Genomic DNA, 136,227 nt, shown 5'->3' on the forward strand with positions numbered 1-136,227 from the left:
TGCGACAGTCGAGCCCATTGTTCTGTATGCCGCCAGTGTATGGGCACCTGCAGCCAACAAACTGGGAATTATAAAGCAACTTGGGACAGTCCAGCGCGGAATAGCACAAAAAATATGCAAGGCCTACCGCACAGTATCCTTGAACTCAGCCCTGGTGCTGGCAGGTATACTCCCACTCGACCTTAGAGTTCGAGAGGCAGCCGCCTTGTATGAAGCAAAGAAGGGTGTGCCAGTGCCGGGTCTGGGCGATTGGGAAGTTGAAAGAATGGCATCAGCAATGCAAATACCCCACCCTGCAGAACGTCAGGATGTAAAAGTGATACGCCTCCTAAACCAAGACGACGTAGATAGACACAGTGATTATGAGGTCAGGATATTTACGGACGGTAGCAAGATCGGTGGTGGAGTTGGGGCGTCATTGTCTATCTGGAAGGGAGAAGTCGAGACAAAAACGCGTAAACTAGCTCTGCCAAAGTTTTGCACCGTCTACCAGGCAGAGCTCTTAGCACTGTGCACAGCAACCAGAGAAGCGGTGAAGCACAAAGAAAAGACGTTCGGGATCTACAGCGACTCTATGGCAGCACTTCAGACCATTCAAAATCACGGATGTCTCCATCCCCTAGCAGTGGAAGCAAGAGAAAACATGAAGATCATATCTCTCAGTGGCAAAATATTGATTTGGCACTGGATCAAAGCACACGCAGGGCTGGAAGGGAACGAAAGAGCTGATGAGCTTGCAAAGAGAGCCGCTGCAGACTCCAAACGGAAACACGACTATGATCAATGTCCGATTGCGTACGTCAAGCGAAGCATTCGAATGGCAACGCTTGACGAATGGAATCAAAGATACAAGTCGGGTGAAACTGCTTCTACAACTAAGCTGTTTTTCCCAGATGTTGTGGCGGCATACAGTATAATTCGCAAAATGAAACCAACAAACGTTACGACACAGCTAATGACCGGGCACGGAGGGTTCTCCGAATACCTGAACCGCTTTAGGTGTAAGGAGAGCCCCTCGTGCATCTGCGATCCGGCAAAACACGAATCAGTAGAGCACGTACTACTGGAATGTCCGATACACGCAAAAGAGCGATTTGATTTCGAACAGAGATCGGCGATAAACCTAACATCCGAGGTAATAAGGGAACTAATTTCAGGAAAACATAGAGAGGAGTTTGTAAAATACTGTACGGAAATTGTAAAAATTGTAATCAATAGAAATAAAACTAGATAAGAAAGTTATGTTTGATTAATATAATAAGTATATTAAAATAAACATAAAAAATAGATTAAGGAATTAAAAATATGTAAATAGTGTAAGGAACAAATAGAAAATACTTACAAAGAGAGAAATGTAAAACCCGAACCACCTTGAATGTACAACCACCTGTGTTTTGATTATTTACAAAACCCCATGGAAGGAACCATCAAACACACTCCCTGAAACAAATAAAGGAAAGAAATAAAATATAATAGAATAGGCACAGATAGCTGGGAGTCCCACCCAGAAAAAGCAATGCAAGATGATGAATGAAAGAAAGATAGTATGAAGCATGAAAGTGCGAGATGAATAATAGCGAGAACTGGTATGCAAGATTATCGATAAAATTGGCTCCGATCATGTCGGAGGATACAGAGGCAAAAAAAAAAAAAAAAAAAAAAAAAAAAAAAAAAAAAAAAAAAAAAAAAAAAAAAAAAAAAAAAAAAAAAAAAAAAAAAAAAAAAAAAAAAAAAAAAAAAAAAAAAAAAACCTAACCTAACCTAACCTAACCTAACCTAACCTAACCTAACCTAACCTAACCTAACCTAACCTAACCTAACCTAACCTAACCTAACCTAACCTAACCTAACCTAACCATAGATGAAAACTTAAGGACCGACCGTACACACAAGAGTGTTACAGTCGAAAACAAAAGACAAATAACAACGGCGGGCAAAAACATTAAGTCCATTTCAGACCAGTTTGGCAAAGACCTTCTACAGATGTGCAGCCACCTTATAAATAATGACTTTCATTACCAGACCGTAGCGCCATTGGATACTGCTGTCACACGCGGACCCACCCTACCAACCGCAACTGCCACCACCAATACTGAAACACGCACTGCCGTTACAATATCTACGCAAACGGATTTCCCTGGGACACGGATAGCGGACTCATTGGAGCAGGAGAGGGAGCCCTTAACATCTAACCACTTGAAAACATTATTCCATGAACTAAAACAAGAAACTGCCAAACAAATTAAACAAGAAATGCAAACCGTGAAACGGGAAGTTCGACTGCTAACGGACCAATTAGCCACCACCAAATCTAGAAATACCTATGCCCATGCGGTTGCGGGGTCTGCCCAGCTGTCGCTTGGTACTGATTCGACCATGCCACCCTTTCCGCCTAAACCAACTTCAAAGCCGGCTATTATAATAACATCCTCTAAGGCCGGCGAGGGCGCACCTGAGACTCTACAGACTTGGCGAAAGAGTGTTACCTTCCGCGACACAGACTTTGCTCCCGTAGCAACCAAATTCATCTCTAACGGAAAGGTTCGAGTTGAGTTTAAGAATAGACAGGAGCGTGATATAGCACTCTCCAAAACAAACGTAGTAGATGCTGGCGTTACTGCTGAGGTATCTCGTTCGCTGAAACCAATGGTCGTCCTTAAGGGCGTCTCTGTGGACGTACCAGCCGAAGAACTTGTTGACATCATCACCAACCAAAATCAATCAATTAAAGAATCCATCAATGAAAACAACAGAATCAAATTACATTTCAAGAAAGGTAACAAAAATCCTAAGCTCTATAACGCCGTACTAATGACTACACCATCCACTTACAACGCCATAATTAAATTAAATAAAATTAACGTCGACCATCAAAGGGTACACGTGGAGGAACACGTGCCACTCTTGCACTGCTTCAAGTGCTTGCAATTTGGGCACACTAGGAAACATTGCAAATCCGAAACCACCACCTGCTCACATTGCGCCTCACCTGATCACGATTTTAAAAGCTGCCCACACCGAGAAGATAGAACAAAAACTAAGTGTCACAATTGCGAAACACACAACAAACAACAATCTGAAGATAAAAATAAACATAATACATCACACAGCGCCACCTCATCCACCTGCCCCAGAATGCAATCTATGATCAAGAAGATAAAATCTCGTATAGAATATGACAACTCATAAATATGTAACACCTCATTCGATTCAAATGTATAACATTAAGATTAAATAAAAATTCATTGTAACTTGCCTTAATCAAATTAAGATTAATATCTACTACTAGGTGACTACGGATGGGCGGCCGGGCGGCCGCCCGCACTCGTACACTCATGTGAGTCGCGAGACGGGCGGCCGGGCGGCCGTGCCCGCACCTGCATACTATTACTAATTCGTGGATTGTTAGTCGCCCGTATATTTAGCGGGGACTAATGCTCTAATAACAATTATATAATTAACCATTACATTTCAATACCAATTATATCTCATCTAATCTTAATTTGATATCTAAGTAAACATAGTTTCTGTCTAATATTTATTGTTAATTCGATAGTTTAATGTATGTATAATTTAATTTTGTAACTGTAACTGTTTATGCTCACTGTACTTTAATCTGCGGCCTGCAGGATTAACAGGTATTCCGGGGAATGCTGCAGGCACAAGAGTCCCTAAACAACATTTCAAATCTCTCCGTAAAATCGCAACTCTCTTGCAAGGGGGCGGTGGCCGGGCGGCCGCCCGCACTCACTGACATTGTTGAGGGGCGGGTGAGGCGGGCGGTCGGGCGGCACTTAGCACCCCCTTTTTTCAACTATTTTAGGATAGCTGGTCGCCCGTACCCATAGCGAGGGCCAGCTATCCATAAATTCAACTCAAATAAACACTCCAGTAACACTCAACACTCACCTAATAAAAACACACTACACTCTACACGAAGTGGAGGAGTTTTTAGTCCGTAGGCGGCTGGGCACCATTCCCAGCTGAGTCGGACATAACCGTCGGTACGGGCCGGCGGTATACATGAGTATTCTCTCCTTCACCGCAAAAAAAAAAAAAAAAAAAAAACCTAACCTAACCTAACCTAACCTAACCTAACCTAACCTAACCTAACCTAACCTAACCTAACCTAACCTAACCTAACCTAACCTAACCTAACCTAACCTAACCTAACCTAACCTAACCTAACCTAACCTAACCACACGATGGAGTAGTAGGTGCTGCAGTAATAATTCACTACCCTAATGGACACAACACCCAAAAGAAACTGAAATTGCATAGTAGCTGCACTGTGTTCCAAGCTGAGTGTCTTGCAATTGAAGTGGCGTGCCTTTTGTGTTGCTCGCTCGGCTTGGAACAAGCGACAATATTTTCAGATTCCAAAGCTGCACTTCTTGAATTAACTAATAGGAATAGTACAAATGCCATAATAAATAGGGCACATAAACACATAGTCCAAATTAGAGAGCAAGGTCACAACATTCAATTCCGATGGATAAAGGCACATGCTGGTCTTCTTGGCAACGAGGAGGCTGACATGGTAGCTAAACTAGCTGCCTCACAACACAAAGCACCGGATTATGTCAAATTTCCGTTATCCTACCACAAAAGAAACCTACACACTGACACAATAAAAATGCAGGACACCACATATCAAACATGTACAACAGGAACACATATAAAACAATGGCTACCGACTATGGAGCATATAACAACTTTTAGGAAAAATTTCGAAATGACCTTCCAAATGACACAAATTATTACTGGACACGGGTACAATAAGACCTATCTCAAGAGGCATCACATAACAGACACAAATACGTGTCCTTGCGACGATAATTCACCACAGACGATGAAGCATCTATTGGAAAGTTGCCCCAAGGTACGCAAATACAAGACTGAATCACGAAATACTATGTGAGATAAATAAAATAAATCCATATAACTTAGAGGAAATAATCCAAAAAGAAGCAGTCAAAGATTCATTTGTAAACCATATTAACTATATCATAAATACCTTGAAGAAATTTAACAACACATAACGCGTACAACATATAAGTAAAAATATAGAAGAAATAGTAATTCAGCATAATTTACAAAAGGACAAAATAACATATCGTATTGAACAAATAATAGGCTACCCGTATCACCAGCGGGAACCTCTACTGATTTATGTCCAACGGTCGCCCGTATCCCTCGCGAGGGCCGTTGGAACTATACATAGTTTTAACCCAAAAAAAAAAAAAAACCTAACCTAACCTAACCTAACCTAACCTAACCTAACCTAACCTAACCTAACCTAACCTAACCTAACCTAACCTAACCTAACCTAACCTAACCTAACCTAACCCGCCGTGTGGTGCCGGCGTTAGAATAGCACCACCCCATCTCGTCCCGTGGGTGTCGTAAAAGCCGACTAAGGGAACACCGACGGATGGGCAGCAGCGTCCGTCGAGAATATTTAACATCTACTGCGGTCCCTAATCGTAAAATTCAACCAAAACCCACAAATCAAAACCCCTATCAACTCTAATCCGCCGTGTGGTGCCGGCGTTTAGAATAGCACCACCCCATCTCGTCCCGTGGGTGTCGTAAAAGCCGACTAAGGGAACACCGACGGATGGGCAGCAGCGTCCGTCGAGAATTTTTAACACCTACTGCGGTCCCTATTCATATAATTCAACCAAACCACAAATCAAACCCCTATCAACTCTAATCCAACCAAATTCACCAACTTTAATCAACTATTTCTCTACCCAATATTAAACCTTCGCAAATCCCAAACCAAATTTTACATTTATTAAACAAAATAACATTCACCAACCAAAAACAAATCTAATTAAACCGCAACAATTTAAAAACCACACAAATATCAACCTGGACCCATGGCCGCCCGTACTCAATGCGGGGACCATGGGTCCACCTTAACTCATTACAACAACGCCGGGTCTTCAACTCGAGCATCACCATTGCTTTCTGACTGATGGTGATGCCGGACCCGGCATCGCATAAATCACACCAGCCATTCACAAACGTCACCACGGGCACAGGGTCGCCCGTATCCCTAGCGAGGGCCCTGTGTCTACAACTGACATAACAAACCTAATAAAAAAAAAAAAAAAAAAAAAAAAAAAACCTAACCTAACCTAACCTTTTTTTTTTTTTTTTTTTTTTTTTTTTTTTTTTTTTTTTTTTTTTTTTTTTTTTTTTTTTGTTGTCGCAGGGGTGAATGCATTTACGCATCATCGCCCCCCGGGCGAGGGAAGCCCAGTGGGGGGGCGGTATGTGGGACTCGCTCCTTCCGTAACCCCCTCTGCTATTCAGAGGGAGAGGAGGAGAATACCCACTAACCTCCCCTGCGGCGTTTCCGTCCATGCCGTTAAGGGGGGTGCAGGGGGCTCGCTAGCATGTCACCTCTGAACCTAACCTAACCTAACCTTTTTTTTTTTTTTTTTTTGGTATCGCAGGGGTGAATGCATTTACGCATCATCGCCCCCCGGGCGAGGGAAGCCCATTGGGGGGGCGGTATGTGGGACTCGCTCCTTCCGTAACCCCCTCTGCTATTCAGAGGGGGAGGAGGAGAATACCCACTAACCTCCCCTGCGGCGTTTCCGTCCATGCCGTTAAGGGGGGTGCTGGGGGCTCGCAAGCATGTCACCTCAGCACCCCCCCGGCGGTCCCGACCCGGATGAACCGGGACTTCACACCAGTTTGGGGAGAATCAGCAAACGCATAACTGACTCTCCCCCCTCCCATGTAGGGCCGTGTTGTGCGGGTCCCCCACCCGCTGCCCTACTGGGGTATAGCACGGTTCGCGTTGACGAACCGCCTAAGCCTCCTTCCTATTCGTCTGCGCCGGATCGGATGCGCATTCGGGTCTTCTTCGCGTTCTCGCTCCTCAATCTCCTTTTGCGAGACGACCGTGTCGCAAAAGGAGACCACCGCCTCCCAGGATCCCTCGCTGCCCAACATGGCCGCCACGACGCTGTGCAGCGAGAGATCATTGGTGCCAATGGCAACCGCCAGAGCGTCACGCTCCACACCCCAGCGATTGCACACCTGCAGGGTGTGCTGGGCGGTGTCGTCCGTCTCACCACATTGGTGGCAGGCTGGGGTAGGCTCACGACCGATCCTGTGCAGGTAGTGCCCGAAGCATCCGTGTCCGGTAAGTACCTGCACCAGTCTATACCCCACCCTGCCGTGCATCCGATCCAGCCAGCCCTCGAGCGACGGGAGAACTGCCCCTATGGTGTAGGTTCCATAGGGGGAGTTCTCCAGGACCTCCTTCCATCTGTCTCGCATCCTCCCGATCGCCATTCTGCGCATGTTCCTCAGTTCTTCAGGGGCAGGGAATTCGCCTGTCTCCCTGCTCCTGATTCTCTGCCTGTGCGCGTCAGCGAGCACCTCAGCATCCAGTTCCCAAGGGGAGGTGCCCGCCAACACGCACGCTGCCGCCCAACTGACCGTCACATAGGCCCTGCAGACGCGTATGGCTATCACCCTTTGGGGCCTCCGTATCAGGGCTTTGTTTTCCCCATTCAGCTTGTCAGCCCAGATCGGGGCCCCATATAGAGCCATTGAACGGGCCACTCCGGCATACAGACGTCTGCAGACATGCGACGGTCCTCCCACGTTGGGCAGCAGCCGACCCATTTCTGAGGCTGCCGTCACTATTCGGGGAGCAATTTGGCGGAAGTGCTCCCCGAAGTTCCAACTCCTGTCCAGTGTGAGGCCTAGATATTTTATGTGAGGCCTCACCTGCACCTGCTCTCTAGCGATTCTGAGGGAGGCACCCGCAGGCACCCTCCATCCTCTTTTTGCGAAGACTATCGCATCCGTCTTCTGGAGGGATACCTGCAGTCCTAAGAGGCGGATTCTCAGGATTATGAGGTCGGCCGCGACCTCCGCCCTCCTCAATGCCTCCCTCAGCTCCTTGCCCCGAACGGCCACCATTGTGTCGTCAGCATAACACATGAGGGCCATCCGGGGGAGTAGCTCTGCGCGGATGGCCCAGTCAAAGCCGATGTTCCATAACAGGGGTCCAAGCACAGACCCCTGGGGAACACCGCAGGCCATCCGTCTCTCCAGCCGTCCATGAGGGGTGTTGCAGACCACCACCCTGTCTGTCAGGTAGTGGTCAACAACACGCCGCAGGTATGGGGGCACCTCATGGTATTTCAGGGCCTCTCGAATAACTGAGTACGGGAGGGTACCAAACGCGTTGGCAATGTCCAGAGACACCGCGATGGCACCCTCTCCCTTCCTCTGGGCATCCTCTCGAAAGGCCCGAAGTGCCCCCAGTGCGTCCATTGTGGACCTGCCATTCCGGAATCCAAACTGGCGGTCCGAAAGGTTGGGGCCCGTCTGGACTAGGTGCCGGTTGATCCTTGACGCTATTATGCGTTCAAGCATCTTCCCGGTTTCGTCCAGTAGTACGATGGGCCTCCATCCTGATGGGGAGTCCGCCGGCCTGGACTCCTTTCGCAGAAGGCACACTATGCCCTCTTTCCAGTACCTTGGAAACTGTCCATCCCTTAGGCACTGGTCAAAAATGGATTTGAGACAGTCTCCAAGGTACTCCATCACTACCGGGATTATTAACCCGTGTACTCCATCTGGGCCCGGGGCCTTTCTGCAGGCCCTTATTTTGTGGGCGACGTGGGCCATTTCGCCCTCCGTCACAGGGGGCACCGCCTCCGGAACTATAGGCTCTTCCTCCATGGGGACCGCCATAGCAGGCGGGTCAAATTCCTGAGCTGGTGGGAACAGTCCCTCCAATATGTTTCGGAGGGTCCCTGTGTCCATAGCCTCTATAGGGGCAGCTTGGCGGAGCTTTTTCCTCACCAGCTTATATGGCCGTCCCCACGGATCCTGGTCCAAAGAGGCCAAAAAGGCCCCGTGCGCCGCATCCTTCGCTTGGGCAATGGCGAGATTCAAGGCCTTCTTGGCCTCGTTTAGCGCCACATGGAATGCCTCTAGTTCCTCTGGCGTATGCCGCCTCCTACGGCAGCGTGTAAAGCGCCGTCTTGCCGCATTACATGAGAGCCGGAGTGCGGCAACTTCAGGGCACCACCAATAAGTGGCCTTTCTCCTTTTGGGCGGGCCCGCTCTCCTCATCGAGGCGTCACAGGTCCTGATGAGGGAGGCTCGGAAACCATGAGCCAAGTCATCCGCACTGGCTTCTTCTGGCGCCCGGCGTCCCCATCTAGCCTCCACCATGGCCGCCTCTCTGGCTGCTTCCCGGTCTAGGGATGCCAGGCTCCACCTCACGAGTCTCTCGTTACCCCTTGCCTGCCTCGGTTGTTGGCCTTGCTGGGCTCTGGAGACCCTCATTCTGATGTATAAATGGTCAGATAGGGTCTCCGTGTCTTCCAGCACCCGCCAGTTCACCACGCGTGCTGCCACCACCGGGGAGGCTAATGTTATGTCAATAACAGAACCTCCCCCCAGGCGCACGCAGGTGTTTGCTGTGCCCCGGTTGACCACTTCGAGCCCGAGCCCGACCAACCAATCGAGAAGTGCCGCTCCTCTAGGATCGGTCCTGGGGGAGCCCCAGGCAGCGCATTTGGCGTTGAGATCCCCCAGGACCATTATGGGGGAGGGCGCCAACCCAGCCATTGCCCGACCGAGCCTCTCCAGGTAGGCCTCAAATTCATGTAGTGGCCTATTTGGGGAGAAGTAGACCCCAATCAATAAAATGTCCCCCAGTTTGGCCACCACATAACCAGAGCCCGTAGAAACTCTGGAGAGGGGCAGACCGCCCAGGACAGGCACCACAATGGCCACCGTGGCCAACGTGCCAGCCCTGTCCCCCACCCAATTCGCCTGTTGCGGGACGTAATACGGCTCCGCAACAACAGCCGCAGCAACCTCCCACTCCGCTATGTGCTGGATCATGAGATCTTGCGCACGTGGGGAGTGGTTTAGGTTGCACTGGAGCAACTCTAAATTATGCCTTGGAGGCATTAGTCTTCCATGGGCTGCTGTTCCGTCCGGTTATCAGGGCCATTCTGGGGGGCAACCGCTGCGGCATTTGCGGGGCCGGCAGAGTGGGCCTCCTTCCCTCTGACTGGAGGGGGGTTGCAAGCGTTCCCTCCCATCACATGCCCCGCCTTTAACCCGGCATGATGGCACACTACGCACCAGGGGGCCAGCGCGGTGCAGTCCTGGCTTTTGTGGCCTGGTCTACTGCACCTGTAGCACCAGTTGGTCCTGTCAACCGGGGACGGGCACAAAGGCCTCGTGTGTCCCGTCCCCATGCAGCGGTAGCAGCGTAGAGGCAACTGTTCAAGGGCCTCCACACGGGCCGCTGACCATCCAACAACGATACGTCCTGCAGTGACAACCACTTTGGCCGCTGTTAGTGGGCACCGCAGGATGACCGAACCAGTCCCGTTGGCCGCCATTCTTATTGCCCCGACCGTCACCTGGTCTTCTGGGCACCTGCCTCTGGCGGCCACCTCCCTTTTTAAGATCTCCGGGGTGACGGATTCGTCAAAGCCGGAGATCTTAATTTCTGCCTTTTTTACTGGCCGGTAAACATCGGCCACATCGCCTACTAGGCTCCGGAGCCGCTCCACCAGATTGTCAGCCGCCTGACTACTCTGCGCCCCGGGGACCTCGATGATTCTCGACCCTGTCGCCGTCTTCCGAACTTTGAGGTGGTCAACGCCGAGCTCCGCCAATTTAAGTGTAGTGGCCCTTTCCATGACCGACCTATAGTCCGTCTGGGCGTCGGACTTAAGGGTCACGACGACCGCCGCCATGGTTGGGGCCACTAATTTAGGGGCTGCCACCTTCTTCGGGTTCTTCTGCTGCTGTTGGGGCTGGGAGGGGGCCTTGGCCTTGCCCCTCTTGACCACCGTAGTCCATCCTTCCTGTTGGGGAGCAGGGGGCGCAGGTGGCGGCACACTTGGACGAGCCGGTCTCCTAGGTACCCTGGGAGCAGGGGCTACCGGCTGGGGTTTTTTGCCTCTTGGTTTAGGTACCGGCCTGGTGGCTTGGATCTGCCCAGCCGGTGTCTGCGGCGTTTGGGGCACTTCGGCCACTCGGGGCGCCCCTCCTGGAGCTTGGGATGACGCCGTTTGAGATGCCCCTTTGGTACTATTTTGCGGCCTTGGGGGATTAGGTACCTCAGTTTGATGTCCCGTCTGGTCTAGGTCCATCTCTTGTTCCTGGAGCCTTCTCCTCCTATCCGCCGCTAACGGTGGTCGGCGGATGGGCTCCGGGGGCAGCCGTCCCTCCACGCTCTCGAGGCGGGCATTCATCATGTTGCCCAGGGACTTGAACATTTCGCTCCTAAAGTTCCCCAGGCGGACGTCCATGAGGTTGCCCAATTCCTCCAGGAGGGCATGCACCTCAGTCCTTTCCCTCGTTGGCTCCGTCTGTTTGCGCTCAGAGAAAGCCTTGCGCAGCGCTTTCGTCTCAAGACGGAGCTGCCCCAGCTCCTTCCGCATTCTTTCGTTGTCCGCTTTCAGTGAGCGGACAACCTCTGACTCCTCCATCGAATCCGCGAGCTCAATCAACCCCTTGCAAGCCGAGTTGATGCTACCCCATATTTCGCCCTTGAGATTCTTGCTCCTGGCCGCATCCTTGATGATGTTCTCTGCAAGGGCCTTGATGCGGCCTCCAGGGGTTTCAAACCCCTCTGGGGTTTCCTCCGCATGTATCGGGCTTCGCGACCGCCTGCCCGTCTGTCGTTTTGGCTTGGGACTGTAGACAGCTTCCGTCTCCGTTTCTGTCTCGTAGTCCTCAAGCTGAGCTTTGGCGGCGCTGAGCCCCGTATAGCGTCCTTTACCGCGGCCCCGGCGGGCAGTGCTTAGTTTGCGCACCCGGGTCTCACCTTCACTGTCTGGGCCCTCTCTGCCCCTTTTCTCCCTTCTTCCCCTTTCCTCCCCTGATCCTTCTCGGTTGGGACTCCTCGCATCCTCGAATTCCACGATGCTACCCCACTCGTCAGAAGACGTCTGTGAGAGGCGCCTTACACTCCGCTTTTCACCCGCCCAAAATCTTCCCAAAGTAGGGGTGGGGGAGTCATCCCCCCCCCCAATGTACCCCCTACCAGTCTCATCGCCATCCTGGCTCATCCCCGAAATAACCTCCCTTTGGGACTCTGAATTGGCCCCCATTCCCTCAGAACGCTGGTTACCCCCCCTTTTTCTCAACACCCTCCCTTTCCCTCCTTTATCCCCACCCGGATCCGGAGTTTCCCCCTCCTTACCCATGAAGGAAACGACCTCGCAAGCGTTTTCCGTAAAATCGGTCAAGCGTGATCCGTACCACACTTGACAAAGTTACGGATTTGGGGAATAAAAATTATTTTCCCCCACTTCCAAATGTCCAAAAATTTCGGGACACGGGCAGGAATACGGAGTTTAGCCTCCCCTATCCGAATCCCGAAACGCCCGAACACTAGTTACTCGGGTTCAGACGCTATCTTTTTTTGAAAATTTACAAACTTAACGAAAGTAGTTGATAGCGCCTAAAAACGAGAATAGCAATTTAGTTATTCCTCAATAACTCCTGACCCTGGAGTCAGAAAATTGCAAAAAGACCGTCTCTAGGTAGGTCTTAACCTTGCCTAAATTACCCTATCGCTAAAAAACAAGAAAGTAGAAGTAAAAAGAAGATACAAATTTTTTCCAAAAATAAAAACAAGATTCCAAATTTCAAAACAAAGATTTTTTTTCCCTGTAACTCCGGAAACAAAAGTCCCAGCGCTGCAGGGAAAACGGCAGAAGAAAGAAGAAAAGAAATGAAAAATTATAAGCTTAAAACAAAGAACAGAAAAAGAAACAAAAAGAAGATAGAAATTTTTTAACGAAAAACAAAAACCGCACAAAAAACACTACAAGTCAAAAACACGAAAAGTCCAAAAATATCGCCAAGTCGTCAAGTAAGAGCTGTTTCAGTAACCGGGATGGATAGCAAAAAATTGTTTTAGTCTAAGTTCCGAATTTCACCAAAATAGCTCAATAACACCTCACGAAAAAACCTCAACCTAACCTAACCTAACCTTTTTTTTTTTTTTTTTTTTTTTTTTGATGACCCAGGGGGAATCCGTTATGGATGCCACTGGCCCGGGAGAAGCCAAGTGGGTATGTCCGACTCACACGGACTAAACCCCCTGGGGTGTTCCGACGCTCGCTTTGTTGGCGGGGTTTCGGGAACACGGTTGCAGGCCACCGATACCCCGCCGGCGTTGCCCTTGCGGGCCCATCTTCTGTGGCTGCTCAAGCAGCCTACTCCGCTGAAGGCACCTCGGAACACGTGAGGGCCTTCCAGCTCGGAACCTCTTCAGGCGAGTGATGGAACTCCCGACCCATCACCCGCAGGTTCCCGTTAGGGCGGCAGCATCCGGCCTGCGAAGGCTCTTCGCCGTCTGCCTGGTCTCCTGCGGCGCTGAGGAAGCGAGTTTGCGTCATCCTCGCGCCTCCGCTCTGCTGCCTCCTTCTGCGTCAAGACGGTGACGCTGAAGGTGGCCACTGCCGCCCATGCCTCCTCACTGTCGATCATGCGGCGTATTATCGCCGGCAGTGAGAGGTCTCCTCCCACAGCCGCGGATAGAGCAGCGCGTGGCTCCGCCCACGCAGGGCACTCTTCACGCGTATGTTGGGTCGTATCCACGGCTCTTCCGTCACAGTGGTGGCACGCTGTCGTCGGCTCTCTTCCCACCCTCTCACACAGGTACCAGCCGAAGCAGAACCTAACCTAACCTAACCTAACCTAACCTAACCTAACCTAACCTAACCTAACCTAACCTAACCTAACCTAACCTAACCTAACCTAACCTAACCTAACCTAACCTAACCTAACCTAACCTAACCTAACCTAACCTAACCTAACCTAACCTAACCTAACCTAACCTAACCTAACCTAACCTAACCTAACCTAACCTAACCTAACCTAACCTAACCTAACCCCGCCGTGTGGTGCCGGCGTTTAGAATAGCACCACCCCATCTCGTCCCGTGGGTGTCGTAAAAGCCGACTAAGGGAACACCGACGGATGGGCAGCAGCGTCCGTCGAGAATTCTATCAACACCTACTGCGGTCCCCATACGTATAAACAACAAAAAACCCAAATTCAAACCCCATCATCTAATTCGCCGTGTGGTGCCGGCGTTTAGAATAGCACCACCCCATCTCGTCCCGTGGGTGTCGTAAAAGGCGACTAAGGGAAAACCGACGGACGGGCAGCAGCGTCCGTTGAGTATTTTTCTTAAGGCCTACTGCGGTCCCTATTCGCATATTCAACAGAAATCCCTTCATAATCAAACCTTCGTCTCAAATCAAAAATCACATCTACTTTTACTCGCCGCTTATACTAACTATAATCAAAAAACCATAATCATATTTCGCAACACAAACCTACTCCAAAATAATCATTTCCATCAAAAATCTCAACCAGGGCCCATGGCCGCCCGTACCCAATGCGGGGACCATGGGTCCATCTTAAATCATACCAACAACGCCGGGTCTTCAACTCGAGCATCACCATTGTTTCGACTGATGGTGATGCCGGACCCGGCATCGCATAAACCATAAAAACCCTATCGCAAATGTCACCTCGGGCACAGGGTCGCCCGTATCCTTAGCGAGGGCCCTGTGTCTACAACTGACACTTAAAACCTTATAAAAAAAAAAAAAAAAAAAAAACCTAACCTAACCTAAATGTCAAAATGTCAAAATGTCAGTAACCTAACCTAACCTAACCTAACTGTGAAACTGTCAGAATGTCAGATTGTCAGATTGTCAAAATGTCATTTTGTGTCAAAAAACTGTCAAAATGTCATTTTGTGTCAAAAACTGTCAAAATGTCATTTTGTGTCAAAAACTGTCAAAATGACTTTGGGTCAAAAACTGTCAAAAAATGTCATTTTGTGTCAAAAACTGTCAAAATGTCATTTTGGGTCAAAAACTGTCAAAATGTCATTTTGTGTCAAAAACTGTCAAAATGTCATATTGTGTCAAAAACTGTCAAAATGACATTTTGGGTCAAAAACTGTCAAACTGTCATTTTGTGTCAAAAACTGTCAAAATGACATTTTGGGTCAAAAACTGTCAAAATGACATTTTTAGTTAAAAACTTAAAATGTCATTTTGTGTCAAAAACTGTCAAAATGTCATTTTGTGTCAAAAACTGTCAAAATGTCATTTTGTGTCAAAAACTGTCAAAATGTCATTTTGTGTCAAAAACTGTCAAAATGACATTTTGTGTCAAAAACTGTCAAAATGTCATTTTGTGTCAAAAACTGTCAAAATGACATTTTAGGTTAAAAACTGTCAAAATGTCATTTTGTGTCAAAAACTGTAAAAATGTCATTTTGTGTCAAAAATGCCATGTTACTATGTACCAAATATGAACATACAAACTCTAAAAACTCACCCATAATTACGTAAAATCGAATTTCTATGAAAAAAGGGTCAAGTGTGTGTCGGATTTCACTATTTCCATACAAATAATTCAACGACGCCGCATAAACAGGAATAGCAATGTTTTATGAAATCTCGCAAATTTAGGACGCTATATCTCGGAAACGGTAAGAGATAGAGCAAAATGGACTTCAGATTCGGGCAGTCAGATATTACGTTAGTAATATCGAAATTTAAGCAAATGTATAGATAGAATTTTTTTCAGAATTTTTGGACAACTTTTTTTTTCAAAAAAATTTGCGAAAATAATCTAACCCGGGTCTAAAATCTTTATTTATTAACCGATTTTCTTGAAAAAAGTGTCATTCGATGCAGAATTAGAGAAATTTTGGGGTAGCTAGGAAACCAAGTGCCTAAATATAATACATTTTTCGCAAAAAACAAAAAACTGAAAATTTTCAAAAAAAATGTATGGGAGGTCCCAGACCCAGGGCGATTCTGAGCAAGCGCGAAATACTATAGAAAGATAAGGTCAAAAAAAGCCCCTATACCAAATTTGAACAAAATCTACCGAGAATTAACCCTATAACGGTAACGCGGGAGCACCGCGATCGACGTAATCGACGTAATTATCATTGCAAAATTGAAATTTTTCCTTGCCAACTTTTCCATAGTTTTTTGTTTGTATAGTACTTATAGTCCCTAAAAAATAGTATTAAAGTTATTTCTGTAAACGTGTGATGCTTACTTTTTGTGTAAAATAGTTTTGAAATTTTCACCATAGCCGAGTTTACTGTGAAACTGTCAGTATGTCAGAATGTCAGATTGTCAGCATGTCAAAGTGTCATTGTCAGTCAATATCTGTCAAAATGTCATTTTGTGTCAAAAACTGTCAAAATGACATTTTTGGTCAAAAACTGTCAAAATGTCATTTTTGGTCAAAAACTGTCAAAATGTCATTTTTTGTCAAAAACTGTCAAAATGTCATTTAGTGTCAAAAACTGTCAAAATGTAATTTTTGGTCAAAAAGTGTCAAAATGTCATTTTGTGTCAAAAACTGTCAAAATGTCATTTAGTGTCAAAAACTGTCAAAATGTCATTCTGGGTCAAAAACTGTCAAAATGTCATTTTGTGTCAAAAACTGTCAAAATGTCTTTTTGGGTCAAAACTGTCAAATTGACATTTTGGGTTAAAAACTGTCAAAATGTCATTTAGTGTCAAAAACTGTCAAAATGACATTTTGGGTCAAAATCTGTCAAAATGACATTTTAGAACAAAATCTGTCAAAATGACAATTTTGTCAAAATCTGTCAATTTGCACTTGGCCATGTCATCTCATACAATAATAAGACTATTTTCTAAGCACGAACCAATTTGGCAAAAAAAAACTGTCAATATTTTCAATCTTGCCCCAATCACTTTAATTGCACTTGATCATATCATCTTATACTCAAAAATAACTTTATTTCAATATAAATCTCAAAAACTGTAAAAATGATAGTTTTGATAAAATTTGTCAATTTGCACTTGGTCATGTCATCTTATACAGCTGTATAGCTATTCCAAGTAAACATTTTTGTTAAAAAAGTCAAATTTCGAGATTTTTACATAAACTGTCAAAATACATCAACTATGACACTTTTGGTCAAAAATACTTAAAATGACAATTTCTATTTAACTATGACAAAATGTGAAACTTTTTCTCAAAAACTGTCAAATTTGACAGTTTGACAGATCATGTCAATATAGACTATGCCATGTCACTATGTACCAAATATGAACATACAAACTCTAAAAACTCACCCATAATTACATAAAATCCAATTTCTATGAAAAAAGGGTCAAGTGTGAGTCGGATTTCACTATTTCCATACAAATAATTCAACGACGCCGCATAAACAGGAATAGCAATGTTTTAAGAAATTTCGCAACTTTAGGACGCTATATCTCGGAAACGGTAAGAGATAGAGCAAAATGGACTTCAGATTCGAGCAGTCAGATATTACGTTAGTAATATCAGAATTTAAGCAAATGTATAAATAGAATTTTTTTCAGAATTTTTGGACAACTTTTTTTTTTCAAAAAAATGTGCGAAAATAATCTAACCCGGGTCTAAAATCTTTATTTATTAACCGATTTTCTTGAAAAAAGTGTCATTCGATGCAGAATTAGAGAAATTTTGGGGTAGCTAGGAAACCAAGTGCCTAAATATAATACATTTTTCGCAAAAACCAAAAAACTGAAAATTTTCAAAAAAAATGTATGGGAGGTCCCAGACCCAGGGCGATTCTGAGCAAGCCCAAAATACTATAGAAAGATAAGGTCAAAAAAAGCCCCTGTACCAAATTTGAACAAAATCTACCGAGAATCAACCCTATAACCCTAACTCAAAACCTAACCTAACTCAAAACCTAACCTAACTCAAAACCTAACCTAACTCAAAACCTAACCTAACTCAAAACCTAACCTAACTCAAAACCTAACCTAACTCAAAACCTAACCTAACTCAAAACCTAACCTAACTCAAAACCTAACCTAACTCAAAACCTAACCTAACTCAAAACCTAACCTAACTCAAAACCTAACCTAACTCAAAACCTAACCTAACTCAAAACCTAACCTAACTCAAAACCTAACCTAACTCAAAACCTAACCTAACTCAAAACCTAACCTAACTCAAAACCTAACCTTTTTTTTTTTTTTTTTTTTTTTTTTTTTTTTTTTTTTTTTTTTTTTTTTTTTTTTTTTTTTTTTTTTTTTTTTTTTTTTTTTTTGTTGACGCAGGGGTGAATGCCTTTACGCATCATCGCCCCCCGGGCGAGGGAAGCCCATTGGGGGGGCGGTATGTGGGACTCGCTCCTTCCGTAACCCCCTCTGCTATTCAGAGGGGGAGGAGGAGAATACCCACTAACCTCCCCTGCGGCGTTTCCGTCCATGCCGTTAAGGGGGGTGCAGGGGGCTCGCAAGCACGTCACCTCAGCACCCCCCCGGCGGTCCCGACCCGGATGACCCGGGACTTCACACCAGTTTGGGGAGAATCAGCAAACGCATAACTGACTCTCCCCCCTCCCATGTAGGGCCGTGTTGCGGGTCCCTCACCCGCTGCCCTACTGGGGTATAGCGCGGTTCACAATGGCGAACCGCCTAGCCCTCCTACCCGCTCGTTTTCGCCTTATCGGGAGCGCGTTTGGATCCTCCTCGCGCTCCCGCTCCTCGACCTCCTTTTGCGAGACAACCGCGTCACAAAAGGAGGTCACCGCCTCCCAGGATCTTTCGCTGCCCAGCATGGCCGCCACGACACTGTGCAGCGAGAGATCATTGGTCCCGATGGCTACCACCAGCGCACTCCGCTCCACCGCCCAGCGATTGCACACCTGCAGGGTGTGCTGGGCGGTGTCGTCCGTCTCGTCACATTGATGGCAGGATTGGGTAGGCTCGCGACCGATCAAGTGCAGGTAGTGACCGAAGCACCCGTGTCCGGTCAGTACCTGCACCAGTCTAAACCCAACCCTGCCGTGCGTCCGGTCAAGCCATCGGTCTAGCGACGGGAGAACTGCCCCTATGGTGTAGGTTCCATAGGGGGAGTTCTCCAGGTCCTCCTTCCACTTTTCACGCATTCTCCTCTGCGCCATTCTGCGTGCCTCCCTCACTTCTTCAGGAGCAGGGAAGTCGCCCGTCTCCCTGCTCCTGATTCTCCGTCTGTGCGCATCAGCGAGAACCTCAGCATCCAGTTCCCAAGGGGAGGTGCCCGCCAATACGCACGCTGCCGCCCAACTCACCGTCACATAAGCCCTGCAGACGCGTACAGCTATTACCCGTTGGGGCCTCCGAAGCAGGGCTTTGTTCTCCCCATTGAGTTTGTCGGCCCAGATCGGGGCCCCATAGAGGGCCATGGATCGGGCTACTCCAGCGTATAGACGTCTGCAGGCATGGGACGGTCCTCCCACGTTGGGCAGCAGCCGACCCATCTCCGACGCCGCCGTCACTATTCGGGGAGCAATTTGGCGGAAGTGCTCCCCGAAGTTCCAACATCTGTCCAGCGTGAGGCCGAGGTACTTTATATGGGGCCTCACCTGGACATCCTCGCCGGCTATTCTGAGGGAGGACCCGGCGGGCACCCTCCAACCTCTCCTCGCAAAGACTATTGCATCAGTCTTTGCGAGGGAGACCCTCAGTCCTAGGAGGCGGATCCTATGAATCATGAGGTCCGCCGCCACTTCCGCCCTCCGCATTGCCTCCCCCAGGTCTTTACCCCGAATGGCCACCATCGTATCATCGGCGTAACACATGAGGGCCATCCGGGGGAGCAGCTCTGCTCGGATGGCCCAGTCGAAGCCGATGTTCCACAACAGGGGTCCAAGCACCGACCCCTGGGGAACACCGCAGGCCATCCGCCTTTCCAGTCGCCCCTCGGGCGTGCTGCAGACCACCACCCTATCTGACAGGTAGTGGTCTACAACTCGCCTCAGGTATGGGGGCACCTCGTGGTACCTCAGGGCCTCCCGTATCACCGAGTACGGGAGGGTACCGAACGCGTTGGCAATATCCAGAGACACCGCAATGGTACCCTCCCCTCGCTTCAACGCATTCTCACGGAAGGCCCGAAGTGCCCCCAATGCGTCCATCGTGGACCTGCCGCTTCGGAACCCATATTGGCGTCCAGTGAGATTGGGGCCCGTCTCCTGTAAATGCCGGTTAATTCTTGACGCCAATATGCGTTCCAGCATTTTGCCCACTTCGTCCAACAGGACTATTGGCCTCCATCCGGATGGGGAGTCCGCCGGCCTGTTCTCCTTCCGGAGGAGGCACACAATACCCTCTTTCCAGCACCTTGGAAACTGTCCATCTTTAAGGCACCGATTAAAGATGGATTGGAGACAGTCTCCAAGGTGCTCCATCACGATGGGTAGGACCCTCCCATGGACCCCGTCTGGGCCAGGGGCTTTCCTGCAGGCCCTAACCCTGTGGGCGACACGGGCCATTTCGCCCTCAGCCACGAGGGGCACCTCCTCAGGGTCCAGCAGCTCCTCCTCCCCGGGGACCACCATTGCAGGAGGGGCGAAGTCTGGGGCTGGAGGGAACAAACCTTCTAAAATACCCCGGAGGGTCCCCATGTCCATGGCATCCATGGGGGCGGCCTGACGGAGCTTCTTCCTTACAAGTTTATAAGGCCGTCCCCATGGGTCCTCATCTAACGAGGCCAAAAAGGCCCCGTGCGCCGCATCCTTTGCCTTGGCGATGGCAAGGTTGAGGGCCTTCTTGGCCTCATTCAGCGCCCGGTGGTACGCTTCCAGCTCCTCCTGGGTGTGCCGCCTCCTCCGACAGCGTGTGAATTGCCGTCTCGCGGCATTACTGGCATTCCGGAGAGCGGCCACTTCCGGACACCACCAATACGTCACCTTTTTCCTCCGAGGAGGCCCCGCTCTCCTCATTGAGGCGTCGCATGCCCGTGTGAGGGAAGCGCGGAAGCCAAGGGCCATATTGTCCACATTGGCTTCCTCTGGCATTTGACGCCCCCATCTATCCTCCACCATGGCCGCCTCTCTGGCCGCCTCCCGATCCAGGGTGGCCAGGCTCCACCTCGGAGATCTCCTCGTGTCCCTCGCTTGCCTGGGCTGTTGACCTTGCTGGGCCCTGGAGACCCTCATTCTGATGTACAGATGATCAGAGAGGGTCTCGGTGTCCTCCAGGACACGCCAATCCGCAATGCTCGCTGCCGCCACTGGGGAGGCCAGAGTGATGTCAATAATAGACCCCCCCCCCAGGCGCACGCAAGTGTTGGCTGTGCCCTGGTTCACCACTTCAAGCCCCAGCCCGACCAACCACTCGAGGAGCTCTGTTCCCCTGGGGTCGGTCCTAGGGGAGCCCCATGCTGCGCACTTGGCGTTGAGATCCCCCAGGACCATTATGGGGGATGGAGCCGCACCAGCCACCGCCCGTCCCAGCCTCTCCAGGTAAGCCTCGAACTCGTGTAGTGGCCTATTTGGGGAGAAGTACACGCCAATCAATACAATGTCCCCCAATCTGGCCACCACATAGCCAGGGCCCGTGGAGACTCTGGAGAGGGGCAGACCGCCCATGGCCGGCGCCACAATGGCCACCGTGGCTTTCGTGCCTACCCCGTCACCCACCCAGTTAGCCTGCTGCGGGACATAGTAGGGCTCCGCTACAGCAGCCGCAGCAACCTCCCACTCCGCCATGTACTGGATCATAAGATCTTGTGCACGCGCGGAGTGGTTGAGGTTGCACTGGAGCAATTCCAGGTTTTGTCTAGGAGGCATTAACTTTCCATGCGCTGCTGATCCGTCCGGTTTTCAGGTTCATTCCTGGGCGCAGCCGCTGCGGAATTTGCAGGACCAGCAGCGTAGGCCTCCTTTCCTCTGATTGGTGGGGGGGTGCAGGCTAGCCCTCCCATCACGTGTCCCGCCTTTAAACCGGCATGGTGGCATACAGCGCACCAGGGGGCCGACGCGGAACAGTCCCTGCTCATGTGGCCTGGTTTGCTGCATCTGTAGCACCAGCTGCCCCTATCCACCGGAGACGGGCACAGAGGCCGCGTATGTCCCGTCCCCATGCAGCGGTAACAGCGCAGAGGCAGCTGTTCCAACGCCTCCACCCGGGCCGCAGACCACCCGACGACTATGCGTCCTGCTGTGACCACTACCTTGGCCGCTGTCAGTGGGCACCGCAGGATGACCGAGCCGGTCCCGTTGGCCGCCATCCGTATTGCCCCCACCGACACCTGGTCTTCTAGGCATCTGCCTCTGGCGGCAACCTCCTTTTTTAGAATCTCCGGAGTGACGGATTCGTCGAATCCGGAGATTTTGATTTCGGCCTTCTTGACCGGCCGGTAGACCTCAGCTACATCGCCCACAAGACTCCGGAGCCGGTCCACCAGGTTGTCCGCCGCCTGACTGCTCTGCGCCCCTGGTACCTCTATGATACGCGCCCCTGTGGCCGTTCTGCGCACATTCAGGTGGTCCACGCCCAGCTCCGCCAACTTAAGTGTGGTGGCCCTCTCCATAACCGACCTGTAGTCGGTTTGGGCGTCCGGCTTGAGGGCCACAACAACCGCCGCCATAGTTGGGGCCACTAATTTTGGGGCTGCCACCTTCCTCTGGGTTTGCTGTGGTTGGGGCTGGGGAGGGGCCTTAGCCTTAGCCTTGCCCTTTTTGACCACAGTGGACCACCCTTCTTGTTGGGGAGTAGGCGGCGCAGGTGGCGGCACACTCGGGCGGGCCTGTCTTCCCGGTACCCTGGGCGCAGGGATCGCCGGCTGGGGTTTTTTGCCCCTTGGTTTTGGGACCGGCCTGGTTTGGGTCTGTCCAGCCTGTGTCTGCCGCAGTGGGGGCGCTTCAGCCACTCGGGACGCTCCTGCTGTTTGACTGGACGCCATTGGGGAGGCCAATTGAGATGCCCCTCCAGCCTTCCTTTGTGTCCTTGGGACACTGGGTACCTCCGCTTGGTGCCCCGCCACATCCAGGTCCATTTCCTGGTCCGGGAGCGTCCTTCTCCTATCAGCCGCCAGTGGTGGTCGGCGGATGGGCTCCGGCGGCAGTCGTCCCTCCACACTCTCGAGGCGGGCATTCACCATGTTCCCCAGGGATTGGAACATTTCCCTCTGGAAGCTCCCCAGGCGGACCTCCATGAGTTTGCCCAATTCCTCGAGAAGGGTTTGCGTCTCCGTCTCCGTCCCTGCCCTGATTGGCTCCGCCTGCCTGCGCTCAGAGAAGGCCTTGCGCAGAGCCTTCGTCTCCAGGCGGAGGTGCTCCAACTCACTCCTCATCCTTTCGTTGTCCGCTTTAAGCGAGCGGACAACTTCGGACTCACCGAGCGAGTCTGCCAGACTCATCAACTCCCTACAGGCAGAGTTGATTCTCCCCCGTATGTCGCCTTTTAAATTTTTACTTTTGGCCGCATCACTTAATATCTCCCGCGCACAGGCCTTGATGCGGCCGCCAGGAGTTTCATACCCCTCCGAGTTCTCCCCCATTTGTACTGGGCTCCGCGAACGCCTACCAGTGCTCCGTCTCGGTTTCGGACTGTATGGGACTTCCGTCTCAGATACCGTCTCATAGTCCTCCAGTTGCGCCTTGGCGGCGCTGAGTCCCACGTAGTGCCCTTTGCCACGGCCACGGCGGGAAGTACTCAGTTTGCGCACTGGCGTCTCACCCTCGCTGTCCTGGTGGTCTCTACCCCTTTTCTCCCGTCTCTCCCTGATATTCCCCCCTGTTTCGTCCCGGTTCGAGCTCCTGGCTCCGTCCGTCACCACACTGCCCCACTCGTCAGTAGACGTCTCAGAGAGACGTCTTACCCTACTTCTTCCCCCCGACCAGAATCTTCCCAAAGTAGGGGTGGGGGAGACATCCCCCCCCCCAATATACCCCCTTCCAGAGTCCTCGCCGTCCTCGACTTCCTGGCTAACCTCCAGGCTCGCCTCCCTTTGGGACACCGAGTTGGTCCCCATTCCTCCAGATCGTCCGCAACCCCCCCTTTTACTTGCTTCCCCCCCTTCTCCTCTCTTATCCCCACCCGGATCCGGCGTTTCCCCCACCAAAACCATGGAGGAAGCGACCGCAAACACCAATTCCGCAAAAACGGTCAAGTGTGATCTGTACCACACTCGACAAACTTACGGAATTTGGGTTCAAAAACTATTTTGTCCCCCTTCCGGTTGTCCGAAAATTTCGGGACGTGGGTAGAATACGGAGTTTGACCTCCCCTATCCAAATCCCCAAACGCCCGGACACCAGCTAGCCACGTTCCGACGCTATCCCTTTTCAAAAGTTTACCAACTTATGAAAAGTAGTTGGAAGCGCCGCAAAAACAGGAATAGCAATCTTGTTTTTGATTTATAACTTCTGACCCTGATGTCAGAAAATTATAAATCGCCCGTCACAAGGTAGGTCTTGCCCTTGCCTGGTTACGCCCGTTACTACAAAAGAAGAAAACAGAAAGAAAAAGAAGATAGAAATTTTTTCCAAAAAATAAAACAAGATTCGAAACTTCAAAACAAAGAATTGTTTTCTCTATAACTCCGGAACCAGGAGTCCCAGCGTTACCGAGAAAACGGAAGAAGAAAGAGAAAAAGAAATGAAAAATTACCAGACTAAAACAAAGAACAGAAAAAGAAAGAAAAAGAAGATAGAATTTTTTTAACAAAAACCAAAAACCGCACAAAAATCGCTCCAAACGAAAAACACCAAAAGTCCAAAAATAATGCCAAGTCGTCAAGTTAGATGCGTTTCGATAACCGGGATGAATAGCCAAAAATTGTTAACGTCTACTCTCCAAAAATCACCGAAATCGCACTAGAACACCTCACGAAAAAACCTCAACTCAAAACCTAACCTAACTCAAAACCTAACCTAACTCAAAACCTAACCTAACTCAAAACCTAACCTAACTCAAAACCTAACCTAACTCAAAACCTAACCTAACTCAAAACCTAACCTAACTCAAAACCTAACCTAACTCAAAACCTAACCTAACTCAAAACCTTTTTTTTTTTTTTTTTTTTTTCACGCAGGGGTAAATACATTTACGTATCTCACCCCCGGGCCAGGGAAGCCCATAGGGGGGTGGTATGTGGGACTCGCTCCTGCTGCGACTCCCTCTGTTATTCAGAGGGAGGAGAGGAGAATACCCACTAACATCCCCTGCGGCGATTCTCCGCACTGCCGTTTATGGGGGCCGCCATGGGGTCGCAAACGTTCTACCACGACGCCCCCCGGCTGCTCTGGTTTGAGCCAGAGCTCCCGCGCCAAGGAGGGAGGGATTGGAATACGCTACAATCCCTCCCCCAGACGTGTAGAGTCTTCCATTGTGGGCCCCTTACCCACGGACTCTACTAGGGGTATTGACGGGCAGCAAAATGCGCCCGCCTCCTCCCTCTACGTCTGCGCCGGATCGGGAGCGCATCAGCCCTTTCTTCGCGCTCCCGCTCCAAGGCCTCCTTCTGTGAAACGACTGTTTCGCAAAATGAGGCCACAGCTTCCCACAGTCTCTCGCTCCTCAGCATGGCCGCCACGACGCTGTGGAGCGAGAAATCGTCCACTCCGATGGCGCCGATCAGGTCGCGTCGTTCCTGCGCCCAGCGACTGCACACCTCTAGGGTGTGCTGGGCAGTGTCATCGGGGTCACCGCACTCATGGCAGACCGTGCTGCCCTCCCTCCTGATTCTATGCAGGTAATGACCGAAGCATCCATGCCCGGTCATTACCTGCGTCAGCCTAAACCCGATTTTGCCATGCGCCCTCTCCAGCCATTGGTCGAACGACGGGAGGAGCGCCCCTATAGTATGGACTCCATAGGGGGAGTCCTCCAGGTCGTTCTTCCACCGGTCCCTCATCCTCATTTGCGCTTGGCGGCGCTCCTCTCTTAGCTCTTCTGGAGCGGGGAATACATTAAGGGCCCTGCGCCTTACCCGCTCCCTGTGCGCTTCCGCGAGCACCTGGGCATCCAGCTCCCAAGGCATTGTGCCGGCTAAGGCGCATGCTGCCGCCCATGCTACCGTGCAGTAGGCCCTCACTACCCGAATGGCCACCACTCTTTGCGGGGCCCGGAGGCGGGCCCTATTTTCTGCATTGAGCCGGTCGGCCCAGATCGGCGCACCGTATAGGGCCATGCTCCGAGCCACCCCCGCGTACAAGCGGCGGCACGTGGCGTTTGGGCCTCCCACATTGGGCAGCAGCCTGCTCAGCGCTGACGCTGCTGCCGTAATTCGGGGAGCAAGCTGGCGGAAGTGCTCCCCGAAATCCCACCTGCGGTCCAGATGTATGCCCAGATACTTAATGTGGGCCTTCACCTGGACCATTTCTCCACCCACAGGGATGACGGTAGCAGCGGGCGGCTGCCAGCCCCTCCGTGCGAAGATGATGGCGTCCGTCTTCGGTAGGGCGACTCTCAGCCCCAGTAGTCCTATGCGGTAGACCATCAGGTCCACTGCGACTGCCGCTCTTCGCAGGGCTTCCTCCAGTTCTGCTCCCCGGACAGCCACCATCGTGTCATCTGCATAGCAGATAACTGTCATCCGGGGGAGCAGGACCCCTCTTATGGCCCAGTCGAACCCAATGTTCCATAGGAGGGGTCCTAACACGGATCCCTGGGGGACTCCGCATGCCATCGCTCGCTCACGCCGTCTCCCGCCTTGTTCTTCGTAGAGCACTACTCTTTGTGTGAGGTAGTGCTCCACTATCCGCCTCAGATAATGAGGCACTCCGTGATAGCGGAGTGCCTCAACAATCACCGAGTACGGGAGGGAACCAAACGCATTGGCGATGTCGAGAGACACCGCCACCACTCCTTCCTTTCGCCTCTCCGCGTACTCATGAAAAGCCCGTAGGGCGCCTAGGGCATCCATCGTCGATCGCCCAGCCCGGAAGCCGAACTGACGGTCAGACACGTTGGGCCCTGTCTCGTCCAGGTGCTGGATGATCCGGGAAGCGATGATACGTTCAAGCATTTTCCCGGTTTCATCCAGCAGCACTATCGGCCTCCATCCCGAGGGAGAGTCTGCCGGACGGCTGTCCTTCCGGAGGAGGCAAAGTCTCCCCTGCTTCCAGCACCCTGGAAACCGCCCCGCTCCGAGACAGTCGTCAAAGAGGTCTTTGAGACGGTCTCCCAGGTGCGTTAGTGCCACCGGCATTATACGGCCTGGTATGCCATCGGGGCCTGGAGCCTTTTTGGAGCCCTGCAGTTGGTAGATCGCACGACTCATTTCCCCCTCCGTAACAGGAGGCGCCGCAACCGGCTCCATTGGCTCATCCAGGGGGGGCGCCATGCGGGGCGGGATGAAATCCGGCGCCGTTGGGAATAGGCCTGTCACTATTCTATTAAGGAGTCCTGGTTCCAGGGAATCTATACCAGGGGCATGGCGTAACTTGTTACGGACAACTTTGTACGGTCGCCCCCATGGATCCCGATCCAATGTAGCCAGGAACTCCTCGTGTGCCGACTCTTTGGCTTTGGCTATTGCTTTGCAAAGTGCCTCCTTGGCCTGTTTGAGGGCTCTGTACAGGAGCTCCTCTTCCTCCTCAGTGTGTCTTCGTCGCCGCCTGCACCGGGTGTACGCTCGGCGCGCACTGTTGCAGGCGAGACGAAGGACCGCAACCTCTTCCGTCCACCAGTACACCCGCGTTTTAGTAGGTGGCCGTCCCGCCCTGCGCATGGCCGCGTCGCAGACTGAGGTGAGGGATGCACGGAACAGCAACGCCCTTTCCTCCACGTCCTGGGCCCGATCCGGTGGGGGGGCCCGCCACACCTCCACCATCGCCGCCTCATCAGCCATCTCCCTATCCAGGGTGGCGAGGCTCCACCTGGGGAAACGTTGTCGACCTCTTGACCCACCTGGGTCAGACGCCGTGGGCGAGAGTAACTTGGCGACCCTCATCCGAATGTAGTTGTGGTCGGAGAGCGTCACTGTGTCCCCCAAGACTCGCCAATCTGTCGTTCGCCTCGCGGCGGTAGGGGTTGCAAAAGTGATGTCCACTATGGACCCCCCCTGCCGACGCACACAAGTGAATTCGGTGCCTTGGTTCAAGACCTCGAGTCCAATCTGCACCATCCACTCCCAGAGGGCCTCCCCCTTCGAGTTAGTTACAGGAGACCCCCACGCTCTGTACTTGGCGTTGAGGTCCCCCAGAACCATCACTGGCGACGGTGCCGCTCTCCCAACCACCCCCCCGAGCCTGACAAGGTACTGCTCGAACTCGAACAGCGGCCTGTTGGGGGAGAAGTACACAGCTACCAGTACTATGTCTCCCCATTTGGCCGCTGCGTACCCAGGGCCACTCTCAAATTTGGTGAGTGGAGGATGGTTGCCGAGTGGTGGAACAACCACTGCCACTAATCCATCCGTCGCCCCAACCCAGTTAGGCTGGGGAGAAACAAAATATGGTTCTGCCACCGCCGCCACGCTAATACCCCACTCCGCCATGTGGTGCATCAGAAGGTCCTGAGCTCTTGCATGGCGGTTCAGGTTACACTGCAACACTTCGTAGGCTTGCTGTGTCGGTTGTGCTGGCATTAAAGTTCCATATTTTGTTCCTCGCCTTGGTTCTGTTCCTCATTCTCCATTGGGAGCTCCTGGCGGGGTCTGGCTGCCGCAGTTTGTGTTGTAGCCAACCTTCCTCTTGTGTGTGGGGGGGTGCACGACGGTCCCCCCATTACATGCCCCGCTGGTAGTTTGGCGTGGTGGCAAACCGCGCACCACGGTTTGTCCGCCTCGCACTCCCTCGTTGTGTGGCCAGTTTTACCACATCGGTAACACAACCCACTCCTGTCAACTGGTGAGGGGCAGAGCGCTCGGGTATGCCCCGTTCCCATGCACCTGTAGCACCTCATAGGTAGCGGGCTTAGAGCCTCCACTTTTGCCGATGTCCATCCAACCAATAGCCGGCCAGCAGCGATGACCGTATTAGCCGCCGTTACCGGGCAGACTGCAATAACGGACCCTGTTTGGTTGGTTGCCATACGCATCCTGCCCATACGGATCTGACCGGGTGGACATCCTCCCTTCTCCGCCACGGCCGTTTGGACGGCTTCCGACGTGACCGATTCATCGAAGCCAGATACTCGAATTTCGGCCGTCTTGAACGGCCTGTGGACCTCGGCCACTTCCCCGACAAGGCTCCGAAGCTTGTCAGCTAGGTTATCCGCCATGGGTCCACTGTCTGTTCCAGGGACTTCAATAAGGCGGGCGCCACCCGCAGTGCTCCTCACTTTAACGGCTTCTAGGCCCAATTCCGCCAACTTAATTGTCGTGGCCACCTTCATTACTGCCTTGTAGTCGGTCTCAACCCCCGGTTTGAGGGTAACCACAACCGCCGCTGATTTCGGAGCGTTAAACCGCTTCAGCTTGGGAGGTGAGGCAGGAGACGTCTTCGGGGCAGTCTTCCCTTGGGTTGGAGCCTTTTTCTTAGCCTTCTTCTTTTTTTTCTTCTTCTTCTTCACCACCTGCGTCCAGGCGGTTGGAGCAGGGGCGATGGCTATGGGCTGGACCTCCTGTTGTTGTGGAGCTGCATCCGGTTGCTTCCGTGCCAGGGCACGCGGCATTGGCACCGGCTGGGACTGTGCTGGGCGTGACACATTTGCGGCTTTCGTCGTGGGCTGATTGCTCTTAGTAGCTCTAGCCGATGGCTTAGGAACCACATTTGCCCTAGCAGGTTGCGACAGCGTCCGCCTCGCTGCCTCTGCTGCTTTCCGATCCGCCGCTAGAGGAGGCCGCAGGGTGGGTTCGGGCAGAAGGCGGTGCTCAATACCTTCAATGCGGGCGTTGATTTTCTCGCCCAACGAAATGACCATCTCTCTCCTGAACTCACCCAGGCTTGCTTCCATTCGAGTAGTCATTTCCTGCAACAGCGTGGTCATGTTTATCTCCGTTGCAGGTAGACTAGCAGCCGGGGGTTCCCGTTCAGAGAACGCTCTGCGCAACGCTTTTGTCTCGGTCTGCAGCTGCGCTAACTGCTCCTTCATCCTTTTATTGTCCGCCCTTAAAGAGCGGACAATTTCCGTCTCGCCTAGGGAGTCCGCTACTTCCAGCAGTTCCTTGCATGCCCTATTCATGCGACCCCAGACATCTCCCTTTAGGTTGTGGCTTTTCGCAGCCTCCCCCATAATCGTTTGGGCACATCGCCGCACCCGTTCCACAGGGTCTCCCCCACAGCTGTTTTCGTCTGCCAGTGACGTTGTGTTAGTCGGCGCCGGACGTTGCGCAGCACCGCGCTTCTTCCTTGGGGCATACGAGGGATCTCTATTGGCGTCCCTCTCAAGGTCGTCAAACTGTGCCTCCTGCAGCCTGGCTTTTGCTGCTTGAAGGCCAACGTAAGCCCCCATTGCCTGGCCTCTTTGAGCGGCGTTCTTCTTGCGCTCTGGAGCATCTTCGTCGCTGTTGCGCTTCGGCCTTTTCAGGTTAGCCTCCTGTATCTCCATCAGTGAGTTATCCACCTCCGAGCTGTCTCCCTCGTTTGAGGAGGCCCCTGACAAGCGCTTATCGCCACCGTCTGCCAACCGGAATCGGAGTCTGAACCCTGAGGATGCAGTCGGGGATGGTGAGCGTGAATCCCCCCCTCCTCCCCCCATGTATCCCCTTCCCTCCTCCTTTTCAGATTCGTCATTCGATTTTTCACTATTTTGTTCCTCTGTACCAGTACCCTCCCCTTTATCCTTCTTTTTATCTCTTTTTATCCCTCTATTTTGCCTACTACTAGGTCGACTCCGGCTCCTTGTGTTTGTTGAGGTTTCTGAAACCTCCGCGTCTGATGGAGGCCCCGTCGGCCCCGTCGTACCTTCTTTAGATCCATTAGGGACCGATCCACGAGTGAACCGTCCCCTGGAATTTCGCGAAGGCGAACCGCCACCTCTCAGTCTTAGAGTGCCCAAATTATCATTTGAGCACTCTCCCGCGTCCACGCAAAGGTCATTGGTGTTGGAGTGCGACATCGGGTCGCAGTCCTTCACCTTCCATTCGTCAAGGTCCTGATTCCAAATTGTATCAGAGTCCGTTTTCGTTGCGCCAAGGTTGTGTTCACGGAGACCGGCACCGTGCCGGCCTACGAGGCGATTGTTGCCCACCCCTGCATACGGAGGGCAGCCGCCCACCGAAGTGAGCGGACGGGCTTCCTCCTCTTGGAGACCCGCCAGGGGAATATTTTCGCAATCAGCCTTCATTATTATACCAATGCTCCACATCGTTGTCTCTTTTTTCGGGGGTGAGCTCCCCCGCACGCTAGGCACTGGACTCCCTCCAGCCATGCATCCCATCGGCACGATCCGCTCACCTTGGGATTGGGGATTTATTATAGTGGTTTTCTCCACGCAGCGCTACTCTCAGTGAGCAGCGCCCCCGGCCCGCTCAGTGCGGGTTACGGGTTGCCCGACGGGAGGCCGAAACCCACCCAGCAGCCACATGACCGTGACCGCCAGACCCGCCGCGCCGCAAGCCTTGAAGGCTCGCCATCCCACGCCGCCAAAGCGGCCGCTGGCCCTAAATAGGGCCCCGACATCCAACGATGCAATCGCACCACCTCTAAGACGGCTGCATCCCCTGACACCTCAGATTAGCTGAGGCATGTCGGGAGCAGCCAGCCACAACAAACACGGCACTAAGCCAACGCAGGAGAAGACTCGACTGCCATGACCACACTGTGACTGGTAGTTCGCAGAGGGAGAATAGCGAACGCGCAACTGAGCGGCTATCCTCCCCCTCCCAGGGTGCACCACGAGGAGGTCTACCAATCCCGCACCCCAACCTAACTCAAAACCTAACCTAACTCAAAACCTAACCTAACTCAAAACCTAACCTAACTCAAAACCTAACCTAACTCAAAACCTAACCTAACTCAAAACCTAACCTAACTCAAAACCTAACCTAACTCAAAACCTAACCTAACTCAAAACCTAACCTAACTCAAAACCTAACCTAACTCAAAACCTAACCTAACTCAAAACCTAACCTAACTCAAAACCTAACCTAACTCAAAACCTAACCTAACTCAAAACCTAACCTAACTCAAAACCTAACCTAACTCAAAACCTAACCTAACTCAAAACCTAACCTAACTCAAAACCTAACCTAACTCAAAACCTAACCTAACTCAAAACCTAACCTAACTCAAAACCTAACCTAACTCAAAACCTAACCTAACTCAAAACCTAACCTAACTCAAAACCTAACCTAACTCAAAACCTAACCTAACTCAAAACCTAACCTAACTCAAAACCTAACCTAACTCAAAACCTAACCTAACTCAAAACCTAACCTAACTCAAAACCTAACCTAACTCAAAACCTAACCTAACTCAAAACCTAACCTAACTCAAAACCTAACCTAACTCAAAACCTAACCTAACTCAAAACCTAACCTAACTCAAAACCTAACCTAACTCCGAACCGTACCTAACCCCTATAAATTTTAAATGACATGGTATTTTTTAGGAAAATCTTAATAGCGTTATCTATCTTTGACGTTAAGGGGCGATAAGAGCCATCTATCGGGCTTCATACGTACACAATGAGTTACGGTTATCCTTTTGTTCTTTGTTTTATTTATCAACCGCCTTCAAAAATTGGAAACACTATTTACCCGGTAAGTGGCGCTGCTGTCGGTATATTTTTAGGATTCCGTAGCCAAATGGCAAAAAACGGAACCCTTATAGACTCGTCATGTCCGTCTGTCTGTCCGATTATGTCACAGCCAGTTTTTTTCCGAAACTATAAGAGCTATACTGTTTAAACTTGGTAAGTAGATGTATTCTATGAACCGCATTAAGATGTTTACACAAAAATAGAAAAAAATCAAAAAAATTTGGGGGTTCCCCATACTTAGAACTGAAACTCAAAAAATCTTTTTTCATCAAACCCATACGTGTGGGGTATCTATGGATAGGTCTTTAAAAATGATATTGAGGTTTTTAATATAATTTTTTTCTAAACTAAATAGTTTGCGCGAGAGACACTTCCAAAGTGGAAAAATGTGTGTGTCCCCCCCGTAACTTCTTAAATAACAGAATTGAAAATCTAAAAAAAATATATGATATACATTGCCATGCAAACTTCTACCGAAAATTGGTTTGAACGAGATCACTAGATAGTAGTTTTTTTTAATACGTCATAAAATTAAAAAAAAAAAATTTTTCATCAGACCCATACGTGTGGGGTATCTAGGGATAGGTCTTCAAAAATGATATTTAGGTTTCTAATATCATTTTTTTCTAAACTGAATAGTTTGCGCGAGAGACACTTCCAAAATGAAAAAAAGTGTGTCCCCCCCCCCCTGTAACTTCTAAAATAACAGAATGAAAAATCTAAAAAAAAAATATGATATACATTACCATGCAAACTTCCACCGAAAATTGGTTTGAACCAGATCTAGTAAGTAGTTTTTTTAATACGTCATAAATGGTACGGAACCCTTCATGGGCGAGTCCGACTCGCACTTGGCCGCTTTTTTAATACGTCATAAATGGTACGGAACCCTTCATGGGCGAGTCCGACTCGCACTTGGCCGCTTTTTTTCTAAACTGAATAGTTTGGAAGTGTCCAAAGTGGTAAAATGTGTCCCCCCCCCCCCCGTAACTTCTAAAATAACAGAATGAAAAATCTAAAAAAAATATATGATATACATTACCATGCAAACTTCCACCGAAAATTGGTTTGAACGAGATAGAGACGTTATAGAGGTTTTGAGTTATAGAAGGGTCAAAAGTGGCACCAAGTGGTTCGTGTAATATTACACTCGGCGCTGGCTAGCCAGTTGTTGTCATTTTATTGCGTCTGTTGACACGTCTGCTCTCGTCAAGCCCCAGTGGTCATCTAAGTCAAAGAAATTCCGTGTAGTTTTTAGGGTTCCGTAGCCAAATGGCAAAAAACGGAACCCTTATAGATTCGTCATGTCCGTCTGTCTGTCCGAGTGTAATGGCTGAATTCCCTCAAGCATGATATTTATATTATTTATTATATTTTAGAAACATACAGTCGTTTACAAACAGTACTTATACAATATTGCTTAAGTTTAGACCAAGAGTTTCATTTTTTTGCATAAAATCAGTCTGGTTTTTTTTTTTTCTCTTAAGATTACAATTTTAAATGTTACCCAAAACTAAACATTTGAGAGCCAAAAGAAAAGAAAACATGCATTATTACCTAAAGAAAAGCACGTTTTAAAGTATTAATGGAACAAGTTAATATATATATATGTTATAGAGCTTGTCATTTTCGTTAAATAATTAGCAGTCACGTCTTATGAATATATTTTGTGCATAACACGTTCTACTCCTGGGAATAGAGAATAACCTTTTTTTCTGACAGTGGCGCTGACGTCTACGAGGAACTCTGAGCTGTATTTGGTGTAGTAGCGAGGGGACATCTAATATATTGCGCATCATTTTGTAGAGTAAGACGGAATCTGCGATATCTCGGCGGTTACTAAGTGTTTGAAGTTTATGGTGGATCAGTGATTCGCTATAGCTAACATGTGTGTGACCAGTTCTAAAAACGAGAGTTTTAAGGAACTTTCTTTGTATCCGTTCCACCCGTTCAATATGGATATTGCCGATTTTCAGAAACAATTTCCATATTTTTAGCTTTTGTACAAAATTTAATATAATTTTTTAAAGTGTATTTTAGTCCTACGGCTCGATGCGAAGAAATGATTAAGACACGTTTAATATATTGGAAAGATCTTTAAAAGATCGATAACTAAACGACATGTCAAACTTGACGTTTATTTAGATTCCGCTGTGATCCCAATAAGGTCTATCTATGATATTTCTAACGTCAAAGTTACATTAGTTGCCCGAATCGAGCTGCTTCTGTCAATTATACATATAGAAGGTGCAGAATGATGTCGGATGCCACGTGCACCTGCCCGTTGTAATGTAATGTGAAAGTTAAAATGAGATCGATACGAGTAGGTACTTCGCTGACGTCACATCGCTTGCGTTGCTTAGTTGCGTTGTTATCGGCCTTTAGAATTGCAGTTCTGTCGTCGTTTGACGACAGGAAATACATAAATCACAAAACTTCATTGTACTCAAGGTAAAGTTTATAGCCGTGAAACAAGCTTTATAACTTATTTTTAATTCAAATATTATACGCTACATCTACGAGTATACCACCCAACAATCGTTATCAAGATTTCATTGCATTATTTTTGCTGCATTTATTTTGATTTTGTGGATTTCCTGTAAATTGTGAATATTATGTATGGTATTGTTTTAGACTTTAAAGATGACCCTCTTTAGGTACTCTTTCATGATAAATGTTTTAATTGTTATTATTATTAGTTATTGTACTGGTTTTCATATAGTAAGAGTCGAATATGACGTAAGTATCTACTTTTTGTAAATATTGTGCAAGCTTGTATTAAATTCACTGTTAATTAGTTAAGGCAAATCTAACAAGCGCTTGGATCGCTCCATAGGATCGTCTTGATGAGTAGTGGATCTGATCTACTACTCATTCGGACTATTTTCGTCGATGACTATTGTAAACAAAACTAAGTTGGAATGAAGTTGACTTAAGAAGAGTTAGCTTAGACTCAAGAAACGTAAAAAAACTTAAAATATCTTATACCCTCGCACTAAAAATCGCAAAAGAGTAATCTGGTCTGCACAACTCTGTGTCTTTACAATGCCTACCCTCAGAACGAGCGTAAGCGTCAGTACGCCGAGAACATCGTTCAGCCGGTCCTGGAGGACTGTGCGTGGGAGTGGGAGCGCTGGGGCGTGACCAGCGATCACATGCGTCGGTACTCCCGGCTCCCCCGGTTGTACCCGCATTACGACAACGACGTGTTCGACTGCGCCTGGGGCTGCTTCTTCCTGCACATGGGCTGGGTGAGCGTGTTCTAGGCTCTGTGGGCCACGTGGAGATGGGCAGGGGCAGCGTTACGCTGAAGCACTTGCGCCGCTACGTTCGCCTGGGGCTACTTCTTCCTGCACATGGGTTGGGCTCACCCAACTTGTTCAGTGATAATAAATGATAATGATGATATTGGCTCTAGTTGTTAATAAGCATCTTTTAAATATTTAAACGTAAAATACAACTCAAATATCAGACCCCATTTCTTGTTGACTGCTTTGACTTAATCAGAAAACTTCTGATGGAGTGTCTGAAATCCTAATGGCTCTATTGTGACCAGAACAAGTCGTGACAGTGTTACTATCTGTAACATATATAATGGTTGCAGTTAGACGACGACATGGAAGGATCGTTCCAAGCGCCCGTCATATTGGCACACTTGGAGAACTACCTCGAGGACTGGAGGCACCCGCGAAGCAGACGAATGAGCAGCCGTTGCATTTATGGTACTCGTATATATATATCTAATATAATATAAGTTAGACGACGACATAATAAAAATGAAACTAAAGGTATTTGTAAAGCGCTAACTCATTCTTACCTTTTAGTTTTTTGTATATGTCTATCCTTATTGCTCTAGTGGTGTTATTAAATATGAGACTACTATGATTCGACCTAATAATCGACTTTGCCCTTACATGCCCTTTGAAATTTAAATTGAAAAGAATATTTATATTTTTTTAATTTTAAATTTCACATCTCTCTTACCCTTACATGCCATTGTTTCAACAATTAAACAAACTATATAATTAAATTAAGAAAACAAATGTAACTACGTTATGTTACTTCCATTTTATTTGGGCGGGCCTGAAGCTGAAGGCCTGAAGCTGAAACTAGTTTTACATTATTTACGCTGTGATTTCTTTAAATTTATGTTTATTTTTAAATAAATAAAATAAAAATAAAAATCATTTATTTCGGACGACACAATCCATATTTTGTTAGTTACAAATATACTTAAATATATTTTCACTTTACATTACGATTAACTAAGTATTTTTAATTAATTTGGCCGGGCGCCATGTAAGGACTTGCTTATTGAAACAACGACATATTGGAAGTGTCTTTTATTTGTAAAGCACTATCTCACTCTTACCTTTTAGTTTTTACATATGTCAATCTTTATCACTCTAGTGGTGTTATTAAATACCGAATGAGACTACTATGGTTCGACCTAATTATCGACTTTGCTCTTACATAAACTTATTAAACTCAAAATCCAACCTTTTCCAGTGAATTACCCTCACGCGGAGCTGACCGGCAACGTGCCAGACTGCGAGCAAGCCAAGATCCTGAAAAACTGCCTCATCAAAGAAGAATATCTGGAGATTACGGTAAGAGACAAAAATTCAAGAACGTGTTTTTGAGCCATTTTGATCATAGAAGGTTGAGTGAGACCTTTAGTTTGGGAAGTATTTTAGCTGGATGTTAGGCTAATTATATTGGTTCAGCCGTAAGAACGGGTGTGGCCAATGTGTTGTAGACCAGTTACAATAGCTCTTCTACCCGTAAGCCCCCCCACCACGGCAAGGTGGTCCCACAGGGGGGTTATTATTATTATTGTATCTCCTTGAATTTCACGGGTCACTTGAATCCTGATATTTTGATAGGCTTGCGTGGGGATATATATCCAACACGTAGAAGCCCCTTGGAGAGCTTTAATGTCATGTAGAACGCCTGCTGGAACCCATTCACAGGCATAACAATAGACACCCATGAACCGGTTGCAGCAGGCATTGGGATGTCGAGAGGTGTACGCCTCGTTCTACCCAGTGCGTTATAACGCCACTGTGCCAACTCGTGTCTTATCCAAATTTTCACTTCCACTCCTTGAGCATTTAGCTCTAACGACTCCTCTCTGGATGGCCAATGAAGTTAAGCCAGAGCTGAGAGTCCTCCGGGTCCCCTTGGGGTCCACTTCGACCGACGAAGACACGCCGGAGACGGAGACCCTGACCGATTCTCTCTCTCTCTCTCTCTGATTGGTGGTTTAGAATGCCTTAAGAAGGCTCAGCAACAACTGTTACAAGTCTAATCAGCATCGGTATCTTTAGGCAAAACCTTAGGGAATACTTCCGGGGTAAAAGTAACTTTTCATTGTATTGGGACCGTGCGAAGTGCATGGTGGGGGTAAGTAAAGCGATCCTAGCGCATAAGGTGGTAAAAATTTGAACTAACTGCGGATAGCGTCTTTAACATTTCGTACAATTATATGGCTCGAAATGAAACTTTGATTTACGATTACTCCTGAAATATTCATTTAAATTGTATAGTGTAAGGGGCCATTGTAAGCTCTATGAAATGCTTAACATAATTAACGTATTTATTTTGATAATTGTTAATAATGTATCCATGTTATTACGTGATCTTTTTCTAGAAGTTACGAATATGTATAGTAAGTTATCCTTAAAAGATAGACATTTAACATCGCGGACTTTTTTGTAGACCTATGAATGAGAAACAACCCTACCATCCATTGTGTTGTTATAGCTCAAACGGATTAGGCAGCGTTTTCGATCAAAGCTCCTAGCCAGCGTGATTTTTTCCGACAACATCGTTATATTTCAAACAATTTATATAAAACCTTAACAAGTTATATACTTAAGCCTTCCTCAAGAATCACTCAATTGATAGATGAAAGTCGTATGAAAATCCGTAGTTTTGGAGTAGTTTTATAAGATGTAGTGAATTGACGTTTTCCCCTAGACTTGCGGACACTAGGTTGCGTGACAGTCGTGCACGCTCCCAATACTTTATCTTATGCTGAGACACGGAAAACTGACAACGGAGGCTTAACCTAGGCCCATAAAACAAACTACAACAATACAAGCATACACGCTCCGACACAAATCCACACACACACTACACACACAAACACACGCTCACACGCAGGTATACCTACGCCCAGACTTGAATAACATGTTTAGATCTTAATGGAAAAATAAATTTCTTCATGTAAAAATAGTTGTCAATCGCTCTTTATACTTGGATATAGTGACATTAAGAAGTAATTGGTCAGCACAAGAACAAGTTGCAGTTGGTCGAGCTTCTGCGCAGCTGGCTGGGCGTGTGCGCCGACCTGGAGGGGCTGCCGGTGGCCGAGGTGCTGGCCCGCGCCGCGCGCCCGCCGGCCCCGTCGCCGCCGCCCGGAGACCCCGCGCCGCCCGCACTGCACGGCTGCGCCTGGCGCTGCCTCTTCTACGACATGGGCGTGGTAACATCTACTGATTACAGTACAGTACAGTACCTTAACGTGGATGACATACGTGACCCGGCAATTGATACGACTGCGGTAATTGTGGTATTGATCCCAACTCGATCTTAAAAGTACAGTAGGGCCTCGGTAATTCAAACAGCCGAGTGACCCGTCCTTCCGCTATAACACCTGTGTGGCTACCATGAGATCGGAATACGGTACTCGATATCGACAACGTTACGGAAAATGTATGAGAAAGCTCTGTAGCGACTGTAGCTCCAAGCGGTTATATTATGGTACTAAAATTTTAAACTGCTACCATAAGTCACTAACGTTTATACTTTATTGTTCGTGTAGTTTTCGATACGTGCTTAACTTCACACCTAAAGCACTCTACTTTCTAACTATATAAAGAAAACTGAGCCAGAATTATTCAATTGTCAATAGTGCAATCTCATTTAACTCTATACATATATAACTTAGTATAATTGGCATTTTAACGATTCCAATAAAAAAATCTCATTAAAAAAAAGGAAATTGTAACCTAGCGATGTCAATTTTTTAAGAAACGGCCTAGTTTACATTGAAGATCTGATGCAATGCAACATTTCATATACATATTATGTGGATTATGCTGGGTCTTGCTACCTAATGAGCTCGGGCTGCCAACGGCCTCCTCTTAGTCTAATTCTTGATTGAAAGTTTTGAACGATTCTATTGCAGTTTCTAAATTGCAATAGGCTCGTTCAAAACTTTCTAAAGGCTTTTCCTTTATCTATTGACTGTATCGTATAATAAATAAAGTACCTGGGCGACCGAGCTTTGCTCGGTTATACTCGTAACTATTTATTGTAATATGGTGGTGTATAGGTGATAATCTACATAAACTTAAAAAGTAAAATGTGAACTGACAATTATTAATTATTATTTACAATCGATTTTAACGTTACAGCACTTGTCACAGAGTAACGCCATCTATTGTAAATTTCTCTTATTACATAGGTCATTTTTTTACTAAATTAAACTTGTCTAAAACAATAAAAATTATAAAATTATATATAAATTTGAACATATAAAAAAAAAAACAAAAGTTACTCACCGAGCGAGATTTGAATCCGTAACACTCGTTTAGCAGTCCGCGTCTTAACCCGCTGGACCAGACGGACAGTGGCCGGTAACACGAAATTAGCGACCATATTCTGCAACGAAAGAAAAACGCATGAAAACTCGAAAACACGCGTTTTCCCATAAACCCATGACACCATACATATATACAAGAATTGCTCGTTTAAAGGTATAAGATATTATATATTATAGGGACCTTCTTATACAAATTGACCAAGGCCCACGGTAAGCTCAAGAAGGCTTGTGTTGTGGGTACTCATATTATACATATACATACATTATAATGCACAAATACTTAAAATACATAGAAATGCACTGTGCGGTTTAAGAGGAACTTCCTCCCGCGCACGCTCCGGTTGTGGAATGAGCTACCTGCCGAGGTTTTCCCGAGGGTCTACAGTATGTTCTTCAAAAAAGGAGTGTACAGATTTTTAAGGGGTCGGCAACGCGCATGTAACACCTCTGGAGTTGCAGGCGTCCATAGGCTACAGTGACTGCTTACCATCAGGCGGGCCGTATGCTTGCTTGCCACCGTCGTGGTATAAAAAAAAAAAGAAAACATACATGACTCAGGAACAGATATCTGCTCATCACACAAATACGTACCCTTACTGGGATTCGAACCCAGAACCCAGGACAATCGGCTTCATAGCCTGGGTCAGACCGGTCGTCAAACCCTTTAACCATTCTATTAGGTTGACATTTTCAGATGAATGATGTAGACGGAGTGTTCGTTCTGCCCGTCGTGAACGAGACGATAAGGATGTATTACTACAAAACAGAGTTAATACCACTACTAATGGAGGAATCTGCTAAATGCGTCGCAGGTATGTCATTCAGAATAAATTTGCGTCGCGATATCGAAGTGCGTTACGTTACGCAACCGAACCGCTCTTCGGTCTTTTCGGTTGCCGAGTTCAGTTTATAATGGTTTCATTTAAACAGTCCGTGGCCCGGTCCATTTGAAACTTTTGTAATTTATGACTATAAAATGCGACCATAATGAGTGGTAACACTATATGGTGGTATGAGTGTAAACTCATTCGCGATTTAAGAAGGTACAAATTGAAGTTAATAATAGGTTTGTAAGTAAGAAAATATCCTTTATTGTGCACCATACAGTTAAAAATAGAAAGGAAATGAAACAACAAAGTTAGGTAACAACAGGCGTTCTTATCGCTAAGAAGCGATCTTCTCTTCCAGTAAACCTTTGGGTAGCAGGAAACTATGAACTTACAACATTGAACGGGTAGTGCCGATATACATATAATTCAACATAATGAAGAAGCAAACAATATAATACATACCTACATACTAATAAAAAAAATACATATATACATACCTACACATATATATATATATATATATATATATGTATATATATATATATATATATATATATATATATATAATACAATCATAAATAAAGGTAAGTTAAGGCAGCGAAAGGTAATGAGTGTTCAAAACTTTTTGAAAACGGGAAGGGATTTAGCACGTCTAATGTCTAATGGCAAAGCATTCCACAACCGAACAGCACGAAAAGTAAAAGAGTTGCTATAAAATTTTGTTTGTGTTCTAGTATAGTCGGTAAACTAGCACGATTCTAATCATTGACTGCCACTACCGCACGCAGCTGCTGGTCGCGTCTCGTCGACAACTTGTTTTTACAGCTGTCTTGTTTGCAGCCGCGAACCGGTTTATCGAGAACCCGGACGTGGACACGCGGCCGCACGGCTGCGACCGCTCGCAGCTCTACGTCGACTGCCTCGTCAACAACTTCTTCACGAACCTCACAGTAAGAACCTATCATACTGTCTATACATACCCGCACAGCAAGTAAGACCATAAAGCTACACTATACTTAACATACTGATCGATGTAAGACAATGCACACCTAACTAATTTCACAAATGGCGGTCAATTATAATTAAGGCGCTAGTTATAAAATTGATCTTATGTCCTATCTTGGGATTAAGGATTAAGCGTGAAGATCAAGAGTTTAAAAAAAGGTATTTGTTTAAAGTTAATATGTTTATACTTCCGAATGGTGTCAATGTGATACCATAAATGAATTTGGCACTTCTGATTTATTACGAAAACGATACCAAACATGGCCTAGTAGCTTCAATAATGTAGATATCAAGATAACATTGAGAGCTCTAAAATAAACATTCAAGAGAGGATCTCTCGAACACCATTCAAGATATCGAAAAATATGACTAAATCTAACTTGTAGCAAATTCCAAATCCCACAAAATGGGACTAGACCATCTCCTCCCCGGACAGAAAGTTTTGAACTCCTACAATCAAAAACTTAAGACTAAGCGTACTGCTTATTTCAACTTATTGAGTACTAACAACTCAAATAAGAGCAAGGCCATGTGGAAAGCCATAAACACTGAGTTAGCTCGGAAGGTCCTTGAGCGCGTCGATTACACTGAACTACTTGTGGACAGCGCCGACCGCTCGTTCGCGACCAAACAACGAGCAGTGCACGCTCTCAATCACGAGTTCGTGACGGCAGCTGCCGCGTGCGGAGCGCCCACAGCAAACCGCGACCATTATATCGCCTCAATTATTTAATGATTTGTAATTATATGATTCATTATCAAATCATATCATATCAAATCATCATAAATCATATCATATCATATTGTCCCTAAAAACAGTTTACGGCCTATCCTCCAAGTTATTGAAACAAGCCAGCCCTTCAATTTGTCACGTATTCTATCAACTGTACAATAGTTCCATGAGATCAGGAGTGTACCCGGACAGTATGAAAAAGGTTAAAATATGTCCAGTATACAAAGGAAAAGGTCGGTTATCAAATATTACCGTCCTATATCCCTGGTTCCAGGTCTCGGTAAGTGTTTCGAAGTGGGCATAAACAAAAGGTTACTAAATTTCTGGACGCCAAGAAACGTACTCTCTGATAACCAATACACCTACCGTCACGGCCGACCCACCACCGAACTTGTGCGAAAAGTGGTGTACTGTGTGATGAGCGCTCGTCTTGTCGCGCGCCTTCGACAATGCGGAGCTCTCGCTAATCGGTGACAAACTCGCCCACTACGGAATCCGCGGCCCAGCTAGTCAACTAATACTCTCTTTCATTACAAACAGAGCCCAAGTTGTTGTCGGAGACGGAGGTACCGTTGTGTGTCCTCGGAGCTGTGAAATCTGATGGGTGTTCCCCAGGGATCGTGCCTCTCAAACACCTTGTTCACTATCCTGCTGAACGACTTGCCAATGGCGATACAAGGCACGGAGTTATTTCTGTATGCCGATGGAGATTGGAGAGACTTTAGATAGATAAACACACCTCCAAATTTTATTAGTATTAGTACTCTGACATTGGGGACCTTTTACATCTCCAGATTTAATGTGTTTTAACCATAGAGACTATACATCTCTATTGTATTGTACTAATTATTTATTTTAAGATTATTATAATGTAATGTTTACCCAGGTATTGGCTGTTGTATTTATAAATGTTGTTATGTATTTTTCATGTCACTATATGATGTTACTATAAATGTTGTATTGACTTGTAAAAGAGCCCTTGAGGGCTACTTGCAGAATAAATTTTTGAATTTTGAATTTTGAATTTGAATTTTGAATTTTGAATTTGATGACGTCACGGCCAACCAAGTACTTAGCGGTATTTCCACGAACGAACCTTGAAACATTTGAGCGAAGGGCTACCAATACTAATTACAATCTCCGCACAACAGACTAGTTGCCGAAGAGCACAGACTCGCGAAGTCAGAACGACATATTTGTCATTTAGGACCCGCTGTTTACAACCGCTTGTCTGAAAATATTAGAGATACAGCTACTACCGCGGCGTTCAAATTTAGATTTAAAATCCGGCCAAGTGCGAGTCAGACTCTCGCACGAAGGGTTCCGTACCATTTTCTAAAAATTACTTTTTTGTATGGGAGACCCCTTAAATATTTATTTTAGTATTTGTTGTTATAGCGGCAACAGACAACTGGCTAACTATCACAGTTCATGAGATACAGCCTGGTAACAGACGGACGGACGGACGGACGGACGGACGGACGGACGGACGGACAGACGGACAGACGGACAGACGGACAGACGGACAGACGGACATACGGACATACGGACAGACGGACAGACGGACAGACGGACATACGGACATACGGACATACGGACAGACGGACAGCGGAGTCTCAGTAATAGGGTCCCGATTGACCCTTTGGGCACGGAACCCTAAAAAAAGTGGCTGTTGCACGAGTTATTTCACGACTATAATGAATTTTTCAAATTACCTCTATGCTTATTATAATATTCAAATGTATATTAAGACTGAACTATTGTATACTGACCTATAACGATGTGTTATTAATAATAAATTTTCATTTTCATTTCCCCCCCTTTTGATATGTTCATCTCCTAACTAGACCAAACAAAGTTACGGAGCTAACAATTGTGTTTCAAGCATTTCCCTCTATTGCTTGGCCTAATATATAAATCTACGTTTCATGTACAACATTTCAAATGTTTGACTTTTTTTCCTGTGTTTTTTCCCGTTTTACCTTGACAGTCGCCTTGGTTCACCGACGAAGAGAGGAGTATCAGGGTCGGTAACCAGAGCACTAGTCCCTCCCCACCTCGCGGGCGCCACCGTCGGCGCCCGCACCACGCCCGTGGTCGCGCGCCCCCGCCGCCGCCGGGCGCGCGCCCCCCGCCCCGCGAGCGTCCCCTCGGCCGCCCGCACCTCGTGCGCACGCGCTTCTTGGCGCGCGTCGCGCCGCTGCCGCTCTCGCCCTCTGACTCCGTCGTTGTCAAAGTCAAAGTGGCGGAGACGGACACGTGAGCGTGGAGTGGCTCACCATTATGTAATTTTCCTAAATGTGTTAGTAGTAAGATGCTCAATAAACTATTAATATTAACAATCTATTTCATTTTTACATATAAGTACATCTTTTTTTACATATTTTTTTTTCGCATTTTATAAAAAGCTTGTATGGCATTTAAAAAAAAAGACAAATGATTTATTAGAAATAGGAGCAAATAGCGATGACAGGTTAAAATTCGACTCTAGTTCGTACCTGTTATAATTGATTCTCCAATATCCCAACAAAAACATAAATGTTTAATTAGTCAAGTTCAATATTAAGAATATGTGTCGTTGTTGACTCGTAGAAAATCCTGAAATTATATGTATGAAATTGTATGTATGTATGTGTATTTTATGTGACTGCTACTAGTGCTACATAATGAAAGGCCTATTTATGTAGTTTAGTTTATGTATCTCTCAATACAATGTTCACAGTTATAATGTTTTCGTCCCTCAATTATATGAATATAATAACCTTGCCTTAGTTGCTAAGAGCAGGAAGAAATATTGCACAGATTGGATCTGGTGAGCCGACCCTTTCCCCCGTCTTTTTGGGGGGTAGGCATGGTAATTACCCTAGTAATTCAAATTCGAAAATTTTTAAACTTTGGAAGGCTTTATCGCGGAAACTTTTAGATCTACGGAGATAATTCTAGTCTTGTAATAGCAAAATTAGTGTATTTTAAAAACACCCTGAGAAGGTACAATCTAAAACTAGTCCTTTCGGGTTTTATTCGCCCAAATCTAAAAAAAAAAACACGAGAATTACGCGGCGCGTTTTCTCTTTATTTTTGACAAAGTTGCGTTCGGCGCTCGAGGTCTCAAACTTGGATTATTCATTGGGCCAACATCATAAACAAGTCTGCAAAAAATCCGATCTACCGGATTAGACGCAAATGGTAAATGGTTAGATACAAAACCACTGTACTCGTATCCACATATAACTACCAATCTAAACAACTGGGAGAGACAGAGTAATAAGATAGTCAATAAAATAAAATGAGAAAAACACACATGAAATACTTGTATCTATAGAGAGTAGAGATGCTCCGCAAATATTGAAATCATAAAATTTTAAGGTTAACGTTAAGCAGAGATTGGCAACGGCACAGCTGCTCGTTAATCACACTTAGAAAACCCCTTGATATGTAAAAAAAGGAACATTAAATTTATTATATACTAGGTATTCACAGGGACAGCTTACTTTACATGTAAAATGTAGCCAAGACGAGACCATGTGGCTCGCACTATAAAAAGTTATATCTCTGTAGAGCCAAGCTTCTAACTCTACAAGCCCTAACTTCACAAACTCTACTCCTTAGTCAAAATATTTGCCTTATTTGTAGTACATATGGTGATACTTTCCGGCACACGTGCGGGAATGAGCACTTTCCGTGCAAATGTCGAAACTTTAAATAACCATATGTACTATAAAACGTTGTACACGTGCAAATATGTAGTTCGCAAGTCGTGTCGATTTAAAACACTCCCTTCGGTCATGTTTAAATTTATCACCACTCGTTGCGAATTTCCTATTTTCTGCACTTGTATCGTAAATAACTATCGTGCAACCATGACTGCAATAAGAAATTATGTTGTGATGCTTGTTTCTTCTGTTATATGACGTATTTAAAAAATAAGAAACTTTTCTAACCGCATTTATTTACTAATTGGCTCGGGCATATGCCATCTCCATCACTCTTGACGCTCGCTTGTTAGCGTGAGTGTGTCGAGAAGCGGAGCAGGTGCGGCCGCGGCGGCCGCGGCAGAAGCGTCGCGCTTGTGCGGCGAAATGGGCGCGGCGCTGCTGCTGCTGCTGCTGACGGGCGCGGCGGGCGCGCGGGACACGCGGCGCGCCGTGGTGCCGGGCGCCGTGCGGCTCGGCGCGCTGTTCGCCGTGCACGGCGCGCCGGGCGGCGGCGGCGCGTGCGGCGCCGTGCGCGAGCACTACGGCATCCAGCGCGTGGAGGCCACGCTGCGCGCGCTGGACGCCATCAACGCGGACGCGGCGCTGCTGCCGGCGCTGCCGCTGGGCGCCGAACTGCGCGACTCGTGCTGGGCGCCGCACACGGCGCTGCGCCAGACCATCGACCTGGTGCGCAAAGCCATCGACCCGCAGGCGTACGCCGCCGCCGCTTGCACCGCGCCCGGCGCCGCCGGCACGGCCGGGGACCAAACGGTAATCCACTTTCATCAATTCTCTCTCTCTCTCTTATTCATTGCAGCATTCACGTACTGACTTAGGTGTTTGATCGCACATACACATGCATATGTATGTAATTTATTTGTTGATGTCACTATTCGAGTCTGCACAACTAAGTAAAGATAAAGTAGGCATATTACAATAATGCGCTTATGAACCAAAACCGAACCTCTGACCCGAAAAAATTTAAATCCCTGCTAAACTGTAGGAGGGTATCCCAATACGGGACCGATAAGAAACTCGGCGGGACACATCTTTGGTATTAATACGAGCGATTTTTAATACTACAAAACGAGCGATTGCTGGCCGGAGTTCAATCGACATCCGTGTAAAGATCTTTATAAAAATGACATCATGACATACTTCTCCCTATACATATTTCAAGCAGGTACTGTTTGTAAGAAATAATTTACATATGTTCAAACGTATCGAGGTTACGGGTAAGCAACTCCGATCTACCAGGAGCATATTTCGTCAGTCATCGCCTCCCGTTTGATACTTTGTCAGATGATAGTTTAGATGCTGTTTTAAACTAAAAAAAAACCGGCAGCCGGTTCTATCGCGGTGGAATCACCGTCAGTTGTAAAATCAACATGTAAAAAATATGCGCCTTATATGCAAAGTTTCATGATTTGTTATTGCTATCATAAAAGGTATAGCGCATATTTTTTACATGTTCATGCGACCAGCTGATGTTCTTACCACCGCGATATAACCGGCTGACGATTTTTTTTGTTAATAGCATCTGAACTATCATTTGACAAAGTATCAAACGGGAGGCGATGACATTTTTTTTTGTTTTACGTGTTTCGGTGGCTGCCATTCCTCAACCCACTAACGGAGCGGCAGCTGACGTCCACGAGGGTTCATCATACCTAGCCGTTAACCACTATACGAGTTTTCAGCCGGGAGGCGATTGGTCATGGAAATTGTTCCTGGCTCGCGGTCTATACGTACAGTGCCGCGTCGCATGGCACTTTCAGTCAAAAATCCGAGGGTGATAGGGCGACGTATTACCTGCAGAATTGCATCTGACGAAGCATTTGAAGGCCAATTAAGATCTTTTTTACTAGACAATCCATTATATTTTGTAACAGAATACCTACATGGACTAAAAATAAATAAATAAATTATGGATTGATTTTAATATATGATAATAGTTATTTTATTCTTATATTGTATTGTCTTGCAGGGCTATTATGGTCGATTTTATAAATGATATGGCTGTATAAATGATAATATAACTAACATTTTATCCAGTTTTTATTGATTTGACGTCTTTTCCACTTTTGACAGCGATAGATGTTAAATGATTTACTGCATAACATGGTCGGTGGATAATTTGTCATTTGTCTAAATTTCTGACTTATACTTAGTTGATAAGTGGATAAGTTAAATGATATAAATGACACTTGTCTAGATTTATATCGTTTTATAGCATTTATACCGTTTTGTCTACTTTTGACAGCGATAGACGGTAAATGGCAACGTTTGTTGAATAATTAAATATATAGTCGAGTTTTGACGGCTAGACTTTGATTATTTTATCCTAGTGCTCACTGGGTCACGATAAGTGCTCTTGTGCTATATAAATGGTGCAAAATACAAATTTTTGGAGTTAAATATCAGTAAGTATCTGTGTTTTTCATTATATATACAATCAAACTCATTTATTTACATATAACATTATCAATACATTTTTCAGGGATGGCAAGATATCATTTCTTCTTGGCAGCTGCTGCTATCGAAGAAAAACAAGACAGAAAACTTCAACGCCGGGCCATAAGGGATGCATGCAACCCGTTTGATAAGCCCGACGAGGAGTTATGGCGTATATATAGGGTGCGGAAAGAATTAGCACTCTATGTGTGCTGAACTTGACGCTGACCTCAAGCCTCAACATGGCGATGGATTGCCGGCACATCTTAAAGTAAAGATATAATGTTGCACTATTCCTCAAATCATTCCCGTTACCTTTACCACCTTGATCATAATCATTATTTCATAATGATATGCCTACTTACAAGTCTTTGTTTTAGGTTTTAACATCACTGCACCTATTGGCTGACGGTAGTTACTAACGGGGAACTGGACAAGACCATGGCTTGTCCATTGCTCAGTCTACCGTCAGCCGGTACTTGGATCAATTTGTAATTGTGGTGAATAGAAGGTATGTCCATTTTGGTACAGAATACCACTGACACCGGAGATAAGAAGGTAAAAAAACACGAGTATGGATGTGCAGTGAGACATATGAAGGCAAAAAGACGCAGTTAGTAACAAAATATTTATATTTATTTTCTTACGTAGTTTTTTAGGGACCATGAAGTACAAATGAGGCTTGAATGTGGATTTTTGTGGTATTTGTATTTGAAGTGTTTCTACCTAAATATTTCAATGCAGAATCATACCTTATTTTTGTTATTATATGCAACTTCTTTACCACTCTTACATATGTATTTATGTAAGTATTATTCAATGCTACGTGTAGCTAAAGTACCAAATCATGAAAGTGTTGGATTGTTTACAGACTCAAGGACACTTGGATAGTCTTCCCAGAAAATGAGAGGTGTTCAGGAGGCATATGGGGTTGCTAACATTTTAGGCACAGTAGACTGCACCCAAGTAAAAATATTTCCATAACCTTTACCGCATGGCGTACAGTTTCTAAACAGAAAAGGAATTCATTCGCTAAACGTTCAGTTGGTATGTAATAACTGCAAAATCATAATTAGAAATTTTAGAATAAATCGAATGGATGGACAGAGTCGATATTTTCTTGTAAACCGTAAGATCGCCAAAGTAATCCCTGACAACACCAATGGGGATTACTTTGAATCGGGATTAGTACGTTTTGTTACAACTCATCTATCATTCATTCTGCTAAATCGGATACAAATAGGTAGTCAAATACTATTTTGTAATTTCTAAAATATTAAGAGATTACATATACATATAACCGTTGTTATAATATTTTAAGTATAAATATTTGTGAAATGTTTGACGTTTTCCGCGATTAGGTACATAGATACCCAGAGTCGTTCCATGCAAGTCACCTGTTAGTTTTACGTGATGTATCTGCAAAATTGCATGGACATTGGACACTTTATGAATAAATTAAATTTAGGTTTACCTACCATGTTTAGGGCTCCACTCCTCAAATTTTCTCTGCGGTGACCGATCACATACCCATGTACATGGATTTTTTTAAATGGGAGACTGGGGGCAGCTGCCTACCTATCCATTGAAAAAGTATTGTACCTACGTTGGTTGCTCTTAAAGACTAAGAATTGTTATTAGAGAAAAGCGGTTTACAAATACCTTAACTAGGATTCCTTGTGTTTCAGGCAGAAATGGACAATATGAATATTTTTTTAACTATTCACTTAATTATAAAATCTTAACGTCATAATGTGTTGAGAAAATAACTTGTGAGGCTTCTAATTGTTTTTGCTGCAATTACCTTATATCTTGCGATTAGCTTAATCAAAGTAGTTTTAATGCAACAATATGATATTGTGATCAGAAATTTTAATATAAACTGACGATAAGGCACCGACTTCAAACATATTAGTTGGTAATGCATATACTTAAAAAAGTATAATATTTTATTTTATCCTTTTTGAAGTCGGTTTGTAAAAAGTTTTTTTGATTATTTTACTTTATAGGTATAATAGGTTTTTCTTTTTTCCAGAAATCTTCCAATAAAAGGCGAACCTGAAGCGGAAATGGAAGGGGGCGCTGCTCGAGGGATGCATTACATGCAGAGAAGCGTGCCCTATTAATAAATAAATATTTCGCCTAGTATTATTTTATTTTGTTATGTTCATTAACACTACCTTCCTGAAAACATTCTGAGGAAACCGGACTAGCCCCAAGAGGTCATCCATTAATTAGATCACACGTTAAGGGGGAGAGAGGGGGTCAAGAAAATGTGACATGTTGTAACTAGAGGGAGGGGAAGTCATAAACTTTGTGACGTCATAAGTCATTCATTTACGAAATATAAGGTATACATAGGATGTTGCAGTTCATAGTTAACTGAGCCAAGCTAACAATAAGCACGGCATGGGATCGAATTTAAACGGTTGTGAGTCTAACTTTAGCAAAAAAGAAATATGACTAGCGTGAATGCTCACATGAACTAGACATGATTGAAAATGAAGACCTAATAGGTTCTCCGAAACATGTCGCACAAGTGTCAAAAATAACGTGAGTTAGTTAAACCGTAGTGTTTAACTTACGGTGTGGGCTGTCATTAGATAGGTCTTTTAAAACAAATATGGGTCTTTCATGACCATTTTTAGATAAAGATAATATTATAATAGATATAAGAAAGAAAAAAGAAGAGTCCCTCCCTCTAACTTTCGAACCATGTTGGGACCAAATAATATGACAAAAAATCATACATTCAACTTGGAACACACGACTGGCTATTGGCAGGTCTCGACATATTTTTTTTTTAAGAGCTCTCAGAGGATAGCTTGTTATGCAATAACTTTAGTTTTGTACTAATTTAAATTAAATTATGAGCAGGCTCAATCAAGGGGTTCTGGAGCTATATAAGAGCCTAGAAACCCAAAAGCTATTTGTGAGGGGTCTTATTGCTATTCTAGTCAACTTGTTTGCAAGAAAGTATGGTCGGCGGTATCAAATGAAAAAGCCCGGCTTACACGTTTTTGATATTGTTTTTAAATGTACCATTTTACATAATTAGCAAGATAAACGAATTCAAAATTACATAATATAGTCATTTGACAAGAAACATAACCGTTTACCACAGATACGGTCTTTTTAAATCTCTATGGTGACTTGAAACTATACTCAAACACACCCAGTTTGGCAGTAGAAAAAGGCGCAAAGTTTAAATTTTATATGGGAGACCCTTCGCCTATATTTTTAAAAATTTACCGCCTTTTTTCTACTGACCAAGTTGCTGTACCAGAGTTTATCATTTTCCGAGTAAGTAGGTGCAACAAATGCAATCGCTATACATAATTTTTGGCAAACCGCGAGTTCTCAGTTCCGGGCGAAAAACTATTGAAGGAAAACTATAGCGAACTCTGCCGTATACTAAATCATCCACATCGCAATGGAATGCGGTGCAACGCCAGTGTGAAGACCGCCTTACGTTAATTTCACTCAATAGGCACAGTCCGTACCAAAAGTAACTCATCGTGTGAAATGTTGGAAATGATCTACACGCTTAATTTTGAACACCTTACACGCTTCACTACATTTGCCTGTCTTTCAAACCTTAAAAACGTGCCTTCAAATCTAAGCGAGCAATGATTCCCCATTTGCTATGTATGAATTGTAGACACAACTTATCATTAAGCCAACTATTTATTAAAAGACGTCTTAATTAAACACAATAAGAATCTATTTTGCAAACTCTTAAATCATGGATAACTTTTAACTATCAATGTCAAATGTGGATAAGTGGTAATATGTCATTTAACCAACTATTCATTAAAATACGCTTTAAGTATACTTGTTTACAATTTATTTTTCAAAAGCACAAACCATGGATAATTTTTAACTGTTAATGTCATATGAAGATAAGTGGTAGAATGTGATTTAATCATCTATTCTTTAAAATACGCCTTAAGGCATAGAGTTCAAAATTCATTTTTCAAAACCTCAAAATATGTCGCGCTATCATTAGTCAATTATAGGTTACCCTCGCGACTTTATACCGAATTAAGTCACTTATCAGATAATCGCCAATCCAAGCATTAAATGATTAATGATATAATGACAAAACCATCATAGGCCGGTTGGACTTTAATTTGACGATCCATATAATATAGCATAATACGTTTTCGTAATCATGCTATTATTTGACATTGTATAATTATTCCCCAACATTTATTTGACATTGTCATGAATTTATTGAACTATTTATAATGATTTTTTTCTGTCTTGAATAAATAGTTAACGATAATGATATAAATTCATATAGATAAGCTTAAAATATTTTTTATTATAATTTAATATTATGAAAGAAATCTAAATCTAATAATCTATTATTAAATCGGTCTTAAACTACCGTCCCCAGCTTTTTAATTAATAATTAACATTTAAAGATTTTGGATATATGTACAATCAGCGACAAAATCGTGAATTTTATCAAAGATTCTTTTGATGCAAATACAATCTGAAAACACTCGCGGCGAGTGTAGTGCGGTGCCGTGCCTTGGCAGTTGGCACTTGTCTACCTCACAGTCCTCACACGGGACGGAGAGTCCCTGCCTCGCGACTTGGAAGTGTTGTTTGTGATTGTATTTATTTCTTGCTGAAATGTATTTTGAAGAAATCGAATCTATAGTCTTTATTTATATTTCTTTTAGCAAAACGCTTTAGTTTTAGAAAAAGTTACACTTATCATTTATCTTTTTTTTTATTATGACATATTGCCCATTCTCTATGGATTAAAACATACTAAGTTATTTAATGCGGCTGCAGGAGACAGCGCCGCTGCTGGGCGTTCTGGGGCCGGGTGCGAGCGCCGCCGCCGTGCAGGTGCAGAACCTACTGCAGCTCTTCTCCATTCCGCAAGTGAGCTTCTTCTACTCGAGCACTCAGTATGTTAGTCTAGTGTGGGCCGTGCAGATCAGAACCTGCTCCATCCCACAAGCTAGCTCCTATTACCGTCCTAGAATTGTTAGTATGTAGTTCGTTTTGTGGTTGCGTGTGTGGATATCCTCTTATCAGTTCGATCGTCGCACTGATCGCTATCAACTACAATTCCAGAATGAGAAATAGAATAAGAGACTGAGGGGCAAGCTAGCATCTTTTGAGCATCGACTCGTGGTCTAGTTAGCGCTATGGATAATGCTGTTGCTGCGCAGTTGCACCAAGTTGCGTCCGTCGAGCAGCAGCCTCAGAGTTGACTAGTTGCCGACGCTCGGGAGAGGCTAGTGTGGAGAGTCCCTGATATGAGCGATCCCACTACGCTGTAAAGCACAGAATTTGCTTCAGGTGTCATATTCAGCGACGTCGCGCGAGCTGTCGGACCGCGCGCGCTTCGCGACGTTCTTCCGCGTGGTGCCGTCGGACCGGCATCAGGCGCGGCTGCTGGTGGCGCTGCTGCGCGCGCACAACTGGACCTACGTGCACGCCGTGCACACTGACGGTGCGTAGCTGGCTCGACCCGCAACTAAACTTGATTGACATATAGCTAGTCTATTAATGCATCCACTATATTATATATACAGAATTTTGACTTTTGGAGACCCTACACACCTCTAAGGATAATTTGATAAAATATATACCTACTTAATCGTTTAGTTTTGACACTTAGAGACATTTACAGCTCTAAATAATTTTGTTTTTTTTTTGTATCTATATTTTTTTATATTATTATTTTAGTTTTTTTTTTGTAATTCGACATTAAGAGACTTTATACATCTCTAAATGATAATATTACTTTAGTTTGCATTGATAGTTTCAGTTAATTGTATACCAACAAAAAGATTATCATGTAAAATGTTGCCAAGACGAAACCATAAGTCTCGCACTGTAAAAAAGTTATCAGATCTCTCGTAGAGCCAAGCTTGTTCACTATTTTTTATTATTATACAATACCTAGTTCTTGTAGTAACGAAATGGCCGAGCCACATATTTTGACTCAGGTGTAGAGTTTGTGAAGTTAGGGCTTGTAGAGTTAGAAGCTTGGCTCTACGAGAGATCTGATAACTTTTTTACAGTGCGAGACTTATGGTTTCGTCTTGGCAACATTTTACATGAAAATGTTTTTGTTGGGATTTCACTTCTTTTTGTAAGTTGCTTATGACAATTTTCCATCCCCTAATTCAGTGGTTTAGGGGTTGGGGGTGATTTACTATTAAAAATTCTGAAATACTTATCTGGGGGCATCATTTATACAATCTACTTTTTTTACTGATTCTCCATAAAAACTTCAACCTCTTTTTCCCCCGTAACGCCCTTTTCCTCACCTTTTCACCCTTACGGGGTGATTTGGGGACTGAAAAATATTCTATATCCTTCCCCATATCGAAAACTATATACATACCAAACTTAAACTAAATCGGTTCAGCGTCGGTTATTGATTCCCCATACAAAGCACCTCACTTTCAAAATTTCAAATTTTTGAATTTTTTTGTTGTTTGTGTACTAATACTATCCTACATACCAAATTTCAGCTTCCTAGGACTTCAGGAAGTACCCTTAGGGTTGCGATGATCATCAGTGAGTGAGTGAGTCAGTGACGAAATCGGGGTTTTTAAGTAAAATCTAAAGTATGAGAGCTATGCAATTGATTTTATTTTATAATCAATAAGTCCACTATTGACATTATATTTCGATAATTTTGTTTATTTGGTATAATTTAATCCCAAGTTATGAGGGTTCAAAAAAACGACGAATCGCTTCGAGAAAAGGCAGGTAGTGCCCTTGCGCTTCGCTCGTCTTGACGGGGGCATTGCCGTGCCCCCCGATTTTATAATTGTTGATGTTATGCTTGTATGTAAATTCCATGTTGACGTGTAAAAGTGCCTCTGTGGCCTATTTGCTGAATAAATATTGAAGTTGAAGTTTGTATTACAATAGGTACTTGGATTTTATAGGACCTTACATTAATGAACTGATTGTACTTTGCCGTTCAAGGACTGCTAAGATATGTTAAGTACATGCAGAAAAGGCTTAGCATTTTTTAAAGGCCGGCAAAGCACGTCGCCCATGGACACCTACAACACCAAAGAGGTAATCTTTACCTAACCTAACCATAAGACAATTTGTCTGCTCGTTTGCCTCCTATATCATAAAAAAACCGGCCAAGTGCGAGTCGGACTCGCACAGGAAGGGTTCGGTACCATTATCTATAAAAACGGTCATCCATCCAAGTACTGACCCCGCCCGACGTTGCTTAACTTCGGTGATTGGATGAGAACTTCGAGATTGGAAAGAAATATTTATTTTATTCTGTTTTTAGTATTTGTTCTTATAGCGGCAACAGAAATACGGTTCATGAGATACAGCCTGGTGACAGACGGACGGACGGACGGACGGACAGCGGAGTCTCAGTAATAGGGTCCCGTTTGACCCTTTGGGTACGGAACCCTGAAAACCTAGTAGTGATTGCAATTATTACGACCTTACTAGACTAAAAGGATCAGAGTAGAGTTATTTTTTTCACCACCCCAACCACTAAAAGCCCTCTTGATTGTTCAAAAACTAATGAGAAAGTAGCATTTTATCCACATGTGGGGCAAGATGGAAATTTTGAGTTGTGTTATTATGTTAGCATGGCGGAATTAACTTTAAAATCATGGTTTTGAATGATACATTTTTATTATGTTTGAATTGTTTGGTATTTCATAGTCAGTATTTTCCTCGTGTAGTGTGGTGAAAAATTTTGTGTTTCACTCGGAGGCAAAGTTTGTTGAACCCTCGTGCCTTGAAACCCTCGCAACGCTCAAGATTCTACTCTTCGAACCACTCCCTACGCTCCTGGTTTAATTTTGGAATCTTTCGCTTGCTCGGGTATCAATATTAACACGAGTGGTTAATCAACAACTTTGCCCCCTTGTAAAAGAAATAACTATTGGCCAGGACTAGACGTTTGAAAGTGTCTGCATGTGAGTCGTTACAGAGAGCTACGGGCAGAGCGGAATGGCAGCGTTCCGCGAGGAGGCGCTAGTGGGCGGCGTGTGCGTGGCGCGCGAGGAGGGGCTGCGCGCTGCTCCGGCGCCGGCCGAGGTGGATGCGGTGCTGGAGAGGCTGGCGCGCGGCCCGCGCGTCGCTGTTTGCTGGTGAGTCACGTGCGCGACGACGAGGAGGAAGGCAGCGCGCCACGTCCGCGTTGCAAGAGGTGGACGCCGATACTTACACCTTACTATAAGCGCAAAAGATGAAGCTTATCTGACAAAACAGTTCAGCATAGACCTTCGGTCGCTGTCTTTTTTGAGGATCATCGGTGAAGACTACAGAAATATTAGATTTTTTTACGGAATTAATACCAAGGTAACTCTATTAATTAAGAATAGACTTTTTAACTTTGTATTTGTCCGACCTCTCCTTCTTGATAAACTATCGCTTGATAAACAATCATTACTTTTTTTTATTCGTATAACTAACAGCTTAACTAAACTAAGACTGGGTTAAATAAATAAATATGTTAATAAATATATAAATATGTATCAGAGAAGCCAATTACAGGTTTCCACAGACAGGATACAAAGGTAGGCATACCAATAGGTATGTTATATATCAACAGATTCATTTAAAATGTTAGTTTATAAGACTAAGGTCTGATTTTTCAAACTTCAGATAAAATTATCTGTCAGATAAATATAACACGCTCCCTTTCTTTAAGAGCAATTCCTAGCTGAGCTTTTCAAATCTCGAATTTTTGAAGCTATGTTTCTGTCGCGCTGCGGTGGGCGGGAGCGGGATCTAAGTGTGAGTGCGAGCGCTCGCTCATTGCGCGCCGTTCCGTCGACATGTCGACATCGCCCGCAAGCCAGACGGGATTCATCCTGCGCTGCCCGACGCAAGTTGTTTTTGGTGTTATCACATAATATTGTTTTTCATTTTTATATTATACTGTACCGTTATGAATTCCTGTGTCTTAGCTGCTCATGTGTTATTGCTTTATAATGTTAATGCTTTATGTTGTTAATGTGTTCCAATTTGTGCCGCTTTGGCATTAGCTGTAAGGTGCAATTTGTTATTTGAAATAAATAAAATAAAAAATCTATTAATTACCATATAGGTAAAAATTGCAAAAACAGATACTCGTAATATTAACTGTTGTTTGAAAAATCAGACCTCAGTCAGTGACTTTTTTTCTTAAATCTAGGGGAAGAAAATGGTGTCTTTCACACCTCACTCTTTTTTTATACCACGACGGTGGCAAACAATCATACGGCCCACCTGATGGTAAGCAGTCACCGCAGTCTATGGACGCCTGCAACTCCAGAGGTGTTACATGCGCGCTGCCGACCCTTTAAAAACCTGCACACTCCTCAATCGTCTGTCACGATGCTGTGGCCAATGATGATGATGTTCTATGATGAAAAGTGTAACAGGTGCGAGGGACGTACGGCGCGCGCTCTGCTGGCGGGCATGGCGCGGTCGCCGGCGCGGCGGCTGCGGCTCGTGGGCAGCGACGGCTGGGCCGACCGCGGCGACGTGGTGGCCGGCCTGCAGGTCCCGGCCGACGGCGCGCTCACGCTGCGCATCCGCTCGCCCTACCTCGCCGGATTCGACACGCACTACCACAAGCTGCACCCCAGAAACAACACCAGGAATCCCTGGTTCCAGGTAAGTAACCGTTTAATCTATTGCTGTTAAGTGAAGAAACCTAAACAAAAGTAACATGTGAAATCTCCGATCGTATTCTCCATCTCTGTGAGGATTTCAAAGGACGATGCGCGCAGTGAGCGGGATGTGGATACAGATATACACATAAAATTACAAGTGTTGATATACAGGCTATTGATTATTTATAACCATATAATAGCACCTTTCCACCAATTATAATAATAATTTTCACTGCATTTTCAGCATAATGTTCTGTTGCAGGAATTTTGGGAGCAGAAATTTAACTGTTCGCTAGCAGCGAACGCGCCCGTTGGAGTTCAACCATGTACTGGTTGGTAATAGTAATAATCATTTCAATAGGCAGGTAACACCTACCAGCAGCCGTAAAAGTGCATGGCGACTTTATCAATGAATTTATTCATAATTTTTCCATGCAATTTCGCAGCTCACTGTAGTCACTGTACCTAAAATAATTTCTCTCGCACTTCAAAGCCGAGCCCGAGCTATAATTTATATTTGCGGTTTTTGTCAAGAAGCCCTGCTACATGGCATAAAATAATCCTGATGGTTTGTTCAAGCCAGGCACGGAGTCGCTGGCTCGCGGCTACTCGCAGGAGCCGAAGCTGGCTCTGGTGGTGCGCGGCGTGTACGCGCTGGCGCACGCGCTGCACGCCATGCGCGAGGCGCGCTGTGGACCCCGCCCCGGCCTATGCGCCGCCATGCTGCCCTTTAACGTGTCGCTGTATCAGGCGCATCTCCAGCGTGTGCGCTTCACGGCGCCGGACGGCGCGCAGGTCGCCTTCGACGACAACGGCGACCCGCCACCCGAGTCAGTTGTACCACAACTTGCGCTTACTTTTGCTTACAATTTTATTCTGATATTTCTGATTCACGGTCACTTCAAGTGCTTGCGGGCTGTGTCTGTCTGTATCGCATGAACCGAATTATATATACCTAGTCGTTGTTAGAATTTTATTCAATATGTTTTTTTGTTGCTTCATTTGAGTCAGTTTTGTTTATTGAGCAGGTTGAGTGAGTACGACGTGATGAGCTTCGAGCGCGCACCGGGCCGTGGCGAGGGGGACGCCGACGGGGTCGGGGAGGGGGAGGCGTGGCACTACGTGCGCGTGGGCCGCTGGCGGCGCGGCCAGCTGCATCTGCGCGGTGGTCGGCATGCGCCCGAGAGGTACCACACCACTTACCACAGTTGATATGTTACATAAATGTTCATACCAAGTTTCATGTGTTCATTTAAGCACGTCGTTTTAAAATCATAGCTTAACTTTGAGCGGCTTTTTGGCGGCGGGTCCGTGGGATACTTAACCACAATATATTTCGCCAATGTTAATGTAGTAATTGATGTTCACAGGCGCGCAGCGGGCACGGAGGCGACTTGCTCGGCGCCGTGCGCGGCGGGGCAGTGGGCGCGCGCGGCGGGCGGCGGGGAGGCGGGCGGCGCGCGGCGTGCGCCGTGCTGCTGGACGTGCGTGCCGTGCGCGCCGCTCGCCGTCACGCGCGCGCCGCCGCACGCCGGCTGTCGGCTCTGCCCGCCCGGGCACAGGCCCGATGTGCACAGGAAATGTAAGCGCTTTTTTTAGGGGTCCGGGGGTAATTACTAAGACTACGCTGCTGTCCGTCCGTCTGTCACCAGGCTGTATCTCATGAACCGTGATAGTAAGACGGTTTAATTTTTCACAGATTATGTATTTCTGTTACCGCTATAATAACAAATACTAAATAAACTGAATAAAATATATATTTAAGGGGGCTCCCATACAACAGCCATCATATCATAACTCCCAGTAACTTAAGGGGTTGTCAGACGGTGGCTAACAAAAGCTTTCAGTCAAGGAGATCATACTTAGGAGTGTCGAAAGCTTGAATTGGTTGGTTTACAACTCTCCATCCACCCCTTTACAGAAATCATATGCCGCTATAACTACTCGATAACCTTGTTGTGTATTGTCATGTGAAATTTAAAAAGCTGCAACAGTTTACATCATCAATTGATCACGCAAACCCATTTCTTACTAACCAGATAATTACAAGTAGGTATGTTTTATAGTAAGTAGTATGTATCATATTCCTATCGATCATCTGACATAGTGTGCCTGCCGTCGCCGGTGGAGTGGGGCGGCGGGCGCGGCGGCGGCTGGGCGCGCGCACTGGCGGGCGGCGCGGGCGCCGCGGGGCTGGCCAGCGTGTTGCTGTGCGCGGCGACGTTCTGGCGACACCGCGGCACGCCCGTCGTCAAGTCCGCGTCGCGCGAGCTCTGCGCGCTGCTGCTGGCCGCGGCTGCGCTCTGCCACGTCGGTAATCTTTATACAATGTGTTTGTTTGCACACGTATAGTGGAGCCGTTAACCACGATGTTACGATGAATTTTATCGACAAAACACACCCCATACCTGTTTTTTCTCAACCATTTTAAAACTGCACCCTTTCAATGTTTTATGGTGCCATACACTACTGCACTTGGTTCATGTACCATTATCTGTCCGTTTACCTACCGCACATCTAAAAAATAATAATCATTCGATAGCTTATGAGTTAGGGCATAAATTTGAAGCATAAATGTCACAAAGAATTTTCCACAATTACTCGATAATTAATAACACAGATAAAAATTGTTTTCAAAAATTTCCTTTTTTCTACATTTTATCTTTTTTTTTCGAAAACGAGGTCGTTGACCTGTACTTTTTTATTGTTAAATGTTACAGGATATCAGCTAAAAGTTGACATCAAAACGATATCCCTAGTTGAAACATTTCACAAGTTACACGAGTCCCAACAATACCAACTGTAATGGTGTGTGTGCATGGTTGCCTAAGTGTTGACGGAGGGGTGAGACCCATTGCGGTGGGGTCTACTTTACGACGTCTGGCATCAAAAATTGCGGTTAGACACTTTAGATCAAAATTGCAGTCCCTTTTTGAACCAGTACAGCTAGGTTTTGGCACGAAAGGTGGGTGCGAGGCAGCCGTCCATGCCCTAAGAACCTACCTTTCATTCGATGATTGTGAAATTGTAGTCAAAATTGACGTTAAAAATGCTTTTAATTCGGTTAATAGGGACACTTTGCTGACAGAAGTTAAGGACAAAATTCCGGAACTGTACAATTACCTTTTCTTTTGTTATTCAGACTCGTCTAAATTAATGTACAAATCACATGAATTATCTTCTGAGGTTGGTTGTCAGCAGGGTGACCCTCTCGGGCCAGCAATTTTTAGTTTGGCTATAAATCCAATTATTAAAAATTTAAAATCAAAATTCAACGTCTGGTACTTAGACGACGGAACCCTAGGAGGCGACGTGAATACTGTGCTCTCTGATTTGTCTTTTGTTAGGAGCAGTTTCGAAAATATTGGTTTAGATTTGAATTTCAGCAAATGCGAACTCTTTATTCACAAATCTTCTTGTACTTTGACCGACTTAAAACCCAAATTTGACGATCTGGCTCCTAATATAAAATTGGTAGACAAGGATTCTCTTTGCCTCCTGGGTTCTCCTATATTTGAAGAATCTTTTCCTGATTATGTTTCTAACTCTATATCTAAATTCAAAAGTCACACGAATAGTTTACTCGAAATTAGCCCTCATTATGCTCTTGTGATTCTGAAATTCTGTCTTTTTGTCCCTAAATTTACATATGTGCTCCGCTGCTGTCCTTTTTGGAAACATCAAAATTTATTGTCGCCTATAGACGATTTGATCAAAATTAGTTTAGAGACGATTCTAAACATTCAGCTGAGTGAGCCTTCCTGGTCTCAAGCGTCCCTCCCTATTCGGTTCGGAGGTTTAGGAATTCGCAAAATTTCCAGTGTGGCTTCCCCAGCCTTTTTGGCATCCATTAATAGCACGTCTGGTCTCATAGGAAATATCTTAAGGGCTTTGCCCACAAACTATGAGATTACGGGCTTTGAGGATGCTAAAAATGCTTTTAAAATTGCTTGCCCGGGCAAACAATTTCCAGACAACCCAAAATCACAAAGGAGCTGGGATAATATTTACTGTGATTTAACTTACAATACTCTTCTAAACAACTGTACAGGTCCAGATCACGCGAGACTTTTGGCGGTCGGAGCCCGGGAAGCCGGCTACTGGCTACATGCCCATCCTTCACCTAATACTGGTACTTTCTTGGATCCGACCTCCCTAAGACTGGCGACTGGTTTGCGACTCGGGGTTTCGGTATGTACGCCACATATATGCTCTTGTGGCACGGACGTGGACCGACTGGGACACCACGGATTATCTTGTCAAAAAAGTGCAGGTCGTTTTTCAAGACATGCGTCGCTTAATGACATAATTCGTCGATCTCTTGCCACCATCAATGTGATGTGCCTGCTCTTCTTGAGCCAACTGGCATTATCAGGGATGATGGCAAGAGGCCTGATGGAGTGTCCTTGGTTCCTTGGAGCTTGGGACGGATGTTAGTGTGGGATGCTACCTGCGTAGACACACTGGCACCGTCCCACCTCCAACGGACTAATGTAAAAGCGGGCGCAGCGGCGGAAAGCGCCGAAATTTTGAAACGTAATAAATATAAGAGCCTCGGTAGAGAGTACCATTTTGTACCTTTTGGCGTTGAAACTCTAGGTCCATGGGGTCCCAGCGCGCACAAGTTTTTTGGAGAAATCGCGAAACGTCTGTTTGACGTAACTGGTGACCGAAGAGCTGGCGGCTTCCTCGCACAACGTATCAGTATTGCGATACAACGAGGAAATGCCGCCAGCATCCTTGGTACAATGCCTCAAGGGCCTATTTTAGATATAAGCTAGTTATAGTAATCATCTGTATATATCCATTATGTATATTGTTATTGTCAATAAATAATATAGTTCCGAGTGTTGCATTATATTTTTATAAATGGAATATACCAATTTATTGGGAAACATACAGCACATAATAAAACAATAAGGTAAAAACTAATCTAAATAAGGCCCCAGTGGCATTGTGCCAAAGATGCTGGCAGCATTCCCTCGCTAAATGGCAATACTTATGCGCTGCGAGAGAAAGCTGTCAGCTCTCTGGTCTGTCTGCTCAGCATTATATTGTTAACAAGTATGAATTTACGGAGGTGATATTTAAAGGTGAAAACGATATTAGAAACATACTGGTGACAGATCATTCCAACTCTTGGTGGGAGCTGGATACCCGGATCGTGTGCAAGTGTGACGATGAAGTTGTATAGTCGTGAGTTATATTAGTGAATGGCGTGAAAAATGAGCAGGCGTGGAAGGAAGAATGGGCGAAGGCTGCGACTGGTCACCACAAAAGTACCCAAAACCCTACTCTGAAGCCGAAGGGCTTCTCGCTGCAGAGGAAATACTGGTGCCGCCTCAACAGAATCCGCACAGGTCATGGCAGGTGCAATTATATGCGTCACAAATGGGGATGGAACGAGAGTCCGTTGTGTGACTGTGGCCTTGAAGAACAAACTACCCAGCACATTGTTGAACAGAGACGTTTCCAAGGCAGCCCGGAGGACCTCTATACCAATTTGACACCGGACGCGATCAGGTGGCTGCGTGGCCTGGATGTCGACTTATAATAAATAGATAGTATATTAATATTGCCTACAATGTTACGCCATACGCTTAAAAAAAAATGTGAATAACTTTGTTGTGTTGGGACATATAACGTTAGTTGTTGTTAATCGACATGGATACACCATCAATAGACGAAATTTCGGTGCAATTAGAAGATATGTACATCAGTATCAAGAAAGCGGAAATTAATTACAAAAAATGCCTCAAGGAAATGTTAATATATGCATGGAATATATCGACGAGTATTGATCATCATTCAAGCAATTACATTCCGAGTTACTAAAGATATCAACAATGGAACAAAGGCAATGTCTGTTTTTATACTTCGTAGAGAATTATTACGATAAATGTGAAGAAAAATACTTGAATCTAAAAACTACGCTTCAGGACCTGTTGTACTTTATCACACCTACACCGGCTGGCACGCCCAGGAATACTTCGTCAGTTTCTGGAGATATTAAGCTAGTAATGGATGTGAAATTACCTCGTTTGGAATTATCAAAATTTTCTGGTGTTTATGAAGAATGGCAGGCATTTGAAAAATATTATAATATGAAGTCAGCACAGCCTCGTGTGTAATGACCAACTTAGCACACTTGTATCATAATGATATTTTGACCGACATTGTTTATTGAAATACCTCAAGAAAATACTACCGAAGTTTATACTTATTGTTAGCCGGGTTTTTTTTAATGCACATGTATTTTACTTTCCTAGTATTCGAAATGAAAAGTGAGTATTCAGAATATTGGCGCTCTCACTGCGTTCTAGCGTCAAACTACCTCGACAGAAATGGATCACCTGGGATCTCGCAGATTGTATTATAAGTTTCAGCCAATTGCCAATTTACACAAGTACATTAAATTTTTTGAAGCCGCGCTGGCAGCAGTGGCGCGTCCCGCGGCGCTCCCGTGCGCACTGTCGAGGCTTGCAGCACCAGCACTGGGCGGTGTTTACGCGGCCGTGCTCGCGCGCACCGTTCGCATCGCGCGCCTGGTCGCGGGCGCCGAGCGCGGCCAGTCCGTGCCGCTGCTGTCGTCGCGCGCGCAAGTGGCCGGCTGGGGGGTGCTGGTGACGCCGGGCGTGCTGGCGGCGGCGTGGGCGGCGGTGCGCTGGCCGCCGACGCCGCGCCTGCTGCACCCGGGGCGCGCGCGCGCCGTGCTCGTGTGTGGCGGCGAGCGCGCGACGGCGCAGCTGCTGCCGTTGGCCCCGGCGCTGCTGCTTCTAGCTTGCTGCGCGGTTGCAGCGATTCGCACTCGTCGGTTACCGCATAACTTCAATGAAACGAGGTAGGATTATTAATTAGGTAGGTAGGATTTGGCGCATCTAATATCCAACGGCAAAGCATTCCACAATCGAACAGCCCGAAAGGTGAAAGAGTTAAAATAAAATTTAGAAGAAGAAGGAGGAGGAGCAAGGAGATGCACCCGAGCAGATGAGAGATATTTTATAAAATGTTCTTTAAAATATGGGGGGGTTGAAGAGAATATTATAAATAAGGGTAAGAATGTGAGAGTTGCGACGAAGACGAATTGGCAGCCACTTGAGCTGAGTACGAAATTCCGAGACGTGATCAAATTTACTATATGATATTTACGTATTTGATCATTTACCATGCTAATAATATATTTTGATTTCTATTATATTATTTGATTTATAGCGTCTAAGTATGCCATAAAAGGTAACTTGTTCGAGTCTATTAGGAACCTACGGACGTATTTAGGTATGACCGATGTACCCATTTTCACTCTGCCGGTCGTCACTCACGATCTGTTAGATCAGGCACTACACTCTATGATGAAGAAGCGTAGCACCGTTAATGCTTTTGATATTTCCGCCCGCTCCTCCGCGACTGGCCCGTCCCTTCGAGAGCCTATTGTGATTGTATTTGGGTTTCATTGCCTTTGATGACTGATAAACTTAACACTGATAACATCACCTCATCGTCTCATATTTCTCATAATGACCGATGTCGCTTTTTAAACATATGTTGTGTTTATATACCTAACGGACCTAATCACCGTGATGCGCTGACTGATTTTACTGACCTTGCAGGTCAACTTATTATTGACAGACCGGAAGATTTATTTTTAATTACTGGGGACTTTAACATACCAGAAGCTGTCTGGATTGGTAGCCCAACTTCCGAGGTGCGTTTGGCATCATATAGTACTTTCTGCACTCGTTTAATTCAAGAATTCTTATCTTATAGCGGTACTAAGCAATACAATTCTATTATCAATGCTAATGGTCGCATTTTAGACTTAATATTTTATAATGATAATTGTTGTGTAACCGCCTGCAATTCTCCGCTTGTATCTGAAGATGCACATCATAAATCACTTTGCATCGATTTAAAACTTGACCTTGTACACTATCTTATACCTGCAGCGCGTTTAACGTATAATATTCATTTAGCTAACTTTAACAAAATTAATACTGAACTCACTGCGATTAATTGGGCTGATTTCTTTAAAGGTTTACATTTAGATGATTGTATAATTAAATTCAACAACTTAATACATAATTTAATTCGTAAATATGCCCCACTCCGTCGTGTCCGTCAATCTTCATCTTCTGTTCCTATTTGGTATAGTAAACCACTACAAAAAATCTTAAAAGAGAAGCGTAAATTCCATAAACTATGGAAATTGTACGGCAATCCTTTAGATTATCAAAGTTTTAGCGTCTTACGTAAACGTGCCAATAAGTTAGAATCTGAGTGTTACAACAACTATATATCATATTCAGAACATAAAATAAAAACCCACCCCAACTTTTTTTGGACTTACGTGAAATCAATTTTTTCTAAAAATAAACTTCCTCAAACTATGAATTACAAAGGAATCACTAGTTCGGATGGCGAGCAAATTTGTAATCTTTTTAATACTCATTTTCATTCAGTTTTCGAGCAGCCGAGTAACATTAACTTTGATGACATAGTACAAAACTCTTTACCTGAACCTTTAATCGATTTAAGTACTGTAGAAATTAACTCAAAGATTGTAGATAAATACTTAAAATCAGTTAATATTCATAAAGGCGCCGGTCCAGATGGGTTACACCCCCTCTTAATTAAACGGTGCAGTTCCTCTCTTACAACACCTATCACTATGCTTTTTACCAAATCTCTTAAAGACGGCTATGTTCCTAAAACATGGAAGCAGGCTTGGGTGACCCCTATACCTAAAGGTACAGTCAGCCGCGACATTGAGAAATACCGTCCGATTTCCAAATTGTGTATCTTTGGTAAGCTATTGGAGAAAATAGTAACTGATCAAGTCTTTAGTGCGGTACGTCGCCATATTATTCCTAATCAGCATGGTTTTTTTAGGGGTCGGTCAGTCGATAGTAATCTCTTGACTTTCACTGATGAAATATTCAGCGCAATGGATGATGGTTTTAGCGTTGACGCTATTTATGCCGATTTTGCTAAAGCCTTCGATAAAATTTCTCATCATACCTTATTAACAAAGCTTTGGCGCCTTGGCATTCATGGCGATCTGTTCCGTTGGATCAAATCTTACATCGAAAATCGAGTTCAGTCCGTAGTATTACTGGGTTTTCAGTCGGAATGGAAACCAATTAGCTCTGGTGTGCCTCAAGGTTCTCATTTGGGCCCTTTGCTTTTCTCACTATACGTCAATGACATCCCTAATTACATTAAACATTCTAATTTGTTGCTTTATGCGGATGATACCAAAATCTTTAGGATCATTAGAAATGAAGATGATTGTATTAAACTACAAAACGATCTTAATAACCTTGTCACCTACTGTAGAGATAATCACTTATTTCTGAATTTGGACAAATGTAACGTTATAACTTTCACAAAAAAGAAAAAGAAAATTGAATTTAATTATAGCCTTTTAGGTAAAACATTGAAAAGGGTTACAGAGATCCGTGATCTTGGCATTCTAATGGATAGTAACCTTACATTTGTCCCACATCTCGACAACATCTTAAATAAGTCATTTAAACAATTGGGTTTCATTTTGCGGGTAGGAAAACCTTTTAAAAATCCTTTAACATACAAAATCTTATACAATAGCTTTGTCCGCAGTCATCTAGAGTTTGCATGTTCTGTCTGGAAACCATCTCACGCTATTCATATTAATAGAATTGAAAGGTTACAAAAGAAATTTATCAAATCACTCGCGTTTAGGACTGGGCAAATTTACACTAACTATACGGATACATGTACACGTTTTAAGATGCAAAAACTAAGTGACCGCCGTGATGCTGTAGACTCTGTCTTGCTTTTCAAAATTATTCACTCAGTACTAGATGCCCCTAAATTGCTTCATAAAATAAGTTTCAGAGTTCCGCGTAGACGAGAGCGCCAGTGTCGCAAAAAAGACCTTTTCTCTATTCCTCGCAGTCGGACTCGTTATGCTAGTAATGCATTTATTAAGCGTGTTTGTAAATTGTTTAATAATAATGAAAAACTCACAGATGTGGATATATTTAACTGTACTACTACTTTACTGAAAAAAGCATTCACATGATATGTATTAAGAATACCTAAATAAGCATATTTTTTCTAATAATTGAGATATATGCATCTTTGGTTGTTATTTAGCTTAAATTTCACATGACTTTGATGTTCACTTTTATTTTTAGGTGTTAATCAACTTGTACTGTATATAGGCAAGCTGTAGATATTTGTTTAAAGTATTGTAAAAATTGTTTGCATTTATATACGATATTTTTGTATTCAAAAAGTGCATTAGCTTCGTATTTTGATATGTAAATTAAGGAAACTATAGGTCAATTTACTGCTGCTTAATCTACTGTTCAATGTTATTGAATGACTGTTTGTTTCTGAATAAAAGAAAAAAAAAAAAAAAAAAATTTCACCCAATGCTTTTTTTGGATATGGCCGGTTGTTGGTGACGTACTTGTCGTGCTCATAAACCTTTATATTCGAAACTGGTACATATCCTGCCGTTTTAAAAAATGCCAGGGTATGTCCAGTTTTTAAAGGAAACGGCGACAGGCGCGACGTCAACAATTATTATAAGTAGGTCTATTACAATAGTGCCAACCATATCCAAAATAGTCGAGTCTATCTTGCCGTCCCACCTAATAAGTCACTTGGAATCAAACAAACTGATTACGAGTAACCAAAATGCGTACCGACAGAAAATATCTACAACCACCGCGGCGTACAGGATGTTTGATTCTATAGTGACTGGGTTAGATGACAAAAATAAGATGGCAGGAATATTGTGCGTCTTATCAAAAGCATTTGGGGTAACTCCACTGATGCCAGAAGAGTTCTAATAGTTCAGAAGAGAGCAATTCGTACACTTGCTGGAGTAAAATACAGACACCCATGTAAAGAACTTTTTATTTCGGAACACATAATGACTTCACTACTCACAACACCTCTTTGATCTAATAATATATGTCAGAAACAATATTGCTCAATTTTCTCATGTAGATTGTCCAGAAAAACAACTGCGTAACACAGGTCGTCTCAGAACAGTTCCTCGTCGCTTGGTGCTTTCAAATCGGACATGACGCAGGTTCATCGGCGCGGCGACGTACACGACCGGCGTGGCGTGGCTGGCGATGTCGGCGCTGTACGTGGCGCTAGAAGCGCGCGCGGTGGCCCTGTGTGCGTGCGCTTCGCTCTGCGCAGGCGCCTGCGTGGCCCTATCCCTCGGCCCGCGCGCCTGGCTCTGTCTGTGCCGCCCGCAGCGTAACACACGCGCGCACTTCCTTACGAACACCTCCATAAGGTGCCACATCGGGAAGTACCGCCCTGCACCCGCGTCGGATAGGCGAGCCTCGCAGCCACATTTGGTCTCTTTTAAACAAGGTACTTAATAAAATTGTACACTAAATATTTCATTTAATGTTAAGTTAAGTTTAGTACAATAATAATAAAATACTAGGGAAGCGCTGGTGGCCTAGCAGTAAGAGCGTGCGGGAGATCGCGGGTTCAAACCCCCATAAGGCTCGTCAATGTGTTTTTCGGAACTTATGTACGAAATATCATTTGATATTCACCAGTCGCTTTTCGGTGAAGTTAAACATCGTGAGGAAACCGGACTAATCCCAGCAAGGCATAGTTTACCCTCTGGATTGGAACGTCAGATGGCAGTCGCTTTTTTTTTTCTTTTTATTATTCGGAAAACCAACAGCTTAAGTAAACTAAAACTAGGTTAACATAAATATGTATCAGGGAAGCCAATTACAGGTTTCCACTTTCGTACGCCAAATCTTCGGATTAGTTGTCAAGCGGACCCCAGGCTCCCATGAGCCGTGGAAAACGCGAGGAAGATGAAGAAGAATAATATAATTCTTAGTGTAAGTAAAACTAACAATGTATGGGCCAAGGTCTGAAATAAATGTTTATTTATTTATTATCAACGCACATGATATAATCGTACAACACATTCAATCACCAAATTGAAAAGTAAAAACGTAAAAACTATCGGTATGACTGATGCGAACGAAGAGATTAGGTATGTATGTGGAACCTTCACCACATCGCACTGGTTATGTCCTCAAAACTTGGTGTAGCCCTGTCAGATGCGAAGGTGAGCCGGGTCTTCAGAGCTGGAGATAGACGTCGGCTGAGCGAGGCAACGGTGGCTGACAAACTTCTTCTTAATAGAAGTACAGCGACTCAATGTAAATATAGATGTAATTATATTAACAGAGTGCTGGCTAGGAGCAAAAGTGCCACCCGCACAGATGCCAGGCTACTCAATGTACTCGACAAAAAACAGTCTTAATCGTACTGGCGGAGTTGTAGTTGTAGCCTATGTCAAAGAAAACTGGAACGCTATTGTTACTGATCTGTTTTTCGAAGAAGGTCTCATCATTAAGTTGTCGAATTCGATAACGGTCGATCCATACGCCTCGTGCGTTTCGTTAGTTCTCTCTTTCGTTACCAGAAGACCTCTGCTGATAACTGTCCTTAGCATGTCCTCCGATCTTTTTCGAGCGATCTTATTGGTTTAAGTGCTACGCGAAATATAAGGAATTTTGATGGACACTTTTCATACACATAGATTGTTCTCCTTACTTCTACCCTCCATAATAATGAGATTTTACTATTAACACTAGAATAATTCTGGCTCAGTTTTCTTTATATAGTTAGAAAGAGAGCGCTTTAGGTGTCAAGTTAGGCACGTATCGAAAACTACACGAACAATAGAGTAAAAACGTTAGTGACTCCTGGTACCAGTTTAAAATTTTAGTACCATATATATGTAACCACTTGGATCTCTGATGTACACTTTCTCCATACATTTTCCGTAACGTATTCCGATCTCATGGTAGCCACACAGTTTACCTTCTTCTCCCGTCTGTTGAGATAACAAATTAAATGTATTTGTATTTAATAGTTTCATCTCTGGGATTTGTATTTCACATTGCTTTATGTAAGTGGAAACAGGTCAATTGACAGTCGTCATACAACCAAGCTGGCCCTTCAAATTACAGAGAGCTACCAGCCATGAACTGCGACGGAGATACACCTCACGAGGCGACGTCTGCCATGTTATTTTCGCTGTTCACATGACACATGAGGTGGTATTAACTCTGTTATTTGTGTAACACGTTTACACACAAATGTTTTTTAATTTGTAAAAACAACACTCTACGAGCCAGTTTGTAAGACTGCGCTTAAAGGCGTTTCTCTCAAGCAGCTTTAGTTCCTCCGGGAATTACAAAATTACTTAATTACTAACTTAATTAGTCCTGATACTGTGTAAGGATATTTGTTTTTGTAAGATGTCCTTAAACTAATAAATAAATTCAAAGTTAACAATGATTTTGTCTCGTCAGCGTTGGGAAATAATGTCACCGTGTCTACATTTTTCTAATAATTTTCTGTACGTTGTAAAATAATTTATTTTGAATATATTCGGATTGATTCCAGACTTCCGTGATCAGAGCGTGCAAACGGTAGCGTGTGCGGAGGCGGAGGCGGGAGCGGGCGCAGGAAGCTGGTGCGCGGCGGCCGGCGTGTGCGCACGCGTTACGCGCTCGGCGCCGCCCGCCGAGGGGGAGGAGGGGGAGGTGAATGTCGTCATCACGCTGCTGCATCACCGACACGCGCTGCCCGTGGAATACCATTAGTGTACAGTTAACAGTATTGAGAACGATACCCTGCTCAGAATGGAAGGAAGCTTGCGACGGAAAATATATTTCTTTTCTCTTTCTCTATTACACCATGATAATTAAAAGATGTTTACAAGCAAAAAAAAGTATAAATTAATAGTTGTAGAGAGCCAAAAAAACTATACTTAACCGTTTCGAATGCGAAGCAGTAACTAGCGCTCCATGACAGTCCATTCGCAGCCACGGGGAGGAGGGTGATGACAGTGATCAGGTACAATGTAAAATATCCCTTAGTTCTATCTGCTACCGGGGACTTTATTTACTGTAACACCAAATTTGATTTAAGTAAGATATCTATTAAGTGGTTGTAAATTTACCTACATTCAAAACATCGTATTGAAAATGCCTTAATCCCATCCCTGTATCGGGCTGGAAGGGTAGTCTGTGATCTGTGAGTGACGACGTATTCAATCACTTTACCAAATTAAGTAACGTATTTTGAGTACAGATGGCGCAGAGGTTCACTCGGGCATTCTGATATATTACAGGTCCTCTGGTAACGTGTAAAAAACCCGTAAAAAGAACCATAGCCTAACAATAGTTTTTTTCCATCACACTTGCTCGTAAACGGTGTTATTTTATGCCAGCATACGGAGATGGAATGAGCTATATTATATCCACGGGCGCAGCGGCGTAGCAATGTGCTCTTGCCGCCCGGGGCCCATCAGAAATTTGCCGCCCCGTTTATAATCAACATTAGTTAATAGATAAGAAAAAGTTCCGTAAAAATTGTAAAATACAAAAAATATGGTCAAAAACTAAAACTCGACTACTAAAAATCGGGCTCTAAAATCAGCGTAAAAAATTATGAAAAAAAAATCTCATCTGAAATAATCACACAGAAAATGCTTTATATTTATCATCTTTTAGATCAGTGGTGGGCAATCTTTCTTCATAGGGGGATTTTTTTTACGAAATTTAAGAGGAGGGCCAGAATTGCAGTAAAACTGAATTTTGATTTGCGATTATCCTGGGCCATATACTAAATATCATGGACTGTCGGCGGGCTTATTATATATATTACTAACATTCCGTTATTATTTAATGAACATTATCTTAACCACGACCATAGAGAAATAAGTAAGCAAAGAGTGTTCACTCCATACCAAGATAAAAACCTATTTATAAGAAGTTTTAACCGAGCTTTGCGAAAACTTATTTCATTTTTTCATTTCATTTCGTTTATTTATATATATAATATAACATATTTACACGTCATATTATGTAAGTAATAGTAGTAGTAAACTCTTTATTGTACAAAAATACATTATTAAAAATAAGATACAATTAGTAAGAAGTACAAAGGCGAACTTATCCCTTTGAGGGATCTCTTCCAGTTAACTTTTGAGTAGATGAGAGGAGAGAGTGAAAAGAGTTTTAAACTTATTAGCAATATGTTTTACCTCCTCTCTATACTTCCCATATAACTTAACACATAAAAATCTTGCCATGCCTTTTTAACCGACTTCAAAAAAAGGAGGAGGTTCTCAATTCGTCGGAATATTTTTTTTTTAAATTTCATTACGACCATGGGCATATTAAGCATAATATTATCAAGTAGATTTTACGATAAAAGTGCGAAAAGTGGCGATAATTTAAAACACGACCGAAGAGAGTTGCGAATTATCTTTTCGCACGTGTAATGTACAACGTTTTACAGTACATATGGCCCTTTAAATTTTCGACACACGCACGTATAGTGCTAATTAGTAAATGAGTTTTACTTTTAAAATCCTGACGTTTATAAATTATTTTTTATGTAAAAATACAGTATGTATTAGAACGTAAAGCAATTACTCAAACCCGTTAACGTTTATAACTCTCTCATAGGAAATTTCAACATCAAACAAGCAAAATATATGAAAAAGCCATTTTTTTTTTTGTCACGATTATTGGGTTTGTCCCATAGTAAAAGTTGCTCAGTGACCTAAACATTAACGGGTTTAAGTAATTGCTTCACGTTCAGATACAAACTGTATTTAATTTGATTAATTTAATATTAAATAGCCGTTTAAAATATTTTTGCACAATTTACAATCGTAGCTGAATACCGGATAGGTAAAAAAAAATTGAACTGTTTATTTCTTTTTTATGCCTAACCTGCCAAAAATGACAATATGGCGGACGAATGTTTGAAATGTCACCATATATTATATTTATTTCGGTTAAAATTTAGTTTTTTCCTCACAATTTACATATAGTAAACTACATATTAACATTTACTATTTACTAAATATTAATATATATTTTAATATTTTTATTTATTTATTTTATTTTTTATTTATATTTACTACGTATTTGTTTACATATAGGAATCTATAGGTCTATAGCTAGAAAGATGTTACTTTATATACTCATCTGTTTTGTAAGACTGTTTGTTTCTTAATAAAATAAAAAACAATTTCGAATGAAAAACATCGTGTGTGCCACGGACGGTATAAGAATTACGAACTCGTATTAATTAAGCCCTCGCCTTTTTGATTTCATGGATAGATGAAATGAGAAATACAAATATAATATTGGAATAGTTTATTCATAAGTTTTACAAAGAAGTGAGGCACATGTGTTGGGGTGTGATGGCGTTGTTAACTAGCAAGTAGAGACGCCTCCTCATGGAGAGCGCGCTCGGCTTCAGACACGAAGGCCTGCCGACCCCGTCCGCCCTGCACACAGCTGGTGTGGGGGCGCTAGCAGCGCAGATAGAGGCGCGGCGTGTGATGGCGCGTGAGGTCGCGCTCGCTCATGGTGGGCGCGCGCGGCTTCAGCTCGGGCACGATGGCGCTGCCCTCCACGGCCAGCTCGCCCGCCCTGCACACAAATCATCAATCCGGTGGATTCTGAGCTGAATTGCTAGAACAGCAAAAAATCTTCACCGTTAAAGATTCTTACATATTGACGGGAAAAGTAAAGCAATAAAATACGAGTTAGTTCACGGTCGTAATTAGCACCCATCACGCGTGTCCTCATTAACACTATCATACACAATATCGCGCTTTTACAGTTAAAGTTTTTGTATCAATAAAATGTGTACTTTAAGCAATATTCATGAAATATAATATATATTAGTTTTCATTAAATCAAGCAACAACATAATATAATTGGTGTATGAGGCACTTGCAGTCCATACACCAATTTAGTCCTTCAAGTCGTTTAGTGTTTTTCGAGTGTCTAAAGTGCAGTATCGAATCGGTTTGACTGGCTTCCCACGAGCGGGTCCCACCAGTCATATTGAGAAGGCGTCCATGCTGCACCGGACATTCGGGAACACTGGTTGACCAGCACAGCGGCACTAGCAGCCCATACATCAATTTAGTTACGGGCTTATGGGATGACTGATGCACACGAGAGATTATGTTTCGGTTACCGTTTTGCATACGAGTATAATGCTAATAAATGACTATCACTTTGCTAGGTGGTGACTAAATAAATTGTGTAAAATAGAATAGTGCAATAGTAAAATAATATAATTCTAGTTAGCACAGTGACATAAACGGAGAAATAGAGTTAGGTGGATTCCAGATGTGCATATTTCGACCCTAATTGTCCTCATGAACATCACCGACCTCACTCACCTGCGCGGCGCGGCGGGCAGCCAGCACTGCAGCGAGCAGGCGCGACGCATCTGCAACAACCGACCCATATCCCGGATGATAACCGTATCATACCGTATTACCGAATAATATACGCCACCAAAGAGAATTAAGACTCTTAATTCTCTTTGACGCTACTCAGAGGTATTCAATGGCCGCTATTGTGATGTGTTCCAGCAATTATGCAATTAAGTAAAAATATCATTGACAATTTATTGTACAACAAATTTGTTGATTTTGCTGAAGTTACGACTTTCTTAGATTCTTACTTGCCGCAAAAAGTTGCTTCTATTCTGCCTTTAAAAATACGATTACAGCACCATGTCTAGAGATTTTGGTTAATAGTGCAAGTTCATTCGTAACCACCGTGATAATCGTTGAAAGTCTAGTGAAATACACTGTTACACACACCTTGCTGGAGCGCCGCCGCTGGCCGTCGCCCGCGGGTTCCAACTGAGGAAGGTGGGTGTGGGAACATTTCTTCCTGCTCTTGCGGTTCAGAGCTGAAGAATCTGTAACACGAGGTATTATAAATAAAGGACTTCTTATAGGAACATATCCCCATAAAGATTCGAGAAAAAGTAACATGAAGGCGAAGAATTCATATCAACTACAAGAATAAGACAAATAAAGTGTGAATGTGAATGTGTGATGTGTAAAGTCGGAATGAAAAGAAACCGTGAAAAAAAAGTTTAGAGGTCTGAAAAAAGTTTGTATTTGTATAATTGTGATGTTTGTTTGAGACTCCTGAGATTCACAGACATTGCGTCTATCCTCCTGAGTGCCGATAAAAAAAAGCGGCCAAGTGAGAGTCAGACTCGTCCATGAAGGGCTCCGTGCCATTTATGACGTATTAAAAAAAACTCTATATATCATGCAACATGTCGATTTTTCGCTAGAACAAAGTTGATTTTATATTCTAAGGGGAATATTCAAAGCTCACACCTCTCGGCGTTAATGCGATTAAAATTTTTCACTTTGCTAAAATGTGTCATTTTTAGTGTTTCGTACAAAACTTTTTTTATGGGATCAGGTATCTTTTTGATTAAGGAAATTTAAAAATAACAAAAATCAAAGAACTCCTCTGTTAAAAAAAAAAACATTACAACTTTCTTTATGTTCTTATTTCAGTAAAAAATTTACATAGCCAAATCAGACTTTATCTCACATTTGCTCACATTATAATATTTTTACGAGGTAATATATCTTTGCTTTACTTTATGTCAAACATTTTGAATAATTAAATTAAAATATTTTTTTCTGCAAAGTACCTAACTTGTTTTAATTACGATTAAGTATAAAGTCTTTATTAACATAATCCGAAAGGGCTTTATAAAGTACATATAAAAATAAATAAACAAAATATTGTCTGAAAATATAATACAGACACAATACATAGAGGACTGAGTAATGATTAAATGATAATCCGTTTTTAAAACTGATCTGTAAAAAAAAACATTAAATTATTTGGACAGCATACAAAAAATTTGCTGGCAATAAATTAAAATAGTTGAGCTTCAAAACAATAACTTCACCGACTTGGCTGTTTTTGATCTTCGTTTGGTGAGCTAACAGCTTCACCCCGCCGCTTTTGCGTCCTGGCCCCCTCACCCCTCACCATACGGTACATATTGTAAATGTTTACCCTTGAATGAGAACTTAAAATGGGATCTACATTGCAAACACATTGCTAATAAAATTAGACAAACCGCTAAAGTGCTAGCACCAAGGCAACTTTACATCTGGCAACTAATTGTGTATATGGGTAGAGATATAGATGATATGGTATAAACGTTAACCCAGCAAACCTTCGAAGCCTAGAAGTAAATAAGTACGAGGGTTGCTACTTATATATCCGGAATCAAAAAAACAAACAAACATACACGGCTGAAAATGGTTTTATTGTTTTTCAAAGTATTCCCCTTGATGATCTATGCACTTTTGCATTCGTGTGAACCAATCTTTGAAGCACTTCTGCCACTCCGCCTGAGGTACCTCCATAACGTGTTGTTTGAATGCGTCGACAGCATCTTCAGCGGTCGAAAATCGTTGACCGCGTAATTTATTTTTTATATTGGGAAATAAATAAAAATCATTGGGTGCTAAGTCAGGGCTGTACGGCGGATGACCCGTTAATTCCACATTTTGACATTCCAAAAATAGAGTTGTTTCGCGTGACGTATGACAGCTGCTGGCATTGTCATGATGAAGAATGATTCTTCGTCGCTGGTTAGTTTTACGAATTTGTTCAAATACTTCCGGTAAGCAAATGGTCGTGTACCAATCTGAATTGCTGAAGGCTGCACTCTTGGACGTGATCGATGACATATACTAACAGCGCAGGATAAAGGAGAGGTATCTATCCTAGTCCTCCTGGACTTTTCCCGCGCCTTCGACACTATTAATATATCGCTATTGTTGTCTAAACTTGCTTACTATGGTTTCGACGTCGGCACCATAAAATGGTTTGATAGCTATCTCTCAGGCCGTTCCCAAAAAGTTGGGCTTCGTAATTATTCTGGACTGACAGATTACTCTTTAAATACATCTGTAACTTGCGGAGTCCCTCAGGCTTCGATTCTGGGTCCCGTTTTATTTATTTTGTACGTGGCTGACATTACGAGTTGTATAAAGAACTGTCACTATCACATGTATGCAGATGACCTACAAATTTACAAAACGTTCCACCCTCGGGAGATACAAACTGCCTTGGAGCTATTGAATCAGGATCTTGATCGTATCGATGTTTGGTCTGAACAGTGTGACTTAGTCCTTAACCCCAACAAGTCAAAGTTTCTAGTGCTCGGCACTAAAGGCCAAGTTGACAAACTGATGATCAAAGCTGGCGTGATATCAATGTTGTGCTCGGAAGGGATCGCCTCGAACGAGTCTCGGTGGCCCGTAACCTTGGCCTAATCTTAGACGAGCGCTTGCGTTTTGAACAACATGTACTCGATGTCGCTAAAAACTGCTACTATAGATAATAGAACTGTCACTATTGAAATGAATGAATGCGACACCTTAATATTATCCAAACTCAACTATGTCGATACTGTGATTAACGGTTTCTTGCTGGCTCGTTCAAAGGCGCTCCTACAACGCATCCAGAATGCTTGTGCCCGTTTCTGTTTTCCCATCCCTCCACGTGCTCATGTCACCCCTTATCTTAAAAGTGGTAAGATGTTGAAAATGGAAGCACGTCGATCATTGCACTTTGCGACCTTACTTTTCGGTGTGGTAAATTTTCAACAACCCCAATACCTTTTTAACAAGTTGTCGTTCTCCTCCCGTCCAATGAGAGAGGGCATTCGACTTCTCTGTCCAAGACACGGCAGTCAGCAGCATTTCGTGGCAGTTTTCGCTACTCTGCTACGAAATGCTGGAACAACATACCCCCTCCAATACGTAACTCTAAAACATTGCTCACTTTTAAACTTGAATTTAAACAATATATTTTCAGCTTCCAACTGCCGTGTTCTTCGCGTTCCATGCAGCTTAGTTAGATTATGATTATTTTATGTTATAAATTGAATTATTTATCTATTTTTAACGAGTTGCCTTTTTATGTATATATGCTCTACTAGATATTAAACTAAATACATGTCTGACTTTACCTGTTTATATTTTTATATATTTTTAGATATTCCCAACCCACTCACTTCCGCTTTGAAATTTTTCCGTGCATTAGTTTCTAACTTGTGTTAAATATTAATACTTGCTAAATCACTGTCTGACACTGCCTTTACTGTTCCGAGCTATCTTCTTGCCCTGGGCTCCACGGAAGACCAGCGCTGTAGCATATATATGTTAGAGCATATGCTGAGTGGTGTCCAATTGTAGCCTCTATTACAGCATCATCACTGTAACTATTGCATGTTAGTATAAGTTACATATGTAGTTATAACTGTTTAGTGTATTAGGTCTTCTTTCTTACTTTTTTTTGTTTTCTAATGTGGTGCTGTTTGTAGATGGTTTTGCAATAAACGTTTTTCTATTCTATTCTTCTATTCTAATTAACCGTTATACGGTTTTCTAGTGGCACTGTAGCTACATGGCCATTAATACGAGTATAGGTACATTTTTGGCTCACCAAATAGATATGTTTGTTCAATAAAAAAAGAGGAATATTGTGCAGATCGATTAAATGACACCCTTTGAATTTTCCATTTTCCACCCATTAAACCTCCCCCCCACGTGCGCGACGAGGCAACATGCTGGACACCTGATGAGAATATTCTTTTTTTACTAAGAACGGCGTTTGTAAAGACAGATATTTATGTTTGGTAGTCAGCGATTGGCTCTCAGGATCACGCCACCATAGCCTGATTTTTAACCGCGAAATATTAAATCTTCCTATAGGGCTCTTGGCTCGTATGGATAAGTATGTGACGTTATCATGAAAAGGGACCTTATTGTCGATGGCGGTTCCGCCGTCATAAACGATGCGTTGAAGGCAGTGCGTTGAAGCGCCGTCGACAATAAGGTCCCTTATCATAGATTATGCCACATATAGTTTTTAGTTTTCGGTCTTTACACATGTCAAAATTAAATCCTTTATAAAGGCGCCAGGAACTCAGGAGGCTATACTAGAAATATTTCTAACGTCTTTAGTCTCTGGACGTAGCAATAAAACTAAAACTATGTATATATATATATGTCCTACTATGGATACAATTTACTTAAAATTACCGTCTTTCTTCATTGTGAACGTAAGGCTAGCGCGGCGTGAGGGTGGCGGCGGTAGAGCGGGTGCATTGGGCGCCCCCGGAGCCCCGGGCGCCGCGTTGGCGCCTCCTGCGCCGCACGAGCAGCAGCGGCACCAGCACTCGGTGGTCCCCGTCTGTAGAAACCAGCCAAAGTCACAATTTTTTAATTTTTGTCACAACACTCTCACAACTGTATACGTAAATTCAAAACTTAATAGTGCAGGTACGGTCGCTACCGAATTGAAGTACAATAACAAAAACATTCTCTGGCAAATTAGAATGGAATATGTTTAGGTTTATCACATTCGTCTGTGTGCACGTAGTCATCAGGACAAAAACATTTTTTTTAGTATCTATATGACGCATCTCGACGTCGGCGTCGGCGGCCAGCGCGACGCGGCACGAGCCTGTCACGTTCACGTACAGTTAACGAGTAACACGTAACATACCTCGTCGGAGCGCGTGGCGACGCTCCGGCGCGGAGTATTGTCTGCGTCAGCGCGGGGCGGGCGGGGCGCGGCGCGGGGTGGGGGGCGCGCGTCGCGGGGGAAGCGCAGGCGCATCTCCACGTCGGCGGGCAACGCGGCGCGGCATGAACCAGCGACGGTCACGGACCAACCGCCCGGCGTGGCCGCGTCGCTCGTCTTGTTCTGAGTGCTGTCTGTTACGTCTGTGGATCGGGCTCTGGCTACATTCATTGGTAGATATCTACGATATAGACGAGCCAAGCGAAGCGCAAGGGCACTACTTATGCTTCGTCGTTTTTTTGAACTCGCATACTTGACTTGGATTTGGATTCTACCAGATAAACCAAATTATCGGAATATGAGGTCAGTAGTAGAGTTATTAAACATGGAAAGTTTCAATGACATAGCTCTTATACTTTCGATTTTATTTATATCTAAAAAATACCGATTTCGACACTGACTCACTCATTCATTAACTCACTCACTCACTGATGATCATCAAAATTCTTAGGGTACTCCAAGCTGAAATTTGGTATGTAAGCTAGTATAAGCGCACAAACAACGAAAAAATTCTAAAACTTGGAACTTTTACATTTTAATTATTTTACCAATAGCCTTCAATAAGAAAATCCAAGGAATTCAATTTTACCCCATTAATCAAATTTAATTGCGGAACGGAAGCCTTATGGTTTCCGAGCTCGACGTGTTCCCACGCGAGGCCGAAAGCCAGAACCAGGAAAGCAAAGGTTGAAATCGACCCAAAGACCAAGTTTAAGAAAGCTTGGCTGAGCCAATTGCTGTTTCAAAAAGCGGCCAAGTGCGAGTCGGACTCGCCCATGAAGGGTTCCGTACCATTTATGACATATTAAAAAAAACTACTTACTAGATCTCGTTCTAACCAATTTTCGGTGGAAGTTTGCATGGTAATGTATATCATATATTTTTTTTAGATTTTTCATTCTGTTATTTTAGAAGTTACAGGGACACCCCCGGACACACATTTTTCCACTTTGGAAGTGTCTCTCGCGCAAACTACTCAGTTTAGAAAAAAATAATATTAGAAACCTAAATATCATTTTTGAAAACCTATCCATAGATACCCCACACGTATGGGTTTGATGAAAAAAAAATATTTTTTTTAATTTTATGACGTATTTAAAAAAACCTACTTACTAGATCTCGTTCAAACCAATTTTCGGTGGAAGTTTGCATGGTAATGTATATCATATATTTTTTTAAATATGTATTGACAATAACAATATACATAATGGATATATACAGATGATTACTATAACTAGCTTATATCTAAAATAGGCCCTTGAGGCATTGTACCAAGGATGCTGGCGGCATTTCCTTCGTTGTATCGCAATACTGATACGTTGTGCGAGGAAGCCGCCAGCTCTTCGGTCACCAATATTTTTTTTAGATTTTTCATTCTATTATTTTAGAAGTTACAGGGGGGGGGGGGGGGGGGGGGCTCACATTTTACTACTTTGGAAGTGTCTCTAGCGCAAACTATTCAGTTTAGAAAAAAATATATATTAGAAACCTCAATATCCCTATGGAATCTATGGATACCCCACACGTATGGGTTTGATGAAAAAAGATTTTTTGAGTTTCAGTTCTAAGTATGGGGAACCCCCAAAATTTAATGTATTTTTCTATTTTTGTGTAAAAATCTTAATGCGGGTCATAGAAATTAGAATACATCTAATTACCAAATTTGAACAATATAGTTCTTATAGTTTCGGAAAAAAGTGGCTGTGACATAATCGGAAAGACAGACAGACATGACGAATCTATAAGGGTTCCGTTTTTTGACATTTGGCTTCGGAACCCTAAAAACGAGGCTGAAGACCGTGGAGAACTGCATAGAGTGGATGGCCCGGAACATCGGATCGGAGTTTCCCTTTGGCCAAAAGCCAGGTTTGCGAGCAAAAAACCAGTTGCACCAACGCCATGTTGAAGTGAGACCGAAGGCCCAAATCCGGATGAGACCGAAGGCCCGAAGCGTCCGATTCCATGTAAGGCCGAAGACAGAGCTGCAGGAGAGCAGATCTTGGAATTAAAATTATAAAATCAATGTGATCTCAGCTTTCCTGCTGCTTGGTCGTTGACGCAAGTTGCTGGTATACTTGGATCTTTATGGAACCCCGAAGCCGACCTTCAGAGCATTCCGCCATCGATTTCTCTTTTTATAACTCATTGAAAATTATGTTCGGCCTTCGGCCTCGGATTATGGCACTACGTGAAACGCGCCCTTCGGTTTCCTGGGGCCTTGAAGCGCCTCATCACGCTTGTGCTCTTTTGGATCACCCAAAAACGTGCGTTACAAAGACGCTCTGCGCCTTCGGCTTTTGGAGGAACTCAGCCTTTATCTTTTGCGTAGCCAAAGGGTCTTCGGGTCTTTACCCCGTCGTATTGATATTTATCTTTGGTTGTTTTTGAACTTAATCTTCCTGCAGCTCAGCCTTCGGCCTCGCAACGAGGTTTATGTTTCGTCGAGGGCCAGAATCCCATGCATGTCGCCCCAGCAACAGCACACAATTTATGCATGATGTACATGGTGGCGTTGTGGTAAAACTTTCCAATTCGCCTTTGACGTAAATAACCAATTACTTTACCGTTGCACCTGCAGAAAGTACGAATCCGTAAAGAATAATATTATGATTATATCCAAACTCGTACCTCCTGCAGGTCGATTCTACTTGCACCGTAGACTGTATGGACTTTTGGGAGCTGGAATTATCTCAGCCCTCCATTTGCTACCTATTAGCGCGCCCTCCCCTACTCTCGCTTTTTTTTTACTTTTTTTTTACCATGTTGCGCCCCACTACCATTTGGCACCTGGAACACCTGGGCACTCTAGGACGGGCCCTGTTGGCTGGTCCCGATACCAGAGCTGCACCTAACGGTATTAACTTCGTCACCTGCACCACGTTGCCTTAACCTCTCGTCTGATATTAAGGATCAAGAGTATCCTGACCGAATTTAGATTATCTTTATTAATTTAAGTTTAGAATAAAACCGTTTCTTCTGTTCTATACGGCACAACCGTGGCGCGACACATACAAATGGTTTAGGCTTGTAGATGAGGGAAAGGCAGTGCTGCAGCAATATATGTTTTGCGATTTTGGAACAGGATTTGCCGTTATTCGTTAGTATTCATTTAGCATCGATATTTTAAAAGTATCTGCTTAATTAATCGCTTTCGTAGAACTAGTGCCTACGCTAATTCTCGGGATTAGTTGCCAAGCGGACTCCGCAGGCTCATGGGGGCAAGCCGTGGCAAAGTTCCGTGGCAACGCGAGGAAGATGATGATGATTTTTAAATAATACGGACCTAAAGATCTTTTTGGATTTTTATAAACCATTAGAGTGGCGTTGTTAACGCCCTTGACTGCACAAAATGTCTATTTCCCAATTTTGAAAGTAGTAGTATCTACCAAGGTAATGGCGCGTCGGCGACGACGGCGGCGTGAGATTTTTATCGGCGGCGGCGGCGCACCGGCGCGACGCTCATATCTAATATCATATCAGTCATATCACTATAAATGTTTAAATTTGTATACAAAACATTACATAAAATTGGTTTCCATGTCCCCCGTAGAAAAGAACGTAGTTGTCGCAGTAAGGCATTATTTAGCATTCTTAACAACAGAACGAAATACGCACAGCGTTCATATATTGGGCGCGCATGTAAGCAGGACAAATAGGACAATGAAAACCTCTTTAAAAGAACCGTATATTATTATCTAGAATAACGGTTTAAAGTTGCAGCAACCTGATAGTAGGTACCCGTAATTTGAGTCTTTTCTCAGTTCTCTATTTTTTTTATATACATTTTCCTACTCCTCTACTGTTATCTGTCATTTATGCACTCATTAACACGAATATAAGAACATACATAAAAGATTTCAAGAAAAGTCTATATTGTCTATTCCTCATAAAAGCTCTTGTGCTTTTATAAGCTATAACGTTACTGCGATTAATGGCTACCAACCTAACAAAACCAAAACGAATACAGTTTTAAACTAAGTGCATTGATGCCAACTTACAAAATATTCATTTGGTTGCATAGTAAAAATAATTACTTCATAAGTCAGAAACACGCATGTGACACCCGTAATATAGCAACACCCATAGACTACGAAGACCGCTTAGCGTTGCTTGTTAGTCTCCGTAGGCTACGGTGGCCAAAATTGAGAAAAAACTGTCCAAAAAATTAATTTAGCAAGTAGCAAGTACCAGGGCCTCATGAGTTACGAGGAGGTGTCGCCGACCGGCCGGCCGCTCGGCCGGCCGCGGCCCGGGGCGGGCCGGGCGCGTAACTAGGTATGCTCGCGCGTCTTGGCTATATACTTTTGCTGTAATTTGTTTACCTAAATTAAGATTTATTTTTGTTGACTCGTAGGAAAAATATTGTATGCAACGTTGTATAAGTAGGTCAAAAAATTCTCGTGGCGTATTCCTTTACAATGTTCGCCTACGCCTTCGGCTCCGGCTCACATTGTAACTCACGCCACTCGCCTTTTTTGACCCTTCTTATACAACTGTTGCATAAAATACTATTATGCTTTTGTTATGTATGTTATGTATGCTATTATTATTTTTTCATTTGTACATCGAAATTGTTCAATTAGGAAACTATAGGTATATAATGAAATGAATTTGTAGCTATTAGCTAAGTTGCTTATGTTTATTTAAAGACTGTTTGTTTCTCAATAAATTAAAAACAAAAACAACTAAGACAAGTTTTAAAACTAATTGTGAAATGTTGTGCCTTGTGCCCATTACGTTAAAGATTTACCATTTCTGAATGTAAGGTAAGTAGCTGGTAACAGAATGAGTAAATACAGCTGGGGAGTTAATGGTTTGTTTCGCAAAGCAAACCTGTATATTTTAATTATTATGTGTACCTACTATCAAATTATACCTGGTTGTGAGGCGGGTCGGACAGGCGCGCGAGGTGTGCGAGGCGCGGGCGAGGCGCGGGCGGCGGCGGCGCGCGGCCAGCCAGCGCGGCGCCGCGCACAGCAGCGAGCTGCCGCCGCTGTCGCTGCCCGAGCTCGAGCTGCGCGCCGCCGGCCCGGGCGGCCCGGCCGCCGCGCCCACCGGCGCCCGCTCGCTCGTAGACCGACCGGGAAGGCTAGCTCTCCGGTGCTTATTTTCCGTTGCTACCTTTTTCTCTTTCAAAGGTCCATTTCCTCCTTCGAATAAATAAAAAACAAAAAGTCTCATTCCAACCGTTTATTAAATATATCACTACATAACGATATATAGCTTCGATACAACTCTGTCGTCTATATACAAATAAATATACGTGCCCGTCCATCTATATATTCGTGATAAAAACTTCGGTGCGAGTAAAAAAAAAATAAAGTCAACTCCGATGGCGGTCTACGCTCTATTACATACAAAATAATAGTGTCTACGTCGAGTCAACCGTACGAAACAAAACCGTTCGTGAGATAAGGCACTAGCACTGTCGGACGCAAGCGTGCGGTGCGGGGTCAGCGGCACGGGGCACAAGCGAGCGCGATACCTGCCGCGACGCGGGGTGCGGGCGGCGGCGCGGGCGGCGGCGAGGGCGCCGCGCGCCGCGGGGACGTCATCGTGCTGCGAGACGCGCGCTGCGGCGCCGGCGGCGACGTGGCCGCGCTGCGGGTCGCGCGCGGCGGCGGCGGCGCCAGGCTCGGCGCCGACACGCGCCGCGCCGGCGCCTCGGCCGGCGCGGGCGGCGACTCCGGGGGCCCCGCGCCGCGCTCCTCCGGGATGATGTCGAAAACGCGGCGGAAGCGAAGCGAGCCGGCGCGCGCGCGGGGTTCCGCGGGCGGCGGGACGGACGCGCGCCGCGCCGACGGCGGCGGCGACGGCGAGGGCGGGGGTGGCGGCGAACGAGGACGATTTGTCGTCCTTTTTGTCGTTCGCTGGATTCTCTCGTAGATAGGTATCGGGATCCGAGACTTTTTACTTTTGGAGTTACCGTAATGCTCGTCAGAGTTCGTCGTCTCGGGGGAATTCAGCGAATCGTCCACGTACTCCAGGATCTCTAGGATCTCGATACACTTGTCGCCGTCGTGGATTTCGGACTTCTGATAGATACGGCGCGGCGCGTCGGGCGGCGGCAACGACAGCTTGCCGTGCAAAGCGCGTTCTATTCTTCCATTATGTTCTTCAATAAGACTACTTCCGTTTCTCGCCAGTTTGTTCCGGTCGCCGCGGGGCCGTCGATGAATGCGCATACATTTATACTCCTCTTGAGCGACTTTAGCGATGAGCTCTTCGATGAGCGCGGCGACAACGGCACGTGCATCGTGATCGGCGGCACGCCGCCGCGCTTTCTCCGGCCCACCGCCACGGCGTGACTCCATCCGCAGCTCGCGCTTACGATGCCGCCGCAGCAGTCGCTCGCGGATTCTGTCGGGCATTCGATCGGCAACGACGACGTTTTCTTTGTCGCAACCGCAGTCTTCGTCAGTTATGCGCACGAAGAAGGCTTCGGGCTTATCGCGCGTCGGCGGCGCCTCCGGGAGCAAGTCCAGCACGTCCACTGCGGAGCGCTGCAGGCGGCGCGCGGGCGGCGGTGCGCGCGGCGACGCAGGGTCGTCCAGGCTGTCCACCAGGCTCGGGCATGCTGACGGCTCCGCCTCCGACGACGACGTGTTCACCTCCATGGAGGCGGAGTGCGGCAGCGCCGATAGCCGCGGCACGAGCGCCGGCTCGCGCGCCCAGTAGTTGCCGGCGCCAACGCCCAACCCCGTGAGCGAGGGTGAATCCGAGTTAGAGTCGGTATGGTGTTCGATATACGCGTCCACGTTGGAAGACTCGATTTGTGTCAGCGTTGGCTCGCCGGGGTAGGGGCCCGGCTCCAACCGGTACAGCTCATCGTGGAAGAGCTTCTGAATCTGTTGCAGCACTGCGCGATTGACCGAATCCACCGGTTCGTTGTTGTTGGGTTCGGGCGCGGGGGACGGTGGCGAGGGGAGCGAGGGCGGGCGAGGGTTGTTGCACGCGTCGCGCTTCTCGTTATCGGCATGGCACAGCTCCTCGTTGCCGAAGATGATCTGATGGTTGGAGGTGGGGCTGAGGTGGACGATTGTGTTGACGCCAGTGTTCTGCAGTCGCACTTTGATTTCCTTCTCGACGACGACCCCGGCGCCACCCACCGCCGCGCTCATACTCTCCAACTGCTCCGAGAGGGAGTTGAGGCTCTCCACTAGAATGTTGGAGACGTACTCATCGATGTTGATGTTGCAAGCGCGGCCACGCGCGGGGCTAGAGCTCGCGTTCGTCCGCGCCGGACTGCGCGGTTCCGGAGCGCGCGTCGCCTCTACCGTCTCGGATACGACGATCTCGAGTACCTCATACGGCGGAGAGCCAGCGGTCGTCAACATGTCGAAAGGAAGACTGCTATAGCGGTCGACGTCGACCTCGGCAACGTACGGGGCCGGGACGGGCACGGGCAACGGCAGCGCGGTGGGCGGGGACTCCGATGGCGTCGCCGTGGAGTCGGGGGAGGAGCGCGCGGCGGGCGGCTCGCGCGCCGCGTCGCTCGCCAGGTGCGAGTAGCGCGCGAACACGTCGCGTGGCGCGGCGGGCGAGCGCGCGCGGTGCGACGCGAACGTGCAGTCCGAGCACGCGGGGGATGCGCCCGGCGACGCCGGCGGGGACGCGGGGCGCCACTCCAGTCGCTGGCGCTTCGGCGTCGCCCAGCCCGAGCCGGCGGGCGAGCGGCGCAGCTCGGAGCTGGAGCCGTGCAGCGAGCGCGTCGTGCGCTGCGCGGGCGCGGGCGCGGGCGCGCGGCCCCACAGGCGCCGCAGCAGCGCGGACTTGCGCATGAGCTCGCGGTCGGGATGCGCGCTGCGCACGCAGCCGCCGCACGCCGCCGACGACGATGACGGTGACGTGGCGGCACACGGTTCCTCTGTCTCGTTACTCTGCTGAGCTAAACGGTATCTGGAAATGTAAACAATAAACCGGGTCAGTTGATGTAAGTGATGTAACAAACGTTTTCAAACGGGTACCCCCTCTATAAAGTTTGACATTTTTAATAGCTTTAGCGTCACTGCTAATCAGACCTACATATAGATCCCATCAAAAACTTTATCATGTAAAATGTTGCCAAGAAACCATAAGGCTCGCACTGTCAAAAAGTTATCAGATCTCTTGTAGAGCCAAGCATCTAACTCTACAAGCCCTAACTTCACAAACTATGCCTTAGTCAAAATATATGGCTTGGCCGTTTCGCTACCGTCACATGGGGTAAGGTGAAAAATTTATTCACAATTCATTATTTTTTATTATACTATACTTCTTGTAGTAACAAAACGGCCAAGCCACATAAGTATTTTGACTAAGGTGTAGAGTTTGTGAAGTTAGGGCTTGTAGGGTTAGAAGCTTGGCTTTACAAGAGCTGTGATAACTTTTTGACAGTGCGAGCCTTATGATTTCGTCTTGGCAACTTTTTACATGGAAATGTTTTTGATGGGATTTCACTTCTTTTTGTAAGTCGCTTATGACAATCTTCCATCCCCTAATTTAGAGCGTTGAGGGTGATTTACTATTTAAAATCCTGAAATACGTATATCTGGGATCTTTTATACAATCTGCTTTTTTCACTGATTCTCCATACAAACTTCAACCCTTTGTTTTGCCCTAACGCCCTTTTCCTCCCCTTTTTACTCTTACGGGGTGATTTGGGTTTGAAAACTGTTATATATCGTTCCCCAAATTAAATTAAATACCAAATTTCAACTAAATTGGTTCAGCGGTTATTGATTCCCCATAAAAAATTCCACCCCCCTTTTCACCCCCTTAGGGGACAAAAAATTTCATGATTTTGAATTTTTATATTGTTTGTGTACTAATACTATCCTACATAACCAATTTTAGCTTCCTAGGACTTGAGGAAGTACCGTAAAGGTTTTGATGAACATCACCATTAATGAGTGAGTCATAGTGCATGAGTCAGTGACGAAATCAGGGGTTTTTAGATAGGTATGGATAAAATCTAAAGTATGAGAGTATTGCAATTGGAGTTTTTTGTGCTTAATAACTAACACTATTGACATTATATCCCACGAATTTTGTTTATCTGGTATAATCCAAACCCAAATTATAAGAATTCAAAAAAACGACGAAGCGCTTCGAGAAAAGGTAAGTGCCCTTGCGATCCGCTTTGCTCGTCTTGGCGGGGGCACTGCCGTGCCCCCAGATACATTCTTCCTAACTTAGTTTATGCTAAGATACATATGTGATCACACTCACTTCCTCATGATGGTCTCTGGTACGGAGTATCGTCGGCGCAGCAAGCCGGGCGAGGCGCCGGCGCGCGTTGGTTCCACGTGCGGCATGGCGGGCGCGGGCGCTGCAGCCGGCGCGGGGGCGGGGGAGCAGGCGGACGCGGGGGCGGGAGGGGCGCTCGCGCACCATGTGCAAGGGCTTGACAGCTGACTCGCGAGCCTGAAACACAGTACAAGTGCCGTGACAGAACATGACAAATTAGAGATATGTTTTCGACAATATTTTTTTTTGAGACAATATTCTTGACATTTTTATTGGCATATTTGTCTCATGCCCCTGTGCCACAGATTATATAATAGTCAGTAGCGCAAAACCTTATAGAAATTATCGCGGCTCGCTGTGCGTATCGCACGCGAGCTGCGGGCGCATACCTCCCGGCTCGCTGAGCCACACAATTATATGAATATAACTGTACAGTCCGGTATTGGAAATCGATGATTTATCTATGGCATGGCGGCAGGAATCGGAGCGAAGCGTAGAAAACATGTAAATAGCATGCAGATGCAGCGATATCTCTCCGCGCGGCGCGGCTCGAGCGGTGCGAGTGCACACCAGCACGGGCGCCGGGACTCATGAATTATGTAGATAAATAATTCTCAATCTTCGTGGTCATGAAACCGTTTATTACCTTGTGTGAAACATCGAGGTAATTCATGAAGGACCGGCGTAATCTATACCCTGTTAACACGCCAGTCCATGAATGAATACTTACTTTAAGTAAGTTCGCGTGTAAGCGTTTTTCGTGCTTGTTATAAGGGAACGGCTATAACTATATTTTTTTTGGGATTTAGGCACAATTTTATCGAGAATATGCACCGTACGAAGATAGTTAGACAACCAGTTGGCCAAACTATAGTTTAGTAAATGTTTCCTAAAAAGTACGACTCGATCCAAATGATGGTTTCACAATCACAACACAACTAAGGAAAAAGATAGTTACGGTACGGTGAGGCAACAAACGCGGAAAACAATTTGACTCCATTTGTTATTGAATAATTCGAGGTCCACTAAATTCCCCTAATTATGTTGCCCTTTTAATTACCAGTACCAATTGGCTGAGTGGGGTGACTCAGCTTCCATCTAGACATAGGTAAGAACAACCTACACAAGAGCAAAACACACAAAGAAAAGCTCGTCAGATACAATCTCTCTAAAACTGCAGCAAACCAAATAAATTACGCACTGATAAAAAAGTATCACTAACCGGTATTTAATGATAATCTTGTATCTCGGTGGAGGTGGTCGCGCGACTGCACCGAGACTGAGACGCTCTGAGACCCAGGCCTGTATAGGCACGCCGGCGGTGCTGATTGCCGCGCTAACGGCGCTTCATTAACAAATGATAATGAACTCTTACAGTAGTTACCAGCCGCTATCCTAATTATTCGGTACAATTACTGCTCATCCAAACACACAGTAAAACTGAAGTTAGGGTGAATTCGAGCATTTGAAACAAGAGATGAGTTATTTGTAAAAACTACTTTTGTTTACTTTGAGTTGAGCTATTCCAGGCTGTAAGTGTAAACTACAGAAGTTACAGATCATATTGATCGTATTCCGAGCCATAAACCCAGTGAGTAGGGTTGCTAATAGCTCCTGAAGATTAGTTTTAATTACGGCCAAACGTAACGAACGGTCGATATTTATAATCAGCTAAATGGATACTCAACCTAATTAGAGATCCATATTGCATTTTTGACATATTCCAGAAGCCTAAGCACTTAAGCTGCGCTGCGCTCGAGTGGGGAACTGGGTCAATCGGGGGATCGTGTTAATTACGCAATCGCTGCGCTTCCGGCGGTCAGTGGACCCGATCCGACCCCACCGCTGACAGATGGGACCGTGTTGCTCTTGCCCGTTGCAAGTATTCTTCTGATTTGGGTTATTACACTTCTTAAGCCTTTGGTACTATTAAGCATATTTGCTACTGAAAGTATGGACATGGACAAAATATTCGTACAAATATTATTTTTTACATTCGCAATAATAGGCTGCGAGAGAGGCGCGCCGGCAATGGCGGCAATAGATTTTCGTAAATACTACATCCTTATCAATGGCTTAGGCCGCAAAGTGACCTTGAACGAGCTTCACGCGCCGTTCCGGATATTGTAATTTTCAAATTTAGTTTGAAATTTTGAGATTGCGTAGCGCTGGTGGCCTATTGGTAAGAGCGTGCGACTTGCATGAGTTTTTCATCGCTCTTCGTCGCAGTCGCTTTTCGTTGAAGGAAAACATCTTGAGGAAACCGGACTAATCCCAATAAGGCCTATTACTCTACCCTCTGGGTTGGAAGGTCAAATGGCAGTCGCTTTCATAAAAACAAGAGTCCACTGTCTACGCCAATTTTTGGGATTAGTTGCCAAGCGGACCCCAGGCTGACGCTCATGGGAATGGGCGGTGGCAAAATGCCGGGACAACGCAAGCATGATAATGAGTTTTGACAACCCGGCGGCGGCGGCGGCGGCGCGCTTTCTCTTTCGTGAAATTAAACAAGGGGGCCCACCGCGAAAACCGAAATTCGCAAATTGCGGGGATTTTTCTCTTTAACTGTCACTAAGACGTAATTAGAGTGACAAAGAAAAATGTCCGCAATTGACGAACTTCGATTTTCGCGGTTATAGCCCTGAACTTAGAACCCTTATAGATTTGTCATGTCTGTCTGTCTGTCCGTCCGTATGTCACAGCCACTTTTTTCCGAAACTATAAGAACTATACTGTTGAAACTTGGTAAGTAGATGTATTCTGTGAACCGCATTAAGATTTTCACACAAAAATAGACAAAAAAACAATAAATTTCGGGGGTTCCCCATACTAACTGAAACTCAATTTTTTTTTTCATCAAACCCATACGTGTGGGGTGTCTATGGATAGGTCTTCAAAAATGATATTGGGGTTTCTAATAAAAAAAAATTCTTAACTGAATAGTTTGCGCGAGAGACACTTTCAAAGTGGTAAGATGTGTCCCCCCCCACCCCTCCCCCTGTAACTTATAAAATAACAGAATGATAAAACTAAAGAAAACAAATATGATGTACATTACCATGCAAACTTCCACCGAAAATTGGTTTGAACGAGATCTAGTAAGTAGTTTTTTTAATACGTTATAAATGGTACGGAACCCTTTATGGGCGAGTCCGACTCGCACTTGGCCGCTTTTGTCTACTGAGTTACTTACTAATTTAACATTAATTATTTAGGTTTTATACTAAAAAAAGTATTATTTTAGATGACTGTGCAACTTTTGGGTACTTTACCTTTGACAGTCGTGCGTGGTATCGGAGCGCTCTTTTAGCGTCGCCGCCGTCGGCCAAGCGGCGCGCAGTGTTCGCAGCGCAGCGCGCACGCAGCACGATGAGGCGGAGTCGCGTCCGCTACCACCCAGGAAACTGCCTGCAACCGCAATCAGATCTGGTTACAATCATCGACTCAATTGTTAAACAGATGTCAAAGCTCTCAGGATTTGTGAAGAGGCAAATGAAATCCTTTAAAAATCCAAAAGTTATTATACCTGTTTACAATTGCTTAGTTAGGAGTGGGTGCGTATAGATGGCTATAAATATTTTCGTTATAATATATATATATATATATTAAAATAACAATATCACTCGCAATAATGCTGATTTGATATTATTATTAAATGACGTAACAACACTTACTTAATATATTTACAAATGATATTATTATGGATCTAAAAACTTTAGCATAACATTCTTGAAGCATAATTCATATTTCCTTTCCCAATCTTATGATATAACGTTTATTAATAAGCAGAATTGGTATAAACTTTGTTGATATACTCGTAATGTATTAGATAGGTAGGTACATAATCCCAGATTTACTACGCACTAAAAACAATACACCTTCTACATATAAAGAACTGCTATTTATGACAAGGTTAGGTTACGTTAGAACTGCGACCCCTACACAAATCGAACCGCTATCAGACAAGTAGGTTATGTTAGGTTAGAACTGCGACCCTTACACAAAACATAACGCTACCAGAAAAGTAGGTTAGGTAAGAAAGAACTGCGACCCCTACACAAAACGAACCGCTCGCTACTAGAAAAGTAGGTTACCACAGACTATGTATTACAAAGGTGTCTCCGTTTCGGACGGGGAAAATATTTGTATCATGTTTAGCGATAATTTTCAATCTGTCTTTGAAATTAAAACCCCCATTAAAACCGGTTTTTAACATTAATAAAATTAATTTAACAGATGAGTTAGTTCTTAAATATTTAAAGTTAGTCAATGTTAACAAGGGCGCTGGTCCTGTTAGAATACACCCACTATTAATAAGCGCGGACACAGTATTTCCTGTCACATGGATTTTCAGGTTATTCAATAATGAAGGACACTTTCCTCAAATCTGAATAAAAACTTGGATAACACCGATACCCAAGGGTAATATGAGTCAGAATATCGAAAATATAGATCTATTTCTAAATTGTAACAATTTGGCAAAATATTAGACAAAATTGTAACTGATCAGCTTTCTTATGCCGTTCGTTGTCATATCAATTCAAACTAGCATGGGTTCTATAAAGGTCGAAGCGTCGAAAGTAATCTTTTGTCTTTTAGCGAAGTTATACGTCATGCCATGGACAATAAATATCAGGTCGATGCAGTGTATACAGATTTCCCGAAGGCGTTTGATAAAAGTGTCTTATAATACGCTGTTATTAAAACTATGGAACCTTGGTATGCATTGTGACCTTTTCCGGTGGGTAAGTTAAATCATACAGAGCAGATCACAAGCAGGAGTACTGGCAGGTTTTTCATCTGTCTTCAAACAGCCACACACTCGTCAGGCGTCCCACAGGAGTCACATTTGGGCCCGTTGTTATTCTTCTCAAGAGCTCTTCTTTATGCAGAAGATACCAAAATCGATCGAATTATTAAAACGCACACTGACTGTTCTGATTTTCAAGAAGAACTGAATTTTTTTGAGGATTACTGTGCTCAAAATAACCTCTTTTTAAATAATGACAAATGTGCCGTAATCACATTTACACGAAAAAACAGCCCATATTACACAATTATACGCTATGTGGTGGTACTTTAACACGGCAGGATAGTATACGCGATCTGGGGGTAATAATGGACATATATGCCTCAGCAGAAACAGCAATTCGTGAATTCGTCTTCTTTCTCGCGTCGTGTCTACCTTACTTGATCAAAATCACATAAAGTACACATCGGTAAACCGCATGCCACAGCCGTCCTAATACGTACCATATTAGTAACATATCGTACTAAGATACATTTGGTTTGGGACTGGCCTAACCCTTTAATTGGGCCAGTGCTAATACACGTCATCTTTACGAGAACTTCCGTGAGTGCTAGTAAGACGACTATGGTAAATATGATAATAATTAGGTATTACGTTCACAGATCTGCCTAATGCATTTGGTTAACAAGCTTTAATAATCTTAAGTTCAGAAGGAGTTTGATGGTTGCTGGCCGAAATGTACGAGCATATGTAAGCTACCTACATAGGTATACTACATAGTTAGCTAGTCAGTAGCTACGCTACGCCAAGCAAATTTGAATAAAAACATTTAGTTTTCTTTCATCCCTAAGTTTGGCCTTCAATACTGCCGCTAACCTTATTGATCGGACCTATCTTTGTATTTTGTTTCGTCGTGCTTACTATTATAAATAGTTTATAATAGTAAGTCGAGTCTAGATTTCAGAACTAGCCTATGTACTTAATAATGCTTAAAACGCACTGCGATTTAATTCCTTACGGTTTCAGCACCGCAAAAAGTATACTTACGGCATGCTTCATAAGCGCACGCACGTGCAAGAATGAAACCGCAAGAAATTTTACTGAAACCCCAAAAAAACAATCGCAGCGCGTTCTAAGCCCCACTCTGAGTCACACAACGTGTCCAAAGAGTACATATTATTTCTGAAATAACTTTATTATAATCAACACGTCAACAGTAAGTTTATGTGCTCCAACACCCAAGATGGTGAATAGACTAGTCACCAGCAAGGATGTTTATAAGGAAACTTCTTAAGATGTGACTAAATTAGTAAACCACATCGGCTAGCGACCGAAACGTAAACAATGAGTCAGCTTTCCACCGGCGAGCGAAGAACAATGCACTAATCGCCGATAGTCGCTACTAATTACCGACAATCAACAGCGCTTGACTGCATGACCGCTGGTCGACTTTAGTACCTCGTAACAAGGTATACAATGTGTCAGCTAACCGCGAAACGATCTCGCTTCATTACGCACGGGCGTTACTCCCTCATTAAACGCCTTACATACAATTAGGACGAGCGGCTATCGCGTGCGTGCTTACTAAACACATACTATACTAACACGATTAGTGTAATGACAGCCGTATTACCGAATAAACACTAAATTATAACTAGGAATTGTGTGAGATTGTCCCCAAATATTTATTTATTTAGGTACAGTTTATACTGAGGTTAATACGTTCACCTCTTTTTATGGGAACGGCGTCTCAACTTCCCAGTCTAAGTTCAATTACCTATGTTGGATGTGTTAATGAGGGTTTCAAGGCACGAGGGTTAAACAAACTTTGCCACCGAGTGAAACACAAAAATTTTCAGCACACCAACACGAGGAAAATACTAACTATGAAATACCAAATAAATCAAACCAAATCAAATCCAAATGAACGTAATATAAAATGTATCATACATTATCATTATTTAAAAGTAACTTCCACCAGCTAATTCAATTCAAAATTTCCATCAGATTACTTTGCCGCACATGTGGATAAAATGCAACTTTCTCATTCGTTTGTGAACAATCAAGAGAGACTTTATCAGTTGGTCTGGTATTTTTTTTTTGTAATTTAGGTGCCTATTAACTACGGAATACCTGCTTACGTTATTAACGGTCCAGCCTGTCTATCCAAAACATCTTATAGATACTTTCTTATCTTATCCGTAAGCTATTCGAAATTACTGGTTGCTATATAGGCTTGCTTGAATGTATAATGTTCTGTCTTTGATTTCACTTAAGTTGAACTCCTATATTAGTAACAACTTTGAGTAATCCAAGTTTAAAAATAAACTAAGCCCATTACTCATTGAACTATCTTGATAGTTTAATGAATTTCAAGTCTAAGTCAGACAAACATGCGGTGCCGATGACACACGCTGCAATCACACTTATAGCCACAAGGAGCATTTGCAAACACAAATCATAATAAACTCTATCCACATGCAAGGAAAACACACATTCCAATTAATTTTCAAAACTGAACTCAGCGAAACGCTCCAGTCGGCGAAAATAGCAGTCCCCTCGGCGTTAACACATGCAGAGATGCATAACTCATGTTAACGATGCGTCGGCGCAGCGCAAAAAGACAACACCGGGGATTCCTCTCGCTTCCACAGACCGAACCGAAACGTACCATTATCCCCCGATGACGCAAACTGGTCACAGATATGTGTCAGTTTAGACTGGTTTTGAAAAACTGGACTACAAGACGATGTAAATGCATGTCTCGACGGCAACGAGCTAATCCTTAAATAAACATGTCCAGCCCAATGCGGAGCGGGGTCAGCGACCGGCATCGATCGAGGGCCATGGGCGGCCAACAGCTTACGTGTGGCGTGTGAACGGTGCCGCACTGACGCCCAGCTGGAAGGTTTACGGCGTTTACAGCTGCTGCGGATTATTTGAGACTTCAGCGGCAAAACGCACTACAGTCACTTTTGAACGAGCTTAGGCTTCGGCTTCGGTTCATATTAACTGGTTAGGGAAGTATAGTGGAGGGAATATGCTGCGGAATGTAGACTAGTAGCGTCTTGCTTGTCTATCTCTCACAAGAACTTCAGAGACACGGCTAACTACAAATGTAGAGTCAAGAGGTTGGAGGGACTATTTCGATGTATGATTTTCAACAGTTAACAGTTCTTCAAAATTCCTGAAATTTGCAATTTATAAATAGGTAACTTCTTTTCTCCATCTGGCTCTGCTTAAACGATTTCTGACCCTTATTATAGAAATAAATATACTTTTGTTTTGATGCAAGAAAACCCCGGCGGCCTTAGCGGCGGTGTTGAGTTAATTAGGGTATACATAATAAAATTACTTAAAAACATAATATTTACGCATTTAAGGCAAAAGATACTATATCAAAAATACTTCCGCTACGTAAGTTGTAGGCAGTTTTTAAAACGAGAAATCAAACAATTAAGGATTAATGTTTGAGATGTCCCGACCCTTATGAGTAGTAATCATTACAATGGAGACACTGACAAACCAGTACTGCTCGGTGTGCTCCGTCAGCTCCGTTCCCACGGATGTTTTTCATCGTTGACAGTGTACACGATGCCTTTAAGTATGTACTGTACTCGAAAAAAGGTAATAAATTAGTGGAACCATTTAAATAGGTACCCACTTATTATACAAAACCAGTCCAGAGACTGCATGAAAAGTCGGCCCTGCACCAGCACTTGTAAGTACAGCAAAACTTTACAAACAAAATTGGGTTATTATATTTATCTAAAGGGGCCCACTAATTACCAGTTCTCCGGACGGGTTCACATTTGTTTTATCGCCAATTTTTCCGTAGATTTTTCTTTCACATAAAAATTTTCAAATAATTTCATAATGTAAAATAATATTTACACAGAATATTTAATTCAAATAATTTTCGTTCGAAATAGTTACTTTTCACAGAATGAAATAAAAAATAATTTTGTTCTAAGGATACTTAGTTCATGTAATTTCATTTCACAGAAACATCGATATCTAGAAAACTTGATTCTTATAAATTCGGTTTACCAACATTTAAGATACAGAACAGATATTTAAACGAACATTAAATTCATAGAATAACATTATTAAACTACTCTTCATACATATTTTTATTTGGCCGAAAATCATTGCAACGTCCTTTATCGGAACGCATACCAAATTGTAAAAAGTACGGTTTTGTGTGAAACAAAAATCTACGGAAAAATTGGCGATAAAACAAAGGTTGTTTATTTCAATAGGGTTGTTTCCATCTACAAATCTTAGGGCAGACTTGTATCCCAATAAATTCTTTTGGATTATAAGAACATGTTAAACTACTTTTAAAATATGGTCATTACAGGTCCCCGTAATGATCATATTTTTGTAAATATTGAATTTAAAATAATTTTTGCCACACGTCACGTGACCATATTCGAAACGTCTTTAAAGATTCTGATGACGTCACAACTCTCGGATTGACAGTGTTGACAGTTAGGCGGTAAACAACAAATGACAAATGTCAGTTGACAGTTCGTATCTTCTACGTGTGTATGTAGTTATGTGTCAAACCGTAAACTGTGACGTCACACAATTTTCAAACAGCGTTTTGGGCGCGAAAGCATCCGTCAAAATATATTTTGTTAATTTAACATATTTAAAGCCGTTTTTAGTATAAAAGTTGAATTTTAGGGCAACTTTTAGTTAATATAGAACGTAATACAAGAGTTTAAAAAAGCGGCCAAGAGCGAGTCGGACTCGCCCATGAAGGGTTCCGTATCATTTATGACGTATTAAAAAAAACTACTTACTAGATCTCGTTCAAACCAATTTTCGGTGGAAGTTTGCATGGTAATGTATATCATATATTTTTTTTAGATTTTTAATTCTGTTATTTTAGAAGTTACAGGGGGGGGGGGACACATTTTTTCACTTTGGAAGTGTCTCTCGCGCACACTATTCAGTTTAGAAAAAAATGATATTAGGAACCTAAATATCATTTTTGAAGACCTATCCATAGATACCCCACACGTATGGGTTTGATGAAAAAAAATATTTTTTTTTTAATTTTATGACGTATTAAAAAAAAACTACTTACTAGATCTCGTTCAAACCAATTTTCGGTGGAAGTTTGCATGGCAATGTATATCATATATTTTTTTTAGATTTTTCATTCTGTTATTTTAGAAGTTACGGGGGGGGGGGGGGGACACATTTTACCACTTTGGAAGTGTCTCTCGCGCAAACTATTCAGTTTAGAAAAAAATGATATTAGAAACCTCAATATCATTTTTAAAGACCTATCCATAGATACCCCACACGTATGGGTTTGATGAAAAAAGTTTTTTTGAGTTTCAGTTCTAAGTATGGGGAACCCCCAAAATTTATTGTTTGTTTTTCTATTTTTGTGTAAAATTCCTAATGCGGTTCATAGAATACATCTACTTACCAAGTTTGAACAGTATAGCTCTTATAGTTTCGGAAAAAAGTGGCGGTGACATAATCGGACAGACAGACGGACATGACGAATCTATAAGGGTTCCGTTTTTTGCCATTTGGCTACGGAACCCTAAAAATCGGAAACAACCCTATTCTACTATTCTGAAATGTATTTATTTTAATGGGTTTCAGCTCTAACCTAACCTAATCCACTTTTCTGGCAGCACGTCGCTGTCTTGCGGGTCGCAGTTCTAACCCAACCCACTTTACTGGCAACACTTCGCTGTCTTGAGGGCACAGTTCTAACCTAACCTAACCCACTTTGCTTGCTTCTGTTCTTAGGGCATTATATTGTCAATATTTAATGAAACAAAATTAGAGTGTCTATATTTTATTTTAAAATTGTGGTACAAAATAAGAAATCATTTATCGTACTTGGTACAATTTGAATGAATAGTAGGTGAAAGGTAATTGTGAAAATAGTAGTAGGAAGAAAAAAATATTCTGTTATACAGTTAATATTTTATTAAAATTCATAATATTTTAACAAATATTCTGAATTTTAATTTAGTTAAAAACTAGGTTTTCTAAAAACGTATACTTGAAGTGTGTTTCATTTAGGTGAATACTACGTGAAAGGTAATTAAGTGAAGTAATAATAGTTGAAAACAATATTCTGTGAACTGTAGTGTCGTACAAGTAACACTCAATGGATAAAAAATTCTACAGTTAGTCCTTTTTTTTTTAATAAATATTCTGAATTTTAATAAAGTTGCATAGTATGTTTCTATGAAATGATTAACCGAAGAAACAAAATTAAAAGTAACAAAAATATGGGGTTCGATTATTCTATGAAAAAAATTATTTAGAACGAAATTCATCCAAAATTAGGCGATAAAATAAGGGTACACCCTCCGGACGATATCGGCCTGTCAGTTATTCGCAAAAGCTGACAATCGCGAATAACTGACAGGCCGATATCGTCGGGTAAACTGGTAATAAGTGGGCCCCTAAACGCATAAAACACATCAGTGCGTTCCTTTGTCAAGCATTCTGAATTTTGTTTCAGCAGGTTATTTTGATGTTCTCCAAAATGTAATCTAGAAAAATCTCATAAAGCCTATCGGTAGATTTTTGGCCAATATGTAAAGTAGGTACTATGTATATTGTGGGAAGTGAGCAAATACTTGCCGCTTACTGGCGTGGCAATTACACTTAAATGTTTATTGACACGCGTAATAAGCTATGGCACTAAACCGCGAACTGCCTCGTAAAACTATAACGGAGATGCAGTTGCACTTAACGTTGGAGGTCAACGCGTGAAAATGACTGTGGTAGGTAGCGTGCACGTTTCTGCTTTCGGAGAATCTTTCTATTTTATGTGAGTGTTCTGTTTTCTCGATTTGGCGTACAGAAACAGTGTGTATTGTTTCAACCTATAGCCAATTAATAAGGTGAAGAATAATAATATGGTATAATACTCACGAATTAAGTGATAATTCTAAACGACTACGAGTGTACTACCTAACAAAAATACCGGTCACGTGCGAGTTCGTTTTACTCGCGCACCGAGGGTTCCGTAGAAACTTTGAATTATCTTGTGTAACAACTATAAAGGCGAAAGACTTTTGATCAGAAGTACCTATACTAAGTATGATTGTGTACGGCGCCATCTATCGGCAAATTGTGTAACTAATTTGATTTGCGCGCTGTTGTGGTCGACGTATGTTGGTTATTCGAGGATAATTCATGTGAACCGATTTCAAAAATTGATATTTTATTTGAAAAAGGTGTCTTTAATGTAATCTCATAGAAATTTCAAGTGTAACAATAAACACACGTAAATTTGGGTAAATTTCTTCGGTAAACTTCGTAGATAACGGGGGATGGGGGAATGTTATTTTTTCACATTTCCCTTCATAAATCAATTTTCTTTCACTATAAAAAAGAAAGAAATAAAATGTTTTAGAATGTACAATTTGAGCTCTTTCAAATGAGAGTCCGCGTCTAGTCCCACGGTGGCAGAACGAAGATATGGGGATTGAATTATGTAATCCCATCGCACACTCCCAGAAATGTAACCTGCAGAATACCGATAAACAGGCTACCTTTCTAGAGTGTTCTAGGCTTTGCAGTCTAGCCTCTACCAATCCTTATCTCCAATTAGCTTTCTATTAGCGCGTTTGTCTATAGAATTTAAGGCGGACTGATACTTGGCGGATCCATCCCAAATAATTATATTTGCCTATGTCACCGCCTATTGTACACGCGTGCAGGCACACGTGCTAACGCGCAGCGGTTGTGGTTTTAATATTTGAATGCGAGAAGCGAGGGCACGAGTAATAATAAGCCAACACCAAAAATAATTTAGGTAAGTACTTAAAAAAAGAAAAATAGTTTTACGAACTACTTATCCCTAAAATACATTACATTGCTTTGCTAATGTTTTTATGCTCCCGTCTAAATTTGTAGGTAGCGCAGGGTGTCCATGCAATACAGATTATACAGATTTAATTAGATTTATGTAAACTGTAGGTACCTATTTTAAAACTGGTTTTACTCTAGATTAGTTAGTAGAATCGTAATCCGATAGAATATTTTGAGTATTTCGACTATTTCGTTGCCAAAGTACATCGCGTCTACTATAAAACCTACGTGTCAAATTTTGGGACCAAAAAAGACAATAGAGAATCTAAAATCTGCCTATGACCTCAGTGGCCGTCTGATGCTATATAGGGCTCACAAAAGCCCCTAACGTCCACAGACCAGTTCGCCGCGACCTCCGCCGCGTCACGACGCGGCCCGGCCTCCACTCCACAGCCGGCCCGGCTGCGCGCGCGCCGCCCTTGCCGCGGGCGTCGAGGGCAACTCGCGATTCAACGACCCAGCTTTTCCGGGGTTTTGATCTTTACGATTATTTGACTTTGTGACTGCATTTAACTTTAAATAAATTAATATTTAGGGAGTCAGAACGTGACTAAAACGACGTAGGTATCTGCCCACCAGTCTTTTAAAGGTTTCCAAAAAGATATATGTCTTTATATGTGAATCATTAAAATACATATCCGCTAATATTGATGCTGACTGTGCTGTAGTGTAACACAAAACATATCTTGGAATAAAAGCAGTGCAAGATTGTAACTATGTGATTGTAATACAATTAGTCGTCTCTTTCTCTATTAGTAAAGATTGCCAGAAACTAGATTTCCTAAACTGTCCCCTAATAAGCTGTTGCCTCGGAACTTTTAAATCATCAAAAAGCTCATCGTACCAATTGGCTTTATGAAATACATTTTCACTACACTCCTATGCGGAAACCACCAAAACTGGAGAAATGTTTTATAATCCTATTAATTCAAATACAAGACGAGCAAGAAAAATTTGTTTGGCTCTAAGTATGTACTCTTCTTCCATAGAATCTCGGTCAGAAATTATATGAATTACTTGATAGTAATGTAGCAATGGTTTTTCGCTAAAACCGTTAAGGTACGCTATACGTGGCCTTTGGGTCATGAAGCCTCCAGGTTTCATGATCCAAAACCTATTACATACAAAACTACACCGGTCGGTGGCGTCCAAGGTCGCGACAATGTTGACCCAAATTGGTAACACGACCCTCCGCGATATCGTCGCTACATTCGGCACTCTTTACTGACCATTGGTAGGCCTTATGTCATCGGATTAAGGTTTATGAATTGTCAGTGCGGTGTCGATGGATTATAAAAGCCGTTACGAGGTGCTTAATGGGGCGCCCCGCACGCCACCGCACCTCACCCCCGCGCCGCAGCACGCGACCGGCGAAGATACTGACCACGAAGTAACCTTCTAGTTTTCCAGGGTTTATAAAAACATTTGCTAATCATCTTATTTATACAACTTAGATACATTATACCCCTTCTTAGATATGCCATTATAGGCATGTCTTTAGAATTATAACATTTAAAATTTTCGCGTTTCGAACACATATTGAATCACATTTATAACTGGGTCAATAGCGATTTTATTTTATTACGTTTATTTGCCGACGTTTCGACACGGGTTTCATTAGCCATGGTCGCTAAAATAAATAAATTGGCCATAGACAGGGTTGCCACACGTCCCGTATATACGGGACTGTCACCGTAATAAAGTATCACGTCCCGTATTTTTTTCCGTCCCGTTTTTGTCCCGTATATTATGGCAACCCTAGCTATAGACCCGGTTATAAAATTAAATGTCTTATTAATTATCATGTACTTCATTAATCACTATTTAATTGAGACTGAGAATTATGGATCATACAAGTTAGGTAAGTATTGTATGAAACACAAAGAAAAAAATAAATTTCTGGGTCAGAGGAAGATGCGTTTTGTTTGCCCCAGTCACCTTTAATGTAAGTTTTCCAATGGAATGAAAACGTTTTTTAGTTTTTTAACCTAACAGTGGGATGCCCATTGTACATCATCGGCTAATGTGCAAATGTAAGTTTATCATAGAATAATATAAGAATTTAGTTATTGTTATTTTAGTTACGGAACTCAAAAATATGAATGTATTTGTTTCTGAATATTGAAGACACTTGAGCTCGCGATCTAAATTAGTCAGCATCAGCAACTCCTTAACTATGAGGAACAAAAAACCTGCATCTGTTTATTACCCACGCCATGTGTGTAAGCATGTCAGTTACATACAGGGTGACAAGACCCACACGTTTTCAACTCTATCCCAACGCAATAAACCGTACGAATGTGCCGCAGACTGTTCTCTTTATGAATAAATTGCCTATAAAGTGTCAGTCTTGATACGGAGTAATGGCTGCCGCGATTACGCGGCGGAAACTTCCTGCCGGAGTTCACCAAACGTGTGTGTGGTGTATGTCTGCCCTAATACGTATTATAACATTAACAACCATAAGTGATATTCGAAGGCGCATTCAAACTTTTACCGTATTTTCGCGTAATAAATTGAAAGATGAAACTGAGGGCCTCCCACGAAAAACGAAATTTAAGTACTTATCTGTCTCTCTATCGCTCTTGTATATTCTAGTGATAGAGAAGTAGATAAACAAATTGCTCTTTTCGTTTTACGCGGTAGGCCCTCTGGTTTATCAATATTACTTGCTATTGTCATGGGTGGTGGTTGGTGAAGCAGATATGGTTTAGTAAAAATTGTGCGTGTGTGAATTGCAGGGATCGGAAACCGGTATTTTTTGTATGGGAACGAAAACGGTATTTTTTCGTTCTTTGTTAATTAATTACTTCATTTCTTATTAGGCAATCTAATAATACGAAGTCGTTATCTGAAAACACAACTGAGTCCTACATTTAGAGTATAAAATAAACCGAAATATATGGTTATTTCTATGTTTTTGCAAAAAACCGGTTAGTGTTTTGTTGCTTCACTGATCGCGAAGCGATTATTGACAACCCATTTTATGAATAGTTTTTTCTTATCAGGTTGCCTGTAATACGCCAGATTTATACTGGTTATCTGTCTAAAAGCATAATGAATTGCCGCCTCGTAGAGCATTCTGGTTGACGCACACTTGGCGTACTGCACAGATTGCACTTTTAATAACTTAACCGACCTGGTTGGTTGGCCTTATGTGGTCGTAAGGCTTACGTGTCAGTTAACAATGTAGACGATGATGCTATTAGCTACACCTCTAGCTAACCATTACCAGGCCTTATGCTGTCGCAATAAGGTCTAAGTATGGTTAATTAACCGTGTCGAAGATATTCAGTACAATATCCCTGTAATCCCGCGGCTCCATTACCACCATTAATAACATCCATTACCAGTATTACATTAATCTCCTCCATTAGCTTATCTGCACTTTACGTTCACGCAGGAAATTTTTGGCAAATGATCGAGCGTTTTTTCCGTTAATTCGCGCTATTCGATAACATAACAAGCAAGTGCGTCAATTTTGCGCCACCCTGGCAGCTGTTTGAAAGATACTGTCAGAAGAGTCCCAATAAGTTCTGAAATGTTCTGAAAGTTAAGAAGTTCTCTGTGATCTAAAATTTGCTCATTTAATAAGTTTTTGGCAAAAATTTCATTTTTGGTACAAGCTTTTATCGCTGACTGTACTTTTCTTTCCACAGGCATTTCATCGAGCAAATTCTAAAAACCCCAAACACAATTAGGTTGTGTTGTTTTATCACAGAGTTCCTATGTCCACCTCTTGTCTCCATCATCAGAATAGCTCGATGGTACCATAATATTGCATTGTCACCCAACTTACATATGTATGCAAATTTTCAGCTCAATCGGAAACCGGAAGTGGATCAAATTTAACTTGCAAGATTTGATTACAAACAGACAACGGTCAGGTGAAAGTAAATAAAAGCTTGTAAAAATATGATACAACAAAAATATATGACTTTATGCTTCCCGTGACTTCACTACTATTATATCCTCTCACTAGATCTGGTGTCGTCCCGTGGTACTTTCCTCACTACGCACTTCCACGCACTATTCGACACATTTTTACAATTAGTTTTGTACGCATGTATCTTTACTAATATTTAAATGAAGGAGTGGACAGTCAAGTGTAAAAATATGGGTGTACACATCTTAATCAAAAATATGTCCCATAGCATCTTATTCCAGTGTAATAAGTGCGTAGTACCATATTTATGTGACGATTCTCTCGATACATATTTTTGCAGCTGACTGGACAAAGGGGTGGAATTTATTGTGGAAGTGGGATATAAAAGTAAGCCAATAGAATATTGGTGATGGGTTCTGATACCAATTAGGTATCGCTATTGATTTTTATACAGGATGGTTCATGTGAGCAGGACTAAGCCTACACAATCAGGAAAATAAATGTTAATGAATCGTTCACCATCATATTTAAGTAAAACGTTTTTTTTGATATTTAACTTATTGGTAAGGACACATTTAATTATTTACAATCATGGACACCCTACAATACTTAATTAACAAAGATAAGACCTCTTTCAGACTCGCTATGACAGCACCTTGATTATGAAGAAAATTAAGTATCACACTTGCGAGAGATACGATTTTTCAAAAGTAACAGACTCCGATGACAATCCATTTGTCACTCGTTATGTATAATAAAACAAACAGGTTGAATATTTTTTTAACAGTAAAAAATAAATTTACGTTAATCTCACGAGGTAAGGAATGGAATCTCTACAGCGTGTATTTTTGATATTAACACATAATCAAAGGGCAATTAGTTTAGGCTGTAATGAACACACTTTCATAGGTTTTATAAAAAATGGACAACTTTTATTTTTTCATACAAAATAATTCAGCAAGCAATGTATTACTACTTTGATTTAACTCAAAACGTCTCATTAATGACGCGGCGGCGTCACAACTGTCAAAAGTGATCATGATGTACGACATACATTGCCGCTCGAAAAATTTTCAAAAATTAATTATGCTCTGGTAGTGAAGACTAAACTAAAAAAATCTATCAGAATTGTTTTATAGCACTAAAACCTACGTCTAGTTTAAGTTTGAGGTTATATCAAAAATACACACTGTATGTACCAAAAAGTGTCATCTAAAAACCTTAAATAGGTGGTGCTACAATACCTGGAATACTTGAAAAAAAAAATTAAATCATAGACTAACGCACTTCAGTCCGTCAATAACGCCTAGGTTCTTAGCTACTAGCGCTACTCTGGAGAGATTTGGAACTATTATTTATAGCTGACAACTGGACACTTTTTCAACAGTTCTACCATTAGAGATTTCACTCCTTTTAATTCCACATTCCATAACTGGTTGTACGCAACAGTTTCTTATAACTTACCGAATGCGCAGGCTTGATCCAGCTCACGTCTTCTGAATCACCCTGTATGCTGGGTTGTTTAGTTTGCTAGAGGAAAGCTCTAGACCTATGACCGTGTGGGTGGTGAACGTGGCCCATGGTTCCCCATGGTTCCTGGCAAAGCCGTCCGCATATGGGTTTTTTCTGCGTGGGTGGAGCAAATATTTACATCAATGCCGACCTTCCACGGCTGACCTGCGGCGTGCAGTGGTAACTAAATATTATGTACATTGTATAAGTAGAAGTACATACACATCGAATAGGATAAAGGATGACTCACGCTAGAACGGTCCGGGTCCGGCCTGAGGCTCCCGACACTTCGCTTTCTATGACGGTGATCATGCGGTGATGCCGGTGATCGGTGATCACGTGTTGTTTTCTATATAAAACTCAACTATCGGACGCCTCGACCCAGACCCCGACCGTTTTAGCGGTTCTAACATTAGTCATCCTTAAGAGCAATTCCTAGCTGAGGTTCAAAATCCAGGGAGGAAATAGTCGAGAGCGTTTGTATGGAAAAATCACCACTAGGAATTCCTCTTAAATTCTAAGGCTAGCCACCAAGACCCACCTGCTATATCTGCAGACACCGGTAACTTCAATGACGTTTCGGATGCAGGAAGTAAATCCGCGTCAAACTGACTGACTGACTAAATCCCGCCGGCACTTCACCACGGAATCTTCACAGAACTTGGAACTATTCCAGTTCGCGCGCTAATTCAAAGAAACACTATGCAGTGTATTTGCGTGAATTTGTCGCCAGTTCAGCCCGAGTGGAGCTCTAACTGGGTTACGTGCGGCACGATCGGCGGCCGGCGGGGACTGACTGCTGCCACTGCCACATGTGTTATTGACAACAAAGCTTGCCGACCACTGCGAGGTGGACCAGTATAATTCTCTCCGACGCATACTTCATTCAGGTCAAGTAACACTAGACATCTGCTCAGACAGCAGTGTAAATTTATGAATGATTAGGGCCGTCTCGGAGTCGGCCTTCGCGCGGAGCTGCGGGTCGCTATGGGATGACACATTCGGGTCGCGATCTACATTTTTTTCTACGAAAGTTTGGCAACTTGATCTTTGGGTCACTGAAAACTGTGTGTTTTGTTATTGGCAGACATCACGGCGACAGATTCTATCTTAGTACCATAGCTATATTAGGACTGCTAATCTGATGCGATTATTTTGTAACTGCGGGAACTCCCTGCCAAGATTTTTTCGAGGGACTACAGGGTTCGTCAAAAAAGGGGTGCACAATTTTTTTAAAGGATCACAACGCGCATATTTCATTCTAGAGTTGCAGAAGTCCATAGTCCAGCAAATCGGTTACCATAGTAACTGTTTGTCAACGGTATACTTGTTTGCCGTGCCAACGATGTGGTATAGGTACTTATATAAAAATAAAAGTTGTTTCGAATCATGAGGCAAATTACATTAGAGTGAATCTCATATGTATAGAGGAGTATAAAAGATTTATGAACAGACGGCATTTCAAAAGGTCACTCTACATATTATGATATTATTCAACGCGGTGCCAAACATAATGAGCTTTGCGTAATCAAGGGTCTCATTTAACGTATTCAATTCAAGGGCGACTATTTCATTAATTTCCAATCATCATTGCCCAATCGGCACCGAACGTGATAGACAAATTAGCGATAATTATCTCGTAATCTGGCTGTATGTCAGTAAGTGTAATTGAAGACGGAAGCGGATATGACAGTAGCAGTCGCAGGGCCGTCGGCTCGCGATAGATCGGATGCCAATTTAATTGATCGGAGCTCGGGATATATTATTCAGAGATACAGATGAGACTGTTTCTACCTATGTAATTGAATAGCAAGTCGATTCCTGGACACGTAACGTACCAAGGTTTCTCATAATAGGTACAGCCACGCTCCCCGATTGTTGAGCCATTTAGGGTCCTAGCTAAATTGGCTATTGAATACTTACGCTATATGAAGTCCAATACTTACGCTATGGAAGTCCAATTTAGCTAGAACCCTAAATGGCTCAACAATCCGAAGCGTGACTGTACGCTCGTCAATGTTTGTAAAGGGTTCCCGACAAGATATTGACCGTTAACGGGCGACTGGCTTAAGTTTGCACGTTGAAAAAGTGTTGATATGAGAAAGACGTTTGTAATTGTCTGGGAAATTCAATATGCCTGGGGTTCGTCGGGTTATATTTATATGTTTAAGAAAACACTGACGTACCTATCGCAATTGCATGAGAAACAAATTCGTACCTAAATCTAAACAGATTTTAAATATAAACATGAATTTGATAGTTACGAGTAGTCTGAATGTTTAGATAGGATTATGCCACGTCGTCAAACTGGCGCCGCGTTTCAACAACAAACTTTCATCTTTTCATGCGTTTCTTTAAATGAATTATCAGATTTACGACTCAACATCATCCAGTTAAGTCTGATCTGAATGCTACGTTGAATCAACAAGCTGGGAATGGCGCAGTCAGGAACAGAACGGCTATAGCGGGTTCGGTTGGCGTTAAATATAGTGCGACCCTCGTGAAGTCGTGACCCTTGTACGTGACCCCCGTCAGACAGGTGATGTGAAGGATTGCTTTTGACTCTATTATATAACCGTTTACTCACAATGAACGTTTGAATTGGACCCTTCGTTTTGTGTATCTCTAATAGCCAAACACAGAATGGACTAAACCTTTTTTAGGGTTCCTTAGTCAACTAGGAACCCTTATAGTTTCGCCATGTCCGTCTGTATGTCTGTCCGAGGCTTTGCTCCGTGGTCGTTAGTGGTAGAAATCAATAAAACCGACAAAGTCATACAATAAAATCTAAAAAAAAATTCTTTTTAGGGTACCTCCCCTACACGTAAAGTGGGGGTGAAATTTTTTTTTCGCTTCAACCCTAGAGTGTGGGCTATCGTTGGAAAGGTCTTTCAAAACTATTAGGGGTTTTCAAGAAACATTTTTTGATAATGTGAATATATTCGGAGATAATCGCTCCGAAAGAAAAAAAAATTGTGTCCCCTCCCCCCTCTAACTTTTGAACCATAGGTCCAAAAAATATGAAAAAAATCGTGGAAGTAGAGCTTAAGAAAGACATTAAATGGAAACTATAGCGGACATGATCAGTTTAGCTGTTTTTGAGTTATCGCAAAAAGTTTTCCCTTCATAGTAAAAAGACTTACTTTAATTAGGTACTGATAATGCCAATTTGCCTATTTGTTTAACTCGGGTGAAAGGTACCGTTTCATCCCTTGGTTAACAATTTACTATACTTTAAGCTCCAGTTTAGCTTATTGTGACGGAAGAGTAACTACGGAACCCTACACTGAGCGTGGCCCGACATGCTCTTGGCCGGTTTTTATTTATATTTGGGAATGTTTGTGTTAAATTCACTCATATTCACGAGCTGCTTCTTCGTTCCTTCCATTCCGTTGCCGTCATGCAAAGTCGATTAAAGATCGATAATCATTGGGAATAAAAACTACAGGTGGGACACTTTATTTTAGGTTTTCCTATTAGGTTTGAACATGTTAGTGAAAAAGTATAGTAAAACATTGAATAAAGCCGCCTAGATGCTCCGTACATCATATAATTTTATATGATGATATAGGTATGATATCTGATGCTACCTACGCACTACAGTAAGAGGGATAAATTGACTCGGATGAGATGAGACGCAATCTACGTAATAGCTGCTCGAGACGCCGCGGCGGCGCCCGAGAGAGGCTCTACTTTATATGCGGCTCTACCTTCAATAACGTTTGGGCTATTTGTTTACGTTGCGCGTCTGGCATGTCTAGACTGTGAAATGTATCATAGATCTATCTGTTTCGACTATCTAGGCATTCTTCACTACCTATCTATTTACCCCCTTATTCATAAACGTGTACTAAAGTTAAGATGCCACTAATAATTAAGCGCACACGCACACACGTTAAAAAAAATAGTGTATTAGTTTGATAAAATCGAGATGGTGTTGCGATCCAGATTCGAATCTGCTGACCGGACCTAGGTGATTCAGCTCATATCAAAGGGTTCCTTAACTTTCTAGGAAACTCCCGTATGTTTGCGCTCTAATTATGTCAAATATGTGACAATTTTCACGCCTCGTTGGAACCGCTGCAGAGAATGTGATGTCCAAGTGTCTGGTTACAAACTGGTCGCATTATGCAAGAATCCGCAACGTGTACCTGTGTGTGTGTACACAACACACCACACAAGTAACCCGAGAACCCGTCCCTTTGTGAGGAGTCGGTCAGCGGAGCGCCTAAGCGGACCCGTGCTCCCAGACTCAGAACTTAAAACTTCCTATTACCTCTAAACTTTATAGGTACCTACTAGAGGGCATTACTTATCACGAACATTTTGGGCATGTCGCGAGTTTGCGATATATAAACCGATAGGCTTTTAATTTCTCCATTGTACACTTTAAGTCGTAGGGCATCACGGCATTGAAAAGCCTTTTGAAACCTTATGAAGTAGGATTAATAAGTCTATTACAGATTTCAGAATTTGGATCCGGATGTGTTTTTTTTTAGAAATTTACCTATGTCCTTATACTACATTCAAAAGACAGGCTGTGTCCTTATAAACTACGTCCAAAAGAGAAGCATGGACACTGTGAATGTCATCTCACATCTCACGTTCTGTGATAGGGCAAGGGCACAGCACAGCGGATGTCGTTCTAGATCCAGAACAGAGCCCAACTGGGGAAGTACCTCCACCTTACAGAAAACCGCAGCCAAATAACACTAGACCCTACTCATAGTTTTGTGTTCCTGCCGGTGAGTAAGGTTGCCAGGCTCAACAAGGGCGCGGAGTGTTAGGATCGGCAACGCGCATTAACTACTCTGGAGTTGCAGGCGTTCATTAGACTACGGAGGCTGTTACAGGCGGGCCGTATGGTTGTTTGCCACTGACGTAGTAAAAAGAATTTGATGACTTTATCGAGGATATATATATTATGATGCAGATGGGTATCTAAATACCCATATAAGCACAAATGCAAATAGTAATATCTTTCATCTTCCTCGCGTTGTCCTGGAATTTAGCAACTAATCGCAAGAATTGGCGTAGGCACTAGTTTTTACGAAAGCGACTGCCATCTGACTTTCCAAACTAGGCCTTATTGGGATTAGTCCGGTTTCCTCACGATGTTCGCCTTCACCGAAAAACGACTGGTAAATATCAAATGATATTTCGTACATAAGTTTCGAAAAACAGTGTTCAAACCCCGTCTCGTACCAGAGACGGGGTTTGAACACTGAACCTGCGACCTCCGGATTGCAAAGTCGCACGCTCTTACCGCTAGGCTACCAGCGCTAGGCTAAATGCAAATAGTAATATGGTATCTAATTTCTTACCTGTAAGGGAAACTAGCCTAAACCGAGGTTCGAGGCAGGACTATGGTAAGGCTGCGTTTCTACCAGAGACGTAATTACGAGGATGGATAGCGAGAGATGTGTTTGTTAAGAACCAATAGAATCACTTAATTTACTTATCCTCGCTTAGCGCAGTTCTATATAGTCATCCGACAAACAGTTGGTTCCTAACATACACATGCCTCGCTACGCATCCTCGCACATCTCTGGTGGAATGGAAACGCAGCCACAGTGATCCCTTTGGTGCTCGTGTCCGACTCGAACTTGGCCAATTTTTACCGTCCCGTATGTCGAAAAACCGGACAAGTGTGAGTCGGACTCGCCCATCGAGAGTTCCGTACTTTTTAGTATTTGTTATAGCGGCAACAGAAATATATCACCTGTGAAAATTTCAACTGTCTAGCTATCACGTTCATGAGATACAGCCTGGTGACAGACGGAAGGACGGACGGACGGACCGTCTCACCCTTTGGGTACGGAACCTTAAAAATGAAAACAATGACTTTAAAATGTGTTGTAATTTCTAACGTTGAAGCGGCGTTTGCAAAAAATGCAAAATTTAAAAATTACGACACAAAGAGATACGAGTAAGTATGCACAATTTTATGAGCGCGTTGCGATTATAAACGTTTACCAAACGATAACGTCACGTTGTTGTATAAAGCTATACCTACTTGCACACAGTAAGTTGCCCTCATATCATATATCGAAATGAACAAGGTGTTCAAAAATATCTAAATACACTAAGCTTATGGCCAGGTATGTTTTATATACATCTGAGTCATTGGTGCTCGTCTTTTACATTTAAATTTCAGTTTGAACTAGGCCTTGGCCCGGTTGAAGAACTGCGTCCACCTACAGCGTCACTACACATTAGAAAGTGATGCTGCACACAGCGTATGCCTTAATGTTACAACTCACCTTTGATACTCCTTTGGATAAGATGCGTGAGGCTGCGCCGCAGAGCGCTGGTGCGTGCACGCCGCCGCGGCTTCTGCACGCCGCCGCCGACCGCGCGCCGTAACACCCGCGCCGGCGTCGCCCGCCGGGACAACCGACTCGGCGCTTCCTCTACCACGTCCCACTTCTCAATAGGATCTAGAGATTCCACGGCTGGAGTTATCTCTTGGTTCTCCTCAGCCTCACACACAGGTAACTCGATAGGGGGTAGTGAAAAGCGTTCAGGTTGGACTACACGTAGCGGCCAAACGTCAGGCGGCGGCGGCGCGCGCGGCGTTGGCAGACGTAGCGGTGGTAGCAATGCATGGTACGGTACCATACGGCGCGGATAGTCACGAGAGCTCGCGCTTGACGGGAACCAGGTCTCATTTGAAAAGAGAGAAGAGGATAGAGTATCGCGACGCGGCTCAGCGCTGGAACCAGAAACGTAAACTGACGGTGTCGGTGACGCTGGGGTCCAGAGCGAGTCCCACGCAGGAGCCATATTATTTTGCCCAGGAGGAGAGTATTGGAAGGTCGGGGAGGGCGAGTAGGGCTGGTAGGTCTGGTAGGGCTGGTAAGGCTGGTAAGGCTGGTAGGGCGCGGCGCGCGGCGGCTCGGCCGCCACCACGCCCAGAGGCTGCGAGAAGTAGAACAGGCACAGCGGTCGGCCCTGCAAGCAAACGGACAAACAAGCTGCATATAAATAAATATGTATATCCTTTTTACCGAATTAAAGATCAAACAAAATGTTTGGAAAGGCTCTCAGAATTTTGCTGTTTAGAAAATAATGGAATTTTCGTCTCAAATACATTTGATTGCTTAGAAATTTATGAATAAATAATAATTTACGTAAAATGCTGCAACTTTGCCATTTAAGCTCAATTTTGCCTATTTCATTTCAATTACGATCTCTCGAATTTGCTTAGTTTTTTCTTGTTTTTTACCATTTGATAGTAATTTTCATTATTCTGGCAACACATATTTCATATTTTTACAATGGTAACTCCATTGTTGCTCCGCCAGTTACGTATCATAAGTCGGCGTGAGTGGCAACATTTTTTTAGTGTCTCGCAACTTTTGAATTTTTATCTACGAAAAAGGTGTTTTTTGAGAAGTGGTAACGTCCCAGGGTAAGTAAAGACTGTCTATTTCCCGTAAGTTTAATATTTTCAAGAAAAGGACATGATTTCAGCATAATAACGTACTAGGCAATATTGGGCAGTGTTTTGGAAACTTGAATGACACAATTTTGCCTGGGTCTAGGGCTGTCACTAGCTGAATTTTATAAATGTACAGAAAAGAGTAAAAATAAGCTTGCCTAAACTGCTTAAATTAGTTTATTTATAACAAGCTTTTTATTAACTTGCAATATTTGTTTGTTTAAGTCAAATTTTGCAAGTCGATTTTCACCGACTTTCTGTGTGGGTACCTATGTAGATCTGCTGACAATGCAATAATAAACTAACGTTAACAAAAAAAACTTATGGGTATTAAAATGAAAATTATAAAGAAAACTTATTGCAATCTGTTATTATATTTTTATTGTAGTTACTTGCAATTGTATATTTATTGTATTATAATTATGTTGTATGTTTACAATCAATTTTCAACCACTTATTAGCGACCAATTGAGGTGTTTGACATACTTATGTAACTTGGGTGACAATGCAATGTTTATGGTACCATCGAGATGGTCTGATGATGGAGACCGAAAATAGCAACTTCTAAACTACACATAATAAACCCACTGTGTTTAGGCTCATTTGATTTGTCTTGCAGTTATCTTTCTTATCGAAATCTGGGTTGTCAGGTGTCAGGTCGATTACAATTGGAGTTCAAAGGTGATGGGTGATTAGAACTTTACAATGAAATAGAACTTTACACTATAATAATGCACTGAAAATTAGCAAAATAGTGTATCTGCAATGCAACTTGTAATAAAAAAATTAAAATAAGTTCAAATTATTAAATACTAAAAGAAAAAGAAATCAAACAACAATATATTACATTTGTTTGTTGATTATTTTGTAACTAACAATATAAATAGATTTTTTTAATAATAATATTTTTTTGGCACAACCCTACAGTTAACGATATTTTTGTACGATAGTTTGTGGAACCTGCTACAACTTTACCTATTGCATGTGAAAAAAAAAGTATTAAGCTTATGGCCATAATTTGACTGTCAGGGACAAGCATAATGTCTCATGCACAAGAGTAAATATTATTGCAAATAGCAACACATTATTTATGGAGATATCCGTCTAGGCAAAGTTACGTCTTAGGCCTACAACTTTGCCTGCCACTTTGATTGCTTGTAAATCGGAAATACAGTATGATTAGGTAATGAGATTTGAGTGTTATCTGGTAAGGCATAGGGTATGTTTTCCGACTAATACTCATGAAACTCATAATGAAAAATAGGTTCACAGATATAAGAAAAAAACGTCAAAATCCAGGCAAAGTTGCAGCGTTTTACGGTATCTCTGAAATTTAAAAATCCATATACTTAATAAAAATCAAATGCTTGAAATTTCACCAACGTGAACTTTCTCGCAATCAGTTAAGTTTATCAACGGCCTGTTAAGTTAAACGGATCAAATGTGGTAAATTTATTTTATAATCTTACTTCTTTATTACCTACATAAGTATACATAAGTACTACTTCTTATTCTAAACTGAAATTAATGTCACATAGGAAATAAAAAGTGACCAAGGCCTCCAGTGCCTGGCTAGGATCGAACCAATGTCCTCGGGCTTATGGCGCCTTCTAACACAACACAACGCAATAACACAAGTTAAAATATTTTCTAATAAAACTTAGAAAACGTTTTAATAAAGTAACTGCGAATGGAATAAAACCTACAAACAATTACAAACCTTTAAAACATCATCAGTGGAGGTGGAGGCATCAGATCTACCATTCATCGTGCCAACACCGCCTCAAACACCGCGACTGCTGCGAGCGCCCCCGCGCGCGGACATCGTAAGCGCCTGCTACATTATCATAGCAACGCGCGCCGAGATCACTTTGCGCGACACTTCACACTTGCTTAATAACTTTTACACCAGTTCAGTTCGATACACTATTGTCAGTATTTATATCTTTCACAAGCACCATAGGTTGGATAAAAAGAGCTGAGTCAGTACACAAGGACTTGGTAACAATGAGGCTCGTCGAGCGACCCGCAGGCCGCGAACTCGGCGGCGACTGTTTGCCGCGGCGCGCATCGGGCCAACCAGGGATTTCTCTTCGATATCGATAACATTTAATTACCTCGAATTGAGTAAAAGTTATTTATTGGTGTATTTGTAGTGATTCATTGATTTACAATAACATTTCTGACAGGTATAACCTGACAGCCGAATTATAGATACATGTGGAGAGGAACCACTGACTTTTTGGTATTTTTTATACGTGATCTGGAAAGAAATTGCAAAATTAACATTGTCAGGCGTTTTGTCAGTTGGAAGTTTTTGTTGTGTTGTTACATTACAATAAATAACTCAATTTGGAAATTATTGTATGAATAAACACTAGCCAAAAAAGCTTCTCAGTTTTGTGGCACTCACAACAACGACACATCGTTTTCGCGGTAATGTCAAGATGGAGTTCACTGTGCTATTTCAACATTTACACATTTTCAACTATCTAATTTTCGAGTTGTCGCAAAACCGAACATTAAAAGCCAAGTGTGTGTTGTATACCAGAAGCATCGACAGCTCGGGTGCTGCCCTAGCGTCCTCGGGTGCCAGGCACGGCCGGCGCGGGCCCGCGGGCCCGGCGCAGCACGCTACACCGTGCAGCCCGCCGCCGCGCCCGCCATTCATATAACCACCAGGAAAACTTCACTTAGCGCTCCTGAACTTGCAGGTAAATAAACAAACACTAATCACAACAATACACATCGTATCGTAGTATTATTTACTCAGTGCCACAACACAAGATAGGCTTTATCTGAAAACGTCTGATAAGAAAATCGCCTGACCATAATTGTTCAGATTAGAGTTTAATTTAGACGATCAAACGAGCATTCTAAGCTTGTAGGTGATATTCAATTATGTAAGCGGTTTTAAGTTAAGTATTCTACTGTCGAGTTTATAAGACCACGTTGTTCCGGTTCGTGGGATGCAGGTGGTAGTTCCCGCAAGCCGTAAGTTCTGATGAGTCGGGATCACGCAACAGAAATCGGGTCAGGTCACCAGTGAAATCTTCATCGCTAACAAGCTAGGCAAGTTGGTCGCTCAAATGTACCAATGAAAGTTGGTCTCGATGATCGAAATAACTACGCATGATTAGGGGCCAGTTTAATATTTATTCTTGTTTGTGTTTGAGCCGTTTGTGTCAGTAAGCGATGATGATAATGACAACAGGTCGCAGGAGCGCGTGTCGCCGAGACGACCCCGGCCATATCTACATGCGAATCTTCGAAAAGCAATAATGTTGACCCAGCGTGATACTTGGTTGCACTGTTCTGTAGATTTATTATCCTACATAGTTTGATATTGATTAAAGAATCAAACTAAGAATACTTTGTTTTTTTTTTCGGTGTAGTCATGAACTCATGACACGTACATTTGCTTAGGCTTCTTGCATAGAATGGCATGCTGAGGCCCTATTGCGAAAAACGAAAATCGACATATGTTTAGTTAGACCAAAGCTAAGTTGGCAGCGATTTTGATAGCACAGACTGTGCAAGTGTTATTTAAACTGCTATACTTGCATGAAATTATGGCGTTTAAAATAACACTTGCACAGTCTGCACCAAAAATTGCTGTCAACGAAGCTTGGTCTAACTCTGTACGCCTTTCTAGCGCTCGAATGGACAAGAGGGATATAGAGGTAGCAATCAGACATCTTATTACACAATGTTGTGGGTCAAACAAAGTTAATAAACCCACGATTTGTGTATCGATCAGCAATCAATCAGATGATCGTCCCCAGCTTTCGCTGCAGGGCGGGGGCGGCGCGCGCGCAGCCGGAAGCTCATCATCATCACAATCCCACGTGCCGTACACTTTCTACACTTCCGGACTGATTCGATTTGTCACCCGTCCCACCAATCAATCGGAGCGGCCACGGTGCTCAAAAATATCTTTAACTTCTTGATAATAGAGGTATTGTTCATATATTTGTGATTACCTACTTACCTTGGCCGCTCGGATATATGTGATGGCGATTGAACTAACAGCAACACTTAACGGAACAGGTTTTTTATTTATTAAAAATAAAAGTTACCAAGATAGAGGTCTGATTATATTTTTCTTGTAAAATTTATAGTAATATTAATAATAAGTATGTAAAAATTTCATTATTTTTCGTCGGTAAACTTTGGAGAGAAAAGGGGGTATTTTTTTCACATTTTCCTTCATAAGTCAATTTTTTTTCTCTATGAAAAAATAGAAGAAAAAATTGTTTTGGAATTTACAATTTGAGCTCTTTCAAATAAACCCCTACTTGACCTAGTCACTAGAATTTCAATTTTGCCCCCTCTTCATATTGGGCATTTTCCATAGTTAATAAAACAAAAAAAAAATACTCTCAATGTGTCTGGGTTAGCGTTGTTCATAACTATTCTAAATTTCAAATCGATAGCTTAAGTGTTTCTCGAGATATTTAGCGATGTGACAGACGGACAGACTGACAGACGGACAGAGTCGCACCATAAGGGTTCTTTTCGTACCTTTTTGGTACAGAACCCTAAAATGGTTTGACAAATGATGGATCCAAAAACCACTCAGAAAAGATTATATTCAGGTATAGGATTGAGCAAGTCGGTCCGTTGAAGATGGATTAAGGTTTGAAACCATATGTTTGTTATGATTGAGGAGCAGCTGATAGGGGTTTGCGATATCTACGTACGTGAGCTCACAGAGCCATTAAGCTGCGTTTCTACCAGAGACGTGCGAGGATGCGTAGCAAGGGATGTGATTGTTAACTTAAGATAAGAACCAATAAAATATTGTCCACTTGAGTTACACTGAGCGAGGATAGGTAAATTAAGTAATTCTATTGGATATTAACAAACACGTTTTGCGTTACGCATCCTTGCAAATCTCTGGTGGAAAGATAAAGATAGTTTATTTTCCAAGTAGGCATAATTACAATGCGCTTATGAACGTCGAATAAAAGCTACACCGGCTCTAACCCTACACCTCAGATCCGAGAAGATTTAAATCCCACCTAAATTGCATGAGGGTATCCCGATATGTAGGGTGGCCATACGTCCCGTATATACGGGACTGTCACCTTATTGAAGAATCTCGTCCCGTTTTTGTCCCGTATATCGATACCGCTCTAGAATAACTAGATAAATGGTTACAATCATCTCTATGTAACCAGTCTGTTTACCTATGTAACCAAAGAAAGAGACATAACAGAGCAAAGCTATTTATGTATTTGCACCTACCGTTATGGGACCTGCAAGAAACTCGGCGGGACACATAGGGTAAAGGCACCAGTAGTCAGCCTTTTTACGAAATTTCTGTGTTCAAGATCGTCTCATTTGCTTATTAATTGAGAAATAAGAATTATTAATGTTTTTTCTCTTCAATAATTCAATAAATTATAACTTTTATAAAGAATAAAACGTAATTTAATTTCGCTTTTGGAAATATTTCATTAAATATAATGAAAGGACCTTTTTGCCAGTAATCAACCTCCTGTGTACCAATAGACAGCCTTTAAGTACCCAGTGTCCAGCCTTCCCATTGTAACGGCTGACTTGTGGGTTCTGAGTTCCGTGATCTCAGTGTCCAGTGGTCAACTGGTCAGCCACAGGTTGACTACTGGATATTTGATGTATTTCAATAAAATGAAGTCATAATAATGTAAATATTTAAAGGTGCTTGATTTAACGACTTACATTGCATTTGAAAATTAAAAATATCTTGAAACCTATGGTCAGCCTCCCTCGGCTGACTTCTGGATTTACGACCTTTTTAAAATTACTGCGTCAAACCCAGTAGTCGGCCAGGGGAGGCTGACTATTGGATTTTGTACAAAAAAGTAGTTCCCTATAGGCAGCCACCTTAAAAATGTTACTTTAATATGGATTTATATTTATTTTTTACGTTTTCCAGATAGATTAAGTATTAATTATGTGAAGCAGTGCACATTCTTTTAACAAAATATCACAATTCGGCTGCTAACGTCTGATCAAAATATCATGTGACGCTCCAAAAAAATGGCGCATGTCACATATCCCTTCATGTCAGAAGAAAAGCACGTCTTTGAAGCAGTGTTGTGGTTCATGCTAGACAATTCATTTAAAAATTAAGTTATTTTTCTATTCATAGTTTATCGATCTATAATATCACCTACTTTTGGCATGAAAATCTGAAAAGCTTTGATAATTACAACCAAAAATAAGCTAGAAAGGCTGAGCACTGGTGCCTTTACCATATATCTTTTCAAAACATTACATCTTATAACTAACATGCATTAAATAAATAAAAAATACAATTTTAATTAATATGGAATAAAGAAAAAACATAAAATAACATACCTACATTAGGTACTTTCTTATAGGAATTTGATGCACTAGATTGCTAATGCAGGACGTTACCATTGCCAAACATCCCTATCCATGATATAATCGCTTACTTTATAGTATGCTCGCGGATTGAGTTTAACGCAGCCTTACTATTAAAATTTCATATATACCAGAGGGCCTACCGCGAACCACGTTCGACGTGCTGCCTCTCTGTCATACTTACGTACAAATTTACAAGCGCGACAGAGAGGCAACACGTCGAACATGGTTCGCGGTAGGCTCTCTGATTACCTGCCATTGATAAGAATGTTTACACCTCAGTTGCCTCTCTCCTTGTTTACACGCTTTTCTCCTTGTTTGTTGTTAGCTATCGTTTGAAACCAAAAATATGTCTGTGCCTTGTTAAATTACATCAGCATAACACGTGTGAAGTTAGCATATCATTGTATTTAAAAATAATTAATAATTGTAATGAATGGTCTCAGAGATGTCTTTTTTGTATCAGGAACTCTTTGTTATCACGTGACAAGGCAATACAAATTTTTTCATTCCATTTGTAACTAAATGATATGCTAGTGTGTGAAGTTAGCATATCATTTGGTAAAAATCCATAGTATTGGTTTTTATGATAAAAACGCCAGAACTATTGATATAAAGTATCAGGAACTCTAGAACTATGGTGCATGCTAATAGAACTCCAATAAAAACGTGATCTGCTAGACTTTGATATGCCAACTTCACAGACATGTTTACACGCTACGCGTGAATGGTGGTACATAGTCCCGGATCATTATCTCACTAAATACGCACACTTTTCTAACAACAATGTAAAAGTGTTGTAAGATAACTCGCTCACACAACATGATATTTAACTTCCCTAGTATGCGAAGCTGAGTATTCTACTAGCTCATTACTAGCTAGAGTGGTGACAGACAGACGGACAGTGCAGTTTTAGTAACAGGATCCCGTTTTTATCCTTTGGGTACAGAACCCTAATAATAGGGTCCCGTTTTTACCCTCCGGAACCCTAAAAACGAAACGACAGATTTTATTATCTAACTAACGAACCTGTTCACATCACGAAAATCGGGTGAGAAATGAGACCTGCAGAAGAGAACATCCGGACATACGAAGCATATTTTTGCCCAAGCTGAAAGAGAGACCTTCGCTAACGCTCGGTCAATAAATGCGAATGTAACTCTTTCTGTCTGTTACATCTTCACGCTAAACTGATTTAGATGTAATTTGGTATGGACATGCTTAAGGCCTGGGGAAGGACATCAATCAATCATCATTATTACGCGCAGACGAAGTTGCGAGCAGAAGCAGAAATGAATACAAAAGTCAACCATTGAGCTCAACAGAAACATTAAATTTTTATCTAGGCTCACAAACGTCTATTTATTCAATTTAATTCTGAATATCCCTGTATGTTTTAAATCTGTGTAGCAATATTAAATACTTACTGTAATGCATATGTAATGGTTAAAATTGTCTGAAATGTCGCGTCTGTATGCTGATGGAAGCAAGGCAACTCACGAAGCTTACCATAGCTTACATAACGTGTGACCTCCGATTATTCATAGTATGGGATCAAACTGGTCGAGTACAAAATGTTTCGTGAATAGACTGGATCTCATCGCGCTGCAGTATATAATATACTATCATTGATGACCATTTGTGCACCTTATTGTAATGGAATAAGGGCTACGAATGATCCGTTCGGTGCGCTACATATTAGTAAACACGTACCGCAATCAATTCACTTGAAATTCCATTGATCATTGCGAGTATGTCTCGTCGATCTATTTCATGCCGGCTGAAAGACTAACGGGTCAATTTATTTAACCCCTTTAGCACTATGGAGTCCCTAGGCTAGGTAATAGTTTTGTTATCAAAGATGAAAAGCAATCAATTATCTCTACGTACAGCAATAGAGAGAAGTTTTGCATTGCCACTGACAGTAGGAGAAAACCTAGAGTGGTCGCAGTTAGCGTGATTTCTCCAATATCGTTTTTTTTCGAGGACAGTTTTCCCCGTCCTTTTCTTCTCATTTAAGCACACGCATTCCCGTTTGAGCCTTTTAGGAGGCTAAGGGAATGCGAATAATACTCGTATTGCGAAAGTTTCGGTATCGCTGAATTCGTAAGAGTTATTGACCACTAGGTAGTTTACATTACAAAGGCGCCAGTGCGTAACTGTGAGCAACAGATTCCAGGAGAAATGAGTCATTTATGTAAATGGTGGTTAGCGGTAGGGGGTCCACTCGCGTGCGCAAAAAGAAGTTGAGAATGTATAATGTATGTCCATCCTCGAGCCCCGCACTCTGCCCCGGACCGACATACGTATTAGCCACGAGGAGGAAGGGGTAATTCCGTGATTTCAGGCACGGTTCCGCGGTTGGTAAAACATTATAAATTAATCCTAGAGATCCTGCCTACGAAGCCGATGGTCCCGGGTTCAAATCCTGGTAAAGGCATTTATTCGTCTGATGAGCTTAGATATTTGTTCCTGAGTCAGGGGTGTTTTCTATGTATTTAAGTATTTATAAATATTTATATATTATATATATATCGTTGTCTAAGTACTGCTTCTGTCTAAGAGCTTACTGTGTGGGACTTAGTCAATTTGTGTAATAATGTCCTATAATATTTATTATTTATTTATTATTATTTATATCTTAATCTGAAATAAAAAACTAAGATATTACACGAAACTTCAGTTAAAGATAGAGATTAGAATTATTCTACCTGCAGCTGCATGAAATAGCTATGAACAGTAGTGCAAGGATTACCTCTATCGTTTACTCTAATCTCTAATCATTGTACCCCAGACTTGCTACTTTTGTTTGTATATTTTATACATCGTGTCACCATCATGTTAACCATAGTTATACATCGTGTTTTTATTTAATTGCGTTAACTTCGGGATATCGGTACTTAAGTACGTTTAAGGAATTTAAACGGCATAGATAATAAAAAAAAAATTGAATTATTTTTTCAATATTTTTATTTTTATAAAAAGTGACTGAATGTTTCATATTGCGTTGTTTTCACACGGGCATTACATTGAACTCAACCAAATAAATGAAAACTGTGACATATCAATATCTAGCATCGATCGTCCGAGATAATACTAGTTTAGTAGCAAATGTATAAACTCGTACTAAACACTCATTAATATGTAAACAGGCCCTAAGACAAGTGCATACGCTCGTAAGAGCCTTATCGGATAAAAAATAATTATTGATTATCTCCGAAAGTAAGTTAATTAGAATACCGGTGTCTCTTAGAAGTGACTTAATTTAATCTCAGGGATGTACCCTTGAAATTAACAGAAAAAAATCACGGTGTATAGTAGGTAAGACTAGTCGCATAGTAGTGACAGTAGCCTGATTACTTTACAGTTTACACGCCATTGCGTGGGCGCAGCTCGCCCGCGGCGTCTCTCGTACAAGCTAATTTATGGAAATATCCATCGATTTTCCTCTTTCTGCAGGGATTTGAAAGTCAAATGGTATGACGTGCGAAGAAACTCACTTTAGTGGGGTTTCAGTTGCCGTTAGAGGTTTTCAGGTCAATTCGACTACAAGGCTGTGGTTTAGGTTATCAGACCAAGTGAATAAATGAATCAATGAAAAGAAAACAAAAAAGAGCTTGTAGACGGTTTTACGCTCAGATCATAGACTTCTTATATCTATGGTTTTACGAGTATACCTTTAACCGTCTGTCCGTCCGCAGCCTTGCTCCACGGTCGTTAGTGCTAGAAAACTTCAATTTGGCATAAATACATTAATCTGCATGGCGTCAGAACGGTAAAATAAATTACAAAAAAAAAAGTTTGAGTACCTTCCATACAAAATGTTTTTTTTGTTTTTTTTTGGTGTGGAGTATCGTTGGAAAGGTTTTTCGAAACGAATACCCAGTTTTAGGGTTCCGTACCCAAAGAGTCAAACGGGACCGTATTACTGAGATTCCGCTGTCCGTCCATCCGTCCGTCCGTCCGTCCGTCTGTCACCATACTGTTTCTCATGAACCGTGATAGTTAGCCAGTTGAAATTTCTACAGATTATGTATTTCTGTTGCCGCTATAGCAACAAATACTAAAAACAGAATAAAATAAATATTTCTTTCCAATCTCGAGGTTCTCATCCAATCACCGAAGTTAAGCAACGTCGGGCGGGTATTTGGATGGGTGACCGTTTTTATAGGTATACGGAACCCTACCTGTGCGAGTCCGACTCGCACTTGGCCGGTTTTTGATAAAGTTAATATTTTCGGAAATCGCTCCCAAAGAAAAGAATACCTTGAACCAAGGATCCAAAAAAATAAAAAATAAATCGTGAAACTAAAGTTTAATAAATATTTTGAATGAAAACTAGTAACTTTCAGCAGTTTTTGAGATATTTCAAAAAAACTTTTCTTGTGAGTAAAAAGACGTACAAAGCGCTGCGAAGGTACTCCCTTAGTCCCTCAATGCTTGTAATGTACATGATACTTAATAATAGCCCCCGTTTGGCCTGTTCTGACAGAATGGTAACTACGGAAACCCTACACTGAGCATGACCCGACATGCTCTCGGCCGATTTTTATTAATTTTGCGTTTATACACATACTATACTTACGTCGGTAGAGAGTGTAGAGACGGTAGAGCAGCAGTGAAGCTCCTCCTTTCTGTGTCTGAGCGACGTAGCTTGCCCTATGACAATCTTCCCAGCGATAAATGTGATATGTCCATCTTCTCCACATTGACATTAGTTTTTAAATGACCACATGTTGACTTCAACTTATTCTTTTCGTCAGTCAAAACTTCTGGATATTCTTAAGTATAAGTATAAGTAGTATAAGTTAGTCATAGACTTGATCCTTTGAATTAACAGTTTCATTATAGATATCATCACCAACTTCTAATTTCTTAGAGAGATTCATTGTTAATGGACTAAAAAGTCAGTTCTCTACATATATACGTTTTTGTTATGTACGCTATTAGTTTACACTATTATAATTTTTTCAATTGTACAGTCAGCATCAAAAATAGCGGATCAAATAACGTTTCATAAGTATTCAAGTTTCGTTGCATATTCTGTAACAGCTTAACAAAAAGTGATGTCTTTAATATAGAACAACAAAGACTGTAAAAGATATACTTTTGAGCGCGAGTTTTAGAAATTTATCTATATTTGGAAAAGTTATCCGGAATATCAGATACATTTGGCGCGTTGTTTCATCCGCTACTTTTGATGCTGACTGTACATCGAAATTTAAAATTAAGAAACTATAGGTCTATAACGAAATCAATGCATAGCTATTAGCTAAGTTGCTCATATGTTTATTTTAAGACTGTCTGATTCTCAATAAATTAAAAAAAAGGCGGGCGTTGGTTTTGAAGGGCGATTCAACGAAGCATAATATTAATTAGATTGTTGTGCGGGAGCACTGCACTGTACCATCATAATAACATCATGTGTATTGTATCGTAGCGTTACATGCACTGTCAGGTTTGTGAACCATAGATTTAACTGTGTGACTTATTCTTGACGAAATAATACTCCAGTGGGCTACAATATAAACTTCAACTTATTTTCATAAGGGAAACACGATGATTTCGGGGACCCCTGCGAATACACCTCGACCCATCGGGATCTTTTGTGCAATTACCCTCTAGAATGAGAAACACGTTTATCTAACTTAACCATGAACATATCGGCAACGCGCATGTAATACCCTTGGTGTCCCAGGTGTCCATAGTCTACGGTGACCGCATACCATTAGGCGAGATGTATGGTTGCTCTTGCTTGCCAACGACGTGTAAAGAGCAGGCAACGCGTCTAGACCTGTAAAAAATTAAGTCTAGAAACCTTGCAGAGTTTTTACAGAGGATTAAAGTTCAAGTTTAAAAGAAAGAACTAAAGTTTTGATTTTGATGACGACGTTTCGAAATAACTGAACAGACTTCTAAAGATTTGGACTAAACTCAAAAAAAAAAAAAACATTATTAGTACGCTTACTGATTATTTGTCTACCAAATAAATAAATAAACACAGCACAGCGGACGTCATTCTAAATCTAGAGCATCAGGACTGATCTAGAGCCCGACTGGGGAAGAACCTCCACCTTACAGAAAATCGCAGCCAAAGAACACTAGACCCTAGCTGCTCATAGCGTTATGTTCCTGCCGTTAAGTAAGGTTTCCAGAGGTCAATGAGGGTGTGGAGTGTTTGGGTCGGAAACGCGCATGTAACTCCTCTGGAGTTGTAGACGTATATATGCAACGGAGACTGCTTACCATCAGACAGGTCATATGCTTGTTTGCTACCGACGTAGTATAAAAAAAATAGGGGACATCTTATACTGATCGCCGTAGCTCTAAACTAAGGCTGTACTATGGGAACGAGGCTACAATATACGCATACTTATAATAAATAGATGGAGTATTGCTGTCACCTTTGGGCAGGAGCACCTGGATGCCATCTTGGGCCCTTCGACTCAGTCCAAATGCGTGCTGTACGAATCGTCGACGATCCCAAACTCACAAACGGTATTGAGCCTTTAAGTCTTAGGAGAGACTTTGCCTCCTTAGGTGTGTTCTACCGCTTGAACAAAGGGCTGTGCTCTGAAGAATTGTTTGATATTTATGCCCACGGCTACTTTCCATCACCGCACCGCCCGCCGTCGGCAGGGTGTTCATCCTCACACACTAATAGAACCTAAATGGTCACGCACTGTGCGGTTTAAGAGGAACTTCCTCCCGCGCACGCTCCGGTTGTGGAATGAGCTACCTGCCGAGGTTTTCCCGAGGGTCTACAGTATGAGGTTCTTCAAAAAAGGAGTGTACAAATTTTTAAAGGGTCGGCAACGCTCATGTAACACCTCTGGAGTTGCAGGCGTCCATAGGCTACGGTGATTGCTTACCATAAGGCGGGCCGTATGCTTGTTTGCCACCGTCTTGGTATATAAACAAAATAGATACTTATATGACATAGTTGACATCCATACATGAGTCAGGAACAAATATGTGTTTATGTTCATCACACAAATAAGACTACTGAGAGATTAGCAGGCATTGCGATGCACAATGCTTTCATCTTTAGATTCAACACATCAACAAATTGATTAGGCAGTTGTCAGGGAGCACTGCACCATCATGTGTGTAGCGGTAGCGTAGCGTCGTCACATGCGGCCGGGGTCGCTGACCTGCTGATAACGATGCTCATGGCTCCCATAGAATAGATGTTCACACGTGGGTGATAAGGGGGAGAGGCTGGGAACTAAGTACTTTACGGAGAACGGAGATAAGGGAAGGGGATGCCTACTGCATTTACTTCATAAGAACTTTAATGCATTTAAATAATTATATGCCTTACTAAATTGAAGAAAGTTAAGAACTTGATTACTTCAATTTTTATTTCATTCTGAGGGCCTACCGCCAACATCGTTTTTAGGGTTCCGTAGCCAAATGGCAAAAAACGGAACCCTTATAGATTCGTCATGTCCGTCTGTCTGTCCGATTCTGTCACAGCCACTTTTTTCCGAAACTATAAGAGCTGTACTGTTCAAACTTAGTAAGTGGATGGTATTCTATGAACCGCATTAAGATTTTCACACAAAAATAGAAAAAAAAACAAGAAATTTTGGGGGTTCCCCATACTTAGAACTGAAACTCAAAAATTCTTTTTCATCAAACCCATACGTGTGGGGTATCTATGAATAGGTCTTTAAAAATGATATTAAGGTTTCTAATATCATTTTTTTCTAAAATGAATAGTTTGCGCGAGAGACACTTCCAAAGTGGTAAAATGTGTGTCCCCCCCCCCCGTAACTTCTAAAATAACAGAATGAAAAATCTAAAAAAAATATATGATATACATTGCCATGTAAACTTCCACCGAAAATTGGTTTGAACGAGATCTAGTAAGTAGTTTTTTTTTAATACGTCATGAAATTAAAAAAAAAATTTTTTTTTCAACATACCCATACATGTGGGGTATCTATGGATAGGTCTTCAAAAATGATATTAAGGTTTCTAATATCATTTTTTTCTAAACTGAATAGTTTGCGCGAGAGAACCTCCCAAAATGAAAAAAAGTGTCCCCCCCCCCCCCCCTGTAACTTCTAAAATAACAGAATGAAAAATCTAAAATTTTCACACAAAAATAGAAAAAAAACAAGAAATTTTGGGGGTTCCCCATACTTAGAACTGAAACTCAAAAATTCTTTTTTCATCAAACCCATACGTGTGGGGTATCTATGAATAGGTCTTTAAAAATGATATTAAGGTTTCTAATATCATTTTTTTCTAAAATGAATAGTTTGCGCGAGAGACACTTCCAAAGTGGTAAAATGTGTGTCCCCCCCCCCCCCCCCCCGTAACTTCTAAAATAACAGAATGAAAAATCTAAAAAAAATATATGATATACATTGCCATGTAAACTTCCACCGAAAATTGGTTTGAACGAGATCTAGTAAGTAGTTTTTTTTTAATACGTCATGAAATTAAAAAAAAAAATTTTTTTTCAACATACCCATACATGTGGGGTATCTATGGATAGGTCTTCAAAAATGATATTAAGGTTTCTAATATAATTTTTTTCTAAACTGAATAGTTTGCGCGAGAGAACCTCCCAAAATGAAAAAAAGTGTGTCCCCCCTCCCCCTGTAACTTCTAAAATAACAGAATGAAAAATCTAAAAAAAATATATGATATACATTACGATGCAAACTTCTAACGAAAATTGGTTTGAACGAGATCTAGTGAGTAGTTTTTTTTAATACGTCATAAAATAAAAATAAAATTTTTTTTCGTCAAACCCATACGTGTGGGGTATCTTATGGATAGGTCTTCAAAAATGATATTTAGGTTCCTAATATAATTTTTTTCTAAAGTGAATAGTTTGCGCGAGAGACACTACCAAAGTGGTAAAATGTGTGTCCAAAGTGGTAAAATGTTGAACGAGATCTAGTAGTTTAAGTAGTTTTTTTTAATACGTCATAAAGGAACTCTTCTTGGGCGAGTCCGACTCGCACTTGGCCGCTTTTTTTGTTTTACTATCGCCCTTGCATATAATGTATATTCTAGCGACAGAGAAAGCAGGGGGCCTAGCGCGAAAACCGAAATTCGCAAATTGCGGGATCTTTCTCTTTTACTCTCACTAAGACGTAATTAAAGTGACAGAGAAAAATGCCCGCAATTGACGAATTTCGATTTTCCCGGTAGCCGCCCAGATAACGTTTTTCGATTTTTAAATGACGGCGGTAGGCCCGTTGGGACTATATAATAGTGTTGGAGAGAACTCAAGTCAAGTCCACAAGGGCCGTTACTGTGGATAAGTCTATTAACCATCCCGCCATTAGAAAAAAAAAACAAAACTAAAAATGAAAGACGTTAAGCGAACATGTTGACGTTGAAACAAAAGACGCTTTTTTTTCTTTTTTGTATGAAAATCTGTTGTGGTCCTCTCGAGCTACACTTTAACAAATTTTTTAATACAGTTGCTCAAAAAGTGCTACATTACGTAGCTGTTTAGCGTGCGGAAAGTTTGATTTCGCGAACTAGTGCTTTTTACTTTTCCACTTGTTCCAATTCATGACTACTTATTGATGAGTGTTAATGTTAGTTTCCATTAAAAGTCGTAATCAACATAGAAACCTACTGTTAATGTAAAAATAATAAATATAAGCATATTTCATATTTTATTACTTACCTCTTCATAATTATAACACGTTCATTTTTTTTAATTGAAAAATCGTTCTTAATAAGTTGTCTGAATGGAACGGAATAGCTGCCGAAACGCCTGTCAGAGCAGAGGCGTTTTTTCTTACTGCAAGAATGTTTTAAGTTTACAAATGCAACATTCGATATTGTTTTCATACAATTTAAATATACGATACACAAATAATCGTAAATAACGATACTTAGGTAATAATAGTATAATATTTTATATTTACAATTGTTTCATGCATAAAAAAGTACTTGTTGTTTTTCTTATTTTTTCGCAACTGTATTAAAAAACGTCGTTCGATACACGTGCGGAAATGTGTAATGACATACTTTCCGCCCTAGCATCGAAATGTACTATAATATATTCGAATCCTATATTATAAGGAACATAACGACAATATTTCATTGCATGTTTGAGAATGAATATTGTAAAGCCGTTTATAAAATTCGTAAAAGTCGAAGAAGTGTGAGTTGTCCTGACAGATATTTTAGGCTGTTCTTTGCTTCATAACACAGAGGTATTCTTAACTTAGCTTTTGTCGCCTGTTTTACCATAAAACTAACAAAATGGCAAAACACTGCAAACAACAAAATGTCACTTGCATCCAAACAATTGCCCATAACTCTCAATGTATGGTAGCGTAATTAAACGAAGATAACAATCGAAACAAACGCTCTCCCGCGCTTTTGGCAGTCCGCGACGCGCGCGCAGCCCGAACGCTACACTCTGCGCATACGATCCGACACGACACGATTACGATACGATACAATTACGCGAGTGAAATGTATAATTGCCGGCTGATTTAGTGCGATGTGTCAGTGATATAGTAATTTATTGGATGTCCAATCTAGGCCAGCTGGTCGATTAGATAAAGTAGCAAATTTTATTGATGTGCGCAAATGTTGACATGTTCGATTGGTTTCTATGATACTGGAGCTTGTAACACATTTAGTAATTAATTGCGATTTTGATGTATTTGCATGGACGCGGAAAATAGAGTAAAACTCGGATAAGAATTCTACTATAAGTAGTTGCCAAGAATCAGTCCGATGAAGCGCAAACATTTGAATGATCTAATATAATGATTTATTTACATGGGTAACTAATAATATTCCCAATAAATTAAAAATACATTTATTCATCAATATCGGCATAAAAGTAATGTTGTTCAAGCTAGTAACCCCGACCTTCATAGACTCCAAACTGGTTCAGTTTCGCGGTAATTAAGATTTTAATATATTCCCTCATTTGGTTAACAAATACAAGTCACCGGTTCAAAGCAGACAGACACTTTCAGCGCTAAGAACCACAGTAAAAAAATTGACTGTTCATGCCCGCGCTTCCAATGCACGTACGATTGAAACATATTTATCAAAGAATTAAAAACTGGCTACAACCGTTAGCAACCAAGCTAGTTAATCGTCGGAGCGTAAAGATGGTCATTACTCATTAGCGACGCTACTCGGCTGCCGTTTTATCACATGTCATAATTCATACTCTCCGCGACACATTAGGGTCCCTAAAGTTAAGTTACGTAATGGTCATAAACAGCATGATGAGTGCAGCTTATAGCCGAAAGCTAGCAAGGCGAACGATCGGTCGATCTATTTAGTTTCTAAAGTTGGTGGGAACTCGATCCTTTTACGAGTCTTAATGAAGGAAATTGTGCACAGTTTTACGATTACGAGATTCTTTGCTTTCTAACACTTTTTTAGTTATTTTGAATACCTATTGAGTGCATTTAATCTTGAGCATTTTTTAGCTGGATTTACGATAATTGGATGGTGAGAACTCGATTGCCTTAATAAAGAGTTAATCGTCCAAATCATCCAATTTTGAATGTGGTTCACCGTCTATTACAGAAATAGCTAATTTATATAGGTATACAAATACTTTAATAATCTAAAGTATCTGAACGATAAATTTTATGCAATGAATACTGCAACACAAATTACTTAAGTTTTATCAGGGATCTCAAAGTGACAATTAAACTGATTGGTCTAAGCGTCCGTTTTGCCCACCCTTTGTGAACAGTGTGAACACATACAACAACAGTATTGGATGTTGGTAGCGAACTAGCGACGGCAGAAGCGCCCGCCGCGTAGGCCGTCGCAGCTGGCGTCACCGTACCTTATTCGCTCAATGCCCATGAGATGTAATGTGGGCTGCGGGTGCTGCCGGTGCCGCTCACTAACACTCTTCTAACACTTTTACGATTACCTATGTGACATTCCAGTCTACAAAACGAATACGGTTCATATGTACAAAATATCCCTTATTTTTAAGTGTCACTAATTGAGATAAATTTTTGGCTTGATGTAGGTACATAATGTCCGCATAAAACACTGCTCGCTGTAATTTACTAACCTTTCGATTTTTAAGCAGGTTTCTCAAGCATTATTCTGGAAGTCCTTATATATAGGTAACTATGAGAAACAGGAAATGAGATTATAACTAAACGGGATTGTATATTATCTAGAAATTAATAGACATCAACTGAGTTCAGCTTGGTATTTGGCTCACTGTTATACGTAAACAAATTACTAAATAATTCTAAGAAGATCTGGCGAAGAAGCGTATCTCGAATTGTTAAAGGTTAACCGACTTCTTCTGTAAAGAGGGACCGGTCTTAAAATCATCTGACACACTATAAAATACTTTCGTATTTAGATATGACCGTACCATATTAGGAACAATAAGCTTCCAGACGACACATGCTTAATAAATAGAGATGCAGAACCGAAGTGTCAGCTGTTCCGCACCGTGTCGTCGTCCACGGTTCAAAATAAACCCAAATGTCATCTAAATATAGTCCCCGGACGGCGGCATGGGAAACGTACCCGCATGTTGCGGCAGGTCATTTTTACGAGAAACTAAACAAAACAAACCGTACAATGGGAAGTACTAAAATTCGCTATAAACCGGAGGTGTGTAGAATTTTCCGCACTTTCTCTATGGATGTACGACGCAATCCATCAGCTTTTACGTTTCGACGCAGGTTTGACGAAAGAAAGTCCAACTGTACGTGCAGCATGGAATGGACTGTTTCTCGACTTTATGTCAATGCGCAAGAAGTTTTATCCAGTAATTTGTAAAGTCGCAATGAAACTTTACCGCTTGTCTTAGGCAATGGGTGGCGAAACCTGCATGTGCTATTAGGAATATACAAACCGCTTCGCTAGATGGACCAGTATAAATTAAACCTTAGGTGACACATAATTATTACGTTGTAGAAGTCAAGGCATACTAGAAAAGAGTTCAGTTTTGATAGGATGTTTTGTAAATAGAAACCTGCGGACACGTTGAATGCGATGAATGCGTGCGCACTGGGCCAGGCGGTGCGGGCGACGGCCTAGGCTTCAATCCAAGCTCATTAACAATTCTTGGACCGCTATATCCCCCGGCCTCCAGTTGTACGTGGTTATTAAGAATGGAGGGGTCGGATTATAATAGTACGGGTAGCAGACACGTTTTAAAAATAGGGTTCCTGCCAGCTTTCGTGACGCCTGCTTCACTTTCTAAAAAAATGAATAATTTACTTCTAATCTGACTAAACCACTTTCAATGTTAACAAAAAATAGGCAAGAAGTCGTAGTAGTAGTAAACACTTTATTTCACAAAACAAGTACATAACAGTTGTAACACGAGAACCGTATTATGTTCCGTAAATATATACTACCACATACTTAAATTTAATTGTTAGATTACTTATCGCAAATGAAAGAAATTACTAACAAAATGCTCGTCACCGTCAGACCTTTCTTCAGCGATAACGGCCATAAATACTGTCGTTATCAGGAGGATAGTAGTCGTTATCAACGGCGACTATCAGATACCGACCGTTTCCGGCTCCCGACAGAATGTAGAGAAGGTGCAAGTGCAACACCAGACAATTGACCAATGCAAATCCTCTCTCTCTCAGCTGAGTATCAGCGTCCTAGCGTTTGTCCCGGTTGCATTCTGCCCTTTAGCTTTGAAGCCCTGGGTCCACTTTCCGTCCCTACTTTTTCGTCTCCACATACTCCTTCACACAACATCCTTTTTTGTCAGACGTTAGCACGCAACGCAAGCCATTCCTTGCACTTTCTGGCATTCTAGGGATTTCCCCTTTCAGATTGGACATTTGCAAAATGCCCTTTGCGCCGGTTTCTTTGGGTGTCAAAATGAAGATATGTAAAAGAAAGCCAGTTACAATTATCGAATTTTTAGAATTGAACTTAGAACTGAATTAATATTTAGAATTGAAGTTTAGAATTAAGTACATCTCAACTCAGCTATAAAAAGTCAAACAACATTTAATCTACTGAAACCTTAACAAAAAATTCTAGCCAAAGCACGCGTTATTTTAACTCTGAATCCAGAAGAATCAAGAAGCCTTTCTAAACACTAATCCAATGAAGGCCTAATACCAAATTTATAATCATGTATGTATCTCATAATGAATATGCAATCAGCATTTACCAAATTACCAGCCCAATGCGCGTGTTAATGCACAAAGTCGATGTTATCCGTCTTAACGCAGGCTGTTTCTTCACAATGTTCACACTAACTCC

General features: G+C 42.9%; 6 protein-coding genes and 1 long non-coding RNA gene across 12 annotated transcripts; 3 read left to right on the forward strand and 4 right to left on the reverse strand.

Annotated features, from left to right (window-relative positions):
• Window positions 1-9,965: 9,965 nt before the first annotated feature.
• On the reverse strand, window positions 9,966-24,891 carry LOC133515613 (leiomodin-2-like). The gene is made up of 2 exons (XM_061848185.1): window positions 24,695-24,891; window positions 9,966-12,981 (listed from the first exon to the last, which is right to left on the reverse strand). The coding sequence occupies exon 2, from the start codon at window positions 12,222-12,224 to the stop codon at window positions 9,966-9,968; it is 2,259 nt and encodes a 752-aa protein (XP_061704169.1). The 5' UTR covers window positions 12,225-12,981; window positions 24,695-24,891.
• On the reverse strand, window positions 21,655-23,841 carry LOC133515615 (uncharacterized). Its single transcript, XM_061848186.1, has one exon. The coding sequence runs from the start codon at window positions 23,839-23,841 to the stop codon at window positions 21,655-21,657; it is 2,187 nt and encodes a 728-aa protein (XP_061704170.1).
• A 9,844-nt stretch (window positions 24,892-34,735) lies between the features above and the next one.
• LOC133530746 (uncharacterized) lies at window positions 34,736-45,210 on the forward strand. 5 transcript variants are annotated; one of them, XM_061868802.1, is made up of 8 exons: window positions 34,736-35,198; window positions 35,519-35,710; window positions 36,064-36,181; window positions 36,969-37,069; window positions 38,773-38,949; window positions 40,766-40,883; window positions 41,742-41,851; window positions 44,630-45,210. In XM_061868802.1, the coding sequence occupies exons 1-8, from the start codon at window positions 35,103-35,105 to the stop codon at window positions 44,900-44,902; spliced, it is 1,185 nt and encodes a 394-aa protein (XP_061724786.1). In that variant the 5' UTR covers window positions 34,736-35,102; the 3' UTR covers window positions 44,903-45,210. The 5 variants fall into 5 exon arrangements, with proteins under 5 accessions (XP_061724786.1, XP_061724778.1, XP_061724796.1 ...); XM_061868794.1 differs by having other exon boundaries at window positions 38,755-38,949; window positions 44,630-45,201; XM_061868812.1 differs by having other exon boundaries at window positions 34,736-35,116; window positions 38,755-38,949; window positions 44,630-45,194.
• Window positions 45,211-46,163: 953 nt separating this feature from the next.
• Window positions 46,164-71,226, forward strand: LOC133515616 (metabotropic glutamate receptor 1-like). The gene is made up of 12 exons (XM_061848187.1): window positions 46,164-47,158; window positions 53,579-53,690; window positions 54,114-54,267; window positions 56,746-56,905; window positions 57,938-58,422; window positions 58,974-59,350; window positions 59,429-59,604; window positions 59,788-59,999; window positions 60,525-60,731; window positions 63,651-63,834; window positions 64,746-65,258; window positions 69,501-71,226. Exons 1-12 carry the CDS (start codon window positions 46,719-46,721, stop codon window positions 69,802-69,804), a joined length of 3,324 nt encoding a protein of 1,107 aa, XP_061704171.1. The 5' UTR covers window positions 46,164-46,718; the 3' UTR covers window positions 69,805-71,226.
• Window positions 48,925-50,944, forward strand: LOC133530770 (uncharacterized). 2 transcript variants are annotated; one of them, XR_009801375.1, is made up of 4 exons: window positions 48,925-49,059; window positions 49,169-49,299; window positions 49,660-49,835; window positions 50,824-50,944. It is a non-coding gene; the product is annotated as an uncharacterized LOC133530770 (long non-coding RNA). The 2 variants fall into 2 exon arrangements; XR_009801374.1 differs by having other exon boundaries at window positions 48,986-49,299.
• A 14,883-nt stretch (window positions 71,227-86,109) lies between the features above and the next one.
• Window positions 86,110-109,114, reverse strand: LOC133530779 (uncharacterized). Its single transcript, XM_061868850.1, has 4 exons — window positions 108,718-109,114; window positions 93,435-93,570; window positions 90,145-90,339; window positions 86,110-88,833 (listed from the first exon to the last, which is right to left on the reverse strand). Exons 3-4 carry the CDS (start codon window positions 90,228-90,230, stop codon window positions 86,388-86,390), a joined length of 2,532 nt encoding a protein of 843 aa, XP_061724834.1. The 5' UTR covers window positions 90,231-90,339; window positions 93,435-93,570; window positions 108,718-109,114; the 3' UTR covers window positions 86,110-86,387.
• A 5,289-nt stretch (window positions 109,115-114,403) lies between these two features.
• On the reverse strand, window positions 114,404-118,388 carry LOC133530786 (uncharacterized). Its single transcript, XM_061868856.1, has 2 exons — window positions 117,341-118,388; window positions 114,404-115,130 (listed from the first exon to the last, which is right to left on the reverse strand). Exons 1-2 carry the CDS (start codon window positions 117,386-117,388, stop codon window positions 114,429-114,431), a joined length of 750 nt encoding a protein of 249 aa, XP_061724840.1. The 5' UTR covers window positions 117,389-118,388; the 3' UTR covers window positions 114,404-114,428.
• Window positions 118,389-136,227: the final 17,839 nt, after the last annotated feature.

This window comes from Cydia pomonella, chromosome 2, assembly GCF_033807575.1.
Source record: "Cydia pomonella isolate Wapato2018A chromosome 2, ilCydPomo1, whole genome shotgun sequence".
Taxonomy (NCBI): Eukaryota; Metazoa; Arthropoda; class Insecta; order Lepidoptera; family Tortricidae; genus Cydia; species Cydia pomonella.

Bases quoted from the DNA above. Each gene is read 5' to 3' on its own strand.
- LOC133515615 (XM_061848186.1), bottom strand. From the start codon at position 23,841: ATGGGGACCAACTCGGTGTCCCAAAGGGAGGCGAGCCTGGAGGTTAGC.
- LOC133515613 (XM_061848185.1), bottom strand. From the start codon at position 12,224: ATGGGTAAGGAGGGGGAAACTCCGGATCCGGGTGGGGATAAAGGAGGG.
- LOC133530786 (XM_061868856.1), bottom strand. From the start codon at position 117,388: ATGAATGGTAGATCTGATGCCTCCACCTCCACTGATGATGTTTTAAAG. The intron at 115,131-117,340 runs GTTTGTAATTGT...GTTTGCTTGCAG, and splicing joins CCACTGATGATGTTTTAAAG to GGCCGACCGCTGTGCCTGTT.
- LOC133530779 (XM_061868850.1), bottom strand. From the start codon at position 90,230: ATGCCGCACGTGGAACCAACGCGCGCCGGCGCCTCGCCCGGCTTGCTG. The intron at 88,834-90,144 runs GTGAGTGTGATC...TTACATTTCCAG, and splicing joins CCAGAGACCATCATGAGGAA to ATACCGTTTAGCTCAGCAGA.
- LOC133530746 (XM_061868794.1), top strand. From the start codon at position 35,103: ATGACCCTCTTTAGGTACTCTTTCATGATAAATGTTTTAATTGTTATT. The intron at 35,199-35,518 runs GTAAGTATCTAC...GCCTACCCTCAG, and splicing joins TAGTAAGAGTCGAATATGAC to AACGAGCGTAAGCGTCAGTA. The intron at 37,070-38,754 runs GTAAGAGACAAA...GTAATTGGTCAG, and splicing joins AAGAATATCTGGAGATTACG to CACAAGAACAAGTTGCAGTT.
- LOC133515616 (XM_061848187.1), top strand. From the start codon at position 46,719: ATGGGCGCGGCGCTGCTGCTGCTGCTGCTGACGGGCGCGGCGGGCGCG. The intron at 47,159-53,578 runs GTACTGACTTAG...AAACATACTAAG, and splicing joins TTATTCATTGCAGCATTCAC to TTATTTAATGCGGCTGCAGG. The intron at 56,906-57,937 runs GTGAGTCACGTG...CAGTCAGTGACT, and splicing joins CCGCGCGTCGCTGTTTGCTG to TTTTTTCTTAAATCTAGGGG.